The sequence below is a fragment of the Pinus tabuliformis genome, chromosome 5_1 (genome assembly GCF_031772625.1).
Source record: "Pinus tabuliformis cultivar Carrire ecotype Pingquan chromosome 5_1, CPIR1, whole genome shotgun sequence".
In the NCBI taxonomy this organism is placed as follows: Eukaryota; Viridiplantae; Streptophyta; class Pinopsida; order Pinales; family Pinaceae; genus Pinus; species Pinus tabuliformis.
The window spans coordinates 152,056,203-152,200,381 of record NC_142305.1 but is presented as its reverse complement, the minus strand read 5'-3'; the positions used below and the strand labels follow the sequence as shown (position 1 = coordinate 152,200,381).

Sequence of the window (144,179 nt, the reverse complement as noted above, 5' to 3'; positions counted from 1 at the left end):
AAAACAAATGCATCACAACAAACTTGGAAAGCCATGCATTATTGGAGCGAGGGCGACCTCACTTGTTGAGTTGTTCAAACTCAAATGGTTCATCTTCATTTGTAGTGATATTCAAGTCAATTTCCAATCTTGCATTTTTCTTTCTTTTTTTTCTTCTCTTTTTGGGGATCAAGAAACTCTTCTTCCTCTTCAAATATGTCTCAATAGCACCCAACATACACGTGAATTCATAATCCATAATATGAATATTGTTGGCATCATCCAACATATTTTAAAACAAAGCAAGATGACTTTTTCGAACCAGGTCTATGTATTCAAATAACTCCTCTTTGGCCAACTCAAGTCCTTTAACGTTTACATCAACATTGTGACTATCCATGGCAAATGTGTTTTCATCTTCACCGAGATCCAATATTGCCTCTATATTTATCTCAGGAGGGTCATTGTATGAATCAATTGTGCTTTGATGAGTTAGTAATTGTTTTGAAGCCATTGAATGGGAAGGCAACCAACCCACCTTTATGGCATGCTTGCAAATGTTGCCATGAATAGACCATGGGAAATCACGAGTTAACACATTTGTGCAATGACAAGTGATAATTGACTCCTTACCCAAAAAGCATGAGACATTTTCTCATGAGGGCTGCAATCACTATTTGGGATTCTTTTTGCTTTTTCCATTGATGATTCAAACTGTTTCTCTTTCCTATAATTATTCAAAAATCCTTCCTTTTTTAGAATTTTGTTAAACCAATAACATGGTTCAAAAGTTGTTAGAAGAACATATATCAACCAATCCATCTTACGAGAACATTTCTTTCTTCTATCAGATACAAAGTTTATCTTTAGATAACAACGATATGAATCCACAACATTGTTTGTTTCCTGATTTGCATGGGGAAAATCTCGACAACCTTTTACCCAAATCCCTAATTTCATAAAAGTTGTGTTAATGAAGATATTTCATTCGTATGAAAGCCAAAAAGAGAAATGTAAGAAAGAGTTTGCCAACTTACAAATCTTGTCACCAGCAACCCAATTCTTGTGGAAATAGTCTAGGAACTTCTCCTCATTAGAAAATTTGTTGAAGAAAGCATTAATTGAATTGATCACTTCAACACTGGAACAATAATTCATAATTAAGCCAAATCACTAACATCTATTTTTTATTTATGGACTACCGGCCGATCGATTCATATTTTTTTCCCATTCTCGACATACGTGCCAAACACACAATATAACATTGCACCTTGTGATTCTCCTGCCACATTCAATTGATTTCAAGCATGTTATTTTTGTAATAAATACAAGTTGTACTATAAAATAAGAAGATTGAAGTTACCTTAAAGCATTGATTTTAGCCAATGCATCATCAACCATGAAGGCATTAACTTTCCAACTATGATCAACTTGGTGACACCTATGCATGAGGTGCTCCAACCATAGTGAAATATCCTATGATGCCACCACCCAAGCAACTGGCACCCGTCTTTGTTTCTCATCAAACACCACGAGTGTGTACAGAATATCACATTCAAAAAACATTTGAAGTCAACTTCGGCTCATTAATCATTATCAATAATTATTAATCAAATTATTGTATTAGATGAATCATTCTTAATACACTCACCCCATATTTATTCATGCTGAATACTGAATCCATGGCTATTAGGCTATTATTCGATAGCTTCACCATAGTCTCCAACATCCACTTTGTCTGAACTCCAACTATAAAATGGATCTCTTCACCATGGGGCCTTTGATAAAAGAAAAAACCATCTATGTGTTTTCTATACCAAAGGTTCACACTCATTTCATCATTCTTATGCAACTAATACTTTCCTTTCATTAGAAGATTATAGATGTTAACAACATATTTCCTACACAAAAATAAATCCCTATCTCGGGTTGTAGCGTCCATGTCAACATATTTTTTAACATTCATTTTGCAAACTGAGTCAAATCGCACTTCCAAGAAGAAACAACTCTTTACATAGGAAACCATGTCCCTTGATAACTTTGGTTGATGCAGGGACCTACCATGACCCGAAGTGCCCTGTTGGCCATGACAAGGCCATCCTTGTATATCTACATGCTCATACATGTTATATGATTATTATCACTATCTCAGGGATTTTAACCATAAATTTTACAATGAAATGGAATTGGAAACTCTTCTTTTTCACAAATGAGGATCTCCGGTTCATTTCATCTTTTCCTCTTCTGCCCTCGAGGCCATATGAACAAGCACAGTTGCATAAAAATGCTTGAAAAGTCAATATATATGAATCCATGAAAAATGATCGAGCACTATTAATACCAACATCTAAACAATGCATCTCTAAAAAACTTACACTTCATATAGAAAAGAAGTGGTAGGCCTTGAGCCTGGGCATTTATTTTGTACCTAGGTGAAAGAACATGGAGCATCTAGGTTCGTTTCCTCTCCTCTAATAAAGTCTTCAATTCTAGTTGAAGGGATTTTTGCAATCCAATCAATCTCCATGTGTTTTCCATATACTTCAGACCAATCTAAATATGTTCTAGAAAATATGATCTTTTCTTTAGGGTCTTGCACTAGAAGGGAAATGATTGTTTCTCATTTGACTTGCTTTACCATTTTTTGACCCAATGAGTCGTTGCAACGGTAACCCAAAATGTGTTGCAACAATGACCAAGCAACTTGCCATAGTGGTAAACCAGTGATCTGCCTCAACGATCAACCAATGAGTTTCCGCAACAGTGAGATAACGAGTTGCCGCAACAGTGAAACAACGAGTTGTCGTAATGGTTAACCAACGTTAACAAGCGAGTTGCCGCAATGGTTGACCAATGAGTTGCCGCAATGGTTGAACAAACAATTTTGGGTCAAAACCATCTGTGTGCAACCTAGAACAACATTTCCTTTATATAATAGTCTGAATAAATTTTGGTGCTCTCCTAATATTGAAGGACAAGCAACAACCAGTTATGTGCAACCCAAAACAACATTTCCTTTATATAATAGTCTGAATAAATTGGGTTTTAGTAATGTGGAGGATTCTGGGTTTTAGTAATTGGGTTTTGACCAACACCATAAAAAACAACAAAAAAACAAACATTATGCTTATTAACCAGACCTGGAATCTGCGTAGGTTTTGACATTTCCTATTTTGAACTTACAATATGAGCAACGTCCGGGTATAAACGTTTGTCGCGTTGTTTGCATGTTATTTATGGAATTTAAGCTCCATTCACATTGAACATTAGACCGATATTTGCAATCCAATCAACATAGGCAATTTAAATTTCCTTCGACTGAAAGTGCATGCTTATTAACTAGACCTAGAATCTGCAATCTCGCGACATTTCCTATTGTTGCTCGCTTTGAACATTGGATCGATATTTGCAAATGGTTTTAAGCAGCTCTGTGTAAGGGTGCAGGGGATTTCAAAATGATCCTGGATCGAATGGAATTCAGAGAGACGAAGGCATGAATTCAGGGTGTGTGGCGGCTGCATGAGTTAGGTGACCCTTCGTGTCGTCTGACGAGCTCGCTTGTAAACAGGAGCTTCATAAACAGAGTATCCGGACGGGAGCGAGGAAACGAAGTTGTTAACATTAATGTTTGGGACAATGCTGATCATTGTTAACGTTGGGGAGAGATAGGACCCGGTCGCTAGAAGGACCTCACCGACTATGAGGGCGCACGAAACCCGAAAGGTGTTTCGTCGACCCCTTAGCTTACTCCAAAATTATATAGTAAAAATAAATATTAAAATAGATTTGATAGGTGTACTCTTTATTAAATTTTATGACACTTGGTTTGATACTTTATATAATGACAATTCATTTTCATAAATATATAGATTTGATAGGTGTACTATTTATTAAATGTTATGAGACTTGGTTACATACAATTTTATTTTTTATTTTTTACTTTTTAAATTTTTTTTTTTAAATAAATCACTAAAAAAAAGAAATTCAATTTTAAATGAAGCAATAAAAAAATCAAAATTCAAATTTAAAATTTTTTTTTTTATTTCCAAAATATTTAATTTAATATTTTACCCCATCTATTTAGAAATTTCAAGCCTAATTGAAAATCAAATATTTTTGACCAAAACAATAACCTGTTTTCACCATTAAACGAAACTGGAGATGGTAAACTTTTTATGGGAAAGAGGCCGCTACACAACAAATGTAAACTTTACCATGGGCATTTTTGTTGTTGACTTCAGCTTTGACACAATTACACAAAGCGACCTCACTATTACTTTCGCTTGAGATACAGCGGACAACTGTGTCACAATGTGTACTTGAATTTTGCTTCAGGTTTTCTCTCTTTTGTACGACACAACAAACACCGTCCTGAGAACATAGCAGCTATCCTGGCCTTATTCAATTCTATTTGCTTTGGACCTGTAAACTTTAGATATTGCTCATTTAATTTATATGGTCGAGTTAATTTGAGATACTTAAGTTAAATTTCAAATTTTATAATTAATATTTATTTATATTTTAATTAACATTTAAATTTTAATTTAAATTTCATTTTCATGATGAGTAACTAAAGTGAAAATAAAGTTATAAGAGCTAACTTAATTGATTTAGCTCTCTTGCTGAAGTATCTTGGTCAAGATTTTCCTCAAAAGAATAATTAAACTCAAAATCGATCGTAAACTATTTTACAAAACTTCAAATTCAAATCAAATTTTATGTTATAATGATTCATATAATTAAGTAAACATTAATAATTAAATAAATTTTCTATTTAATTTTGAACTTAATCTCAATTTACTATTTTTTTGGGAAGAGAAAACCTCTCATATTTATAATAATGAAAAATCTAATGGATAAACAAACATATTACTGTCAAAATCATTATAGAACATAATCTTAAAAAAAACATGATTCTCTTCTCGTGATTAAAATTATAATTAAAAAATCTGTCACAGACATGGGAATGAAACCCTCAGTCTACGCGCGAGGACCCAGATAGCGAGATCCTGGAGCAGCCTCCGAGGTTGGTAGGAGGAAGCCCGGGGAGTGCGTGAGGAGCCACAGTCAACCACAAGATTGCGCGTAGCTCCAGAGCCATGGCCCCAGGAGGGGGCCACGAAATGGATCCACCCTTTCCACCTGAGCTAGCTGCATTCCGGGATCTGGTTGCGACATGCAATAAACGGCCAGCAACTGAAAACTAGCAGAAGTTTGTAAAAAAAATGGAATCCATCCCCACAGTTTCTTTGCTGACTAAAGAACCCTGCAAAGCGGCATTAAACCTAGCAGAACGAGGGCTTATTGGACAATTCACAGGCTTATGGCCCTCACTTAAAGATGTAGATGCCTGGGTGCAAAGCAACTGGCAATCCCTGGTCAAGGAAGGAATAAAAATCCATTTCGTCGGCAAATGCTTCTTTATATTCGTATTTGAAGCAACAAAAGATAGGAACCTCATATTCAGAAACGGCCTGTATTTCATGGGGCCTCAGGGTTTGTATCTGAATCAATGGACACCAGACTTCGATCTGACTCAGGATGTGCCCTCGGTTGTTCCAGTCTGGGTGTGATTGCCCCATCTACCTCTGCACTGCTGGAACCCTAAATCCTTAGAAGCCATAGGCAACAAACTTGGTAAATACATCGATCGAGCAGAAAGAAGAGATCAGTACTCCTGTGCGAGAATTTGCGTAGAAGTAGACCTGGAGGAAGGTCTCCCTGAAGCTATTAAACTCACGGTGGCTGACTGGACACACATACAAGTGCTAGACTATGAGCAACTCCCATTTAAATGTCAGCACTGCCATGGCTATGGGCATTTTGCCAAGCACTATAAAAAGAAATCAGAGGATGGAGTTGAGAAGGAGAAAGGAGATCAATGGACTCAGGTTTAGAAATCAGGAACAACTAAGCAGAGCAACATGAATAAAGGGAAAGCCTTGTCCACTAGGAGGGGTGCTCCTCCCGAAGCCCAAGCAAAAGGAAGCTCAGTCCCACCAAGAGCAGACATACCCACAAATCCCTTTGAAATACTCAGCACACCAGAAAAACTCCAAGATCCAGCAGATAAAGAGGTTGAACAACAAGCTAACAACATGGAAGAAAACAAAAGGCAAGAGGAAATAGTCTCTCTCCAAATCGAAACCCCAAAAGGGGCCTCTAGCTCCCCAACCTATGCAGATATGACAAGGAAGAAGACCCCAGAGATATCGGGATCCTCGGAAGATGAAACAACTGAGAGGCCCTCGAAAAGAGTGGGGAGGAAATCTCACAGAGAGGCCAGAGAAGAAGAAGTAGAGAGACAAAAAATGCAAGGCATCTAGGCCACTATAGAGATGTCTATCGACAGAAATACTAGAACCAGGCCTCCCAAGGGAGGTGCTTCCCCAACCCTTACCAGTAAATAATGCGATTAGTCTCTTGGAATTGCAGAGGACTGGGGAATCCATCAAAAGCTGAAGCATTCAAGAGCCTATTGAAATCAGAACTCCCCGAGATCCTCATGCTCCAAGAGACTAAAATAGAAGGCGAAGCCCTTCTGGAACTCAACAAAGTAAAATGGAAAACAAAAGCTGTAAAAGCGGTAAGTGCCAGAGGTACTTACGGCGGGATAGTCACTCTTTGGGAGGCTAACAAGTTTTAGCTTGAGATCTCCTTTTAAACGCAACATTGGATTTACACCGAACTCTGACACCTCTCAAGTATGATAAACTTTGCTCTCTTTAATCTCTATGTACTTGTCCTCTATGCAGAAAAGGGAAAATGCTAGCAAACTCTGACTAATTTTCTGGAAGCATACTCCCTCAAGAATATAATTATTTTGGGAGACTTCAATCTAATCCTTGACTCAAAGGAAAAAAGAGGAGGAACCAATAGCAGGTACCGCTTTCTTCCCTTAGTGGAAAACCTAATTCAACAATGGGATTTACTGGACTTCGAGCCAAAAAAAGGGCTTTACACATGGACAAATAATAGAATAGGGGAGGAGCACATATCAGCCAGGTTGGATAGATTCCTTCTTCAGAGTTCCTTCCTCTCCGAGAAGATGATCATTTCCACAAAAATTCTGCCAAAGTGGAATTCAGACCATAAACCCATCCTCCTTCTGATGGAAGAAGAAGAAAACCTGGGGCCAATCCCCTTCCGGTTCAGCCCACTATGGGCAAACAGAGAAGGGTTTATGGATATAGTGAATAAGGCATGGTCCATCCATGTTCTTGGATCGCCCAGCTATGTTTGGGAGCAAAAGATAAAAGCCACCAAAACAACCCTGAAACAATGGATAAAAAATCCCACAGATTCTCCCACTACCCAATGAAAACAGAGCACAAAGCAGTTGTTGGATCTGCAAATGGGCCTAGAGATGCAAGACATTACCAGCGCAGAAATTCATAGCGAGCAAGAACACCAAATCAGCACCCTCTGGACATTCAGAGAGGAGGAAGAATACTTGAGGCTCAAGTCACGCAATCTCTGGCTTGCGTCTGGAGACAAAAATACAACCTTCTTCCACAAGCAAATTTGAACCCGTCTTTCTAGAAACCACATTGCTGAAATCACCTTGCCAGATGGGGTTGTTCTCAAAGGCACAACTCTAGAAAAAGAGGCGGAAACCTCTCATTTTTAGTAGCTGTTCAAAGAAGAAGGCGCGAAGGATGAAGAGGAAGCTCATGAATTCCTCAAGCACATTCCAAGGATGGTTAACGAGGAGGACAACGCAACTCTCCTGAAGCCATTCACTGAAGACGAAATTAGCAATGTCATATGGAAGATGGAACCAGACAAAGCCCCAGGACCTGATGGATTCTCCATACACTTCTATAGAATTTGTTGGGACATCATCAAGGCTGATTTGTACCGAATGATCAAAGGCTTCCTCGAAAAGCCAAAGTGGTAAGAAGCACAAACTCCACTTTCCTAGCTCTAATTCCCAAAGAAACCAACCCGAAGGCATTCGACAGATTCAGGCCAATGTCGCTATGTAATGTGTCCTACAAAATTCACACCAAGTTACTTGCAAATAGAATAAAGCCTTTGCTAGAAAAACTCATCTCACTCAACCAAGGAGGGTTTGTCCAAGGCAGGCATATCCTGGAGAATGTGATACTGGTGCATGAAATCATCCATTCCAACCATCAACGCAAAGAGAAAGGTATGCTCATCAAACTGGACATGGTGAATGCCTTCGATCGAGTAAGGCACTCTTTCCTCCTCCAAGTTCTTTCTGCATTTGGTTTCAGTTATGAATTTGTAAAATTGATTAAATCATGCATAGGAGAACCTTGGATAGCCCCTCTAGTAAATGGCAGGCTGGCAAAATACTGCAAAGCTTCGAGGGGAATCAGGCGAGGGGAATCAAGCAAGGCTGCCCTTTGTCCCCCTTCCTATATATTCTGATGGCAGACTCTCTAAGTCGAAAGCTCATAGCTGAGAAGCTCAATGGGACACTTCCTGGCATCAGGGCAATAACCAGAACAACCCCAATCAATCATGCCTTGTTCATCGATGACTCTATCCTTATGGGAGGAGCCTCCATTAAAATAGCAAGAGCCTTCAATGGAGTAATCCAAAGCTTCTGCAGAGTCTCCAGAGCTATGGTCAACAAGAGGAAAAGTGCAGTGTATGGCTGGGTGATAGACCAACGAAATATACTTAGGATTGCTCAATCTTTGGGCTTCACCAGCTATGTCTCTTGGGAAAAATTCAAGTATCTTGGCCTGCCTTTAACCTTGGGTACCAGTAAGGCCCCTCATTGGATGGAAATTATTAGCAAAATCAAGGCAAAAATGACTGCTTGGGGCAGACAATGGCTTACCACAGTCGGGAAGCTCACTCTGGTCAAGTCAGTACTCTCATCGCTTCCTATCTACCAGGCTTCGTTCCTTTTAGATCCAAAAATGATCACCGAATAGCTAGCAAAGCTGATTTGAAATTTTCTATGGCAAGGAGGAAAGGGGAACCAAAAAAAATTTCATATAGTAAGCTGGGACATAGTGAAAAGGCCAATATATGAAGGTGGACTACAGGTAAGAGGTCTTGGGTTGGCCAATTTGGAAATGGGGGGTAAGATCCTCTAGAAAATCTTCTCAAATCAAAGATACCCTGTATGTCAAGTTCTAATTAAAAAATATCTGTACAGACTCTCAATAAAGAATATGGAAGAAGGAGCTTCCCACAAAGGAACCACACTGTGGAAGCAGTGCAGCCAAGTTTGTAAGTTCTTTAAAGATCAGCTCTACATAATATAAGGAAACAAGAAAAGAATTAGGCTGTGGATAGACAAGATCATGGGCCTCCAACCCCTAAATCTTGCACTAGAAATAGCAGACTTGCATAACTAGCTCATCCAAAAAGGTATCCACAAACTTGCTGACATATGCACTTGGGATTCAGCAGGGAACTGGAGTAATTGGGCCCTCCACCACCCCCCTGACTGGATGCTCCCTCAACTCCATCAATTACTAGCTAAACTCTATGGTCTGGCTCCTGTGCATCTCCATTCGAGGGACAAGTGGGGCTGGGGGAAGACCAGAGCTTACTTAGCACGACTGGGCTTTGCAGTTCTACAAGAACAACATAATTAGATCCACACTACAAAGCTTTGGAAACATGTTTGGGACCCATTTGGACTCCCAAAAATCAACTTCTTCTGCTAGATTCTCATGCACAAAAGGATCCTCATTGGAAATAACTTAGAAAAAAGAGGAATCATTGGTCCCCACAGATGCCCCCTTTGCTGCAAGGCTCAAGAAATGATCGAACACTTGTTCATATACTACTCCTTTTCTCAAGAAGTCTGGTTGCAAGCAATGATGGGGCTTAATGCCCAAATCCCTTAGCAGACATCAATTGTTAGTCTCTTCGCAACATGGAAAGAACACTATCCTCACAATCTGAAAAGCAAATCAACATGGACTAAAATTTGGAATGCAATCCCAAAATATATCTGTTGGGGAATCTGGTTAGCAAGGAATGAAGCCATCTTAAACAACAAGCTTCAATCCACCAACTCAGTGACTGCCAAGGGCAAAGCTCTGCTGCTGGAAACTTTTGAAAATAGACCTCATAAGCCTAACAATTCCCTACTCCCTGAAGAGCTCAGCTGGCTAAGTGAATCCCTGAGATGGATCAACATCAAAAAGAATATCTCTCTACCTAGCCATAATCAAGAGTGGCGGCTTCGGATCTTTGACGCAGACTTTAAAAAGTGGTGGAAAAATCTGGGCAAAGTCACGATATTCTTTGACGGAGCCTCCAAATGAAACCCGGGGATATCAGGGTTATGAGGAACAATTTACTCCACAGATGGGCACAAAAGGGACAACTTCAGTTGGGGCCTAGGACAGAGCACTAACAACCAGGCCGAGATTCTCGGACTTCTCAAAGCATGTCAGCTGGCTTAGAGGAACAGAGGGAAAAACCTTCAAATCTTCAGGGACTCCGAAATCCTGATTAAAATCCTTAACATGGGCAACCAACTCAATAGCTCTGCTCTAAACAAGACTCTTGAAAGAATAAGAAAGATGACTCAAAATTTCACTTCCTGCTCATTCTACCATGTCCTGCGAACTCTGAACAAGGAAGCTAATATAATGGCTAACAAAGGATGTTTTCTAGCTCAAGGTATGCTGGTAAAGAACGATGAAGTTGAAAGGCACCCAATTCCTTAACAGAAAAGGAGAGCTGAACAAGGACAAGTTAGACAAGGTAGTGGGCCTGAATCCCTATGCATAAGTCTTGTCTCCATGAAATTGCAAATCTCAGAGATCATAGCATCCACCAAATCTGCAATTGAATGTAGAAGAAATACGTAGAACCAAGGCTCTGGCACAAGCTGACAACCACTGATGAGAAAGAGTGGGAAAGTGGCATGATGGTTTAACATCACACGGAGTTGACAGGTAAACGGTTTATCGCATGGGCCATCAGTGGTTTGGTGTTTTAACAGGGCACATAATTGAATTCAAATGGAGGACGGTTTTATATGACGCGGGGAGTGGTAAGTGGTTTTTATCACACCACTTTTGGCTGTTGGGCAGTATTTCTCAAACGAACATGATGTACCTGAGGGATTGACGCGTGGCAGGACAAAACCACCCATCTCACACGCTTCTAAGGTGTTAAGGGTCGAACAGCGAGGGACGCGATAAGCGTCGGATCTGGGCGAGGGAAGGTCTGACGATTATCGCGCGTTGAATATGGTGGGGTGTTAATGACGCGGGGAGTGGTAAGCGGTTTTTATCGCACCTCCTTAGGCTGCTGGGGAAAACGGATGTGATGTACCTGAGGTACTGATGCGTGGCAGGACAAAATCGCCCATCTCGCGCACTTCTGAGGTGTTAAGGGTCGGACAGTGAGGGATGCGAAAAGAGTCGAATATCGGTGGGGGAAGATATGACAGTTATTGCGCAATGAATATCGAGGGGTGTTAACATTGACGTGGGGTCAAGTACAGAAGAGTAGTTTGATATAATGGAGGTGGGGTCAGGACATATATTAATATAGTTTAATATATGCGGGTTTGTGTTAAATGGGTTTGGGATTAATATATATGCTGGAATTATTTTAAGTCAGGCAAGTTTCATATCATCAAAGAAAAGCGGAAATGTAAGACAAGATATTTAGAAACCAAGAGTAAAGAAAGCAACACTCATCCATTCCAAAAGAATCAAAAGCAACAACTAATTTCTGATACAAAAGCCAGAATATGAGGATTCTAAAAAGCCAGAAATCTCTCAATTTACTGTAATAGGGGTTGTTTGGCCATACCTAACCTCTTCTTATAAATAAAACTCAACCGTTTCTGTTTAAAAAAAATAAATTATATATATATATATATATATATATATATATATATATATATATATATATATATATATATATATATATATATAACTTAGTCAAAATTATTCTCAACAAATTTGAAGTAAAAATGTTGAAATATGCCAATAAGAATATTCCAATTTAGTTTGTCCTTGAATTAAATTGTGAATTAAAATTGAATTTAGTCTTAACAGCTACTTGGAAATAATTAATTAATTAAGTTTAAATTAATTAGTTGGAAAAATTCAAGTTAGAAGTATTTCTGAAGTCATGCAAGAGTTATCCCTTAAATTAAGGAAATAAGATTGAGTTATATTTGAGTTGTAATTAGTTAACTTAGTTTACCAAGTTAAGTCTAGTTAAATTAGTTCCAAACTGTTTGAGGAACTAATAGTGAGTTAGCAGTCAGTTGATGCATTAATGCACTCAACTAGTGCTACTTTAATTAACTAAAGATTCCCTCATCAGAAACTCATGCATGTCTATTCTGAGAAAGACCCAGTTGAGATTAATGTTCAAGGACAGTGTACTATTAGTTGCATGTGTTTTCCCATGGAGAAAACTCATGCATGCAGTCAAGGATTCTTCCTTGAGGATTGTGTAGTTTTGAAGGCTTGGTTTCCCACTTGGTAATAGACTAATCATCCACAAGGAACAACGCAAGGAAATAGGAGCTTGGAGGGCAGAGAGGAAGGTTGGAGAGAAGCCAATATTGCCTGTGAGCATCTGTGAGGATTGTACTGAGAGCTAAGGCTTTGTATAATTCCTATGTATTTCCACCATGTATGATAATACAATAGTGTGGGGTTTTATCTGAGACTTTCGCCAAAGAATTTTCATGTGTATTGTGCCATTGATTCTTCTTCTTCTGGTTATATTGTTCAGCTCGATCTTTAAGCTTCCGCAAATTGATAGTGGAAGTAGGTTATACTATTCTGCTTTGATTTATATTGCATTATCAGGTTAACCTATCATAGATTTTCTACATGGTATCGGAGCTGTGAACAGTGTACTGAGAAGCGAATTCGAAGTTTGAAGTTTGGGGTTGCAGGTGCAAATCGAATTCATATCATACTTCAAGGTTGGCCAATGGCGTTCTATGGCTTGAGACTCGAGTATGCCTTGGAAGGTAGCTCGAATTACATAGCATGGAAAGATAGAATGGAGGCTGTATTAGAAGACAATGGCTTGAAGGAATTCATTGATCAAGAAATCCCAAAGACAGCTTCAACTAATGCACAAGAGTTGGCTGAGTGGAAGAAGTGTGTGGTGAAGGCGAAATGGATCATCCATGAGGGAGTTTGAGACCATATTGTCTCGAGTCTCCATGGGAAGGATACTCCATTTTCAATGTGGAAGACATTGAAGAACCTCTACCAGAACAATAGCGACCAGAGGAAATTGGCGCTTAAGGATAAGCTTCGAAGAATCAAGATGGAGAAGTGCAATACTATTTCCACATATCTGAACAAGCTTACCACCTGCAGAGATGAGCTTGGAAGTGTGGGAATAACTACTGCCGATGATGATATGGTGAGCCTCGCTCTCCTTGGCCTTCCAAAGAGTTGGAATAGCTACTAGGACTCTATGAATGGAAGGGAGAAACTGCTGGATTGGGAACGACTGTGGTCGAATATTATGCAGGAGGAGATCAGGAGGAGCACACGAGATGGTTCTTCATCCAAGAATGATGATGAAGAAAATTTGGCCTTAGCAAGTAAGGCAAGGAAAGGGAAGGGGAAGGCTTCCCATTTCAAATCGAATTCTTCTCATGGAGGGAAGAAGAGTGACATTTCTAAAGTAAGATGCTTTAATTGTCACAAGATGGGATATTATGCGACTAATTGCCCATTGAAGAAGTCCAAGAAGGGATCCTTGGAAGGATCAGAAGGTGAGGCATTAGCCTCTCAGGTCAAAATGGACTTTACCCTCATCGCATGCATGGTGTCATCAATGATGGGTTGTGTTTGGTATCTTGACAGTGGAGCCCCATTTCACATGACCGGTGATAAAAATTTATTCAGTGCCTTGGAGGATAAAGACCTCAAGATGTGCATAGAGATGGGTGACGATGGAAGGTATAATGTTTCAGGAGTGGGCATAGTTGCTTTTCAGAGGGAGCATGGAGCTCCTCTCACCTTGACAGATGTGATGTATGTGCCTGGACTGAAGAGGAACTTGGTATTGGTTGCAATGTTGGAGGACAAAGGCTACGATGTTGTCTTCAGTGAAGGAAAGGTGTTCCTAAGACACATAGCCATGGGTCAGACCAAGAGGATAGGGATTCGGGTGAAGAATCTCTATAAACTAGAGGTAGATGATTGTGCATCATTGAGTATGAAAGAAGAATTGGTGCAAAGCCAAGACAATGGCAAGTTGTGGCACAGGTGGTTGGGCCATTTGCATCATGGGGCTTTGAAGATAATGCAACAGATATCTACAGGACTTCCCAAAGGTAAACTTGAGCAAGTTGACACATGCAAAGGTTGTACCTTAGGAAAGTACACTAAGTCTTCCTTTCATGATCGAGACAATCAAGCAGAGGCTATCGTAGAGCAAGTTCATACTGATTTGTGTGGGCCATTCTCGACAAAAGCCACAACAAAGCAAAGGTATTATGTGATTTTCATTGATGACTATTCGTGTAAATGCTGGATTTATTTCTTGCAGAAGAAGGACCAAACCTTCACAAAGTTTTGTGAGTTCAAAGCTTTGGTCGAGAAAGAGTCAGGGAAGAAGATCAAGGCCTTGAGAAGTGACAATGGTGGAGAATATGTCTCTCAAGAATTTAAGGATTTCTGTGCAGCGGAAGGAATTAAACAAGAGTTTACGGCACCTCATAACCCACAACAGAATTGGGTTGCCGAGAGGAAGAACATAACTATTGTAGGGGCAGCACGGGAAATGCTGCATGACCAAGGCCTACCACTTCACTTGTGCGCTGAGGCATGCAACACAGCGGTCTATTTTCAGAATAGAAGCCCACATTGCATACTTGGGATGAAGACACCAGAGGAAGCTTTCTCCCGTAAGAGACTAGATGCAGGTTACTTCAGGATCTTTGGCTCATCGGTATATTTCCATCTGACAAAGGATGCATGAGATAAGCTTGAGCTGAAAACAGAGTTGGGGATATTTGTGCGTACACTGATACACCTCACAACTATTTGGTTTACTTGCCTACCAATTGGAGGACAGTGGTTCGCAGAGATCTCAAGTTTGGTGAGCAGAAGGCCATGCGAGTTTCCCTTGAGAGGGAGCTCCAACTACAGGCTGTAGAGTAACTGTTGGTTTCTAAGGAGGAGGAGCCTTAGACTGATGCGGAGCAGTCGCATGTAGAGGTTCCAAGAGTGGAGACATCCACTTAAGCAGAGTCCTCCAGAGATGGACGAAAGCGCATAATAGAAGCTGACAGATTGTTGGAGGATGCGAGAGAGAATGTGGGAGCACCATCTTCTCAGCGCAGACAGAGGAGGTCACCTGAGAGGTACACTGGATACATGGCCCTTGCTGGGGAATGTGTTGAGACCGAGCCATCTTCCTTTGAGGAAGCAGTGCGGTAGCCGATTTGGGTTGATGTTATGGTGGAGGAGTATGACTCCATAATTCGTAACAGTGTTTTGGATGTGGTTCCGAGACCGGAGAACAAGCCAGTTGTGAGTTCTCATTGGCTTTACAAGGTAAAGCAAGCTGCTGATGGTAGTGTGGAGAAGCATAAGGCAAGGTTTGTTGCTTGTGGCTTTTCATAGGTCGAGGGGATTGACGATGATGAGACTTTTTCTCCTGTCGCAAGGTACTCATCTATCAGACCTATGTTGGCATTATCAGCACAAATGGGTTGGAAGATCCATCAGATGGATGTGAAGACTACATTCCTCAATGGCCAGATTGAGGAAGAGGTGTACATAGAGCAGTCAGAAGGTTTTGAGAGCTTTGATCGTGAGTCGGATGTGTGCCGACTCAAGAGAGGGTTGTATGGGCTGAAGCAAGCACCTCGTGCTTATTACACCAGGATAGACAACTACTTCACCGCGTTAGGCTTCACAAAGAGTGAAGCGGATGCGAAGTACCACATTGTGGTGAAAGGTAAGCTGTTGATCATCGTACTTTATGTTGATGATCTCATATTGACTGGTGATGATCAGTTGATCATGTCTTGTAAGGAGGACCTTGCAAAGAGAATTCGAGATGAAAGACATGGCTCTCATACATTACTTCCTTGGCATGGAAGTGTTGCAAAAGGATGGGGAGTTGTTTGTGTCTCAAGGAAAGTATGCCAACAAGATACTCAAGAGATTCCATATGGAGAAGTGCAAGCCCATGTAGACTCCTCTAGCAGGTAACTGGAGGAAGGAGGTTGCTACTTCAAGAGAAGTGGTAGAGGCTACTGTGTACAGGTAGCTTGTGGGTTCACTGATGTACTTAATGAAAACACGACCAGATTTGTGTTATGCGGTGAACCAGTTGAGTCAAGCGACGGTTCAACCTACCAAGATGTTTTGGAAGGCGGCAAAGCATGTATTGAGATACCTCAGAGGCACATCTCGGTATGGATTATGGTACAGACAGACAGAGGGAGTGAAGCTGCAAGGCTTCACTGATGTAGATTGGGCAGGGAGTCCATCAGATCGGAAGAGCACATCAGGAGGGATTTTCAACCTTGGGTCAACGACAATTTCTTGGTACAACAGGAAATAAAGGTCGATTGCACTCAGCTCGGCAAAGGCAGAATACATGGCTACAAGTCAGGCAGCATGTGAGGCCATTTGGATGCGAGAAATCCTAGCTGGTTTGTTTGATCAGAGGATGGATCCAACTGTGATCTATTGTGATAATTAGAGTTGTATCAAACTCTTTGAGAATCCAGTATTTCATGATAGGTCCAAGCACATCAACATCCGGTATCATCATCTCAGACACTGTGTAGCGAGGAGGATCATGTTGCTACAGTATATTTTGACAGAGAAGCAAGATGCTGACATTTTGACAAAGGCATTATCAAAGTGTAAATTCGAGTTCCATAGAGACAGGATCGGGGTGGCAAATAATCCCTTTCTTGTTGAGAGGGAGTGTTGAAGTATGGCAACAAGAATATTCCAATTTAATTTGTCCTTGAATTAAAATGTGAATCAAAATCGAGTTTAGTCTTAATAGCTACTTGGAAATAATTAATTAATTAATTTTAAATTAATTAGTTGAAGAAATTCAAGTTAGAAGTCTTTCTGAAGTCATGCAAGAGTTATCCCTTAAATTAAGGAGATAATATTGAGTTATATTTGAGTTGTAATTAGTTACCTCAGTTTACTGAGTTAAATCTAGTTAAATTAGTTCCAAACTGTTTGAGGAAATAATAGTGAGTTAACAGTCATTTGATGCATTAATGCACTCAACTAGTGCTACTCCAATTAACTGAAGGTTCCCTCATCAGAAACTTATGCATGTCTATTATGAAAAAACCCAGTTGAGATTAATGTTCAAGGACAATGTACTATCAATTGCATGTGTTTTCTCATGGAGAAAACTCATGCATGCAGTCAAGGATTCTTCCTTTAGGATTGCATAGTTTTGAAGGCTTGGTTTCCCACTTGGTAATAGGCTAATCATCCACAAGGAACATCGCAAGAAAATAGGAGCTTGGAGGGTAGAGAGGAAGGCTGGAGAGAAGACAAGATTTCCTGTGAGCATCTGTGAGGATTGTACTAAGATCTGGCTAGTTGTGAGAGCTAAGGCTTTGTATAATTCCTATGTATTTCCACCATGTATTATAATACAATAGTGTGGGGTTTTATCTGAGACTTTCCCTAAAATATTTTCATGTGTATTGTGCCATTGATTCTTCTTCTTCTGGTTATATTATTCAGCTCGATCTTTAAGCTTCCGCAAATTGATAGTAAAAATAGGTTATAGTATTCTGCTTTGATTATATTGCATTATCGAGTTAACCTATCACAGGTTTTCTAAAAAAAAATTCAATTTATTTATTTTATAATTAATAATATATTAAAAATATTTCTCTTATTTATAATTATAATTATAATATTTTTAATTAAAACTATTTAAATATATATTTATTTTTTAATATAACAACATGTATCCAAATTAAACACTTAAAAAATGATCCAAATTAAACACCTGAAAAATTATACTTCGAGTGCATATGATTTCTTTCAACCAGATGAAACATTACATTTTCTTTGATAAGTGATCAATTATTTCTCTTATTAGTCCCTGCTGCCGGGACTATAGCGATCGCTCCAGCGTTGACTAGAGATTAATTCATGGTTTGACCACAAGAATTTGCTCAATTGTGCTTTTTAACCAAACTTTAGGATTCACAATTTTCTTCAATCAAATTTTTAACCAATGTTTTGAGTTTGCCCTCTTATTGCAAACCTCACGTGCCCCAATGTCATTTTAACCCAGTCAGGTATTTTATCCAAAGTTTTATTTTAAAAGAAAGTTGGCAAATTCATTTTATCCAAAGTGTGGTCTTGAACAAAGGTTGGCAAATTCATTTTATCCAAACTTTGGTTGCCGACTTAAACTAGAAAGTTTTATGGAAAGTTTTATGCAAAGTTTGGTTGCTGACTTAAATATTATGCAAAGGTTAGCAAATTCATTTTATCCAAAGTTGTGGTTGTTTAGTTTCCTACTTAAACTAATTTTTATGCAAAGTGTTTCATCTCTATTTTATCCAAAGTAGATGGATTAGATATATAATGTGTTTTAATGTATTTTAGTTGACCACCCACAGCTTCGTGGCAAGCTGCCAAGCTGCATGCAATTGCGTTGGACTTGATTCAACCATATGCCCATTACCTGAGAGCCCATCTGCCCATTACCTTAGTCATGGAGTTTCTCAAGAGTCTCAAGAAGCATATATGATTTATGCCAATCGACCACTGTAATTGATTTTCGCAGACATTGCAGGACTGCAACTGATTTTTGCCAACATTGCAGGACTTATGGTATAACGTGTGGAGCGCGTCACCCACAAAAGGAAGAAAAAGGAAGAAAATGATAGTGACCTGCCAAAAAAGAAAACCAAACCAAATGGTAAATTGCAATTTTCACCATAAGTTTCAGTTTAGTTCCTATGCAAGTTGTTTCACCATAAATTTCAAACCAAATAGTAAATTGCAATTTTCACCTTAAGTTTGAGTTTCAATTCACCATAAATTTCAGACCAAATAGTAAATTGCAATTTTCACATTAAGTTTTAGTTTCAATTTAGTTTCAGTTCCTATGCAAGTTGTTTCACCTGCAATTTCAGTTCCTATACAAGTTTTAGTTTCTATGCATTTTCTCTCTCACTAGTTTAGTTTGTAAATATATATATATATATATAAAATGCACTCTGTAATAAAAAAAATATGGCAGAAATTTTACAACATTCAAATTCTTATTCTACAGTGTAACTTCAACTCTCAATTCTTAAATTCTTATTTTCTATAGTGTAACTTCTTATAATTTGTGATATGCTTATTCAAGCAGTGGCCATATAATTTAGCTGCGATATGATGAATCAAATCTCGGCTATATGATGAATCAAATCTCGGCATAAATGAATGAATCAAATCTTGGCATAAATGAATGATTGAATATTTTTTTTTTTTTTAAATATTATGCCAAGTACCGACAGATTATCAATAATCCCAGAATGAATAAAATCTTGGCATACAAACAAATTCAAAACTCATTTCAAACTTAATTCAAACTTACATTTAATTAGATGAGCTTACCAGAACATTGAGCACAGAGTTTGATTTACTGCAACAAAGTCATGAAATCCCACCCACAAAATAATAAACAAAAACAAATATAGACTTGATCTATGTAAACCTCCATATGCATAAAGGCTGACAACCTCACCGTGAAGCAGCTTCAGAAAAGCGTTTCCCAGGTTGTCGCTGCTGAAAGGTATGTAGATCCCCTCCACTGCAAAACTCCATGACCAGGCAGGAAAACTTTGAACTTATTTGTCTCGAAATGAGAATACAATGTAGGTAAGAATGGATGATCTAAACAAGAAAGAATCTCTGAGAGACTTATTCTGAGAGACTTATTCTTGTTTTCCAGTGACCCTTTATCCATTACTTTCATTACGATTGGTTCCCTTCAACTTTTCTAAGTAAACACTCCCAATATCCCCACTTCCCAAGAGCTTCAGAAGCCTAAAATGACTCAAACCCAAAAAGCCAGCCCAAAAATCCATCTCTGACTTTTACAGCCTGAATGGCATCCCATCTTCGATCATTCCCTTTGTGTGGTTTGTTTAGAGCACTGCTCAAACTACTGCGGTTACTTTCATTGTTGTCACTAACACTGCTTCTGTAGTTGGTCACGCTCAGGCTACTCTTCCCACTTTCAGCACACTCAAGCCTTTCATTCTTGACATTGTCAACGATTTTTCATTCAGAAATATTTGCCTCTGCACCCATGCCATCTCTTACCTTCCCACTAAAACTGCTCTTGACACTACTAGAACCGGTGATGGTGCTTCTCAGACTGCTCTTGAAATCTTGAAACTTTCATCAATGCGTGATGGTGCTGCTCAGACTTCTCTTGAAACTTTCATCAATGCTATCGCATGTACTGAGAGTCCCACACATTGGAACACATGAATCAATGCTCTTCTCTCTAGTTGACTCTATCCACACCATGCTCTCATTGCAATCTTTGATTTAAAAAATCAATTATTTACCATGCTACTACTGTTGCTACATTAGTTGGGCTAAACACAACAGAAATGGATGACTCTGAGAGAAGCTCTAGCCTCAGGCCATGAAGATAGAATCTAAGAATGGGTACCCAGGTTTAGCATGGGATTCTAGAAGGGCAGGTGGGCTACATGCTAGCTTCACGTGTCCATCTATGATATTTGTTTGTATTTCATTTTATTTTTTATATATATTTTTATTTTTTATTAACTTTTTACTTTTTTTATTCCAATGCGACATGTAACAGATGTAAGAGCCGATGTGCATGGATGACCCGTGCATAATTAGTGAGCTAATCAAAATCATAATCATTTTGTTGCTTGTGTATTATGATGTTGAAGAAAGCAGAGCTAGCAAATGATGGAATTGTTTCAATTTTTTACAACTTTGACCTTCTAAGTTACAAAGTCTTCAATCCCTACCTCATTTTTTTTTAATAATCACCATGTTAAAATAAGCATGTTTAGATCAGTACTTCTTTCTTCAATATTCTCGTAAATACTACTTTTCTCACGTCTTTATAATTTCCAGCTGAGAGCCAGAATCTGTAATTTTTTTATATCTTAAATGTAAAGTGGTACTTTGTTTGTTTGCCTCTAGATCTGTCGTGAAGGTCCAACACCCATAGTGCAATCAAGTACTTTGGGATGTACTAGCGTTTACACAGATATTTTAATTAGTGGGTCTCTATTTTTATGTTTGAAATAATTGCTTTCAATCAAAATTTTGCAGAATTTCTTATATACTAAATACTAAATCTGCCTGTTCATGTTCAAATCAGGTCTCTCGATTGCTGTAAGATGCATCAAACGATTGTGGATATGGATATGGAGAAGCGGGGTCTCTGTTTATATTCTAAATCTGCATTGTTGATATATAATAGTGTCCCAAACTCTGAAACTACTAATGAAACTACTAATATAGAGTATTTCAAATAATGCAATAACTATCAGAACTTGGCATCTCAAGCACTGTAATATGCTTAATATTAGTATATTTCAAGAGCCCTTGATATACATCGCATGAGGATATTTCAAGCACTGTAATAGCTACCAGAATCTGGATATTTAAAGCACTGTAATAGCTACCAGAATCTGGCATCCCAAGTACAGTAATGGATCTCAGAACTCTGTGCAGGTTATAGGTGTAAAGTGTGCACGTGGGTCTTTTTATACCATGTAAATATGCCTTGTAATTGTCAAAGAATTCCCCATGAATGAGAATCACATGCAAGCAACTTGTAGTTTCTTGGGTCCTGGAAGAGGGTGTGTGTCGTTGGGCATAAAGAAAGACTAGAATTGGGACGAGTTGCCGATAAAATTGGGCTCTCGCTGGCTTCTCTCAAAGCTAAGTTTGCTTCTCCCATGGCCCCTCCTCAGACTTCAGAGGAACAGGCTGTCGACAATAGGTTGGTGATTAAAGTGGATGATGGATTGAATTTGCCCATGAAAAGCAATCTGAAAAAGCCATGCTTGCCAGAAAATCTTAGGAGTCCAAAAGGAGAACACATCGGGGAAGAGCATGGGAATACCAATTCTAACGAAAGGCGAAAAGTGCAGTGGACTGATGCACATGGGAAACATCTTATTCAAATCAAGTAATTCAGCGGCAGACTTACAATGACCAAGGTGGGCAATGATGGGCTATCGGTTTGCAAACAGAAAATAAGGCGCATTGCCTCTTGATATCAATACCAAGAAGGTACATTGCCTCTTGGTATCAACTGCATTTGGAGATAGATAGTAGAAAAGGAAAAGTAGAGGAGGAATCAAGGAAAAGGGCAGATAAGGAACACAAATCTGATGCAAATCTGATGTTGTTGCCTTCTATGTCGGTTCTGTTGCCTTCTATGCCAGTTGCTCCATGACTAATTTCATTGAAAGAAACAAATAAACATTACTTTTAAATAAACATTACCCGTAGATAAACATTACAAATAAACATTACCTGCAGGGACTACCCGCTGCATGCAGCCCTTGTTTAATACCATTTTCAAATTGTCCTAAATAACGAAGTTGTAAATGAAAATAAAAGTTGAAGTGTGGTTACAAGTAATAGTAATTTAGTGAGATTGTTTTTAAGTGTACGTATTTTAGTATTTTTTTTTAATTGGTTTATAGGGAAGGAAATTGAAAAAAAGTTATAATTTTAAGCGGTTAAGTCTATACAATTTTTTTAGAAAATTAAATTTATTTTAACATTTAAAAAAGTAATTTAAACAATATACATATTTTTATAAAAAATTAATTAAAAAGAAAACTTAAATCATATTTTTTCTTGCAGGAAAAAATTATTAATTTTTATTATTACAAACAAAAATTACATTCTATAAACACACTATACACTATAGTGTGCATGCATATTTTTTTTAAGAGAGTTCCCATCTCATCCAAAACATGTTCATATCAATCATCTATATAAAAATAAACAAAAAAAAATTAACATAACTGTATGTAATCAATGTATTGGTCTATGAGCTCAAAATAAAAAATATAAAAACATATTATAAAATATATATAAATATTCCACTGATAAAATAATTATGACTCCCTAGCAAACCAGAGAGGATGATCCGGAATGCGATTGTATGATGTAGTCAATGAAAAACCATTGATCACATCCGTGACCCACAAAAAATATATTTTTCCAAATTGAGAACCACCTTAGAAAGATCATCAACACACTGATTCAATTCCCTATATATGTGTGTTTACATGTAAACTGTGAGAGCATATTTTTTAAATTCATAGAATCAAACAAAATAGGTTGCAAAATAAAATTCCTACACTTTTGAGAACCATTCATCCAATTTATCACTAGTTTTGAGTCACCAAAAATATGAAGATGAGCCACTCCTTGGTCAATGGCATAGGTGAGAAGGAACCAACATCCAAGAATTTATGTAAAGTTGTTAGAGCCCGACCCCAATCCAATGGAAATGTGAAAAGTGTACTGTGGATAGATGGAGGATGAAACTGACACCGTTTTACACACCCAAATCCGAGGAAGCACCGTCGAAAAAGGCCCACGGAAAATATTTATTCGATCAACTTCTGCAAGCATACGGAATGACGAGGATCAAATTCCTAAGGGAAGTGACATATGATCGCCATCACCTCAGATGCAAGAAGGCAAGGAATGGATATGTGCTCCTAGAAGATTGCCTGTTTGTGTGCGATCTAGAAGCCCCAAAATATAATAAGTGGGAGGGCCTAGAACTTGTGAGAGGATGAGAGAGAAAATCACTGTTTCCAGGCAGATTCCACAGTTGGGCCTCACCAAAAACCGGCCTTAGAGTTAATAACTCGACATTGATCCCATAAAGATTGACTAAAAATGCAATGAAAAAACAAGTGATCAAACGATTCCCTTCATTCTGGCAGAGAACACACCGACCAGGGCATATTGCAAACCTTTTACTGTAAAATATCTCAGGCCAGGACCTTACCACTCAATATGCACCACATAAGGATTTTTTCCTTCGGTGGAAATTTTACTTTCCACATCATATATGACCACCATTTATATTATGGTGGGCGATGGGAAACATATATATAATTGTACCCTACCTTTGGAGAATAAAACCGGCACTTAGCCCTCGACTAAATGAGTTCATCCTTTCTCCCATATTATGATTTTCCCCAAGTGTAGACAATTTATATAGGATTTCCAATGTCTAAAAAATTTAAAAATATTATGGGAATGTCCATGTCACTATAAATTTCCAGCCCTAAAACCAAATAGAAGTAGTAGTGGGATCCACAATATGGGCTAGTTTATAGATCCCTCGATTCATTAGGGAGTCTAATAATTAAGAAGGAATAAGATGATCCTGATGACACCTCGACCATGGATCAATACCGAAACAAATACAAGTACTCAACCCACCCTCCGTATCAATCAACTTTGAATGGTTTCGAAAGTATTCATAACAACCTGCGAGGTGATGGAAGTGTTTTGGCGAGGTTTTTTCGCCAACCTGATCCATTCTTCCACTAAGAGAGGTGAGATATATTTGGAAATGGCAACCTTGGTCCACAAATTTTGAGTTGAAAGAAGGCGCCAACCCCCCTTTGTCGCTAGAGCATGAGAAAAATGAAAAATATTCTTCAATCCATAGCCACCCAACTGTTTTGGTTTTGCAATTTTCTTCCAACCAACCCATGGAAGAGAGGAATATGAACCAGACCCATACCATAAAAATTTGAAGAAAATCCTCTAAGCATGTTCCAGAACACCTTTTGAGATCCATGCCAAGGATGCCTAATAGACCGAAATTTCCTCAAGAATGGATTTTATAAGCACAAGATGACCTGCTTGAGACATCCATAGGTGACTCTATAAATTGATACACTTTTCAACCCTAGTCAATAACCAGTGTCAATCCTCTCTTAAATAAGAATTTGGTTTAAGCATAAAACCCAAGTATTTAAGCCCATCATCTAGCTGTGAGCATTCCATTGGAAGTATATCAATTATATGTTGTACAGTGGCAGCATCGAAATTTGCGACGAGAAGTAAGCATTTTTTTATAATTGATTAATGTCCCGAAAACCTTCCCAAAGAGATTGATGATATTTTTCAGAACCCCCATCTCGCCTGGATCACCATTACAGAGGATGAGTACGTCATCCACAAATAATAGATGAGAGATGTCCGGTGTACAAGAAACCAAACATCCATGGAAGGAGGCATTTCATTTTGCCTCTTCTAGAAAATGGCTAAGACCTTCCACAACCAGAATAAATGAAAGTGGCGATAACGGGCACCCCTACCAAAGGCCCCTTTAAGCATGAAAGAAAGGAGAGGCGACCCCATTAATAAGCACTACAAAAGAGGAAGTTTGAATACAACTCATAACCCAGTCAATGAACACTAGACAAAAACCCACATGACTTAATAATAGATGAAGATAAATCCAAATAACCCTAACATAGGCCTTTGATGAATCAAGCTTGATAATGGCTCCCTTTAAATGCATCATATTAAGACTGCGTAGGCTTTCTTGAGCCACCCCATTGGCGTTGTGGATTTGACTACCCTCTCGGAACCCAAATTGTTCCTTTGAAATGGAATTCGAGAGAACAGGCTTGATGCGAAGAGAAATTGTTAGATAAACTTGACCCTAAGGTGGAGTTGAGGTTATGTCAACAGTTATGGTTAACAGTTGTGGTTTTGGGCACCTAGTATTGGTGACTCATGGTATTGAGCCCATGGTATTACATGTAGTTGAAGCCCTTAAAAGGCTTGTGTACTGTCCATTGTAGTGAGCCATGGTTGAGCGGTGAAAGCTCGTTGTTGGCCGGCTTGGCTATGGTTTAGCCAAGGACAATAATAGATCTATTGTTGGTTGGTTTTTCCCCAATTGGGGTTTTCCAGATAGTCATGGTGTACATGGTTTGAATGTGTATTTCTTGATTGTTATCTTTATTTCTCTTGAACCCTAACAAGTGGTATCAGAGCTATGGTTGGCAAGGGCCTTGGCTAGCTGTTCGAAATGTTCCCATCGACGAAGTAGTGATGTTGGTTGAAGCAATAGCTCGTTGCACAAACCAGCAGTGTTCGTTGAGTGATGGTTCGATGAGGAGCAAGAAGAAAATGGAGTCTGAAGACTTTGCCAAGCCCTGGTTCGATGAGAAGCAAGAAGAAAATGAAGAATGAAACACAGAGGTAGTGCCCATGGAGGAGGCAGCTGAAGCGCCAGCAAAGCGTCGTGGGCTGAAAAGAAACCACGGGGAAGAAGAGGAATGCTGGATATGGGAATGCGCCTGCTGCAGCCCCCCACACGCCGGCTGTGCAGGGGTGAATTCTGCCGGCTATGGCCCAAAGGGACTAATGGGCGCTGGCAGCGGTGGGCAGAGTCCGAGCGGAGTGCCTGGTTATGGAAATGGACCTGCGGCGGCGTATCCTTATGGCGATGGGGGTTACAATTCTGGTGCCCCTGGTGGATACGGTGCAGGTTATGGCCATGGCGGACAAGAAGCGACGGCGCTCAGAAATGGGCGAAGAAAATGACGAGGTGTCGGCTCGTAACGAACGGCGTGATCCTGGCCTCCATCGAAGAGTTCTCTGAGGCGGCCCAGGGTCAGAAGCCGGAGCACGCCTGTCGCGAGGTCATCGACTTGGACGGAGGCGAGCCATGCCCGGAGAAACGCGAGCAGCACGACGTCGGCGGATGGAGATCCGACGGTTCAAACTCATTGCCAACGCATCGACCGGGGTTATCAATGTTAAGAGACTTAAGGTGGGCAACGGCGTCGATGTTGCAGACCGTGGACATGAAGAAGCAACAGAGTGCCATGAGAGTGTTGCTGTCGGTTCGTTGCCGTCGCTGGTTTTCGCTGTTGGAGGAGACGGAGGCGAGCCATGCCCGGAGCACGGCGTGGTGTCGATCTGTGGCAGGCGACGGGAAATGGAAGACGCCGTGGCGGTGATGCCTTCTTTCGTGGCTGGCAACGATGGGGTTTATTGCAAGGATCGGCTTCACGTAGCCGTGGCGGAGGAAATCCGACTGACGGAGCCTGTGACGGAAGCGCACTGGGAGGCAGTGATGACTGATTGCTTTCTGAAAATTGACGTGGAGGTTGCCGCGCTGTCTGGCAGGTGGAGGATTCGGAGTTTGGACATCAGCGGTCGCGGGATCGAGTCTAGGTAGGAAGAAGATGAGGAGGCCAACAGGACGATGGAGGAGGCGGGGGAATCGTCGCCCCACATATGATAATCCACAGAAAACCGCCTGGCCCCTGGACGGAGGTGGAGACCAACCACCTGATCGACGCCTACCAGGAGAAATGGTATGCCTTGAAGCGCGGCCAGCTGAAGGCTAGGCACTGGGAAGAGGTAGCCAACCTCGTATTCCTGCGCTGCGGGGGACTCGAACCCTCGAAGTCCTCCGTCCAGTGCCGCCACAAGATCGAGAAGCTCCGCAAGAGATACCGGACTGAGAAGCAGCAGCAGGGGATCACCCGGGGTTCCAGGTGGGTTTTCTTCGAGCGGATGGATCAGCTTGAGAACGGCCCTAGGGCGGATTCCGTTATCGTTCCCAACGGACGGCAACTGACGGAGCATGATTCCGACACGGGAGAGGTTCGTTAAGGCGGAAGGCGTGGAGTTCGATGAGGATGAGAAGGAGGAGAAAATCGAACATAACGCGTCCGAATCAGAACCAGAAGAGGATCCAAAGGTCGATGCGCCAATGGCATGGCCGAGGTTTGGCTGGTCGTGGTGGAGCAAGAATCCACAGCGGAAGCGTGTGTGGACCGAGAACGAGAGGGTTGGTATGAGCTCCAGCGGGGCCACGAAGACGAGGAGTACCCTTTGCTGCGTGAAGGTGCCGTGTATTCTATGAAGGAAGGCCAAACCCCATCTCTGCGTGAAGTGCGTGAAGTGCTGCATGAGAAGAGCATAAAGAGTTTGCTAAATCTCTGTTGAAGGTGAAAATTTCCATGTAAATGGGTATACGACTGTAAGACCTGGTAAGGCATGCGTACCCCAGTAAATCACTGGTAAAGTCTTAATGTCCGCTTGGGTGATATGGGGATGCATGTGGTGGTATGATGAAGCATACTGAACTAGGACAGTGTGTGAGATTATCAAATACCTTAACATTGACTGGGTAGGGCCTGGAGGTGAGTGGTTGCTGGCTCACTTGGCAGATTTGGCTAGATTTGGTCAAGGAAAACCCAAAGTCAAGTTTAAAGGGGGGATTGTTAGATAAACTTGACCCTAAGGTGGAGTTGAGGTTATGTCAACAGTTATGGTTAACAGTTGTGGTTTTGGGCACCTAGTATTGGTGACTCATGGTATTGAGCCCATGGTATTACATGTAGTTGAAGCCCTTAAAAGGCTTGTGTACTGTCCATTGTAGTGAGCCATGGTTGAGCGGTGAAAGCTCAGGTTGTTGGCCGGCTTGGCTATGGTTTAGCCAAGGACAATAATAGATCTATTGTTGGTTGGTTTTTCCCCAATTGGGGTTTTCCAGATAGTCATGGTGTACATGGTTTGAATGTGTATTTCTTGATTGTTATCTTTATTTCTCTTGAACCCTAACAGAAATCACTTTGGAAATCATTTTGTAAACCTCATTGCAAAGCGAGATTGGCCTAAAATCGTCATAGGAGGTGGAAGCGTCCACCTTAAGGATCAGGGCTCTAAATGTAGAATTTAAAGGCAGAAGAATATATTGCGACCTTCTCGATTCCTCCACCATTGCCAACAAATATTTCCCCAAAATTTCATAAAGCCCCAGAAAAAATTCAACACCCCATCCATTCGGCCCAGGGCTTTTGTCCTTTTGAAAGCTTTGACAGACAACTTTGCACTCTTCCTCAGAAACTTCTGCCTTTAGATCAATATTTTCTTCCTCGTTTAGGAAATGGGAAATGAGAGTGCAATTTGAATCATCTCAACAATAGTTTCCCCATCATGGGCACAAAATAAATTTTTGAAATGGTTGACACCCTAGTTACCAGAAACGGGACGAGGCCCGTCGTTTCTTGGAGAAACCCCCAGAGAAACCCAACGACACTAGAAACTCCGTCTTAAATGGTCGTTTTCATTTTCAGTGGCTAGAAACAGTTTCTAGCGAAATGAGATAGTTTCTTCTCTAGTTTCTAGAGAAATGAAACCGTTTCTTCTTCGTTTCTGGATAGACTTCTTGTTGAATTTATTTTTTTGGATAGACTCTGGTTCACTCTAGTTGAATTTATTTTTTTCAAACGTGGGTTAAGTCCAGTTTAATTCGCAGTTGACTTTTAGTTTTCTAGAAGTTACACATACAGAGTGAGAGTACTACAAGGTATTGTGAGAGAGCAACCGAAGAAAAGCATTGGTTGTATTTGTGGGAGAATGCAGGGTATTGTGAATGAGCAGCCGAAGAAAAGCACTAGTTGTATTTGTGAGAGAATGCAAGGCATTGTGAGAGAGCAGCCGAAGAAAAGCACCAGTTGTATTTGTGAGAGAATACATGCAGGCTCCAATAGTTGCGTTATGCCATTAAACTCTAGCTCCAGACTCTAGTTGAGTAGCATTGTTATTGTGTATCAGAGATTTTTATTTATTCAGATAATAGTTTTTATTTTTTAAACTGGGCAACGATCCATGCAAACCAGTGGCTTTTTTTAGTTGTGTAGTTGCTCATGGTTTTTCAAGGATTTAAGTCGAAGAGGAGAGAAAACTCATCACTCATCAGATGCAAACAAGGCATAGATCAGATCCGAGTAGCTTCACGTACCCATCGAGTTATCTTCAGCGGCATCGTCAATTTTATTATCAAAAGGTACTGCATACAAACTTCAATCTCTCGTTTTTCTTACGAATTCTGATTGACAAGCATAGAGGAAAGTTCTGGCTTGTAACCTACTTTGAATTATAGAATTTAAGGTTCCTTTAATTCTCTTATCAAAAGACTTCCATGCTTTGTTGTTCATGCTTGTAGCCTATAGGAATATATCTGCAAAAGGCCCAGAATAATTTAAGTCCACAATCGTCGATTATGTGTAACTTGAAGCATTATGTGTGTGTCACAATTAATTTAGAATGTGTAGCCTAATTACTCAGGATTATGCAGAGCACTAAGTAGACCCTCATGGATAAAATAGAACAACAAGTTCAAAAGAATGTTAAAAAAACAGAAGTACATTGCAAAACTACCTCCCAGGGATGAAGATAGATTGTTGGGCTTCAATAGCCATTTCTTGTAATTCTCTCTGCAATTCAAATACTACTTTGCCTTCATTGTAACTACTACGGTAGTGAATGCAATACAAGATATGATGTCTACTGTTAATGCTTTAAACTCAATATGAACATTAATTTCTTTGGCGTGAGAGTCCTTCCGAGCCACAATTTCTTTGTAATTCTCCAACATGGATGAAATGCAAGAAGCCATCGTCTTAACCATAGCTACTAAATTCTCCCCAGTCATGGGAAAAAATTCGGGAATTCGTCAATATGATTCTAATGGCGATCTGTTCGATGAAATTTGATTCCTCCATGGTGTTGGTTATTTGAGCACGTCCAGTGTTGTTTTATGAAGAGTTCTGAGTGCTCGACTTTCTGGAGGACATGAAACGGTTTGCTAAATTTTCAAGGGACATGAAATTGTTAGGTATGCTTTGGCTTTGTGAAGAGATGACTCTGGCGAGAATGGGCGGGCAAAGAATGTTAAGCGAACTGTGTTTTTAAAATTTTAAAAAAGAAATAGAAATAGATTTTAACTTGGAACTTCTTTTTTTTTTCTTTCACTTTTACTTTTTTATTTTATTTTAGAATGTTCAGGTCTGAACATATATAGATAACTTAAAAAAATAGAAATAATTGTCAATTTGGAAATTTCCTTTTTCATTTTCATTTTTACTTTTATTTTGACAAATTCTAAATTAACAAGTTTAGTACAATGATTTTTGTAAAAATAAGTTTTAAATAAAAAATCTACTTTAAATTTAAGTTTTTGGAAAGAAGAGAAAATGTGGATTTTTTTTGGTTGAACTGTAACTCTAAAATTGTTATATTATCTAGGATTATTAGAAATGATTTGAAATTTAAAATAAATTATAAAGAAAATCATTAAAATACCTCATAGTTAGAGGACATAAAACATATATATCGAAGTATTTAAAATATATACTATCGAATTTATCCCGAATTGAAAATTTTTCATTCGAATAATGTTGGTGAATTTGATAAATCCTTTTCGTTTAAAAGGCTTAGCTTCACAGTGGCAAATGTGGCCAAAAAACATGATATTAAATTCTAGTAAAAAACATAATATTAAATTCTAACAGAAAAAACATGATATTAAATTAACTAATAAATTAAATTAAAATATAAATATTTCAGAAGTCCAAAAACCATGATATTAAATTCTAATAAAAAATATGATATTAAATTCTAACACCAAAACATGATATTAAATTCTAACACAAAAACATGATATTAAATTAACTAATAAATTAAATTAAAATATAAATATTTAAGAAATTATTTATATATCTCGTTTTAAAAATATTTTTTAATTTAACAAGAAGTTTTTTATTAATTTTATTTTATTATGTTTAATAGTTATTGGTAATAAACTAAGCTTATCATATATAAAGTTTTATGTTGATCCTTTTAACAAGAAGTTTCTTATTATCTTTATTTTATTACGTTTAATTGTTATTAGTAATAAATTAAACTTACCATATATAAAGTTTTATGGTAAAGAATCACTGTCTAGTTCTAAATGATATAAATAACAATTATATATTATCTATTCATAGAAGTCTTTATCATGGATTTTGATGAAGTTTTAGGTAAATACAAGAATTATTTGCAACTGATTTGTACTATTATATTGTGAAGTTGTATGAAAATCTTGAAAACTTACTTATTTTGTGCAAAGTCTTGAGAGCTTATAGAAGAATAGATGAAAATGATATGCATTATTTTAGGAATTTAAGTGAAACAAATTTACTATGCTAAAATTCCATTTAGTATTTAGGCAATTATTTACTTTAATTGAATGAAACTAAAGAAGGCAGTGGCTCCACAGATTGGCTATGTACATGACTTTTTTTTTTCATTTTTATTTAGCAAAACAAAGGGCTGAAATATAACTCCATGCATAATAGGTACCTATGTTCTCATTGTGGCTTGGGAGGTGCACACAATACACCTAATTTTTTGATCAAGGACTATCCTCTTACAATTTCACTCGAAGCAGTGCATCACCATGGCCCATCCCAAACATAAAAGGCACCAACAATCATAGAGATAATCCAAAAGTGTAGTTATGAAGACTCAAAAGTCCAATACAATGCAACAGGACTGAAGAACGACACATTGGCATATGCAGAGTAGTGTGCTCTCAGTGATTTGGTCCTATGACCTTGCGATGAGAACAAACTAACAAATCCAATTGGAGAGACAAAGTTTATTCTTGAAATTCATGGTGGTTGTATAGAACTTAATGTCTTATTACACACATCATTATCTTTCAAGAATCATAGGTGTTTGCTTTGGAAGGCTACTGAGCTGTTAAACCAAAAAATTGTAGATTTTGTTGCTCTTCATCATGGATGCAAGCTAGTTTTCTCAATTCCTTAAAAGCATGCATTGTTTCTTCATCAAATCCTCCTGCAAACTGCAATTTAGATAGAAATATAACAAGAGAAGAATCATTAATAAATCTAGTATAAAAATATTTCAAATCATAAAGTCCTTGTCTAGGTTGTACTTGTACGCCTTTGCAAATATGCTAGCCTTTTCTTGAAGTGCTTTAGCTACTCCTCTTCGTTGTTCATGAATGAGGAGTAAGGTCACCATCCTTGGTCTTCCGTGCCTTAGTAGCTCGGGCAACAACCCTCTCTCTATCATGATCTCTTTGATTTCCGCGAGTCATGGTGAAAAACTGAGCTTGAAATACAACTTTTGAATGCCTTTTTCCTAGCCCAAAAGGGCTTCAAAAATATTTTTGTATAAAATAGTATGATAACTACTCCGCACTTGTCAAATGTAGATAATTTTATTTGAACCAATCATATATATATATATATATATAAAACAAGAAAAAGAAATAGAAATCTTAGGGGAATTGATATCAATCTCCCCATTGCTTTCAGAATTCAATACTCGGATTTTGAAAACAAGATACATAGAAATGAAATACTACATATTTGGTATTATATGCACATTGTAGATGATTTTTCCATTGCTCAAGCATCATAAAAAATTGTCAGCAACCATCCATCATATAGTACATCAAATTATACATGTGAATAAATTTATCTCTTCAAATTTTCAATTAATTATATTGTTCTAATTAGGTGTCAATTTTTTTTATTTTATTTTTTGTAGGTAATTTTCAAATATAAATTGTGCAGATTAAAATTGGTTGCGGAGGAGAATCATATTTTTTTATTCCACTTATTTCCCATTGCAATGGAAGAAAGTTCATCAATGTCACAAAGTAGACCACCCCTTTCCCAATAGAAATCTTCCATAGAGGCATCCAAAAAAATTCAAAGCAAAGAATATCAAGAAGCAAAAAAAGCCTTTGAGGTAAGGTTATGGGCAGCTGTGAAATGCACTCAATCTTATATCGGAGGATCAAGTGGATCATCTGGTTCAAAGGTTTGGTTGTGCCCTTATTGTAAAAAACAAAAATCGGGGAATGTAGGAAGAGTTCGATGGAATTTACTTGGAATGGGGAAAAAAGAACAATCAACTTTATGTCAGAGTGTACCTAAAATAAAGAAAGCTTCTCTAATTAAGCAATTTAATGAACTTGAAAAGCTGAGACATATTGCTGAAGGTTTAGTTCAAACTAATAACAATCCTAGTGGATTGACAATTGGTGGTCCACACTCTTGTTCTCAACATCAAGTTTCTGTTTCCCACCTTGAAAACTTATGGGATGTAAAAGGGAGGGGAAATCTTGATGCATCCATTGGACAATTTTTTTATTTATTTATTTATTTATTTATTTATTTTTATTTTTTCTTCGCAAATGGCTTATCTTTCAATGTTTGTAGGTCTCTTTATTGGAAGGAAATGGTAAGGGATCTAGTTAATAAAGGTTACAAGCCTCCTAGTTATGAAAAGATAAGGACAACAATGTTATCTAAAGAGAGGGCTCAAGTTGAATCTAAACTTCAAGTCATTAAAGATAGTTGGAAGGAATCTGGGGTCTCCATTGTCTCAGATGGTTGGATAGATGTTAACCAATGTCCCCTTATCAATATTTTGGTTTCTAGCCCAAAAGAAGTTATGTTCTTAAAATCCTATGATATTACAAGAAAGAAAAAATATGGTCCATATCTAACATGTCTCCTCAAAGAGGCAATAGAGGAGGTTGGAAGAGAAAACGTGGTCCAAATTGTTACAGATAGTGCCTTAAAGAATGTCCTTGCTTGTGGGTTGATTGAAGATGAATATCCAATAATTTTTTGGACTCCTTGTTATGTGCACTGCTTGAATTTGTTCCTGAAATATATTAATAACATTGCATGGGTTGATAAAACTATAACTGAATCAAAGATGCTACAACATTTTATTGTTAGTCATGCAACATCCATAGCAATTTATAGGAAATATACAAAACTTCAGCTTCTTCGATGTGTCGAGACTAGATTTGCATATACATTCATTATGCTTCAATTCCTTATTAAAATGCATCAATCTTTGAAAGAGATGGTGGTATCAATGGATTGGAAAAGGTGGAAGGGTTCTCATACCGGGGATAGCCTAAAAGTTGAAGACATTATTATTGGTCTTTCTTTAGAGAATTTTTGGAGAAGAGTGGAGGATATTGTCACCCTTATTACACCTTTTGTTTCCACGCTTCGCATATTTGATAGTGATCAACCATGCTTAGGGGATGTGTTTGAGAGCATGGATCAAATGAGAGAGAAGCTTCATGACATAATGGAAGATGAAAATTCTAGGATCAAAAAAGACACTATAAATGAAGTGTGCGAACTTAGTATGACAAGGTGGAAAATGCTTCATAGCTCTCTTCATTCAATTGCATTCTTACTCAATCCTAAATGGTTTCATAAGAAACCATCCTTAGATGTAGAGGTGATGCAAAACTGGAACACTTTTATAAGTAGGTGTTATGATCGTCAGGATCACACTGCTTTACGATTTGAGTTAGGAAAGTATTTGAGATCAGAATACCACTTTGCAAATGAAGATTATGCATACAACAGACAACAAATTGGGCCCATCAAATTCTAGATACAATATGGTACAAGGACCCCCTTGCTTCATCGGTTGGCTATTCGTTTTCTTTCACAAGTATTCTCAATAACAAATACCTTTAATGTATTGATTTATGGTTTAAACAATTAATTCTAATGCTCATTTTGGATTATTTCTCTTTTAAGATTTCAATTGACTATGGCTAACATAATTTTAATTTTATTTTACAAGTGACTAGTTCCTCTACATGTGAAAGAAATTGGAGTGAATATGCTTTCATCCATTCAACGAAGAGGAATCGCATAGGCACAAAAATGACACAAGATTTGGTGTTTGTACACTTAAATCTACGTTTGTTATCTCGACAACAACTAGAATACAAAACTGGACCCACGAGAATGTGCGATTATGGTGGTTCACAAGATGACGAAAATGATGAGCTTCCACTTGAGGTGTTACAAGACAATGCTAAAGACATGCTTGATGATACCATGAAGTCTATTGACCAAAATAATTCTTTTGGAATTGGCTCAAGCTCAACAAGTATTCCAGAAAATGAGCTTGAAAATCTAGATTATTAGGTTTACTTGCATTTTGATATGAATTGTTGGAAGTGACTTTATATATATATATATATATATATATATATATATATATATATATTCAAAAGTATACATTTAATTATTTATATTTCAAATCTCTTATTCTTATCAATGTTTGCTATTTTCTTGGAATTAATGATGGCTAAATTTTTGGATCTACAAAATTATCACTTCTTTCTTAAAACTAAATCAGTATTTATGAATGTTTCTTTACAATTTCATAAGCAGAAACATTGCATGTTTATGATTAATTCTTTGTTTATATTTTTCACCTTTAATATTGTGTTTTTCTCTCTCCTCGTTTCTTATATGCGAAACCTCCAAACTTCATTTCTTGTACCGTTCTCGTTTCCTGTTTCTCGTTTCTGGTAACATAGGTTGACACCCATTGATGCAAAAATCGTGAAAGAGGAGGCATCTCTCCCATAAAAATCTTTCAGAGATTAGATAGTATTCACCATCTTGCGGCCTCTAGCAAAAGAATGGAAAAATTTGGTATTGCTATCTCCACGTTTTAGGCAGACTGCCCTGCTCTTTAAATTCTACTCAAGCTCTCTAAGATCGAAGATGTGCTTCTTCTTTTTTCCAAGTGGAAAAGTTGGTCTCTCAGATGCAGCAGTGGCAAAACCCTCATTCTTAGTCGAGACAAATGACCATATTTGATCTTCAATGATCTTGAGGTCCACTGCTTCAAATTCCTTCTTTGCAAAAGCCCATTATTTTGTTTTTTTTCTTGATGTGCTTAAGGTTCTTCATGAGCTACTACCCAATAAAACAACCAACTAGAGGAAAAAAGTGATCCCACTGCTCATTTACCATATCAATGAAATAGGCATCCTTCAAACAAGAGGAGTTCAATTTGAAAGGGGATGCAAGTTTGTGTGAATCAAATTTTAATTCTAAAAATATAGGAGAGTCATAAGAAAAACCACCATAACTAATCCATTGTTTGATATTTTGAATGAGCCACATAAATCCCTCTGTGATAAGAAATCGGTCTAAACGTTTGGCTATACACATTGACCTCATCCTCTTGTTTTGCCAAGTAGGTCAAAGTTTTAAAGGGACTATGTCAATCAAGGCACAAGAGATCAGGGAATCATGGAAAAAGTCTGCCAAGGGGTCAAAATTAGACCGTCCCCCCCATGATTCAACGGTGCCCAATGAGACATTGAAGTCTCTACTTATTATAAGATGGGGAAAATTGACCAGGGAGTTTTTCAAAAAGGACTCCCAAAAAGAACGCCAATTAAGCGAGGTACCATATACATTGAGTAGAGAGACAAAATGAGACAGTTCTTCAGAGAACAATTCCACCCCAAGCCCCAATGCAGTCCTAGAAGAGTTTATAAGCCTAAAAGGGCGGCTGAGCCAACCAACCACCAAGCCCCCTCAAACAAGCAATGAAATTTGTAAACTGAAATTGCCAACCCTGCAACGGTTTGCCCAAAATCCAAACAATAGTGATGCCCAGACCAAGCATCTCTTGTAGAAATATGCTCAGAGATTTAGAATCAATAATTTGTTTCAACACGAGTCTTTTAGGGTGACTCGTTATACCTCTATAATTGAAATAAAGAATCTTTATAAGGAATAGTAGAAGGAGTTATAATTTCTTTCCATATCCACCTTAGCTTTCTCCTTTGTGGGATTTTCTCCCCCCTTCTCCGTGACTCTGGACATGTAGATTGAATTTGCCTTAACCTGAGTCAAGAGGCTGATGAAAATGAGCATTTGATCCAGGCCGAAGATTATAGGAAGAAAATTCCTCTCCCAATATATAGGAAAGGGATTGGGCCAAGGAGATTGTAGGAGATGATAGGTCACAAGGAAGGATTGACAAATTATAGAGGGTCTAAGTCAGAAGAGAGGAAGACTGGAGCAATATCAGGATATTAGAAATAGTGCCAACATTAAGATTTATAATTGAGTCAAGATTGATGACATTAGAAATAACACAGGAAGGAGAAGAAGAGATACCAGGAATGTGGGGCTCCTATGTGGCTGCTGCAACCTCATCCACTGTGATGGGGTCCAGAATAGGAGCTGCAACCATTGAAACCAGCACTTTAGAGTGATGAAGTGGAACAATTGAAGTGACAATTGCAGAAAGGGGGACACTGGGGAGACCCACATCCTCCAAGAATAGGTTGTCCTCGTCCACCAAAATAGATTGTGTCATAGGGCAATTCTTAACCAAATGCCCATAGCCAACAATGACAATGAAAAGTGACCCCTTCATAATCCAATTGCTATATATTTGATTCACCTCCCCACATTTCCTCTAGGAGACCGTCTCTTAGATTCACCAACACCAAAGCACGAGAAATCGACAAAATATCGAAGATGAGATAAAAGAAATCATTAGTCAAGTATGAACCAAAATAATTGCCCAAATCTTGGAAGACCTCATCCACCTAGTAGTCTAGAAGGAGACTCAGAAACCTAACCCAAATCGTCACAACATCTGAACGGTCCTTTTAATAAGGGAGACCAGAATTAAAAATAAACCGGTGAGGAGTTCATATGCCAAAATTGTCCCGCCATGAAAATTTCAAATGAATCCGCCCATTATGAAGAATTTCCACCTTGGTAGGGGATTAAACAAATGGAGCTACATCAGGGAAGACCCATGCATGAAGGTTTGAATAGCAAACTGCTGACCCTGAACCCGATCCACTAGCGAAGTTGATTCCAAAACCCCAACCCTCACCATTCGAATGCGTCCACCCAAAACCAGAGTTGTGCGAGGGAAAATTTTCCGGTGAATGCACCGAATCTTTTTATGTCAGGCTTGACAAAATTTGAGCTTTTGCTAGGTGGCATAGCAGAACAAGGTTTCATGGGATACCTGCGAAAATGAGCAGACATAATAGTATTAACTTGGGGCTGTGAGGACAACGGTTGAAAGTGACTTGGCGCAGAAGGGTAAGTAGTCTGTATGTAATCGATTATTGTCTGGCAACAAGATACTGGCCTGACTCGAAAAAATGAGGGTCCCCGATGAAACCCATGTCAAAATCCTCACCACCTGAAACCCTGGAGGTTGGACCAACAAACTGCTGACTGTTTTGAAGAAGGTTCGCAATGGAGACAGGCCTGGAAGGACTTGAACCCTAGTGTGGACCAATCGAATCGAGATTCCAACCCTGAGAGCCTAGAAGAAAAAAACAACCAGGTGCAATGAAACCCTAGGTTCCGCCATTTTCAACCCTCCAAAGCTCGTTTGACGTCAAAATAAACAATCTCTTTATTAAGGTTAAATAACACTCTTTTATTAAATAAAAAATAGGGAAACATTTCATTAAATTTAACTTTTTATTAAAAAAAAATACATTTCATTAAATTGCATTTTTTTACTCAGCGTCAATTGGTTAGGAAAATAATAGAAATAATAGAAATTTAGTTTTGGAAATTTAGGTTATAGCTATTAAATTTCAAGATTTTGAATACTTCCAATTTTTGATGGTACTAAATCTATTTTCACAATAAAAATAGAATTGAACTACTCTTACTATCAGATTTTTTGGAAAAAATTTAACTAAATTTGCACGATTTTAAAGATGCCTATGGAAACGATAACAAAAGAAATACCTGGGAGAGCGCGAGCCTCTGAAGAGCGACGACAGGATTGAAACCCTGCAAAACCCTGAGCTCGGCTCGGCAAGCCAGCCTGCAGAATCGACCAATACAAGACAGATCTGCAACGGAGCTCTCACCTGATTCGCTCCATGCACAACTCCGGGGGGGGTTCGACCCCCCCTTCTTTTACGCCTTTCATTTTCGGCAGCATCCCTATGGAAACCCCCAACTTCCCTACCAGCTCCAGATCTGAGGGAACCAGCCACGAATCGGAGCCAAAAGGAACTGAATCAGCGGGGCACAATCCCAATCGACACAGCGAGCAAGAATCGTCCCCATGCAAGCCCATCTCAAAGGAAATACCAAGACTAATCATTGAAGATCCATGGATAGACGAATATAGAGACCACATGAGCAAACACGCCCTGATCTGCAGATTCATGGGGGTTCGACTGAATGAAAAGGCTCTATGCTGGTGGATAAACCAGAAATGGAAACCCCAAGGGGATTTCGAGCTCCAGCTAGGATCGAGGAGCTTTTTTACCATCATCTTCGCCCACAAGGAAGACCGAGATCGTATCTTCGAAGGAGGACCATATTTCTACAACTCTGTCGGACTATACATCACGTACTAGAGGCCAAACTTCGCTCCAGAACAGGAGGATTTCAAAAAAGTTCCAGTATGGATTTGACTTCACTCACTGCCTGTGGATTACTGGAACAAGCGAATCTTGGAGGCCATAGGAAACAAGTTGGGAGTCTTCATCAAAGCCTCATATCTAACATCACAAGGTAAGTACACGGCTTATGCTAGAATCTGTGTTTACTTGGATATTTCAGGACCCCTCCCAGGCCATATGGAGCTGATCCAGAGAGGAGTGCACTGGAAGCAAACCATTGATTATGAAAATATCCCATTCAGATGCCGAACCTGCCGCCAGCATGGACATCTCAGCCATGGATGCCCTGTTAATCAATCACAGCCCAAAGCACAACAGGAACAAGGGGAAACTCCAGCTCCTGGCTTCACCCCCGTTTCAAGAAAGAATAAAGGGAAGAGAAGCAAAAAGGCTCCAAAACAACCCACCAACACTACCCCCACCAATAAGACCCCCACCCAGCAAAATAGCTTTGAAATTCTGGGCAATCTTGACTCATCGGAGCACCCAACAGCTCCTCAGGCCCCCACTGATCATAATCTAACAGATTCAAGCCAACCCATGCCTACCACCAAAGCCCTAAGCTCAATCTCTGACCCAACCCATGCCCAGGCACCGCAACACCATCAGGACTCCTCTTCCCTCCAGAATACCACCAGCCAAACCTCAAAGCAAACCCAACAACGCATAGAAATGCATTTAGATCAGCCCTCCACAACCCCCTCAAGCAATCCTCTGGAGGAGATCCTTGGTGATATAGATCTTCAAAAGGTCAACGAGCAATGGTCCAAATTGGGAGTCGATTCCATTCCTCAAGACCATTTGGAGAAGATAGAAATGGCCTACTTGCAGCTGGAATACATCAACCAGAATGCAGCCAAAAGGCAATGGGGAAATAGCAGCCAAACAGGAATACAAGCCAACATGGATCTGGATCAATATAAACCACAGGGACCAGGCAGGAAAAGAGGGCGCAAATCCACAAGACAACAGATACAAGAGCTGGGCAGACACCTAATCAATGAGGGGAAAATCAGGGCATTGGTCCTTTCTGCTCCAAAGACTGCTCAATGAAAATCACAACCTGGAACATCAGGGGGCTCAATGGTACCTCCAAAAGAAGGATCCTGAAAAACCGCCTATTCTCGCAGCACCCAGACATTGTCCTACTGCAAGAATCCAAATGCTCTTCCAAGAGCATGGAAACTCTCAAAAAACTTGTTTCCAACAGTCATCAATGCATCAGCATAGATGCAATCGGGCAAGCAGGAGGGTTGATCACATTCTGGAACAAAAGCAAATTCATAATACAAAATTCTCTGTCCACCAAGCACTCTCTATCGGTGATTTTTAACATGCCAGATTCAGGGCAATTGATCTGCGTTACCAATGTATATGGACCCCAACGACTTCAGGAAAAGCTGGAGATGCTGCTAGACCTGGATGAAGTCAGACAACACCATGGGGTAGATCACTGGATTTTAGGAGGAGACTATAATATGATTACCAATCTAGCAGAGAAAAAGGGAGGACTACGAAGACTGGATAAGGACTCGGAAGCATTCAACACTTTTATTGCTGCTTCCAAACTCATTGACATCCCCACCGTCAATGGTCTACATACCTGGAACAATAAGCAAGGAGGAAACCGACAGATAGCTTCAAGGCTTGACAGATTCCTCATGTCGGAATCCATTCAGCTGCAAAACATAGACATGGAGGCCAGCATTCTGCCCATAGGAGGATCTGATCACTGGCCAGTGCAGATCCACTTCACCAATTTGGATAAACCCCAAAACAGACCTTTCAGATTTGAGGCCTTTTGGACAGAGCACCCATCATTCATGCAGAATATACAAAACTGGTGGACTCAAACCACCATAAGGAGTGACAACATCATGTACATAATCCAGCAGAAGCTCAAAACCATAAAGACCAACCTCAAAAAATGGAACAAAGATACCTTTGGCGACATAATGCAAGCCAAAAAAGAACTCGAGGTAAAAATGGCGAACCTCCAACAAACTTTGATCACAGAAGGGCCCAATGAGGAGCGGAACACTCAAGAATCGATTCTGCAAAGGCAATGGGAAGAAAGACTAAAACAGGAAGAGCTACTGTGGAGACAGAAATCGAGAGTGCAATGGTTAAAACAAGGCAAGCGCAACACCAACTTCTTTCACAAGTCTACCATCCAGAATAGAGTGTTTAATCGCATCCTATCCCTCAAAACTGCAGATGGCGATCAAGTCTTCTCAAGGGATCACATCGGATCTGAGCTCAACTCCTACTTCACCTCTCTTCTCAGTGAACCCCTTCAAGATCGATCCCAAGCCATAAAGGAAATTTTGGGGGCCATACCCAGCTTAGTTACAGAGGATCAAAACGCCCTGCTTCTAAGAGAGTTTACTGAACAGGAAATTGAAGAAACTGTCTTCTCCATGGCCACGAACAAGGCCCCCAGACCTGACGGATTTACAATTGAATTCTTCAAGGCATGCTGGCCCATCATTAAAGCTGACCTTCTTATTCTTGTAAGAAACTTTCACAGAACCAAGAAAGTCCTTCCTGCCATCAATGCCACTTTCCTTACCTTAATTCCCAAATCGAACCAGGCTGACTCCCTTGATAAGTTCCGCCCCATAGCCCTTTGCAATGTCCTCTATAAAATCCTTTCCAAATTGATGGCTGACAGACTTAAATCCATCCTCCCCTCAATCATTTCTCAAGAGAAAACTGGCTACGTCGAAGGAAGACAGATCACTGACAGCATAATCCTCACCCAGGAAGTATTGCACTCTCTCAAAACAAACAGATCTTTAGGCATGTTAATCTAGCTTGATCTATCCAAAGCTTTTGATATAATCAGCTGGCAATACATGAAAGAAATCCTCCAACCTTTTGGATTCAGTCAGCTATGGACAAACTGGATAATGGAACTGGTTTCAGGTGCCTTCTTCTCTATACTGCTAAATGGAGGACCCCTACAACCCTTCAGTCCATCCAGAGGTATCAGACAAGGAGACCCCCTGTCTCTTTTTCTCTTCATCATAATGGCAGAAGGGCTAGGAAGATCCTTAACCAAGGCAAAGCAGCAGAACCATCTCAAAGGCATCAAACCGGTACACCAAGGACCCACTATAACGCATCAGCAATTCGTGGACGATACCATGCTCATGGGTGCCCCCACAGTACAGGAAGCTCGCACCATCAACAAGGTGTTAAAAACCTTCTCGGAAGCCTCAGGTATGGAAATCAACCTAACCAAATCCAAACTTTTTTTCTTCAACACATCCATTCCTGTGCAGAGAAATCTCAGCAGAATTCTGAATATTCAAAAAAACTCCCTTCCAACCAAATACCTTGGTATACCGCTTTCGTAACATGCCTACAAATCGAGCAACTGGGAAGCCCTCCTCAACAAGATGAGATCCAGGCTAAGCAGCTAGACCCACCGGGCACTAAACATGGCCAACAGACTGATACTGATAAAGTCCATCCTTCAAACCATGCCAGCCTACATGTTCTCAGCACTTGCAGCCCCCAAGGTGGCGTACAAAACCATTCGAAACATTCAACACTCCTTTCTCTGGAATGGACCCTCTAAGAAATCCAAATGGGCCCTCCTCAAATGGACAGACATCTGCAAACCAAAAATGGAGGGAGGTTTGGGCCTCCGAGACCCTGAGATATTAAGCAAGGCCGTAGCAGCAAAAATCTGGTGGAGATGGGTTGAAAATCCTGACTCCCTCTAGGGCGCCCTGTGGAAAGTGAAGTATACAACCCAAATCAGGGACAAAGACCTCATCCGGCTTACAGGCACCACTCAAGGATCCCCAATCTGGAACAAAGCCTGGGAAAATAGACATATTGTTCAGCAGCATAGCTTCTGGGAAGTACACCAAGGCAACACAGCCCTATTCTGGGAAGATGCCTGGCAGCAGCTTCCAACCTTGGAACACCCAGATTGGAACACTCTTAAAAGAGCCATGCAGGAGGAAGGCAAGATTACGGTAGCAGACTACTGGCAACCGGCAAGCGAAGCAACCATATGGCAGAACTGGATTTCCAGAGAACAATGGCATACCCTAGCAGGACCAAGGAATGTAGACCTTTTTCTACAAGACTTGGACAAAAGAAGAATCCTCAGATCCAACAAAGAGGACATCCTAAGATGGGGAAGTAACCCCAAAGGCACATTCAATCTCAAAGAAGCTTATAAGCTCTTGGCAGCCTCCCCGGATCAGCAATCAGACCACAAATGGCAAACCCTGTGGAGCAGAGGAACTTGGCCAAAAATTACACTTTTCTCTTGGCTAGTCCTGCATAACAGGGCTCTCACATGGGACAACCTTCAGAAACGAGGTTTTGTAGGCCCTTCTCGATGTATGCTCTGCGAGAATGGTTCGGAAACGCTCAATCACCTGCTCAACACCTGTCCCACGGCTTGCTCTCTGTGGGATGACATGGCCATGGTCTTCAGACAATCAGATAGAGACAGAAATTCCATCCAAATTTCACTAAGCCAGTGGAGATCTTCCATATCCTCCAATCCCCTGGTCAACAGTGCCTGGAATTTAGTTCCGGGCGCATTAGTTTGGATCCTATGGAAAGAGCGAAACACAAGAATATTCAAAAACATAGCCACAGGAGTTCATATGCTGATAAGGAAAGTTCGACTGCTAATCACAGAAACAGTCAACGCCATGGGCATACAGAAGATAGAGGGCAACGCATCTCCAAACGAGGCAAGAATAATACAGATACTGCATCTTCAAACAAGGACCAACTCTGCTGGAAGGAACCAGACCTCAACAGGCACGACACAGGAAAAATGGACCCTGCCCCCCTTTAACACATTCAAACTCAACTTCGACGGGGCTTCAAGACAAAACCCGGGCATGGCAGGCTATGGGGGAGCAGTACGGGATCACACAGGAGCAATTCACCTCATCTATCACGACAATCTCAGAGTGAACACCAATAATGCAGCAGAACTAATCGCTCTCCTCCAAGGCCTCACTCTAGTTGGTCGATACAAACTCCTACCTCTGATAGTGGAGGGCGATTCAGAGATAATAATAAGGTTGATCAGGAAACTCCAGATGGGCGCACAGGTGCACAAAGTAACCCCAAGCTGAGGCTGTCAGCGATACTAAAAGATCTCCAAGGCCAACTCTACAACATGAAAGGGATCACCTTCCAAGCCGTTCGAAGGAAAGCAAACAAGCTAGCTGATGCATTGGCAAATGAAGGGATCGACTCCAATTTGGCAGAGTACCACAGCCTTTGGCAGAATCAGGAGGCGGGAGAACTCAGAGCCAACTGCCACAATATCCATCAATCGGATCTGCAAGCACAAGCCTAGGTCACTAGGGGTCCTCGTTACAGGAAATCATGGCAAACTCAAACAAGGCCCGATCGATTATGAGCAAGTCACGCCCAACGAAGATCAAAGCCAATAGGACCGGGCAAAATCAAGCAACATCCCGTCACACCGGTCTCTGGAAACAAAATCCGCTGTGTAGAATGCTCGAGCACAATCTTCAGACAACGCAGCTCTGTGATGACCGGACTTTCTGGAAGCGCAAGAGCGTGTTCTACTGGCCAAGCGACCTCAATCTTCAGCGAATATATCCATTGGAAGCAATATCACCGGGAGGTCACATTGACTCCCAGGAATCTATGTAATTTTATCCAACAAAATTAATATGATCTGCTTAACTTTACAAAAAAAAAAAAAAAGAAGAAGAAAAGAAAAGAAAAAAGAAAAAAGATGCATATGGAAACAAGTCGTTTATTTAATCTGTAAATGAAGTTTACTTACTTTTAGATGCACCATTTTTATTAAATCTGTACGTGAAGTTAACGAACTATTATAACTTAATTTAGATGTGACCGTGTACAACGCTTACAGGACATTAAAATTCCTTGTCACTCAATTCTTACTGTTCATTGTGTCTGGAATACTTTATCCTTTTAAACGTAGTTATTGGAAATTTCGAAACATAAAAGGTGATAGGTGAAAAAAATTTTAAACTGTAAATTTAGACAAAGTATTTGATAGTTATGGATAAAAAGTGACAAGCGATAGGTGAAAAAGCTTTTAAACTTAATATTTGACACAATATTTAAGTCGATGAATTCTTACTGTTCACCATGTCTGGAATTTGACATTCTACGGAATGTTTTTATCTTTTTAAACGTAGTTATGGGAAATTTGAAAACATAAAATGTGACAGGTGAAAAAAAATGATTTTAACTGTAAATTTAAACTTAAACGTATTTGATAGCTATGGTAAAAAGCGACAAATGACCGGCGAAAAAGAATTTAAACTTGACATTTAATATTTAAGTTGCCTATCACAAATTTTATTGATTAGTTTACATATGGGATCAAATGAGACAATCTACTTAATTGCAACTCCGATTTCTTGTCGCCATGATTAATAGAGGTCAAATGAGACAATCAACTAATTGCAACACCGAATTCTTGTCACCATTCCTGGATAGCTATGGGTAAAAAGTGAATAGCTATGGATAATATGGGTAAAAAGTGATGAATGACACGTGAATTTTTTTTTTACCTGTAAATTTGACTTTTTAATATTTAAATGGTTTATCACAAATTTTATTGATTAGTTTACATAGAAGCTCCGATTTCTGGTCACCAGTCCTTGGTTCTTGGTCGATTGGATAAAAATAAGCTTCTTATGGACACGCACAGGAATATAGAGAGATTGTAGTGACATATTTTTGTTGGTTATTGTTGGTATATATTTTATAAATATTTGTTTTGGTATTATAGGATTACATTATAAAGGATTATGTTTTTTTTAAAGATAATATTAATAGAAGGTGGGTTTTTATTTATTTATTTTTTATTAGGCAGGTATTGGCATCATTTTTATAGTATTTGTTGTTGATTTATTCTTCATTAGAGTTTATTTTTTTGATCTTTCGTATTTTTTATGTATTTATCATCTTATTCGTTCTGAACTCCCTTTAATACTTTTGTTATTTGTTTAATGGCCCCGAGCCCCATATTTTATTGTTGACCTTGTTTTATTTGTTGATTATTTTTCTTTGGATATATATATATATATATATATATCTATGCTTGTATATATTTATTTTGACTTGTGTATATTTTTGTTTTATTTTATTTATTTTTTCATTAATTATTTTTAATTTATTTTATTTTATTTTATTTCCATTAGTTATTTTATTTATCAAATGATGTTGTCTCAATTAAGTTCTTCACTAGTTTTTATAATTTTTGACTCCCCTCCTTTAAAGTTTGACTCTGCTTATTTATTTTAAAAACTAGCTGTTTAATATAGTGGTTACTTATTAATATTTGTTTTTAATAAATTAATAAACTAATATCACAGTTTAAATATTTTTTTAAAAAACTAGTAGTATTTGGTTTTAATAAATTAATTTAAATATTATTTTTCAAAAACTAGCCATTTAATATAGCTGTTACATATTAATATTTTAATAAATTAATAAACTAATATCATTATTTAAATATTATTTATTATTTTTCAGAAACTAGTCGTTTAATATAGCCGTTACCTATTAATATTTTTAATAAATTAATGAAATAATTAAGGAATTTAGACTTCTGTGATCCATAGCATTGTTTAGATAATCTTCGGCAAAATCACATAACCAATCTTTTGTCGACGCGTTTCGAACCAACCAGTGTGGTTCATCGTCAGGACAAGTTGAAGATTGGTAACCAATCTTTTGTCGACGCGTTTCGAACCAACCAGTGTGGTTCATCGTCAGGACAAGTTGAAGAACCAATCTGGCTTAGCTTGATTAAATAGAGGTGCAGAGACTCCAACGTTAACGTTAACACTGGTTGGTTCGAAACGCGTCGACAAAAGATTGGTTATGTGATTTTGCCGAAGATTATCTAAATAATGAAATAATATCATTATTTAAATATTCGGCTACATATTAATATTTAAAAATAAAAATAAAAAAAATGAATAAACTAATATCATTATTTAAATATTATTTCTCAAGAACTAGTAATATTTGGTTTTAATAAATTAATTTAAATATTATTTTTCAAAAACTAGCCGTTTAATATAGCACTTACCTATTAATATTTTTAATAAATTAATGAAATAATATCATTATTTAAATATTTTTTCAAAAACTAGCCATTTAATATAACTGTTAATAATATTTGTTTTTAGTTAATAAATTAATATTATAATTTAAATATTATTGTTCAAATATCGCTGTTACTTGAAATTATGTTTCTACATTGCTCTCTATTTAAGCCTTTGCCATGATCTGCCTCTTCATCTGGTCCTGATCATGAACCACACTTGTTGGTTCAGAAGTCATTGACCAAAAAATTCTCTCATGTGATTTCTACCGAAAGACTTTGTTTAAGACAAAAACAAATTGATATTCATCTATTCATAAAATATAAAATAACCAAGAACGGATGTAACATGAGTCTAGAGGGATCAAATTTCTTCGATACAAACTTCTTTAGAGTGCAAAATACAATGTGTTATTTTTTATCGCTAAATTATATTTTTGAATGCTAAATAGAATATATATAGGATCAAATAAACATTTTAACCATTAAAACTTATTTTTTTTAAATGATATATACATTAAAATATTTTATTGATAACCCATATTAAATATTTTTTTATATACAACATTAAGATGTTTTATTTTGACAATTTTTTCTATATATAGATATATACGAAGTTGATATCAACATAAACTAGTTAATATAGATTTTCAAACAGTGTATTTAAATCTCTCTTCTATTCATTTTCTATTATTATTATAGTAGACATTATTTTTCTATTTAGAATATAATTTTTAATTTTAATTTTATTTTAAACAAGACAGAGTAACATACTTACACACTTCCTCCTTATATTTGGCAATCTAATGAGCTTTTTGGCTCAATGATATATAATATATATGTAATTGAAAATAAAATATTTTACATAACATATACATCTAGACATTTTATGAGGTAAATTAAAATGATTTTTTATTATTCTGCCGTAGGTTGGTATTACGCATTTAAGTTTGCTTTGACCAAAACAATTTGTTGTTTATCCATAGTTTAACATTAAGAATTCAATTTTTGTTATTTTTTTATTACTATTTAAATTTATTTATTTGTAAAGTGATTGGTTGAGGTCTTATTATGGGCTATTTAGTAACTTCCATTTCTGTTAATTACTAATTTATTTATTTATTTTTTCATGAATTCTAGTTTTTTCTCCATATTTTCAATTTAATATAATAATAATAATAAAACACATAAATATATATAAAAAAATAAACATATATTAAAGTTTATATATGTTAATATATACAATATTATTAGTTTTAAATCTAAGACTTTTGTGATCCATAATATAGATATAAGTGTTTCAGATTAATCACATCATTAGGATTTGGTCGAAGTTTCGAAACAACTAATGTGGTTGATCCTAAGGAAAAAGCGAGAAGTTAGGATTTGGTCCAAGTTTCGAACCAACTAATGTGGTTCATCCTCAGGGCAAGGTGAGAAATCAATAGATATGAGTGAATATATAGCAAGGATGCATCACTGCCCAGATGCATCCTTGCTATATATTCCCTGAGATCTATTGATTTCTCACCTTGTCCTGAGGATGAACCACATTAGTTGGTTCCAAACTTCGGCCAAATCCTAACGATGTGATTAATCCGAAAGACTTATATCTAAAATATTATTAGTTGTTTTATTTTTGTGATAATTTTATTGTCTTTATTATTTTGTAGTTTAATTAGCTATATTTAAGTTACGCTATACTAGCTATTATAACAGGAACGTGATATTTCTTTTTAGAACATAATTTTTAACTTTTATTTTTATTTTAAAAGGGATCATTTTTTCTATAATAATGGAACATTATTTTTCTATTTAGAACATAATTTTTAACTTTTATTTTTATTTTAAAAGGGAAGGGATACATCCCCTCATACTGTGTTGTAGAACCGGTATAGATCCATCTTAAATATGAATCTACCATGAACCGAGAATATCCAAATTCTTCATAGACAATTTTTTTTGTGAACAAACATTATTTAAATGTTTTATATAGTTATTTTTGTTTTTTTGTTTTTGAGACATAATTTATATGTTTTGTATAATTTCTTTTATTGTTTTTAAATTATTTTCATAAACATGAGTTTTGCACATCATACCCAAATGTAGAATAAATTAATAAACCTCTGATAGAAATCAAATTTTCACTTGACTAACCAGATAAATTTGAAATTCCTAAATTCCTTCTTCTCACCCATTACGATAACGTGATAGTGCACAACTTTAAGATCCGTCACCAATATTTTTGTTGCACCCTTTATTGTTCTGAAGATAATACAATGGACAAAATAGTTATTTTTAAGAAGGGTCATAATTACATAACATGATTTTTCCGGAGTGCATTGAAAGAATTGTGCAGATATTAGTTAAGCCTGTGGCCTCTCCTTGGATGAGTACGGGCACTATTTAAAGGTGGTACATGGCGTAAACAGACGTAAAAGTTTGAGGTGTGGCCACTCTTTAAATTGGTAGATGGAGGCAAAGGACAAAGAAGGTCTGTCATCAATATTCTGTTGCACATTTTAATGGCGCAGGATATGATAACTTTGGCATGACAGTGTTTGCTATCAAACTTTTTTTTTTCATGTATTTTTTAATTTATAAATAAGATGGAATTTGATGGTCAAAATGCTCCTCAAAAAGTGATTTGCTTATCAACATTTTGAATGAGTAAAATGGGTATTAGAGTTGCATTTTGAATGAGTAAAATGGGTATTAGAGTTGCAGAAACCATCAAATTGGATGTGATTTAAATTTGAAATTCCTATCTTACTATCAAGTATTTTTGGAGTAAAGAGTACACTATTGAAAGTTCATAAACTTTTTTTGTCTCAATTCAATTTAATGTGGATTGTGTATTAACAAAATCTAGGTTCATGTAAATGATTTGCATGGATGCAGACTTTGTTGAAATGAGATGTAGTGTATGGATGGAAATTTAACTTTGTAACTATATGTTGTATCACAGGAATGTAAACTGTGTTATGTGTTGTATCTCATAGATGGAAATTTTGTTGTAATGTGATGTATTGCATAGATGCAAACTTTGTAGCTATGCATTGCATCACATGTTAAACTATAATTCAACATGTTTGATGATGGTTTAATCAATGTTGAGGCTCACATTGGAAAATGAAATTTGTCTCCGAATGCAAGGTTTCGTTTCAAAGACATTTGAATGCTTTGCAGAAGCTATTGTGCCCGATCCTCAAAATGCTTGTGCTCTCACACACTGTGGAGTTTTGTACAATGATGAAGGGCACTTGTTAGATGTAGCAGAGGTTTGTTTCTCACATCTAACATTGTTTGGAGTTTTTTCCTTCTTTATTTTATGTACTCATTTTTTGAGATACTTGTTTGTTCAAGATTTTGTATATAGTACTAGCTGTTTTATAATGAATTATAAAACCAAATGCATTTGAATATTACTAGGATGACCAAAATATATCTATAACAATAATGACATTAATATAGAAATATGAAAATTACATGATCTCTATTTGAATTTAAATAAAAATACGTTAGAACGCTGAAGTTTCAACTAAAGTCAATTTGTTAAAAATTTATTGTTAACATACCAAACCTTTTTAAGGAATCCTTGTCTGTTATCATGCCAGTCAATGATGATGACATGGATTGACTGACATGGCATGTGCATCTACTAACTCGTGGGGTCACACTTCTACACACATCTACTACAAAGAAACTTGAAACATAACTGATATGAGTTTGAACTTGCTGGCCTTCCATCATATAGGCACTCTTGATTCTTTGGCATGGCATCATGACAACGTTCATAGGCCAGTTATTTCAGAAAAAAATTATTTCTTGTAAAGTATTGATATTCTTTAGAATTTCCCAAATGAGTGACTTTGTTTCAGGGGTAAAGATATACCATCTTTAACCAACATATCACATTGGATCCAAAAGTGGCATTCACATTACCATAAATTTTGTGGAATCCATGTTAGTATCCACTTTCCAAAAGGATACATTGCAAAAAAAAAAAAAACAAGTAGATTTGGTTCTTCCTATTCAGATGTCCTAGCGACTAGAACATGCATCAATACAAAAGCAATTTCAGCAAGTGGATTTGCAACAAAAAAATGATAAATCACCACGGAAACTTCTTGTTTAATGGAATTTGTGTCATGGCAATAATAATCAAGGAAGTAAGCAATAAGAACATGGTTTTGAATTTTGAACATATAAAGCTCAGAATGCTTTCTTTTTGTCAAATCAATTTGTTCAATATTTTCCCCGTCCAAAATACTTGGGTAAACTTTTTCTACTTACGGTGATTTGGATTTTTTTGTCCACTTAGATATCTAAATCATAAAATCTATCATTTTCATCCATATTTAAAACCTCTATGACATCTTTCTAGATTCCAACCCTAACAATTCAGATGTAATACAATAATCTATTCATAGGAGCATTATTGGCTATTTATTATATGTTGTTTTTTAATCTCTTTAGATAAAGACCGAAAGTGGGCTTTGAGGTTCAATTTCATTGGAGCCTCTAAGAACAATTTGTCAGGGGCGAAATGTGAAGGGCCTAAAAGAAACCCATATTGCATGGGGGTTCACTTGCCCCTCTCGCTCTTGTGTTAGATATAGGGTTGAAGAGTGTGTGCTTTACTTGGGCAACTACACTTCCAAGTGTTCCCAAGAATGTTCCTAGCACTCATGGGAACACTCCTCATATGGTTGAAACATGAGTAATTATTTCCTTTTTTTTTTAAATATTGCAAACTATGTGAAGGCCTTAGTAGGTCCCATACATTACAGAGGAGGGTTTAGAGGCTATAAAAATTCCAATCCATCTTATTTGCTTACTCTAATTATCATCAACTCATTTCATTCATCGTAGATTAGGATTTTGAGAATTGCTCACGACAAGAAAAAACAACAATAGATAATAGAATTGTTTATGTTTTTTTCATTTCTTTACTTGCCATAGACTTCAACTCTATTTAGTTTTCTAGTTTCTAGTATCTCTTTTATAAATTAGGCACATGGCCTATCTTGTAAAGATTATTCTATACATGCTATAACTCTTTAGGGATGGTGCCTATTAAATTTCATATTCTACTCCCTCAAATATGGTTCATAAATTTATAATTGCTAGATGGTTGATGTTATTTGGTTCAACTTCATTTCCTATTCTACTTCATGCTATTTCTTTTGACTTTGTAACTTCTAAATAGTTTACCATTGGTTACAAAGTCTTGAGACTTGTACCAAATTGTTGATGTTCTAATCTACTATGAATCACATTTATAAGCTCTTAATAATATCATATTGCCTATTAATAACATTAAATTCTACATTCTCCACAACTAATTTGGCATTCTATCCATTTTTTTGGAAGGTGTTAGCACTAAGGCTAGGAAATCTATCCATCATAATACTCGTTCCATTTGCACATCCATGGTGGCTTACAAGGGGCTAACATGTTCTTTTTATCTTTATTTTTTTGGTAATTAGGGCATGTGGGGTGGGGGGAATATCACCACCCTTGCTTTACCAATGAGCTAGTTCATGTTGTACAAGCCATTTTTATTTGAAAATATATGCATTATAATATATAAATAGCTGTGTATAGAATGTCCCTAGGAATGCTTCACTCCCAGGCCTTTTTTATAAAATATTTTTGTCAGGCTGGGTATATGGTAACTCCACGAATTTATTTTTCTAGTAAGAGGAACATTAATATATACACATAGGAGAGAGACTGTTGAGTTCCAAAACTGCCTTTCCCTTAGCTACTTTTCTCATCCTTCCTTCTCTGTTTTTCCATGAAAAATGCATCCTTATCATCAAAAACCATTATACATTGCCTCAAGGAGTATATTTCAGTGATTTACAGGTTATACTTTTATGTTTGCTATTTGAATAAGTTTTTGACTTTTAGCTACGGAATGCAGCCACATTCTGCAGCTAATCAGCTGTTCCGCAGCTACTTTCACGCTTTTGCAGGTTCCAGGTGTCAAGAGGGGAAAAGGACTACATGGGTAGCTTGGAAAACATCAGGGCATGGATTGTATCCTATTCATTTGGCCTAGATCGACGAGGAAGACTCCGGTCAAAGGGAAGTCAAACATAGAAACCTATGGCAAATAGAACTCTATTTTGCACACGTTTCTTAGCAATGGGATCCGAAGCAGTTTCCTGAGGCCACAGACTTCATTTGCCACCTGCACAAATAGAATCCAACAACCATTACCATAAGATTTATGTTTCCAAGCAACCAAGAACAAGAATTTTGCATATTTGCCTATCTACGTGTTTTGCTGTAGCTTAATTATCTCTTTAAAACAGTTGTATAATTTCCTTATATATACCTGTGTGAAGAACATATCTAACAAGTTAAGTTTTTGCTTATGTATTAAGTTCATATTTCCACTTTGTAGTTTGAAGAACTCATTCTTTGTTTTAATACAAAGACTCTATTTCATGGATACCTGAAGCGTTGTTGGAGTGTTGATTAAGTGCTTATAATCCGAGACCTTTGTAGAGGGCCCCTGTGTTGGTCAAGGTTACATTTTATTTCTGTTTTGTTTTTCATAGTTAATTGTAAATTCATTGTGTTTTTCCATGATGTTTATAACCATTTTCTAACTCTGTTCATAATGCAGCTTGTGTTCACAGAATAGCTCTTTTGTTTCATTACTTTCTAGTTTCTTATCAGTAGCTTGAAGTTGATGTCAGTAGCATAGAGTAATTTAGATTTGCTGATCATTAGTCTAGTTTCTTTCATCTGCTGTTCATTAGTCTTTAGATTTTTGAATGCCATTTTGATGTTAGTTTAATAACTCATGTTGTAAGTGAATATTTAGAAAGCCCTTTCAGTTGATGGTTCATCTTAAAACTAAGTGGTGAAGTATTTCATTTATGAATGAGTCTTTCTTTGCATTTTTATGTTTACTTTTTCTTAGAACAATGAAGTATGGAGTCCCTCAAAATGCTATCACAAGGAGGTAGTTCTCCCAAAATTGTATAGTAGAGTGATAAAGCACTTCATTTAGCTGTTATAGTAGATTAATTGCAATTTCACTTTCAGTCTTAGTCTTTCATTTAATTTTATTGTAATTTCATTCTCAGTTTTAGAACAATGAAGTATTGAATCCCTCAAAATGCTATAACAAGGAGGTAGTTCTCCCAAAATTGTGTAGCAGAGTGACAAGACACTTCATTTAGTTTTTATGACAGATTAGTTGCAATTTCATTTTCAATCATAGTTTTTCATTTAGTTGCAATTCCATTTTTCAGTTGTTCATTAAGTTTTGATTCTGCAAATAAATTAGACAATAGTTGTAATCTTATTTTCAGTATTTCATTTTTGGTTCATCATAGATAGCTGCAATCTCATTTCAGTTTTAATATAAGCTCTCATTTCATTTCTTTAGATTCTTAGCAAAAATAGATTTAAGATTTTGTTAAATACATTGTAGAACACTAGGAATTAAAAGATCAAACCCCCAAAACAACAGAAAACTCAAAAACAGTGAGGTAAGAAGGGTCATCTAGCACATATAGTGCACTACACTTCATCAATTTACGATACCCGGATTGATAATTTCTATAGAGCAATTTAGGACACTAAATTGACCAAACAGAGACCATTGGGATTCACCTTCCAAGGTCTCTTGATTTTCTTATTTTTTATTTACATATTTACACCATATTTTCCCAATTCCAGAGGATTAGGTGTCAACATTCCCACCCTTAATCTGAAGGGGTATTTGTATGTCAAAGTATCATTCTAAATCTTTGAAACTTTTATCTTCCAAGCGCTTTGGTGAAGATGTCTGCAATTTGGTCATTTGTGGAACAATGGCATAGGTGAATAGCCTTGGCCTCAACATGACATTGAATCAAATAATACTTTGTATTGATATGCTCGGGTTGTTCTATCGACTAATATGGGGTTGAATCAATATTTAGCCCTCCAATCCTCTCAATAACACCAATCAAATTCTCTTATTGATCTAAAAAGTGGTTATAACTTCATTAGGGGGAGAGAGAGCTTTAGAAGGAGATTCCACAGATTGATCCAGGATAGGGACCCACCCGTCAAGATGTGGAATCTCATTATCAAATTCTTGAAATTTTTTTGCATGTGTGAATTTGTCCAAGTGATTAAGCTACAGCTCAACAACGTTGATAGTCTTGGAAGATTCAAGAAAACTCACATATCTAGAAAACATAAACTTCTTATTTACTTCATTGTAGAGAAAATATGCTTTGGAGGTATCTAAGCACCCCAAGAAGATACACTTTCAACTCCTTGCACCAAGTTTGTGTCTTTGTTCCTTAGGAATAAAGGCAGAGCAAGTGGAACCAAAAACCCTAAGATGCCTTACCGAAGGAATGTGTCCATACCACATTCAATAAGGAGTATTATTTTTGAGAGCATGAGATGGACATATGTTTTTAATATACACACCACATAGAACTACATCATCCTAGAACATCAAATTAACATTTTTGAAAAACATCATTGAACAAACCATATTTAAGATTGTCTTGTTAATTCTTTCAGCTACACCATTATGTTGTGGATTATAAGGTGCTATTGTTTGATGTTGAATCCCATACTGACAAAGATAATTTTCAAATTCATTTGAAGTATATTCTTTTCCATTACCAGTGCAAATAGAGCCAATATGATATTGTGTATCATTTTTAATCCATACATGAACGTTTTTTAAAGTTTCAAAAGCTTCAGGTTTATTCTTCAACATATATACCCAACACATTTTGTATAGTCATCAATAAAATTCATCATTTATTTATTTCCATTTGCAGAAGGAACAAGCATAGGGCCACACAAGTCAGAATGAATTAGTTCAATCTTTCTATGTGCTCTAGAAATAGAATCATGGAATGGTTGTTTGCTATGTTTTCCTAAGATACAAGTATCACATTGCTTTAGTTTCCTAGGAATGGTTGGCAAACTAGTAACACCATTTCTCTTTAATAAATGAAGGTTGTCATAGTTCAAATGTCCAAATATTGCATGCCATAAAATACTAGATGGAAATGTACCTTCATTATATTGAGAACTATATGCATAGTTCTGTGCATGAGTAGATGTTCCTTGCAGCTTCAAGAGTCTTTCTTATTCTATTCCCGTCATGACAAGTGAGTTGTCTAATGCTTTTATCACTTCAAATTTGCCATCAAACATGTGAATGGAGTGTCCTTGTTGGCAGATGTGAACCAAAGACAACAAGTTCCTTTGCAGCTTTGGGAGGTAGAGAACATCATGTAGAATAAAGTCAGGGAGTTCAGGCAGTTTGAGCCTAATGGTGCCAATTACAGATAGCTTGAGTTTTAACTTGCTTGCAAAGTATATTGTGCCATTTGTTGGCATTACGATGCATGTGTTGTACTTGATGGCAACCCACATGTAGCAGAACAAATCTCTTGTATATGGTAACTAGATGAATCTACAGATATCAGATGTGATGCAGGGCAGTTCAAAGGAATCAGTTCAGAAGTAATGTACAATGGCAACTCACTAAGATGACAGTTCAAAGTATAGCAAGTAAACATTGCCATCAAGTCCAAAGGGGGAGATTGTTGGCATTATGATACAGGTGTTGTCCTTGATGGCAACTCACTCAAATGAAAGATCTATGTACTAACAACAAAGAATTACAGTTCAGGCCACATAGAATGAAGAAAGAAAGGTATACGCAAGTTCACCTTGACCAACCCGCATATACACACAGGTTCATTGAACAAAAGGAGCATATACGTACACACACACTTTCACAAAAGGAAAAGCGCGTATATCTTGGGAAAACAAGTTTTTGGGTCCACAGTATTTCTTTGGTCCAAGGTATCTGACCCAAGGTATTTGGTCCATGGTATTTGGTCCGTGGTATTGGTCCAAGGTATTGGTCCTAAATGGTTTTGGTCCATGGTATTGAGAAAGATCCAAAACTATATAAGGAGGAGAAGATCATTAGGCCAAGTTAAGCAAGTATTGAATATTTGATGAAGTTTGAGATCAAGTATGCAGGTTATAGGTTTATGATGCTTTTCTTGATCTGAACTAAGGATGCACCTATGTGGAAGATGATGGATGATGGATCGGGATCTTAAGGCTTGGAATGAATAATGTTTATATGGTTTGGTCATGTTTATTCTATATCTGTATACTAATGCATGTGTTGATCTGTAAATATTATGATTTGGTTATAGCTGAAGTCTGGAATAGCTGCAAAATTATGAATGAATATTTACAGATGTGTACGCTGGTTGAAAATGGTAAAAGCGTGTATACACGCAGGTTTGACACATTGAAGTAGCGTATACCTTGTGATCTATGATTTTTGAAGTTGCAATTAGTTCTGGTTGTTGATACAAATTTTTGGGTTTTACATTGTGTTCTGGTGACTGTTTTATGGTGATAGTATTCTGCATATTCAGATTGGTTGATTGTGATTAGCTTCAGTGTTGATGGATGAAATCTAATGATGGATCAGGATCATAATGACTTATCATTATGTGATCTGATAATGGATGGGCTATATCTGATCACTAACATATGTTTTATCCTCTATGTGTGACTATGTCTGAAATCTGGAAGTACAAAAAAGTGTTTGCAGATCTACATGCAGGTTTGCTTCAGGGAAGCTGCGTATACACGCAGGTTGGATTTTTACAAATAGCTTATACCGTTTGAAGCATGGTTTTAAGACTACAACTGATTCTATGTACTGGTTAGATCTAAGTACTGGTTACAATGATCTATCTGTTGCAATTGATTGGTTAAAGTATGAATGAATGATTGATCCAGTTGTGTCAGAGGTTGTCCAGTGATTGATTGAGTTTGGTTGATTTAGATTGAGTTTCATTGATTGGGTAATATAGATATAGTTGATGGATGTATTGCAGTGGTGATTGATTAGAGCTTCAATGTTGTTGATGAGTCCAGTATGAAAATTGGATGAAACGTGGCCTTCAGATTATGATGTTGTGTTCCAGGAGTATCTAGTATGAAAATTTATGAAACGAGGTCCCTGGAGGAAGAGAGAAGGTTGTAGCCTTATATAGTTCAGCGCCTACGTACTAGTAAACATATCAATTAGTACAAGAGCTAGGGTTGTAGCTCCCTTCCAGTAGAAGCTGGAGAACGAGAGAAGGTTGTAGCCTTCTGCAGGTAGAAGCCTGCGTACTGGTATGATTCTACGCCAGTACAATGTTGTAAACAGTTTTTCTTAATATTAAAAGAAGACAGAGACAACAACAACAGGTGGTTTTCACCCACATTGGGTTTCCACCTTAAATCATGGTGTTCATGTGTGTTTCTTATGTGTGATGATCTGTTTTGTTTTTACTGCACCTGGTTACTGTTTATATGGTTAATGAAGTTCTGATGCACTGATTAAAGATCAACATATGATGAATTAACTGAATCATAAGTTTGCTAGATATACGCTAGTTGCATTAAACACAGTTGCGTGTACACGCGAGTTCCCTTAACTAAAGTAGCATATATGAATCTGATTATGGAAATGAAAAATTTATTGATTTGATAATACTGATTCACCCCCCCTCTCAGTATTATTTCCAACAATTGGTATCAGAGCACGTCCTTTGGTAGAAGCTTGATCGCTTGAAGGAGATCTGTAGAACAATGGGAAAGAAGCTAAAGAAGAAAGCACCCCAGAAGAAGAAGACATCTCAGAGGAACTATAATAGTGGGAGAATCGATTGGGAAATATGTGGAAGCAACTCTTCAGATTCAGAATCACCTTAGAATGAAGATAAACAAGCAAAATAACTATTAGGTATGAATTTTTTATCCTTTGGTGATACATTTCTCCATCCATGTGAAGATGATGAAAGTGATAGCGAAACAACTAAATTTTATCTTATGGGTGAAGAAGAAAGATATCAAATAGAAGCATAATTTAAAAGGCTTACGGATAAAATTAGAGATCAACAAGATTGATTGGACAAAAGGAAATGTGCCTTCAAAGAAGAAGCTACCAAAATAAAAGCTCAACTAGAGGAAGGAAACAAAGTAAGGAAGCAATTCAAAGAAAAGGAAGATCAATGTCAAAAGCTACAGGATGAAGTGACATCATTAAGAAATGAAGTAAATGAAAGGAGCACAACAATCAAGAAACTCAAAGATAGATCCAGTTACTATGAAAGTCTTGAAGCTAAGATCCTCTCACTAAAAGAAGATCTTGAAGAATCAAATAAGCAGATTAAAGAACTAATCCAAGCTCTTGAAAAATAAGAAAACGAAGTTCTTGAATTAAGGCATCAGATGGAAGAAGGAAGAAAAGCCAAAGGAATCATGAAGAAGCAGTATCTTGAAAAGGAAGAGCAACATCAGGTTGAGGTAAATATTCTAAAAGTTAAATTAGAAGAAAAGGATAAGCTCTTACGATTTCAGATAGTACTAAGATCTTGGATGATATTCTTAGTAGTCAAAGGTCTCTTGCCATCAAAACTGGTCTTGGTTTTCATTAATCTGTTGAAGGTAAATCTAGCTCACAAAGTAAGACAAGGAACTCTAATGCAAGATCTGAAATGCTCAACAAGGAAATGAGAGGTCAATCCCATCAACAACCAAGGAAAGAAATTCTTCAAAGAAAATCATTCACTCCTAACTATGCAAGTGATAGTAGGTTGAATAATGTTGAATGTTTTATATGTCATAATCTTGGACATGTAGCAGTAAGATGCGAAAGTAGAATGGTTCAATACCATCACACAGAAAGATCATCAACTTCCAGGTACTTTAAGGGATATTGCTTTTCTTGCAATGTGTTTGGTCACAAAGCCATTAACTGCTATAGAAGAAATATGAAACATGTAAGATGTTATGCATGTAACAAGGTTGGTCATATAGCAAAGGAATGTAGGAGAAAATATCGGGCACCATACCAAAAGGAGAAAATATCATCACACTCGAAGATATGGAAGAGGAAGGAAGTATAGTTAGAAAAATGTGGCATGGCACAGTGTATAGACATGACAGACTCAGGAGAAGCCGAAAGTATGAAACTTCAATGTTCTAAATCTCATACGCAAGTTTCATGAAGCAAGTCGTATATATACTCGAGTTCAAAGCTGCACAGTCGCGTATATGTAGTTTGAGAAAAATGCTGTAAAAATGATGTAATATGATTCAGATAACTATCAGTTATCTTTTCTGTCGTAGATAACTACAATCTGTGGATATTATTTAGAAGCGTTTTGATCCTAACAAGTTGTTGATAACTTGATGTATATCTGATTGATGATGTCATTGATACTTCTTATTGACATATGCAATGATCAGATCTGACAGGGAACATGTGTAACAGGTTCAGGGGGAGAACATACTATGCTTCTAACAAAGCATTGTTGGCATTATGTTTAGAGGTCTTTTCAATGATGATGATGTTTATGTGGCTAAAGTGTTTAAATTGATACATCTTGCTATGTGACGGTTATAAGTTTCCCATGATGAAATCTTAGATGATACTTGTATTGATTGGGGTTACATAGTTGTTATTCAGATCAGATTTATGGATGATTGTGGATAAATTTTTTGATGATGTATACAATACAGATATGGTGATCTTCATGAGGACAAGGAGAAGTACAAAGCTTGAGTACACAACTTCATTAATTGATGATGAGCCACTCATTTCTTCTATGTTGTTGTCATCATGCCTTCAAAGATGCATAAAGTTCATATGGTGTAGTTATGATACAGGATTCCTATAGATCTTGGCTCTCACACGGTTGAGGATTGTTGTTGTTGATGATATCAAGAAATCTTGACAAATGACCATGAGCTCATGGTTTGCTAGATACATATTGATATCTCTTTGATGGATACATGGATGATTACTTAAGTTGCATATTGTTGGTTGGCCAAGAGAATGGTGTTATTGCAGGTCGCATGAAGACATAGCTATTTGAAGACATGGATTACTTAACCACATAATGATGATGAGTTCTTATCTTATATAATTTGATACTCACATATGTTGATTATCATGGTTGATGCTTATCAGATATGGGATGTTCCCTAGTAATGATACATGGTTGACATATTGAAGGTCCTTGTGGAAAGATCATGCAATTCTTGATGATGATGTGAAAGATCATGTGATAACTATGGAGTTTTCACATATGATATGGTGTGAATGATTTTGTTACTACTTGGAGATATGACATATGTTGAGTTGATTCATGGAAGGAAACAAAGCAAGTTGATCTTGATGAGATCAAGAGAATGAGTTGATATCTATATGCAGACATACTTTGTCACAGGTTGATGATATTTACACTGACATATACAGGTTACTGGATGTTGTTGATAGATGCTTATAGAGCAGATCATACATGGTGTATGATAGTTGCTGATGACTATCATGGTCTTGTTTAGATATTTGGTCTTTGTTATAAATGTCATATATATATCATTCAATGTAAAGGTCATATCAAGACTCATGATGTAATAATTTGTCTCTGTCTGTTGTAGTCTTTTTTATGAGTCCCTTTTTATGATGTAATTTGTACCCCCACTATGCATGGGATGGATGATGTAATGTTTCTTGTTTTTGACATGTATAAACAATTAGTATATCCCCACTTGGTTGGATGGATGAATCAAATTTGGTATATCCCCACTTGGTTGGGAGATGGATGCATGTATGAGTCATTGGTGATAGGAAGGTCATTTGTGATGAATGTACAGATGTTATTCTTTTAGAACATCTTTGTGTAGACATTGCTTATGCTCAGGGGGAGCATGGATGATACAGTACATCTCAACATGAACAAATGGGAAATTCAATCAGAGAAGTCAGCATGCACTTAGGGGGAGCATGGACTCGATAATGGGGGTTCAATCAGCATATCTTAGCATGCACTTAGGGGGAGCATGACCCTTTGCCCTTGATGTCAAAGAGGGAGAGTGACTTGGTGTTGTTGTTTCCATCAAGTCCAAAGGGGGAGATTGTTGGCATTACGATGCATGTGTTGTACTTGATGGCAACCCACTTGTAGCAGAACAACTCTCTTGTATATGGTAACTAGATGAATCTACAGATATCAGATGTGATGTAGGGCAGTTCAAAGGAATCAGTTCAGAAGTAATGTACAATGACAACTCACTAAGATGACAGTTCACAGTACAACAAGTAAACATTTCCATCAAGTTTAAAGGGGGAGATTGTTGGCATTATGATACAGGTGTTGTCCTTGATGGCAAATCACTCAGATGAAATATCTATGTACTAACAACAAAGAATTACAGTTCAGGCCACATAGAATGAAGAAAGAAAGCTATACGCAGGTTCACCTTGACCAACCTACGTATACGCACAGGTTCATTGAACGAAAGGAGCGTATACGTACACACGCACTTTCACAAAAGGAAAAGTGCGTATATGTTGGGAAAACAAGTTTTTGGGTCCAAGGTATTTCTTTGGTCCAAGGTATCTGACCCAAGGTATTTGGTCTGTGGTATTGGTCCTAAATGGTTTTGGTCCATGGTATTGAGAAAGATCTAAAACCATATAAGGAGGAGAAGATCATTAGGCCAAGTTAAGCAAGTATTGAATATCTGATGAAGTTTGAGATCAAGTATGCAGGTTATGGGTTTATGATGCTTTTATTGATCTAAACTAAGGATGCACCTATGTGGAAGATGATGGATGATGGATCGGGATCTTAAGGCTTGGAAGGAATAATATTTATATGGTTTGATCATGTTGATTCTATATCTGTATACTAATGCATGTGTTGATCTGTAAATATTATGATTTGGTTATAACTGAAGTCTGGAATAGCTGCAAAATTATGAATGAATATTTACAGATGTATACGTTGGTTGACAATGGTAAAAGCGGGTATACACGCAGGTTTGACACATCGAAGTAGCGAATACCTTGTGATCTATGATTTTTGAGGTTGCAATTGGTTCTGGTTGTTGATGCATATTTTTGGGTTTTACATTGTGTTCTGGAGACTGTTTTCTAGTGACAATATTCTGCATATTCAAATTGGTTGATTGTGATTAGCTTCAGTGTTGATGGATGAAATCTAATGATGGATTAGGATCATAATGACTTATCATTATGTGATATGATAATGGATGGGCTAGATCTGATCACTAACACATGTTTTATCCTCTATGTGTGATTATGTCTGAAATCTGGAAGTACAACAAAGTGTTTTCATATCTACACACATGTTTGCTTTAGGGAAGCTGCATATACACGCAAGTTGGATTTTTCCAAATAGCATATGCCCTCCGAAGCATGGTTTTCAGACTACAACTACTTTTGAATGATAATGGAACTCAGATCTGTGTACTGGTTACAATGATCTATCTGTTTTAGTTGATTGGTTAAGTATGAATGAATGATTGATTCAGTTGTGTCAGAGGTTGTTGAGTGATTGATTGAGTTTGGTTGATTCAGATTGAGTTTCATTGATTGGGTAATATAGATATAGTTGATGGAAGTATTGTGGTGGTGAGTGATTAGAGCTTCAATGTTTTTGATGGGTTTAGTATGATAATTGAATGAAATGTGGCCTTCAGATTATGATGTTGTGTTCCAAGAGTATCCAGTATGAAAATTTATGAAACAAGGTCCTTGGAGGAAGAGAGAAGGTTGTAGCCTTCTGTAGGTCGGCGCCTACGTTCTAGTAAACATATCAGCTAGTACATGAGCTAGGGGGTTGTAGCTCCCTTCCAGTAGAAGCTGGAGAACGAGATAAGGTTGTAGCCTTCTGGAGGTAGAAGCCTACGTAATGGTATGATTTTGCGCCAGTACAATGTTGTAAATAGTCTTTCTTAATATTAAAAGAAGATAGAGACGACAACAGTAGGTGGTTTTCACCGACATTGGGTTTCCACCTTAAATCATGGTGTTCATGTGTGTTTCTTATGTGTGATGATCTGTTTTGTTTTTACTGCACTTGGTTACTGTTTATATGGTTAATGAAGTTCTGATGCACTGATTAAAGATCAACCTATGATGAATTAAATGAATCATAAGTTTGTTGGATATACGCTAGTTGCATTAAACACAGTTGCATGTACACACGAGTTCCCTTAACTAAAGTAGCATATATGAATCTGATTATGGAAATGAAAAAGTTATTGATTTGATAATACTAATTCACAACACCCCCCCCTTCTCAGTATTATTTCCAACACCATTTACATTGTCATTGAAATATTCAAAGAAATATGTTTTAAAGGTCATGTGGTAGGTTGCACATATATGAATCAACCTTGCATCTTTCCAAGAATCAAATTAACTATTAAGAAAGTCTTAATTTTACTCCAATATTGTAATGTGCCATAATATAATGAGAAACTTCAACACAAGTTTAGGTGCTTTACCTTTCCTTGGATCTGGGGTTTTACCTTTCTCTTCATTTCTTTCTGGCTTGATTCTATCCCAAGAGAGATTGCCTGTGGATGCATCATGTCCATTTTTGTTGCAGTGTATATAATGAATATCAGGTCTTCCTCCTTGGTAATGTCCCCCCCTATCTATGTTACTCTTCTTTCCACATCCTCTTCTACAACTCTTCCTGTAGAATAATCCTGTGCCTGATTCTTCTCTTTCTGTGGAAGGCACACAACTTCTTCAGAACACTAAGTCGATGTCTTCCTTTTCCCAAAATATTTCCCTCTTTTTGCAAACTTTTCCACAAGAGTGTCAAAATTAATCTCTTTGAGTTGGCCACTAGCTTGTAATGATTCATGGTGGCGAGAATATGTGGGATATAGTTACTTAATAAAAGTTGTGAGAGAAACATATATTTTAACTCCAATGACTTCTACAACATGCATAATAGCTTTGATTTCAAATGCTAGGGCAAGGGGATCATCACCTTTCAATTCAAGATTGAAGAGTTTGATTATTAGCTTAACTACCTCAAGTTCTAAGTGTGAGTCATACAAGTCTTCAAAAATTAATCAAAATAACCCAAAAATATTGTTGTTGGAATTAGGCTTCAAGCTTTCTATCTTGAATAACTACTTTGATAAAAAATCATCACTCACAAAATAATGTAGAGAGTATAAATTAACTTTTATATACAACACAAAGACACATTACATAACCAACATATAACTCACTTCTCTTTAGTATATCATACAATGCATATATATGAATGGCGCCTTCAAAGAAAAAACAAATATTATACACCAATACAATGCAATAAAACTATTCAATGCAAATGCAACATATATGAATGGTGATACTTGTACAATATACTATTGAAAGGAAATATATTATTGAAAGGAAATATATAAGGATGATGCTAACGCTGTAGCATATTAGCCATCTGTATTAGATTAACCTGGCCAGTGGATGCACATTCTCTTTGAAAAGAGAGATCCCCTTTGCTCACTCTTCAATGCTAACTTACTTCAGGTTAGAATATACTATGGTATGGGAAGATGCTAATGATCTCTCTGAAAGGCTCAACTCTCTGTTTTCTAAATGAAACCCAAGCATGGTGAAAGATCAACCAATTCTAGTTGTACTGCTCTGATATACCCATATTTGTCTTAAACAATGTGGCATGATTTACACAGATACGTTCTTAAACCACTAGTATTGTGCTTGCACAAAATGAGCGTTCAAGAATGAAGGATGATTAGGGAAACCAATGTTGCATTGTTGAGATGGAAATGAATAGAAAATGGATATAGTAGTAGTGTAGACATTTTTCAGATGGGAGATATAGAGTGTGGGTTAGATGAGTAGAGAATTGCTCATTGAAAACCAATAATGGGAATGGCAGTGATAGGTTAGACTATGGAAAAGTAGCTATAGAGGCAATAAGATGCCAAATTTAGGACCTGTGGACTTGTGCTCTAATACCATATCAGGCATGGTATATGGTAACTCCACGAATTGATTTTTCTATTAAGAGAAACATTAATATATACACATAGAAGAGAGACCCTTGGGATTCACCTTCCAAGGTTTCTTCATTTTCTTATTTTGTATTTTCATATTTACACCAATATTTTCCCAATCCTCAAGGATTAGGTGTCAACAATTTCTTTAAGAATATTGCAAATTTTGATAGCCTCTTGTCTTTGCATGATTTATAGATTTGAAAGTAAAGGATGCTAAAGTTAGTATAGAGTCCATAATCAAGCAATTGATTTTCTTTTTGAATTCCTTGAGATTGATTACTATTGGTGGTTGTTGTGCATGTGTTTCGATAGCCTTGTGATAATTTTCAAAAATCTGGAGTTAGTATTGTGCAATTTCTATTTAGCAAGTTTAGAGATTGTGTTGCACAATCCTTGTTTGGTTTGGCTAATGTGTTCTATTTGTTGTAGTGTCATGGTAGATATTTATTTTACTAAGAGTTTGAATGCGTTTTTGCATTAATTGTTCTATTTTCAATTTCAAACATCATTGGATTTCCTCCTCCCATCACATTGTTGATTTTTTGACTTGAAATGTTGCAAATGGTAATATATTTCTCTTTGCAAATTTCATGGCATTCATGATAGTGGTTTTCATATTGTCTATTAGTAGTTGAACCTTTATGAATGAATTTTTTTATGTCTACCTTATGTGCTTCTATTTCTCATGCATGACCTTGATGTATTCAATGTTGCATAATAGGTCAAGTGATGTTATGGTATGTTTCCCCCATTGGAGAAGTGAAACCATGTCACTTGTGGCCATGTGGTTCCATTCACATAGATTTTACCTTGATTTTGAATATATGGGCCCAAGGTAGAATAATTTAGATACATCGACCTTGTTCTACATTATGGTATTCCTTCATTTTGGATGCATACATTTAAATCATGATAGTGAGTAACACTATTTTGTTGCTACCTCATGCTACTTAGTTTGAATTTTATTGTTTTTGATCCAATGAACTATTCCCACAATTGTTGATTCTCGATTTCTTTGAGTGCTTTAAGTGTGAGAGTCTTGGAAGAACCTTTCATAATACACTCTTGTAACGAACCTATTTGGGAGCACTCTTTGGGGTATTAAGGAGTGCTCCATGCTTCCATGGGAAGCACTCTTGGAAGTGCACTTATCTATTGCTTTTAGAGTGAACACGAGGAACTTAGAGCAGTCCCTAAGTGAGCCTATAGGTTTCCTTAGGTTATCAAGAGTGATCTCGCCATTAAAAAATGTTTATGAAGCATTCTTGTGCTTAGTGAAATTTATTTTACAAAAATTTCACATTTGAAGGGTTTTTTTCATGAGAGGCCTAAGGGGATGGTTTTAATAGTCCCACAACTCATGGCTAGGGTTTATGGAGAGCTCGAAGGGGAGTTTAAAGGATACCATAGTCATTATTATTGAAGATATGAGAATCAAGGTCTATGTCTGCTCTTGCTTGTCTTTTTTTTCCCTTTTATGTTGAATGCTCTATTTTCATACTCTTCTCATTCTTTTTCCTTAATTCTGTTGCAATTTTTATCAAGAAGTATGTTGGGTATATGGTGTATTCTTCCATCTTTTAGTGATGCTGTCAATTGGCAATACCAATGATGGGAATGAATTTGAGAATCTTTGTGGTGAGGATGGCCCATTCCCTGGAGAGGGATGTTTAGCTTTGTGATATATTTAATTCCATTATAGAGGCATTTCATATAGAATCTGGTGGCTATTTTGCCAAATTAAGATAACTTTTTGTGTTTCTTTTCACAATCAATATAAAAAATTAAAATGCATATTTTGTCGTTAGCTCGATGAGGGTTTGGTATTTAATCAATTGGAGAAGATTTCCATTCTTCAAAGGCCTTTGTTATTTATTTCTTATTTATTTTATTTTATTTTTACAGTAAACACTTGTGTAGTGTGGTGTCTTAAGTTGTACAATATTCTAGTTTTTTCATTTTGATTTTCTTTCTTTTTTTACATTAAACACTTGTGTAGTGTGGCAGTTTAAGTTGGGAAGTATGCTGGTTTGTTCATTTTGATTCACTTTCTAATAGTTTTGAAAATTTGAGACATAATAAAATGTAATGTGAGGATCAAGCTATGCCCCATGTGTATCTCCAACAAGATTCAAATGAAATTACTTCACAAGAAATTAAGGTTTAAACAAACTTACTTCACATGTCTATCTAGCTAATAAATTTTGTATTTTTCTAATGAGGATCACAAGCATCATTTATTCTATGCTTTACTGCAAATATTTTTGTTTCCCTAGTAGAAGGTTCATTTCACCAATTTTGTTTAGTCACTGATTTTTGCACTCATTCCATTTAACTCATTCTCGTTTTTCCATTATTATATCACAACTTCAATGAACAAGGAAACATATGGACATATTCCAAATTACACTGTCTTCACTCCAAGTTGATTTTTCATATTTACAATGCTACATTGCATGTATCACTACAAACTTTTGACTTTTGAGGTGCCACTTGAGAACATTACTACTATGCAAAATTTTTATTTGTAAATTTATGTAATTCTCTGAAATTGTTTCCTCATTCATTCAGGAAGATGTGGAGACTGATGAGGTCTATGCACATATGAATCTTCAACTTGTTAATACAGTAAGTCATGATGTTTACATGACTCCTGCTAAGAAATTGGGATTTGCTGGGAGGTTTATTATCATTTTTCATTTTCAATGTTTACTCATGACAGATGGCCTTTGTGTAGTTTACTCTCTATTGTTCACATGGATAAAATCATTGGAAATTACAACTTTGTAGTAGTACCCACACATTTTTATCTTGCTTCTCCACATTGCTTGCACATGTGAGCTTTCATAGCATGGACAACTGCAATTTTTATTTTGTTTTAGGTGGGCACTGAGTCAATGAATGTTATTAATCATCTATTAAATTTCATCTTAAAATTTTTTATTGCATATACACATAAATGGTGACATTCTATAATACATAGATGGTTAGAGTGCATACATGGTAGTCACTAATGTCGGGAGTGGAACTATCTTCGGGGTGGAACTATCTTCGCATGAGTACATTGGTCATGGATGATTCGTAACATAACCACTTTGTAGTATTCATGGATAATTTCATCATTGTAGCACCTTCTTGTTATTTGAATTGTTGATCACATGTTTTGTGTCTAATGTAATATGGAATTTTTAGTAGGCTCGATTTTGTTTTGTGAATATTTTTTTTCATGTTAACTTGTTCCTTTGGACATCCATTAAAAGCAACACAAGATTTTCTTAGCCACTTTTTTTAACAGTTATTAACCACATAAAGGAATAACTAACACAAGTTGTAAATTCTCATTTATCACGCCTTTAAATGCCTTACAAGTTGCTTTTTGCCAATGGAAAAATAAAATATTGGACAAGTAAATGCCAATTTTCTATACATCATGTAGCTTTCTTGGAAGATGATATTCATATATTCTTGTTTTCCTTGAGAAGATTCAGGACATGCTAGTTGGTGTAACTAGAAAAAATAAAATTAACACCCACATTTGATTAAATGTAGTCAAGGATGTTGCTAGGTATGTACATGTTCAAGAAATCAAAGAGAGAAGTACATAAGGCATTTTTCTCTATGTCTGAAGCAATATTAACAAAATATAATTTTATTTGTGGGTTGATAATGGGAACTGATTATTTTTAAGTTTATACCATGTGGTATAGAATACTCTATGTCACTTGCTATTCAGTTTAATTATTTTCCTTTGGATAACCATATCTATAGATAATTTGAATGTGTTGTGTTTCTTAGTTTTGTATGCCTATATTTATGATAATGAGTTTTAACATTCAAGGAAAAATTATGTGTTAGTTAGTTGATGACTAATATGTTAATTTTTTTGTAACATGATAAGGAGGCATTGTTGGCCTCTGATCTTGGTTTTAAGGAAAGTAAGCAACCTACATAGTTCTCCTGCAAGACTTTGACAACAAGCGATACAAGCACCCATGGTGGCTTCTTTGTACCTTTCCATGCCACAAAGAAAATATTTCCACCGCTAGTATGTTTCTCCTGAATTTTTGTCCCTTGAAAGTTTGAAGTTTTAGGCTTTCATCATTACATTTAGAAAAAACTTGTAAACTGCTTCAAGAAGCTATTTTTGTAGCTTAGTAAAAGATGGCCTTGCAATATTATACAATGAACCCACCAACTCAAGAACTTGTGGCCACAGATTTGCATGACCATGCATGTAAATTCAAACATATCTATTATGGTATGCACATTTTAGGTGTATCTCTAACTTTGCCTTTGTAAGCTAGTGAAAAAGTAAATTTAAACTTGTGAAGATGAGTAAATGGATTCATTTAGGTAAAGATAGTGACAATGCGTGTGACAATGAAAATTAATGTATTGAAGAATGTCTTCAGTCTGTTTGTAGTCAATCTTCCTAATGAATCCAGTGGACATGATATTTAAGTATCTAGGTTGTGAAGGCGCTTGAATTATACTTTTTCCCAAAAGGACTAAGAAATTTGTTTCACTTTGGAATTAGCATCCCGTGTGACATTTCACTACAAATTCTCATCAATGGATTATCTATTCCTTCACAATTCTTCATAAAAAAATGTTGATTTGTCCTCATGGACAAAGAACTCGTGACAGAAATTCATGGTTCAACTATTGCTTGAGAAACAAGGCTACCTTGCCAAAAAGACTTAAAAATTACCATCTAAGAGATGTTGAGTAGTGATGCATGTAGGTTTTGAGATGGAAAATATGGTTTGATTTCAACATTGACTTTGACATGTGCCATTTAGAAAAATGCAGGGAATGGAACATAAACTTTCTCACAGATCCTATGTTTTGAGGATGTTATGGAATTGGGCTTCAGGTCATCGTGTTGGAGGGATTCCTAGAGAAAGTGTCTCAAGTTTTTGTAGTGTATTCAAGGTCTATTGAAACTGGTTGGCTTCCAAAATTTCATCTAAAAATTATAATCATAAACCTATTGTTAGACATCTTATTTGTTCAATACTTGTGCATGTATATGGAGAATCTAGTTAATGTTCCATTCCTATGGGTATGCCTAATGTTATGAATATATTATCATTATTTAAGGTAAAAAATACACTTTCCATTGATATTATTATTGTTAATCAACAATCCTTAATTACACTTTACTGCTAAAGACATATTTTGTAAATGTAGGCCTAGTGGCATAAATGTAGAAAAATGTGAACTTAATGAAACCTAGTAAAGGCTAATTGGTGGTAGCTAAGAATGGAGAAAGATTAAGATAATATGAAGCTTATGCCTTAATAAATGGATCAAAACTATTCATCGATAACCAAAATTTATATCTTGTTATTCCAATGTGAGTCCAAAGTGATTGGTTGCTGGTTGTAATTTTAACAAAGGGAAAATGGAGAAATTTCAAGAGAAATAAATGACTTCCCAACCAAGGCAAAATAAATCACTAAGTTGTTTAAAGAATAATTTAGGAGCATATCCCTTGAAACCATGTGTACCAAGTTTAAATTCAAATTCAAAAATGTTATGATTTGTTCGTCTTCATATTATAAAAATTTAATCTCTTGCCATAATGACAATTATTGGCTAGACTTCGATTTGTATTAAACTCGCATTGTGGTAACATAAACAAATTGTGGATGAGAACAAATATTGAACAATTAAAGCATTGATATTTCATAAGTTCGGAAGGTCATTTATCATAATAAAGGAGCATGAGAAGAATGTAGGTTTTAACCGTACATAAATTACCTACATAAGAATTCTAAAAACAGAAAATAAACAATGGCAAGAGCATAAAAAATAAAACAAATATACATAGAGATTTCCCCCTGGATCCCAAAACTGGGACTACGAGATTGATTTTTCATTATATTCCTTTCAATGTTACAATACATATATATACATGCCGAAGCATCCATAAACCCCAATACATTAACCCTGGATTAGAACATAACCGTAGTTCCCTTTACGAGATCTACAAAATACCATGGGCAGAAAACCATCATGCCTAAAACCATGTGCAAAAACCACATACAAAACCATAGGTAGGTCCATTGTTTAAATTGGCAACTAGGGCCAAACTCCATGTGTGTCACCTTATTTATGGCAGTTGATATTTTTCTTGGATTCCTCTCTCCGATAGGTGTAGGATTGATCTAAAGATCATCTGATTCCGAAATGTATTTATGAAGATATGAATTTATTCATATTATTAGCAATTTGTCAAGGCCGGCTAGTAAGCTAAACAAGAACTTTTAACCCTAGCTCAACCTCAATGTTGCATTTAAATAGATGAGACCTCAATTCATTTGAGGAGCACATCATCTCATGATCTGTCTCTCCATTTGTTTGGGTATGTATTCTCACAAGGAGGATGTGGTGGAAAGATAGATCTAAGGAGCCCTAGCCGCTGTCAAGTGGAGATCTAGCCACAATCAAGAAAGGAGATCTAGCTGCAATCTAGAGGATCCATAGCCAAGATCTAGAGGAGCCCTAGCCACAGAAAAGGAGCCTTAGCCATAGCTAAATGAGGGACCCTACTCCATAGCCGAAGGAAGATCTAACCCGCAGCGAAAGGAAGTCGTAGCCGCAACAAGGAGAGGACTAGACAACGAGGGCATTTAAGGGCTGTTTCAGGGGTTCGTTTAGAGGACATAGCTGCTAGTTGGAGGGCCGAGGCCCTATTCTTGGAGTCCGATGCAAGGAGGTATGCTTTAGGGCTTGTTGGTGGGTGAAAAATCCTCCTAAGAGGCTACTGCAAGCCTAGTTAAGGTCTTGTAGGGTGCCACATCTGTTTTAGGGAGACAAGTCTATGCGTTGGGCTTGAAATTGTCCTAAAGGAGCATCGTGGAGGGCAACATCCCATTGGAGGACAACCACAACCTATAGGAGAAATTCTAGGCCAGTTTGATGAGCTATTAGGGACTATGGTTAGTGCCCTAACCAATCCCAGAATTGCAGCAAGTTCAAAACATTAGTGTTCGAGTTCTTGTAGGATAAAATGTTGTTGTGTTGATGATGTTTGGACACTGTTTTGAGGATGTTTGCTATAGGGGTTGCTATGTGCTAGGCCGTAGGCCATAACACCATAGCAAGGGCTGCATAGGGTAGTCTAGGATGTGCCACAACATCATAGCAAAGGAAGGAGTGAATCAAATCAGAACTATGAGAATTTTTTGGAGGCCGAAGTTGACTGGGCTTGACCAAGTCACCTAGAGGAGGTTTTCCATCCTGTTTAATCAGCATTGATATTTCTAATCTATACTTTTCTAGTATTGTCATAAAATATCAGATTTTTATATTTGTACTATCTCTCTCTCTCTTTGTTGAACTATTGAAGAATATAAGAAGAATTGATCAAGGATTTCCCCACATTGGGGTTTGTCCCTGGTTGGTTCCACATCTTGTGTCCTCTTACCTTGGCTTGTCTTCTACTGTTTATGTTTATGTTCTATGTTCATTTTAATATCATGTTGATGTGATTGCTAAACTGGATATTGATATTGGGCTTATAAGAAAATTGAAGTAAATTTCTCTTAAGCATAGAACATACCAAAAATTAACATGGTATCAGAGATGAGGTGAAGACAAAGCCCAAGAAATGGTGAAAGAGAAATCATCGAAGACAGTTGGACAAGGACAAAGCCTCAATGGATTCCTCATCCTACTTCCTGGTTGAAGACAAGCTACACGAAAAGTTTGACTATCACGGATGGAAGATGTCTCTTGATCTGACAATGGAAGAACAAGAAGTGTCGGATTATGTGAAGGGTAAAGTCCCCGAGCCTCCATCAAATGCACCGACTGCTACAAAGAAAAAGTACAAGAAGGTTGAATTCAAAGCGAAGAATATTATCAGAGATTCCATTGACAAGAGTCTGGTGGCTTACATCTCTGATTTGAACACCTCCAAGGAGATCTACGACATATTAGTAAGAATGTTCAAGGTTAGTGATGCAAATCAAATTTTATTTCTCAAAAATAAGTTGAAGGATATTAAGAAGGGAAAAGACAAGAATATTCAATCCTATTTCTTAAGAGTCACCGAAATCAAGAATGATCTTCTTGCGATTGGAGAAATCATATATGACAGGGAACTTACTATCACTACCCTTGGAGGGCTCCCACCTGAGTGGTATATATTTAGAACCACTATTCTCAATAATGATCGAATTCTAGGGTTTGAAGAATTGATGTCGAGATGCATTCAAGAAGAAACAAGAATGGTGGAGCAAGAAATACATTTTACTAAAGGCAACCCTATTTCATTCTCCGCTCGTACCAAAAGGAGAAACAATGCAAGGACTAAAGGTCATTTCCATGGAAATCTTGGATTTAAGGGAGGAAGGAAAGGCAGGTGCTTTTCTTGCAATAAGTTTGGCCACTATGCAAGGGAGTGTCTAAATAGAAGGTACACATCACATGATGGTGATCACAATCATTCCAGGGGAAACTTCAACAACAATGATCGAAGGAATGACAAGTACAATGGCAAAGGAAAAAGAAATGCGGGACATCAAGGAAATGGTCGATCCTCCAAGAAAGCAAGGAACTCCAGGTATGAAGAATCAAATGTTGTTAACAATAAGCAAAAGGAGTATTGTCTTCTATCAGCCCTCTCTACTACCTCACCTCTAGACACTTTCGGAAATTGGCTTATTGATAGTGGTGCTTCAACGAACTTCACCAGATACAAGGAATCTCTCTCTAATTTGATAGAGAAGGAAACAAACTTGGAGATTATCTTTGAGACAATGCCACCTATCTCGTAAAGGGTGTAGGGAATGTTAGTCTTCAATTGAATCAGGGTAACACGATTCATCTACAAGAAGTTTTATATGTACCTGATATGAAGAAGAACCTGGTTTCCATTTCGACAATGGAAGACAAAGGTTACAAGGTGGCATTCATCGATGGAAAGGTACTTGTTTGGAAAAGGAATTTTAAAGATTCTTTTACTCTTGGGTTTAGGTTTGGTGCTTTGTATCAAGTTGGAGGAAGTCCATTTGGGGCCATGTCTTGCGACACATCTCTACAATTTGAACTATGGCATCGAAGGTTTGCCCATGTTCATTATAAGGCCCTACCTTATGTGAGACAAATGGTGACAGGGATGCCCGAGTTCAAAGTAGAGCATGAAGGTATATGTCTAGGATGTACCGAGGAAAATCTTACAAGGGGACCATTCCCCTCAAGTAATAGAAAGACCACCGATATAGTACAATTGATCCACTTTGATATATCTGGTATGATGCCCGTAAGCTCTTGGAAGCATGAAGTATACACCTGGTTCTGTCACTTCAAAGACTATGTGGAACAACCTGAGGTTTTTGAGGTTCACAACTGAGGATCTCTTGTATGCAGGTTGAAGAAATATCTCTATGGTTTAAAGCAAGCACCCCGGGCTTGGTATGAGAGGATTGATAGCTATCTGATGAAGTTCACTAGGAGTGAAGCTGATCCAAACCTTTAATTTAAGGTTGAGGATGATAAACCTCTCATACTGGTACTTTATCTGGATGAACTCTTTCTAACAAGTGCATACCCTCTCATTCACAAACGTAAGAGGGAGTTGGATTTCGAATTTGAGATGAAGGACCTAGGACTGATGCATTACTTCCTAGGGTTGGAGGATTGGCAAAATCTAGGAGAAATTTTCCTATCTCAAGGAAAAGATTTTATGAAGATATTGGAAAGATTTGGGATGGTGGATTGCAAGCCTGTGACTACCTTGATGGAGCTTAATTTTAAGAAGTTATGCGGTACTGCTGTCGAACTTGAATTGGGAAATGCTTCTGAGTATCGTCAACTCATAGGAGCAATGATGTTCTTGGTGAACTCCCATCTAGATATATGTTTTGCAGTTAAAACGTTGAACCAATATATGGTTGAGCCTCATCACTCACATTAGATTGGTGCCAAGAATCTTTTGAGATATCTTCAGGGCACAATCACTCATGGACTGAGATACACTGTTGGGAGTGGGATCCCCCCAAGGGCAGTTTTGGGGCTAAAAGCCCATGTTTAAGTCAATTTTTTGTAATATTATTGTAAAGACTCCGCATTTTGTGGTCGCAGAGAGTGAAGGTGTTATGTGCCACAAAGGGTAGTCTGACCTTAGTTTTGTAAATTAAAGTCAACTGTAAGAGATCTACCCATGGTCCGTAGACCATGGGATTGTATAAAAAGAGCTAAGCTCTAAGTAGTTAGAGGCATCAATCAAGAAAGAGAGTCATAGTTTAGAGAAAGAAGTCTAAGTCTTGGGTTGTAGTGTAGGTAAAGGCTCTGCAGTTGAGTGCGCAGAGGCCTAGGGTAGAAGTCCGCAGCTAAGTGCATGGATCCCTGCAGCGGTGTGTGCAGGGTGAACAGAGTCTGTAACACTTGGAAGATATTAATAAAAGGAGTTATTCTGCATTTTTTGTGTATTTTTTCTGTTGATGGGTTTGGATATTTTGTGTATGAATTTTCTTTATTATGCTTCTATGATGCGCGAATGAATATAGTTACATTGAATAATTAAATGCAATTACGAATATCTGATTATGCGGTGATAACTTTAAGTATTCAAATCACTTAGGGTAATAGAGGAATTTGCATGGCGTGCTTCCGTAACAACGCGAAAGTACTTGAGCCCTAGGTCAGGGCTACACGAAGATCGATCGTATACTTTTGTGAAGGTATTGAAAGCCAGAATAGAGAGTTTGTCTTACAAGCCCTAGAGAAAGATCACCTGCATTAAGGCAGGGATAGAAGAGATCAAACAACATCACAACCATCTGAGGGTGAAGAAACTTGGTTCTAGCATCCCCCCATACTACTTCGGGTGAGACTTTGATCCGCACTCCGCGGGCTGATGCCGAAAGGGCAAATAGTGTAGGGATTTGTTTGGCTAATTAATGCTAAACCTGGGTCAGGCCTCCTCAAGCCAACAAATGGTTCCGTTGCCAGGACCAGAATCTGCATAATAGACGTGTGATGTCATATCACTAGAATCCAACTAAGAAGGAGATTGGAGACTGGTTGGATAGAAAGATCCATGAATTCGTGGAACAGGGGAATAGAAACCCGTGACTAGCAAAGGAACAATGGTTGGACTGATACCTGTATACAGAGATCCACGAGATCTTTTTCTGCTCTTTCCCTATTGAGCTATACGAGTGGATCGTGAAGCTAGCAGATAGCTAAGGAAGGTGGAAACTTGACGGACCTATTGTGTGGACCCCAGAACTAGTGCGAAGGTTGGAAGCATCGAAGGATAAGTTCACTCACACTGTTGATCATTGGGTTGATCACGAAATAGGAGTATTTGTGACTAAATTCGCGGTCGACACCTCAGTTAGCTATAGCGAGGTGGAGCGACGCTTTTTCAAAGGACCGCGAGGTAAGTACGTAAAATCTTTGAATACCTGGATTAAAATGGTGTTGTACGAAAAACGGGTTATGCAGCTACCTTGATGTTCGGGACTATCCGAAGCAGAAAAACTTATAGGAATGAAGGAAAAAAGGGTCTGGAGTATAGCCCCTTGATTTCACCTCTGTGAAGTGACAAAGAAGGGATAACGAAGGTTTCTCCGCGAAGTGCTATTCAGTTAATAAGACAAGGATTCCCACAAATACCACCTCCACCCACACCACCTCTGACTTCACCACCATCGCCTCCAGCTTCACTCGTACCACCTCCACCTCCACCGTGGTTCAGTATGGAAAATATAGTGAAGTTGCCTTTGTTCAAAGGCTTAGGAAATGAGGATCCAAACCAATTCTGGTTTGTTGTGAGGGATGTATGGTAAGCTCAAGGTGTTATAGATGATCATATAAAGAAGGCGACACTGGTTAATGATCTGTAAGATCGCACGCTAACCTGGTATATTAAGTACTCTAACGATAACCCGAATGTTGGAGTAGCAGACATCCAGGCAACACTAAATAGGGAATTTAGTAGGCCTAAATCTGAGGCGCAGTTGATTGTGGGATTCAAAGAGATCGCGATGCAACCAGGCGAGACGCCTTGGGAACTAGATCAGAGGCTGAAATGTACAATCCATGAAGCCAACATGAATTTGACAGATGGACAACATTGCGAGTGGTTTGTGGCTTTGCTACTACCACACTTAAGGAGTGTGTTGTCGCAACATAAGATAACAACTCAGGTAGAGGCCTTGGAGATTTCCATGAGACTACATGAGACTTCGATGCAACATCCTAATCTAGGAGTTCGATAGATCCATGTACAATTGAAGAATTTGTGCCTTGAGATGCAAAGTCTGAAGCAGGACAGGATGGTTCGACCAGAGGTATGCGAGGAGGTATGGTTCCTGAAATGCAAGAGTCAGGGTCATGACAAATACCATTGCCCGGTCTTTGAAAATTACATTACAGGAAGAGGACCGATGCCTTTAAGGCCAGAAGCTCAAGCAGGACCTAGCGTAGGGCCTGTATTATGGTGCGCTATCTGTCAGGTAGCCGGAAAACATGCCACAGATAACTGTCACTTACTACAGAAGTATGTACAAGCACCGCAACAGTTGTTCTACAACTTTTGTAGGTCGGTAGGACATGATGAGCATATTTGCAAGAGATATGAATTGATGATGGATAGAACTCCCGCCTATAGGGTTCAGGCCGAAATGTAGCCCCTTGGCTAGAATGCAGGGATGGTGCGGACGAGGCTGAGGTGGAGGAGGACCTGGTAGTGGTCGAGGACAGTTGATTTGCTACAATTGTGGAGGACCAGGACACTATGCCCACGATTGCACTAATCCAACGTGTCCATCGTGCAAGTATTGCACACTGTTTGATCATGAAATAGAAGACTATCCTATGTTGATAGCTAGGATACGTGAGAAAGGGGCGCTACCACCTCCACCGACTCAAAACTTGCAGATGATGAGGTCTGAGCCACGTGAGGAAGATCCAAACATAAATATAGTGCTCAAGAGTGGAATCGCGACAGGAGATGACAAGGGGAAACAGAATAAGATAGTACATGGGTTCGCAAAGCCCTAACAAAAGAGGCTGAGTTCGATTTGGAGCGTGCTTGTGAAGCCTTCATGGAAGCTAAGAAGAGCTTTGCTGAGGCCTCCACCTCAGGAAGCAAGGATAAGCCTGAGCCAGAGATGGACCCCTCTATGCTCACAACTTTCCTGGAAACCTATATGAAGTTACTGCGTGATAGTAAGGCTATGAAAAGGTTACAAGAACTCATTAATAGATGCGCTGGAACTGCACCAGGTGAGCTTCCCGTAGTACGAAAGATTAACAAGCATAAAACAAGGATGGGATGAGAGATGAGACTGACCGCACAGTGAAGAGAGTATGAAATGGATTAGGTCATTTTGGACCTGGGGTTAGATGTGAATATCCTACCAAAGTAGAATTGGGAGTGAATGGGGAGACCTACGCTAAAATGGTCTCTGATTCAGCTAAGGATGGTGAAACAACAGAAAATAATCCCCATGGGGCCGCTGCAGGGAGTGACTGTGGATATTGAGGGAGCGAGCGCGCTGGACGATTTTGAAGTAATAGAGACAGTGGATGACAAAAATCCCTACCCTGCACTCCTGGGAATTGACTGGGCTACTGATATGAACGGGGTGATCAATCTGAAGAAGCGAAAGATGATCTTTGAGAATAAACCGCTGTGCATAATAGTACCCCTTGATCTTGCTGAAGGATCGCGCTATAATGAACTTGTCCATGATTATGAGAGTGATGACGACCTGGAATGTATCTATAAGATAAAAGCACGAGACCAAGATTGGGTGAATCCCACCGCGGATGGATGGATTACATGGGATTGCAAGAGTTCATGCACTTCAGACTCCGACGAAGAAATAGAACGCTGGCAGAATCGGTTACATGAAGTAACTACACTAAATTGCAACATGATGACACGGTCGTTGTGATGTGTGTTATCAGAGGTAAGAAATATGCCTATTTATGATGGTCTAAATGAGGTAGATATATTTTTGGATGCATTTGAAAGGGAGGTACTAGAAAAGCAGCGCTTCCAGGCCTTGGACTGGGCACTGCGTGCTACACTTGCAAGATGGTGGGGTACGCAAAAGGGAAGCTTTGATGATTGGCACGAATGTAGGAGGATGATGAGAACACAATTTGGGAAGCCTAAGATGTGACTGATAGACAAGTATGATGGGCAGAATGATCCGCGCATGCATCTGGCCAAATGGATGCAGGCTTATGGAGAAAATCCCCAACCTGAGTGGGTGCACCTGTTCTGTCATACCCTGGACGTTATCCCAATGAATTGGTATATAGAAACCGAGCTTTTCCATGGGACATGTGAATGGGATATCCTGCGTGAAGTATTCATGATGACATTCAATTTTGGGGACGGGTTGGACAGTATTAATGAAGCACTACAAGAGGTGAAAGCAGCTATCTTTAGGATACTGCAAGATCCTTTAGACCTGATTCATCCTGAATGGGCTACTCAGATGAGTCACGCAATCGAATGTTATAATGTAATTGCTGAAGCAAAGGATGAGGATCCATGGAATATTAAAATTACAGGAACAGAAGGCCACCGTAAGGTTCAAGGACCGTAGATTGAGAACCCTAATATAACCATGCCAGTGAAAACGAAACAAGTGAACATTGGTATGGAGGCAGAACCCAAATTCGCAAAGATTGGAGACTACTGTGACGACGTGACGGTGGATAAGGTCGTTTAATTTCTCTGTGAATACTAGGACTTATTCCCTACCAAGTTTACGGATCTGAAAGGAATAATCGGGGACCTAGGAATGATGAAGATCATGTTAAAGCTCGACGCGAAGCCAGTTAAGAAAAGGCCTTACCGTCTCAATCTGAAATACAAGGAGAAGGTTTGCTTAGAGCTTGAAAAGATGCTAGCGGCAGGCATCATTGAGCCTATGGAAGAATCTGATTGGGTAAGCCCAATGGTGGTGCAAGAGAAGAAGTAGAAGGATGAGATAAGGATATGCGTGGATCTCAAAAAACTGAGTGACGCTTGTGTGCATGATCCTTTCCCGACTCCGTTCACGGTTGAAGTGTTGGAAATTGTAGGCGGCTATGAAACATATTCCTTCACTAATGGGTTCTCTGGGTACCACCAAATCAAATCGCGGCGGAGGATAGGAGCAAGAAAACTTTTGCTACTGAGTGGGGTTGTTTTCAATACACTGTAATTCCATTTGGATTGAAGAATGCGCTTGCAATCTTTTCAAGCATGGTTGTTACGGAATTCAAGGAATTTATTCATAAGTTCCTTGAGGTATATTTTATGACTAGACTGTATTTGGGCTGGTTAAGCGCCATGTAGCCAGCTTATGCCTGATGCTAGATACCTATCGAAGATACCAGATCACGCTCAATCTCAAGAAGTGTCTATTTTGCATTCCTTTTGGGAACCTATTGGGGCATGTGGTTTATAGATAAGGACTGATGGTAGACCTTGCGAATATCGAGGTGATACTGAACTTGGAAGCGTCAAGGAGTGTGAAACAGCTGCACGCTACTCTGGGACATACAAGATATTACAAAAAGTTTATCAAAATCTATGCCCAGATCACCTTGCCTATGGAAATTTTTTTGAAGAAGGATGTCATGCTCTGCTGGAATGATGACTGTAAGAAAAGCTTGGATATATTGAAAGAAAATATGGTTACCATGCTGATTCTTGTCTTCCCGAACTGGAAGAAAGAGTTTCATGTACATGTCGATGCGTCATGTATAGCGCTGGGGGTAGTACTAACACAGGTTGGCAGAGAAGGCTTGGACCATCCTCTCACATTCACAAGCCACAGATTATCCAAAGAAAAGAAGAACTATTCTACCATTGAATGCGAGGGGATAACTATGGTGTATGCACTCCAGAAGTATCGACACTACTTTCTAGGACGTCATTTTAAGATGTATACAGATCACTTGGTGCTGAAGTACCTGGTCAATAAGCTTGTGTTGGGGGGGCGAATCTGCAGATGGTTATTATTGTTCCAAGAGTATGATTTTGAAGTTGTTGTGAAGCCTAGACAATTGAATGCGGGACTAGACCATTTGTCGCGCATTGAAATAGGGGAGGAACCTACTAACTTGGAAGAAGGATTGCCTGATGCACAACTATTTTCAGTGCATGTCGTGGATGGTCATTTTGAGGATATAATACACTTCCAAAAAATAGGATCTGCACTGGAAGGATACTCTGTCCAACAAAATAAGGAATTAGTGGTGCGCGCAACAGATTTCTCTGTTATTGCTGGGCATCTATACAAGATGGGAACTAATGAGATATTGCGACAGTATGTACTTGAGTTCGAACAAAGCAACATCCTTGCGGACGCTCATCGGAGCGTCGCAGGAGGACATTATTCAAAGAGAGCAATCGCGCAGGGTTATGGTGGCCAAACCTTCATCAGGATTCAAAAGCATATCACAAGGCATGTGATTTATGTCAAAGAACGGGTAGGCCATCGTGGAGGGATGAAATGACTTTGAATCCACAAATGATGTTGCAACCCTTCAAGAAGTGGGCAATAGATTTTGTAGGACCCATTCAGCCACAAGGGAAGACAGGAGCAAGGTACATTATCTCTGCGACGGAGTATTTGGCTCGTTGGGCGAAAGCACAATCGATGAAGGATTGCATGGGCACGATGGCTGCAAAGTTCATATTTAAGCATGTACTGACGCGATTTGGATGTACAAGGATTTTGATGAGTGATCGTGGTACGCACTTCTTGAATGAGACGATCAGCGCACTGACGGAGGAATTTCAAGTATATCACCAGAAGAGCACACCTTATCACCCATAGGCTAATGGGACAGTAGAGGCATTCAACAAAGTGCTTGAAAATGCACTGACCAAGGTTTGTAATGCTCAGCAAAGTGATTGGGACCTACGCATACCTGCAGTATTGTGGGCTTATCAAACGACATGCAAGAAGTTGATGGGACAAACCCCTTTTAGGTTTGTCTATGGTGTGGAAGCCGTAATTCCTATGGAATACATTGTGCCTAGTCTATGCATAGCAGTGCTCACAGGTATGACGGATCGCGGAGCCCTGGAAGAGAGGCTCGTGCAGCTGGATGAGCTCGAAGAAGAAAGATTTTTGGCTGGATTTCACCAACAGGTCCAAAAGCAGCGTGAAAAGGCATGGCATGATCGACACATCAAGCTGCGCACATTTAAGGTAAATGATATGGTTTTTTTGTATGATAGTAAGTTTGATAAATTTCCAGGAAAATTCAGGATGCACTGGTTAGGGCCTTATGTTATTAAGGAGATTACTGACGGAGGAGCGGTACAACTGATCATGTTAAATGGAGAACCCTTCCCAAGAAAGGTGAATGACAGCCACTTGAAGCCATACACCGGTAGTCCAACCCTGTGACTAAATGAAAATAGCACAGTCTTAGCACTCCAGGCAGCTGAAAGGAGGCATGGGACTATAAAATACACTACCCTAGTTTTGGACCTGTGCAATTGGAAGATGGTGCGAAGCAAGAATGTGTCACTGGGTCCGTGACAGTGCGGAGGGAGCTGCACTACCCAGGTAGAAATCGCACAGGTCGGATGGTAAGTGACCATTAAATTCAATGTTCATGAAAAGATGGCAGAAGTGAGGCCAAATGGAGTGGGCGATCGACATTTAAGATGAAATTTATGGCTTAGATCCTTGAAAATCTGCTGCCAATCCAGCATTAATGAACCAATTTCGGGGGGAACGGTCGGATTTGAATTCAAATTTCCCTATAAATTACAAGTGGATGCGCAGTGAAAAACACTTGGCATTTTGAGAATTGATTTGTTGCGCTCTCAGGTGCACATGAACTGTGAATTCTTTCAAGACTTGATAGCGAGTCCAACGTTTGAACAATTATCAAAAGAGACACAAGCACTAGTGAAAAGTGTCATGTCAACCCGTGCAGAAGCTATGAACACCGAAGGAGTGGCCGCCGAGGAAAATGTGCAGGAAATTGATATGGGGACTGAAGTAGCTACCTTGGAAGTGGCCAAAGTATTGGCGGAGGCCCCTAAATCCCCGAGAACACTGAGACCGAAGCCAACCCCAACCAAGGAGACCATGAAATACAAGAAGGGAAAGCAGCTTACCATCCTGGTGCACGCGTTACTGAGACGAAACCCACCAAAGCCCACTACCAAGGAGAAAGGCAAGGCTATAAACCTAGAGGCAGAAGAGGAGGATATCGAAGACATCCCCATGGATGATGAGGATGTGGGAGTGGAAATAGAGGATGTTGAAGCTGAGGGTGCAAACCCTATTACACGGTTGCTGGAGTATGTCCCTTTGCATAAGCCTAAGTCCAAGGTCCCTGATCTGAAAATCACTTATGTATGATCTCAGTTAATTAATTCAGGTATTACAGACTCATGCGCTGGTGTGTGTGTCTATTATCTTAGGCAACGAATCAATAAGATTGCAAAATAAATAGACACTGGAAAATAGTAAGAGAAATACAGCAAGCAAAATGCAAAATGCAACAATTTAATAAGGAGTTCACCCTATCCTCCAGGGCTACATCTCCAGTCCAACTTTCAGTGGTGGCCTTCTTTTATTGTGTCTTTAAGCAGAGTTTTACAATGAGGAGCTCAATTTGAGTCTCCTAGAATAGATGATGCTTAGTAGGGTGGTTCTTGGATTCCCCAAGCCACTAGAGTGCATAGACTCCCCCTTACCAAGTCTCGACCTCAAATGGTCTTAATGGGATGAGTCTAATTTGGTACTCAGTTCCCCGAAAAATATCCTCACAGGGATTGCTTGAACCTCTCAAGCCTGGTTTTGTCTACTGGATGATGCCTTAGCTCTGCAGGTCAACTCGGCTCTCTGTTCTCTGCTTCGCTTTCTGTTTTCTCTATCTCACTATTTCCTTCTTCCTTTTTTTCTCTCTCCTTTGTTCTCTGTCTGTTCATGGCTTAGAGCCAGTCCATCCCTTGACTGTTCGCTTCCTCTTCCGCCTCTTCGGATCGCCTACAGTTTTCCACTTGGAATTCCCTACCTCAACGTCATCTCCACTGTGTAATGTCTCACAAGGTGGTGGCCACTTGTCCCTTCATGAATTGAGTGCCAACTCTTCCTCAAACAATTCGGTATTTCGGTTACCTTGTGAAATGATTCATCCGCTAGGTCAGCGGTCGAATCGGACTTCAAACCTTATGCGCTGTAGCTTATTTTCTCCTTTTGAATCCAGTTTCCCATCGGGCGCAATCTCTGCCATTAGATATGGGGCCTCCAGATCCTACGGTTATTGCTCTTATCGCACAATTGACTTGTTCGAACGTTAGCCCGTGATGAGAGCGGTTTTCTCTCTCATCCGCCGGACACGCGTCATCCAATGTATGGAATCACTCGTTCTCCTGACAAACCCGCTTACTGCCCGAAACGCCTCCAATATTCCGCCGGTTTTGGAGCGTGGGACCCGCCTTCGGTTTTAATGCTTTTCCCATGGTTCTTCGACTTCCCTTGTGACCATGTGCTCGGGGATTTTCCTTCTCGAGGGGTTTTTCCCAGCGATCAGAAACAACCTCTGTTTTCTGATATGGATTTCCCAATTGCTAGTTTGCGCCACTACGTAGTCTCCATGGGCCTTGGTCAGCACGCTTTGACCAAGGTCCTCATTGTTCCGTGTTGGCTACAAACTGCCACTGTCCAAAGGTCTTCCTGATAGCTCATTGTTCACAAGTTTTTGAAGCTTGTCATGATTTGATATAGTCATAGAACTCTGATAATTTTCATGGATCCAATTCGAATCACGACCTTCCCACTGAAAAAGATTTTGGACCACCAAAAGTTGGTTTTCAAGCATCGACTGAGTGAGGGTACAATTGTCTCACTTGTCCAATCTCTATCCATTTTGCACTGCTCGACTTTGAACCCTTGAGCCCAACTCTGAGGTACTCAACATCTCCCCTGCGCATCGTCTTCACCTTCCTGTCAATAACAGTGTCTTCCTGCAATTCATTAAGATATTCAGGTAGCAGGTCATCAATAGAAGGCAATTGAATCTGCTCTTCGGGATCCTCAATTAGTGAAGGTTCAAATAATCTCAAGCTATCTGCATTTACGATTGAGTAGATGTGCATGTAAGCTGGTAGATCAAGGCGAAAAGCATTCTCACCAATTTTCTCAAGTATCTTGAAAGGTCCATACCTGATAGGCTTTAGCTTTTTACCTTCACCTTGCATTCTGTCCTTGCTGATATACAACCAGACTTGATCACCAACTTGGAAACTATGCTCCATCCGATGATTGTCATGCCTTCCCTTGTATTTGGCTTGGATTTTTCCAGCTGTTCTTGTACTGCCTGGTGGATCTCTTGGATTTGTTCAATGAACCTAGTTGCCCTGTCCACATCGTTGTGTCCCTCAACTGTTATGTCCTTACCAAAGACAAAATCCAAGGGTGACCTGGGTGTAAAACCAAAACAGGTCTCAAAAGGAGATCTTTGTGTAGAAGAATGTTTGGCTTTGTTGTAAGCATGCTACACATAACACAAATGTTCATCCCAAAGCTTAGGATGCTTGCCGCAATATCCTCTGAGTAATTAGATTACTGTCCTGTTGACTACTTCTGTCTAGCCATTGGTTTGTGGATGGAAAGTTGTGCTTTTCCTCAGTTTGGTGTCCATAAGTTCCCACAGACTCGACCAAAACTTTCCCACAAATCAGGTGTCTCGATTAGATATAATGGAAGTGGGTACTCCAAAATGAACCCATACATGTTGAAAGAACAGTTTTGTAGATTGTTCAGCTGCAATCTGTTTATTACAAAGTATCAAAATACACATTTTTCTAAACCTATCCAAAACAACAAATAGATAATCATGACCTTTCCTAGATTTGGGCAATCCTCCAACAAAATCCATGGAAACACTTTCCCAAGGATGAGAAGGAACTGGTAATGGAGTGTACAAGCCTAATTTTCTATTGCTGGGCTTGCTTTTAGCACACATAGTACACCCTCTTACATATCTAGAAACTATCTTGTTCATTTTTGGCCAATAACAAAACCTTTACGGCTGTGAAACTATTTTACTTACCCCAAAGTGACTTGATATTAGAGAAGTGTGTGCTTCTCGAATTATCTTTACTCTTTCAGTTTGTGGAATGCATAGCTTCCCACAATGATATAGGAGTCGGTCCTTAATATGATAGTCCAATTCTTCTACTCATTTTCCTTGACTTAAAGTTGCATATACATCTTTAAAGTCTATATCTTGAGCATATTGTTCAATGTAGCTCTCATGTAACACAGAATTATGCTTAAGTATAGTAGATGCATTTATAATGGGTCTAGATAACATATCTACAACTTTATTGTGTATGCCCTTTTTATATATGATGACTAAATGAAACTGTTGTAGAAAACCCATCCATCTATAGTGTCTTGATTTGTGTAACTTAGTTTGGGAGTGTATATATTGAAGTGGTTGATGATCAGTATGTATCACTGTCTCTTTGCCCATTAAGTAATGTTTCCACTTTTTCACACTCTGTAGTAATGCATACAATTCTTTATCATATGTAGGATAGTTAACTACTGCAGAATTAAATGTCTCAGAATGATAACATATGGGTTTACCATGTTGTATCAACACTGATCCCACGGCATAGTCATTGGCATCCGTTTGGATCTCAAATGGTCTTTGAAGATTAGGCAGTGCTAGTACTGGTGCTGTACTAATCTTTTCTTTCAAGGTGTCGAAGGCTTTCTGCTGTTTGCCTCCCCACTGAAACACCTTGTTCAATCATGTTAAAGCATGTAAGGGAGCTGCAATTAAGGAAAAGTTAGAAATGAACTTTCTCCAATATTGTGCTGCGCCTAAGAAGCTCCTAACTTCTGTAGCAGATTTGGGTTTAGGCCAATTTACAATGACTGCTGCCTTAGAGGGATCTATCTTCAATTCACCACCCATTACTATATGTCCCAAATAATTCAAAGACGTTTTGCCAAATTCGCATTTTGAGAGTTTAACAGAAAGTTTTTATCTTTTCAAAACATCTAGTGTCTCCTTAACATGCTTTAAATGTTCTTCCCATGTTTTGCTAAATATCAGAATTTCATCTAGATATACGATAAAAAAATCATCAAGAAAAGGCCTGAGAACATCATTCATTATTCTCATGAAAGTAGCAGGAGCATTAGTTAAGCCAAAAGGCATAACCAGCCACTCATACAATCCCTGCTTTGTTTTGAAAGCAGTCTTCCATGCATCTTGTTCTACAACTCTGACCTGATGATATCCACTATGCAAGTCTAACTTGGAAAAATAAATAGCTTCTTTCAATTGATCTAATAGATCATATATGCGAGGAAGGGGATAAGGATTTTTTATTGTTATCTTATTTAGTGCTTGGTAATCAATGCACATTCTCCACAAGCCATCTCTCTTTCTCACCAAAATGATTGGAGATCCAGATGGTGATGTGCTAGGTTTGATGAACCCCTTCTCGAGCAACTCCTGCACCTGCTTCTTGATTTCTATGTTCTCTAAAGAAGACAACCTGTGCATTCCAATGGTAGGCAATGGAGCATCTTGCTACAAATTAATTTCATGCACTATTTCCTTTTTGGGTGGCAGACCTTTAGGTTCTTGAAACAAGATATCATACTCTAAAATAACTCTTTCTAAATCAGCTTGCTGTTTAGCATCACATCCCTCAAATACATTGGTTTTATCAGGTTTCTTTTCCTTTACAACCATCAGTAAAAATTGTTTGCATGAGTTTATCATTCGTTTCATCTGCCTTGAGTTTATGAGAGTATAATTATTCTTGAGCGTATGAGCTCTTACAAAGTATCCGATTCCATCTTTAACGAGTAGATACTTGTTCTCAGCTCTATAGAAAATAGATTTTCTGTCATGCAAGTAGGGACTTCCTAAAACAATTCCACATATATCCAAAGGAATTATCTCTAACTCAACCTCATCTACAAATGCTGACCCAAAAGAAAACTTGAGTTTGCATTGTCTAGTCACTTGTAGTTATGCTTTATCACTTAACCATCCTAATGGGCATGGTTTCTTTTGAGGTGTAGTCAGTAATCCCAACTTATTTACAATTGCTTCAGAAATTAAATTTACTTGTGAGCCACTATCAAACAAAGTATCAATCTTTTGTTTTTTGGAAATAACTCGAATATGGAAAAGCTCATGTTTTTTTCTCTCATTTTCTTAATCAATAGTAGATTGTGCAGAATTACTAGTAGATGCTTCAGAGTTCTTACCTTTTATGCCTGTGGCTGCAATGGTTGTTTCATCTCCTGAGTCTGATCCCAACTCTTTCTAAATAGCTGCAGCAGTCTTCTTCTTCTTGCCCTCAAATTTTTGAGGTTTCAGCTCCGGATGTAGAATCCAATAGTGCTCATCATCATGCCCATCCGTCTTACAGTGAGTGCATGAAGACTTGCTTTTCTATGCAGTATTGGCCTTCCTTTCTTTCCATTTCTCTTTTCTTTTCTCCTTATTCTTGCTTGCAGTGGATTGGGATGATCCCCCAACTTCTGGGTTTCCATTCTTTCCTCTAGCTTCTAGATGCGTAGCTTGAACAGATACCTCATCTATACTAGTGGAATTAAACATGAGGATAGTGTGCCTCATGTAGCTGTGTGACCACCGATGTACTTCAACAGAGTCTCAGGTGAGTCTAATGAGATTCCTAGAATCAATGCTCTCTTCCTATATTCTTGGGTGTAACCTTGTACACTTTTCCCTTTCAATTGTCGAAGAGTTTTCCAGGTCATCATGGCTTGTTGCATGCAGGCCAATGGATAGAACTGCTTTTTGATTGCAGAAACAACTTCACTCCAGATAGAAAAAGTCTTACCATGTCTCTTCATGTCAGCTTGGGTCCTGCCTTCCCACCAAACCAAGGCAGTGCCTCCAAGGTGTAGGCTGGCTAGCTGAATCTTGCTCTTGTCTGAATCAATACTTTGCACTATGCAATAAACTTCAATTTGTTTGATCCAATTGTCCAACTTTTCTGCATTCAACTCTCCATCATATATTGGTAAATCAAATTTAACATCTAGTTTAATCAAAGATGTCTTCTTTTTATGTTCAGGGCTATTAGGAGGTGTGAGAAAGCTTTCTTCTTTCTCCTTGCTGTTTGAGTGGTCATGGAGGAAAGATTCTTCTTCTCTTTTATCATGTTTAGAGCCTGATGAGTCTTCATCCTTATGTTTTCTAAAATCCTTATACATTTCCTCTACCATGGACCTTATGGCCTGTAAACTATCTATAGATTGAGGGTCTGGCCCCACAGAACCTTCCTCTGACATTGTCTTCTGAGGATAGACTCTTCAAATCTCAGGATTAGTTTCGACCAACTCTCCTTCTCCTAATTTGAGCTTTGATCTAGTTAGAATTCAATAGCTAAATCCAGCACAAGCTTATCTAACCTTAACAACTCTAAGCTTTGATACCACTTGATCTAAAAATCACTTATGTATGACATCAGTTAATTAACGCAGGTATTACAGACTCATGTACTGGTGTGTTGTGTCTATTATCTTAGCCCACGAATCAATAAGTTTGAAAAATAAATAGACACTAGAAAACAGTAAGAGAAACACAACAAGCAAAATGCAAAACACAACAATTTAATAAGGAGTTCACCCTATCCTCTAGGGCTACGTCTCCGGTCCAGCTTTCAGTGGTGGCCTTCTTTTATTGTGTCTTTAAGCAGATTTTTACAATGAGGAGCTCAATTTGAGTCTCCTGGAACAGATGATGCTTAGTAGGGTGGTTCTTGGATTCCCCAAGCCACTAGAGTGCAAAGACTCCCCCTTACCAAGTCTCGACCTCAACTGGTCTTAATGGGATGAGTCCAATTTGGTACTCAGTTCCCTGACAGATATCCTCATAGGGATTGCTTGAACCTCTCAAGCCTGGTTCTGTCTGCTCGATGTTGCCTTAGCTCTGCAGGTCAGCTTGGCTCTCTGTTCTCTGCTTCGCTTTCTGTTTTCTCTATCTCACTGTTTCCTTCTTCCTTTTTTTCTCTGTCCTCTGTTCTCTATCTATTCATGGCTTAAAGCCAGTCCATCCCTTGACTGTTCGCTTCCTCTTCCACCTCTTCGGATCACCTGCTGTTGTCCGCTTGGAATTCCCTGCCTCTACGTCATCGCCACTGTGTAACGTCTCACAGGGAGGTGGCCACTTGTCCCTTCACAAACTGAGCACCAGCTCTTCCTTAAATGGTTTGGTATTTCGGTAACCTTGTGAAATGATTCATCCACCAGGTCAACGGTCGAATTGGACTTCAAACCTCATGCGTTATAGCTTATTTTCTCCTTTCAAATCCAGTTTCCCATCGGGCACAATCTCTGCCGTTAGATTTAGGGCCTCCAGATCCTATGGTTACCACTGTTATTGCACGGTTGAATTGTTCGTACGTTAGCCCGTGATGAGAGCGGTTTTCTCTCTCATCCGCCGGACACGCGTCGTCTAATGTATGGAATTTCTCGTTCTACTAACAAAACCGCTTACTGCCCGAAACGCCTCCGATATTCCGTTGGTTCTGGAGCGTGGGACCCGCCTTTAGTTTTAACACTTTTCCCACGGTTCTTCGGCTTCCCTTGTGATCGTGCGCTCGGGGCTTTTCCTTCTCGAGGGGTTTTGCGCAGCTAATTGTGCATCAGAAACGGCCTCTATTTTTTGATCTGGATTTCCTAATTGCCAGTTTGCACCACTGCGCGGTCTCCATGGGCCTTGGTCAGTGCGCTTTGACCGAGGTCCTCATCGTTCCGTGCTGGCTACAAACTACCACTATCCAGAGGTCTTTCCTGATAGCTCATTGTTCACAAGTTTTTGAAGTCTGTCATGATTTGATACAGTCATAGAACTGATAATTTTCATGGATCCAATTTGGATCAGTCCCAAAGTACATTGATGAAAGTAAGACTCCCCTGCAAACCCCATTGCTACCAGGTGAGATCACTTTTGACGGTTTGCGTTTGGCATGGGTTCTGATTTTGAAACTCGAAGACTGGGACTTGGTGGACCATGAGAAGTTCCCGCACCTGGCAGCCGAATAGTTGATGCACCGCATCATAGACACAAATACGAGGATGACTGCATTGGAGCTGCGGAAGTTGCTTAGAGGAGTAGAGAAGGCAGGATTACTCAACCTGCTATGGGTGTCACATTATAACCACACCCCTAACTCCCTCATTTCATCATTTGCTTCCTTGAGCAAGAAAATAGCCAGCTTAAGACTAGACAACTAATCATGGAAAAAGAACAAGCCAAGTTATTGAAACAGGTTGGAAAAGGCAAGGAGATCATAGAATCAAGAAATCCTAAAGGATCAAAAGGTACAAGAAAGAGGAAAAGGCCAAGAACAATGGGCCTAAAGAAGGCATTGCAAGAATAGCAATAACACATTTTGTTGAATAAAGACCTTCACCTAGAAGAAAGGATTGCACTAGAGGTTCATCAAGATAAAGAATATTGGTTTAATAGGGTGAATGAACACTTGGAGAAGCTCCTTGAGAAGGCAAATAGAGACAATCAATTGCTCAGACACATGGCGCATCACCATCAAGCTCAAAACATGATCGCCAATGTTAAGGTAAAACAACTTGAAAACAAGCCCAAGGAGGCCAAAAAAGAACCGAAGGATGAGGGAAACTTGGAGATTCTTGCTGAAGCATCCATGAAGCTACAAAAAACTCAGTTTTTACATCTTCCCACCAATTTTGAGCTAATTTTGAGCATTTTGAGTTTTTTGGAAAATTTTGGTCCAAATTCAGAAATTTGGCCTTTCTAGAAGCGCAGCGCCTTGGCACTGCGCTTTTTCCTCAGGCCTCCATTTGAGTAAAGGTATACATTTTTGGAAATTTCTTGGCATCCTCTAAAAAATTATTTGCCCCGATTTTGCAGAGGTGGCTTAGTTTTGGAGAAAATTGCAAAAAAGTGGCAAAAAACTAGCATCCTGGACCATTTTTTGACAGGCACTGTGCTTCTGGAGCGACCATGGAAGAATGAATTTTTGAAGGTCTTACCATGCTCTAAATTCAGAAATTCAAAATGTTTTGTAAACTAGACTTGAAGGTATAGTTGACCGTTCTCTCAGATTTTCATTTTGACCCCTAGAAGGTACCTAAAAATTAGCTCAAAGTCAGCATTGCGCTTTTGCACTTTTTGTGTTTTTATGTGTAAAATTTCTAGTTTCTAGTCTGACTTGGTCAAAGTCAAGATTCTCTATGTAATTGAAAACGTTACGAGGCTAGGTGATGTAGGCATGAATAAATGTATATCATAGGTTTTTTATGATGTTTATTAGGCCTCATAAAAGAAGAAAACTCCTAAACAAACTCTTGATGAGGTGTTTGAGTTGCGCCTTCTCACTCTCACCTGTCGGTTGAGAGAATCTTGGAGTCAATTCCTCCACCAAAGAATTCGACTCCTGAAGGTGGGAAGGTGGTCTAGGAGAGTCTATAAGTATCATTTCACTTCAGGAGAAGAGGGTTGAACTTTTTGTAAAGGAGGCTTGCATTGTAATCATCTTTCAGCTAATACAGATATAGGTTGCAGCTATTTTCAAGGAACTCTAGCCCAGTGAGTTCATGGTGCTTGTACTTAATTATTTTTGTTTTCTCATGTTCTAAACATATTTATCTACATTATATCTCTTCTTTCTATGAATGCCTTGTGATAAAATACTCAAAATTCTTGTTTTTCAAGCTCTGTTATCTGGTTTTCATGGTTATGTGTTTTGTCTTCCTAAGCTAATGAAATCATGTTTATTTATTCTCATTAGTTTCTTCCACACTATATCATCTATACTACACTGAAAAATACTCAAATTACACCATGGATTATGACATCTAGCTCCTTCTTATGTTTTCTCCTTTATTCCCACAGCCTAGAGCTACTTGTGGCTCCAAATCCTAAGTTCAACAAATCCTTAAAAAACCAATTTTTCACAAACAAATACACATATCTAGCCTAAAATTCATTTGCTTTAAAGTCATATCACTGATAAGAGACTTAGAGAGATCCCTCTCATGCTCAGTAGGGCTAGCTACTGAGCTAAAGTGGTTTGAGGTTACCCTTGTTGATTTCCTTTTTAGCCTAGGAGATTGTAAGGACTAACATTTTTGGCACCGTTGTCAGTGAACTAAAGATCATATCTTCCATGGGAAAGAACGACAAGGATTAGATCTGATTGTTGATGGTGAACATCGATCAGAAACAAGAAAGGTAATGCATCTTTCACCTGGCGACTCTAGTGTTGAAGAATACAAACGTTTATAATTTTCATGGCGACTTCACTGTTCAAAAACCGGTAGTTTGAAGAACTTCTTGGTGTCTTAATTGTTTTCAAGATGGATTCAACTGCTCGAAGGTATGCTCCTATGAATCGAGCTCATATTCCTGGTTTTTCGAATCGAATTCCTTGCATAGATTGGCAAAATAATTTGCCCAAATTCATAGATGGAAATGAGGATGAGGCTATTCTGCATCTAATTAAATTTCATTGGCATATACATAAGCTCGGGATTAAGTTTCATGAGGATTTTTTGATGAAAATGTTTATGGCTACCCTAGAAGGAAAAGCAAGATCATGGTATGAAGGATTGAAGCCATGTAGCTTATTATCTCTTAAAGAATTCCACACAACATTCTTTGAGTTTTATGGAAAGTATCATCATTCATTCTTGTTGTTAGAAGATTGTTGTGAATCCTGTGAAAACTTCATTTAATACCTTGAAGAAACTTTTGGTGATGAAGAATGTCTAGATTATGAGATCATAGAGGCCCTTTATGAATAGTATTCCCAACAAGAAATAACAAAGATTAGCTGCTTTGATACAAAGGATCATTCACAACACATGTCAACTCCTTCTTTGCTTGAAGATGAAACAAATCTGCATCCTAACAGTTAAGAAGAAATTGGTCCAAGTGAGAATTCTGAAAATGCATGTACAAAAAACTTAAGCAGTGAACCATCTAATGACAATGATCATCTACTTTTGCAAGGAAATAGTGAACAAGAAGTTGTTTCCCTTGATTCTTGTGGCAGTCAAATTGATATTCTTCCTGTTGAAGCACATGAGGAATCAAACATACTTGAAGTGGTCGCTGCATTTAAAGTTTTCCATGAGCATCCAAAACCCTGTCTTTTGGATGAGAGGTATGAAGATAGCCATTCACTTGTTCTTTCAGATTGTTCTTTCTCTGAGGTTTTATTTCAAGATCAGGTTTGTGAAGACCAAGATGAGGTTTCTGATGAAATGTATGAACAAGGATCTCTAGACACTCACCACTCATATGTCTCTCCAGCTCATCCATTTTCTGAAGCACTATTTCAAGGGCAGATTCATGCAAATCATAATTTTAAATTGGCATGTGTGAAGGTTTCAGACAATGTAATTATGGAAGAGAATAATCATCAAACATTACAAGCAGATTATGAAGAGGAGAGCAACGATAAAGAATAGGTTGTTTTAGAGCCACTTGCACATGATGGTCTTCCTCCATATTTAGAAAATGAAGAGTGCAATTGTACTTCCTCTGGCTTTCAAGATATGCTAATGTTCCAAATTATTATAGACCCTATTGCCAATTTATTGCAGCCATCTGGAAAGATGAATTTTCTTGTATTTATGGATCATGAGTACATGTTCAGTGGACACTTGGAGTTTCCTAGCTTTTGTTTGTTCTACCTGCTTAAGGAAGGTACAAGCAAAATTCAAGTAAGTAGCCACTTGCTGGATTGGTTACACTGGAGGGATCATTACACATGATTGTATATACATCTTCAGCAAGTGGGCGGTTATCATCAGGATTTGAAGCCTGAGGTGAAGGCCCTAAGATCCCGATGGTCTGCTGCCATAAGTAAGCTCAGTTAGTCTATTTTTTATAGTCAAGTCAGTTAGTTTTCAGTTTGAGTTTAGTATTTGAATTCCGACTCCACTTCCCAATGGATAAGGCTACTTGCTCTATAGTGTTCTTGACACCTCCAAGGAGATGTCATCCCCAGTTGGAGCCAATGTTAGTGTCAGTTTTGTTAGCCTATCACCTGGATCAAATATGCTCTTACAAGGTGTTGTTAGGGTGTCAAGTCAAATTTTTGTCATTTTAGTGAATCTTCAAATAAAAATTTGATCATTGGTTGTTGTGTCTAGGTCATTGCTGCTCCCTTCATTTACTCATGGTATTCATGACTCATCATGTTCATTGGCTTATTCGAGGTATCATATCTTCATTTAAGTGTCTTGGGTCATGAAATGGTTAAATTCCTCATTTTAGGTCATGGTCTAGGCTTTCACTCCATGTGTCATCACGATACCATATGTTTCCAAAAATATGTCCATCATGTGATTAAGTGGGTAAAGGGAGTTAGCATCTTAGGGAAGGCAAAATAAAGGTAAAGGTAATGTTTTATTTCAATTAAGACAATGTTGCAGTACACTACCTTGCCTAATCATTTCTCATAGGGACATGTTTTCTTCAAAATATGTTTCCAACCCAATGGAGAAGCATTTTACAAAAGTGAACGAGGTTTATGTCCATTATAGTCCTACGAACAAAAAACTCCTTCATTTTATGCACAGGTGTTATTATTTGAAATAAATTCCCAAAATACACTTGTTACAGGAGAGTTGCTGCACTTCTGGACATCTTGACTTCAAGATAGTTTTTCAAGGTTTTGGAACAGGTGGTGGTAGTTCTTAAGGACTCTATTATGTAGAAGACATCATAAGATTTCCAATGGTACCTTCAGATTGTTATTTGGATTAGTGGAAGGCATACAAAAGTTCTCTGCAAGTTGGCGTTGCACTCTTGTCAGAGAAACCCTGAGTTTTTGGAGTGACCTTGGGAAAATCAATTTTTATCCCTCATGGAGTGTCAAAATTACATGTGTGAGGTGTCCATATTATAGAAGACTTCAAGATATTTCCAAAGAGCTATCAAAATATCAATTTGGAGTCATTTAAGGCCCCCAAAAGTGGTTTGGAAGATGGCGCTGCGCTTCTGTGAACTACACTGCGCTTGTGCCAGAGCAGCCCAAAACTCATCTAAACTCACCCAAATTTTGATTTTGAAGCTTGAAAACCTATTTATTTCTATTCTAAGCTTGCTCACAAGTAATTATAAGTCTTTTTCTCACCTTTTTCCTTTGGCAAGATGAATGCAAATGCAAGTTCTCTTCATCTAGGGTTTAGGTGAAATTTTCATGCTGCAAGCACTAGTGTAACTGATAGTTTGGTTAGTTTTGATATTGGAAACATGTAAATATTCCACCTCACACCTCTGTACATGTTTAAAATGCCTTTTGATTCACTAAATAACTTATCAATCATCAGATTGCCTCACCCTTACCTAAACCCTAGCTCATACCTAGCATTTTGAGTAGATTTCCTAGCAGCTTTGTTTTTCAATTTCTCCTAATCATTTATTTCCCTCATTTCACTCCATTTAAGCTTCCTAAGTTTTCTACCACCTGTATCCATCTCCCAAAATTCCCCTATCATCATCTCCCTTCCCTAACTCCCTCATTTCATCATTTGCTTCCTTGAGCAAGAAAATAGTCAGCTTAAGACTAAACAACTAATCATGGAAAATGAACAAACCAAGTTATTGAAACAGGTTGGAAAAGGTAAGGAGATAATAGAATCAAGCGAGCCTGAAGGATCAAAATGTACAAGAAAGAGGAAAAGGTGAAGAACAATGGGCCTAAAGAAGGCATTTCAAGAAGAGCAAGAGCACATTCTGTTGAATAAAGACCTTGACCTAGAAGAAAGGATTGCACTAGAGGTTCATCAAGATAAAGAATATTGTCTTAATAGGGTGAATGAACACTTGGAGAATCTCCTTGAGAAGACAAACAGAGACAATCAATTTCTCAGACACATGGCGCATCACTATCAAGCTCAAAACATGATCGCCACTGTTAAGGTAAAACAACTTGAAAACAAGCCCAAGGAGGCCAAAAAAGACCAAAAGGAGGGAAACTTGGAGATCCTTGCTGAAGCATCCATGAAGCTATAAAAAAACTATTTTTCACACCTTCCCTCCAATTTTGAGCTAATTCTGGGCATTTTGAGTTTTTTGGCAAATTTTGGTCTAAATTCAGAAATTTGGCCTTTGCACTGCGCTTTTTCCTTAGGCCTCCATTTGAGTAAAGGTCTACATTTTTGGAAAGGTCTTGGAATCCTCTAATAACCCATTTGCCCAGATTTTGTAGAGGTGGCTTAGTTTTGGAGAAAAATGCAAAAAAGTGGCAAAAATAGCATTCTGGACCATTTTTTGAGGGGCGCTGCACTTCTGGAGTGACCTTGGGAGAATGGATTTTTGAAGGTCTTCGCATGCTCCAAATTCAAAAATGCAAATTGTTCTGGAAACTAGAATTGAAGGGATAGTTGAATATTCTCATAGATTTTAATTTTGACCCCTGGAAGGCACCTAAAAAGTAGATCAAAGTGGGCGTTGCGCTTCTGCACTTTCTATGTTTTTATTTGTAAAATTTCATTGTGTAAAATTTCTAGTTTCTAGTTTGACTTGGTCAAAGTCAAGATTCTCTATATAATGACACAAGTTACAAGGCTAGGTGATGTAGGCATGAATAGATGTATATCATAGGTTGTTTTTGATATTTATTAGGCCTCATAAAAGAAGAAAACTCCTAAACAAACTCTTCATGAGGTGTTTGAGTTACACCTTCTCACTCTCACCTGTTGGTTGAGAGAATCTTGGAGTCAATTCCTCCACAAAGGAATTCGACTCCTGAAGGTGTGAAAGTGGTCTAGGAGAGTCTATAAGTATTATTTCACTTCAGGGAAGAGGGTTGAAATTTTTGTAAAGGAGGCTTGCATTGTAATAATCTTTAAGCTAATATAGATACAGGTTGCAACTATTTTCAAGGAACTCTAGCCCGGTGAGTTCATGGTGCTTTTACTTCATTCTTTTTGTTTTCTCATGGTATAAACATCTTTATCTACATATTATCTCTTCTTTGTATGAATGCCTTGTGATAAAATACTTAACATTCTTGTTTTTCAAGCTCTATTATGTGGTTTTCATGGTTATGTGTTTTGTCTTCTTAAGCTAATAAAATCATGTTTATTTATGCTCATTAGTTTCTTCCACACTATATCCTCTATAATACATTGAAAAATACTCAATTACACCATGGCTTCTGACATCTAGCTCCTTCTTATGTTTTCTCCTGTATTCCCACAGCCTAAACCTACTTGTGGCTCCAAACCCTAAGTTCAGCAAATCCTTAAAAAACCAAATTTCACAAACAAATACACATATCTAGCCTAAAATTCCTTTTCTTTAAACTAATATCACTGATAAGAGACTTAGAGAGATCCCTCTCATGCTCAGTAGGGCTAACTATTGAGCTGAAGTGGTTTGAGGTTACCCTTGTCGATTTCCTCTTCAGCCTAGGAGATTGTAAGGACTAATAGATGGAAATGCAGATCCTTGCAGGGAAGGTGATGCGGAAGTGCCACATCGACAAGGTGTCGGTGCCTGTCGTCACGCTCGCAAAACAGTGCGTGGAAGGAGTCCAATTTAACTGGTCGGACTACCTTCGCAGAAAGTTCTTGGAAAAATGCCGTGAAGCGCAAGAGAAAAGCAAGATGTTCCACTACGCATGGCTCTTTCTATCGATTGTGCTCATAGTGTGGGAGCTACCAGAAGAGAGTCAATTCCCCTCGATTGCTCTAGACCTTCCTGAAGTAGTGAAGTACGCTTCGCTGTGGGTGACCAAGGAAGTGGAGTGCATTCGTGACAGCAATATCTTCTGGATCTTGATGGAAATGAATATCAGGATGGCTATCAATCGAAAGCCGCGATTGTTGCCCACGGTATATGCTAACCTGCAGAGCTATGCCAAATTCAAAGCTGATTTCCATCAGATATCAATCAGGGCACGGAAGGACCCTGTGCAGAAGTGGTAAGATTTGCCGTACCTAGCCACAGATGATTCCATCGATGCAGTGTTGGATAAAAGTCCGGCGGAGTGGCGCACCACCACAAACTTGGTGGTGGGTGGAAGCAAGTCAGCCACACAAAATAAGAAGGATGAGGCCAAGCTGAAGATGGTGCAACTGGTTGAAAAGAGGAAGAAGGAAGCTACTGAGAAGGCCAAGGTAGAACAGATAGGAAAGGAGGTAGGAAAACAGATAGGTGGTACAGAGCGGGGCTCTGATAAAGTCGCGTGGTCACCTTCACCTGAAACCGAAGAAGAGGACACAAAGCAGCACGATGTGGACCCTTAGGAGATGTCCAACTACATTAAGCACACGAGAGAACTAGAAAAGGGAGGGTCCAGAATGAAATCCAAGGCGACCAAGACCTTGCTGGACCCTATCACACTAAGGGAGGGAGATTTATATGATATTGGTGACACAGTCAAAGATGTCACCGTGGAGGCCCTGAAGCAATTCGAAAAGTAGTAGTAGATCATGCTAGGGCCATCCAGACTGGGCTATAGGAGTTACATACCTGCGCGTCGCAAGTTGGTATAGTGTCTACCAGCTTGGCTATTAGCACATAATGTTGGCATTTTGGCACAAGTGTGGCACTAGGATACAGGTGTTGTCCTTGATGGCAACTCTCTTTGATGTCAGATCTCCGTTCAGACTACAGAATGAAGAGAAATCTCATATACGCAGGTTAATTAAGTCAAAGTTGCGTATACACGCTGGTGATATGCATACTAAGTCGCGTATACGCAGGAGAGCTATATACGAAGGCGCGTATACACGCAGATGTATGAACAGAAAATGGCGTATATGTCGGGAAGTTTCCTTTTGGTCCATGGTAGTTAGTCCTTGGTACTTGTGCCCATGTCTTTGGACCAAAGTACCTCGACAGACGTGTAGATCTCTAGTTTTGAAGTTGATGGTTTTGGATTTCTATGGTTTTGGCTCTTGGTATTGAGCAAGGCCTAAGGCTATATAAGGAGAAGAAGATCATTAGGCAAGAGTATCTTTTGACAAGGCTTGAATATCTGAAAAAGAAAGAGATCTGATATGCAGGTTCTGGGTTGCTTGATCTAAGCTAAGGAGAGATCACATCGGTTGATGGAAGACTAGATCTAAGGATAGATCGGGATCTAATGGTTTGAAATGCACTATTATGATATGGTTGATTATGCGTATTTCTAGATCTGCATACTGTCACAATATTATGTTCTGGGTCTAACTGATGTCTGGTACAGCTGCAAGTTGAGAGAATTTATTTTTAGATCTGTACGCAGGTTGGCTTTGGTAAAAGCGCGTGTATACGCGGGTATCGCTCATTGAAGTAGCGTATATCTTTTGAAGCTTGATTTTTGGGTTTGCAGTTGGGTTTGACTGTTATTGCAGAGTTCTGTAGACTGCTCTATGTTCTGGTAACTGGTGATTGACATGGTTCAGTGGTTCAGTGATTCAAAGTTTGATGATGCTAGTATTGGTTGTTTTATGCTTCAATGATCTGTTGTGAAAGTTGAATGAATTGTGGTCTACAGATTGTAATGTTGTGCTTCAGGAATATCCAGTCTGAAAATGTATGAAAGGTGGTACCTGAAAGAAAGAAGATTGTAGGGCAGCACCTACGTACTAGTATCTTAGCTAGTACAAGAGCAAAGGGGGTTGGAGCTCCCTTCCAAGGAAGTTTGGAGAACGAGAGAAGGTTGTAGCCTTCTGCAGGTTGTAGCCTGCGTACTGGTATAAGGCTGCACCAGTACAAAAAGATTGTAAACTGAAGTTTCATATTAAAGAAAGATAGAGACGACTTGCAGCAGGTGGTTTTCACCCACATTGGGTTTCCACCTTATATCTTGGTGTTCATGTGTGTGGTTTCTGTGTGATCTGTTCTACTGCATCTGCTTACTCTTAATATGGTGAATAATGTCCTCATGCACTTAACTGAAGATAAACTGATTGAATTATAAGATTTCTAGTTATACGCTGTTTTCTTTATACACAGTTGCGTGTACACGCTGGTTCACTTAACGAAAGTAGCGTATATGTTTCTGAGCATTGAAAAAGTTTTATAGTTCTGATAATACTGATTCACCCCCCCTCTCAGTATTATTTCCAACAATTGGTATCAGAGTAGGTCCTTCAGAGAAGCTTGATCGCTTGAAGGTAGATCGTTCATCATGAGCAACTACGAGAGAGAAGCATCAATCAGGCCACCCGTTTTCGATGGGACAAACTTCAATTATTGGAAGGTAAGAGTTACTGCATATCTTCAATCTCTTGGTACAGAAGTTTGGGACATTGTAGAAACAGGCTATGCTTTTCCTTCAGCTACTCCTACAGATCCAGCTGAGAAAAAGAAGTATGAAACAAATGCAAAAGCAGTCAGTACTCTATTAGGAAGTATATCCCAAACGGAATTCATGAAGGTAATGCACTTTAAATCCGCAAAAGAGATATGGGACAAAATGGTCACAAGCTATGAAGGAGATGAACAGGTAAAGCGTGCTAAACTTCAAACTCTCAGGATTCAGTATGAGACTCTCAAGATGTATAATGATGAAAGTGTGGCTAATTATTTTCTTCGGGTAGATGAGATTGTTAATTGTATGAAAAATTTGGGTGAAGAAATAAAAGAGGCTATAGTTTTTGAAAAGGTTCTAAGATCATTGTCTCCCAAGTTTGAATCTAAAGTATCTGCAATAGAAGAAAAGGAAAATCTCTGAATTCTCACTATGTCTCAGCTTCATGGAATTCTAACTGCTTATGAAATGAGAAAGGGAGGTCCATCAGACAGAAGAGAAGCTGCCTTCAAAGCTTCAGGCAAAGAAGATTATTATGAAGCAAATCATGTGCCAGAAGATGAAGAAGAAGAATCAAATTTTGTCAGAAATCTTCAAAGGGGTTCTGGAAGGTTCAGAGGTAAGTTACCTTTTAAATGTTTTGCTTGTGGAAGAGTAGGTCATTATGCTGCCAAATGTCCTCACAAAGATAAGAATGACAAGGGAAAGGAACCTGTTAGATGGAACAAGAAACAGAATGAAAAGAAGAAAATCTATTACACTCATGAGGATAGTGATGGTCTTTCAAATAGTGATGAAGATGAACAAGGTAATAGATATAAACTTTTAATGGCTTTTGAAGATGATGACTACATGGATGCTATAGATGTAGAAGGCTTTTATGAAGAAATGAAAGATCTCAAAGTTTGTTTAGAAGAGAAGAGTGCTATTATTGATTCTCTACAATGTCAACTAGCTGAAAAGGAAAAACATCTTGAAAAATTGGAATGTGAGATTGTTTGTCTTAGAAAGGAGATTGAGAAAACCAAAGCAATTAATCTTAAGTTTGTTAAAGGATCTGAAACCTTGGATGAGATTATCAATGTGCAGCGATCTCCTCTGATCAAGACAGGTCTTGGATATAATGGAGAAACATCTCAAGCCTCTACCTCTAAAAGTTATCTTGATGCAGCAAGGAGAAGCGAGCAAAGGCCAAATAAAAGTCATCAGGTGAATCAGGGACAGTTTATCTCAAGAACAAATAAAGACCATCAAGAAATTCAGGGACAAACAGCCTTAAGGACAAACAGAAGCTACAATCAGCCACAGGTAAAATCTTCCCAATTTGCTCCAAGAATGAATAGAAGCTACAATCGGTTGGATGATAGATCTGATTATCGCAGAAGTTTCTTTAATGGCCAATGCTTTTCTTGCCATAACTTCGGTCACAAAGCAGCTCAATGTGTTGCCTACAAAACAATCATGACTAGAGAAGCTCAAAAGCAAGGGAGAATGACTGGAACCATGAAAAGGACTTATAACAATTTTTCGGTTCTTGAAAATGAAGTTGAATGCTCTATTTGTAATAACTTTGGTCATGAAGACTCTGAATGCAGGAGCAGATTCCGGAAGACAACTCAGAAGGAACAAACCTCAAATGTTAGAACATGGAGAGTAAAAGAATCACAACCAGAAAGATGTGGGATAGCCTTTTATGCAGAAGGTCAAGAAAGTCTATGGTACATTGACAGCGGATGTTCGAAGCATATGACAGGGGACAAAGAAAAGCTTGAGTCATATACCGCATTAGAAAAAGGGAAGAAAGTTTCTTTTGGGAACGATATCTCTGCAGCCATAAAAGGAAAAGGTGTTGCTCCGTTGAAAGAGAAGGTCAAAGCAGGAAATGTGTTATATGTTGATGGATTGAAGCATAATCTTCTAAGTGTCAGTCAGATGTGCGATCAAGGAACCGAGGTAATATTTAGATCAAATGGATGTTGTGTTCGCGATCTTGATACAGGTAAAACAGTGATCAAAGGAAGAAGGACTCCAAATAATCTATATATCTTTGAGGAAGGACAACAATGCTACTTAAGCAAGGATGATGAACATTGGCTATGGCATCGGAGGTTGGGGCATCTAAGCTTTTCACAAATAAGGAAAGCATGCAAATATCAGGCAGTTCGTGGTCTTCCAGATATCAAAATTCCAGACAATACCATATGCAAATCTTGTCAGTTTGGAAAGCAAACCAGAACTAACTTTCCAGAGAAGGAAGGATCAGCTAGCATGCCTCTCGAGCTAGTCCATACAGATGTATGTGGTCCATTTAGGAAGAGGACACCTCGAGGAGAAGAATATCTGATATTATTCATTGATGATTTCTCCAGATTTGTTTGGTTAGGGCTCATGAAGCACAAAGATGAAGCATTCGAAAAATTCAAATCCTTCAAAGCCTTGGTTGAAAATGAATCAGGACACAAAATTAAGTGCCTCAGATCTGACAGAGGTGGGGAGTTCACCTCAAATGAATTTTTCGATTTCTGTGACGAACATGGGATAAGAAGAGAATTCTCTACAGCTAGAACTCCTCAGCAAAATGGGGTTGTGGAAAGAATGAACAGAACTATCCAACAAATGGCTCGTGCTATGCTCGATGAATCAGGTACTCCCGCAACCTTCTGGGGTGAAGTTGCACATGCTGCTGTTATTATTCTTAACAAAACAAATGTCCGAGTAAACAGCACTCAAACACCTCATGAGCTCTGGAGTGGTAAGACTCCTTCGGTGAAGCACTTCAAAATCTTTGGGAGCAAATGTTATATCAAGAATACTGATGAGCAACTTGGCAAACTTGAACCAAGAGCAGATGAGGGCATTCTTCTTGGTTATTCTCCACATAGCAAAGCATACAAGTGCTACAATAAAAGACTTGGCAGAATTGTTGACAGCATTGATGTAGTGGTTGATGAGAAGGGATATATTCCTAGGCAAGTTCATCATGAAGACATTGAAGAAGATGAAGGCTACCCCCAAAGGCGGAATGATGAAGAAGAAGAACCTCAAGAAGAACCAGAGGAGCAGACAAGAATAGAAGAGAAGACTCCATCCAGATATGTTCAAAAGAATCATCCAGAATCTCAGATTGTGGGGCAGAAAGAAGCAGGAGTACAAACAAGAAGGACACTTGCAGAAGCTTCAAGCTATTTGGCATTACTCTCCTCCACTGAACCACAAAATGTGAAAGAGGCATGCAAAGATGAATGTTGGGTCAAAGCAATGGATGAAGAACTTGAGCAGATCGAAAAGAACAACACTTGGGAATTAGTTCCTAGACCAAAAGATAAAAATGTAATAGGAACAAAATGGGTCTTCAAGAATAAATTAAATGAAAATGGAGAAGTAATTAGAAACAAGGCCAGACTTGTTTGTAAAGGGTATGCGCAGCAAGAAGGAATAGATTTTGAAGAGACCTTTGCTCCTGTGGCAAGACTTGAGGCCATCCGAATGTTCCTTGCTCTCTCAAGCTTTCAAAACTTCAAGGTATTTCAAATGGACGTGAAATCAGCCTTTCTGAATGGAGACTTAGAAGAAGAAGTATATATTGAACAGCCAGATGGTTTCATTCTTGGGAATGATCCAAACCTTGTATGCAGATTGAAAAAGGCTCTCTATGGACTCAAACAAGCTCCAAGGGCTTGGTACTATCGGTTGGACAAATATCTTCACCAACAAGGCTTTTCAAAAGGATCAGCAGATAGCAATCTCTATATAAAAGTTGAAAATAACAAATTACTAATTCTTGTTGTTTATGTAGATGATATTATCTTTGGCAGCAATGAAGAGACTATGAGTCAAAACTTTGCCTTGGTTATGCAGAAAGAATTCGAAATGTCACTACTTGGAGAATTGACATATTTTCTTGGATTGCAAATCCAAAAAATGAAGGAGGTATCTTCTTGTCTCAAACCAAATACCTCAAGCAGATCTTGAAGAAGTATGGCATGGAAGAGTCAAAGCCAGTATGTACACCCATGGTTACAGGATGCAGCCTCAGTGCAAATGATGAATCAGCAGCAGTTCATCAACCCACTTATAGATCCATGATTGGGAGCTTGCTTTATTTGACAGGTACCCGACCAGATATTACACATGCAGTAGGAATTGTTGGAAGATTTCAAGCCAACCCAAAGGAAACTCATCTTCAGGCAGTCAAAAGAATCTTCAAGTATCTTCAAGGGACACAAAACTATGGCTTATGGTATCCTAGAAATACAGATCTCACTCTTCATGCTTACACAGATGCAGATTGGGCTGGAAGTGTGGATGATAGGAAAAGCACAAGTGGTGGTGCTTTCTTCATGGGTTCCAGACTAGTATCTTGGTTCAGCAAGAAACAGAGTTCGATTGCCTTATCTACAGCTGAAGCAGAATATGTGGCTGCGGCATCTTGTTGTACACAACTTCTTTGGATGATGCAGACCTTGCAGGACTTTCAAATCACTTGCACTCCACCAGTCTCTATCTTATGTGATAATACAAGTGCAATCAGCATTTCAAAGAATCCAGTCATGCACTCAAAGACCAAGCACATACCAATCAAGTACCATTTTCTTCGGGAGCAAGTGCTTGAGCAGAAGGTCAAGTTGGAGTATGTTCCTTCTAAGGAACAAGTTGCTGATATTCTCACAAAACCACTGCCCAGGGAAACTTTTGAATATCTCAGACAAAAGCTGGGAGTAGTTGATGCTTCATCCTGCTGTTAAAGCTTGTCTGTTCTACAGAAAATTTGGTATACGCAAGTTACGTAAGGGATATCTGCGTATATACGCTGATTTATACGGGGTAAGTCGCGTGTATGTTGTACGCCTGTTGCAGAGAGTATATCCGCGTACATACGCTGGTCTATGCAGGAGAAATCGCGTATATGGAGTTCTGAACAGCAAGGGCAAACTCTGGTTTAAAAAGGTCTGAGATGGGTATGTCAGAATTCATCAGACACAGTTTCAGGGGGTGCAGCAGGCACAGGTTCAGGGGGAGCAGCTTAAAAGTCTCATAAAGCATTGTTGGCATTTAGATGTTTTGGTTGTTGGTTTCTTAGAAAGAAATCCTGGTTGCTGATCTAAAAGATGTTTATCAGATGCTGCTGGTGACTTTCATAAGTCTTGGTCTAGATCTGTTGTCTCTATGTCATGTCTCTCTTTTGTGATATTTCTTTTATGGTGTCAAGGTCATGTAACGGCCTATGTTGGTTTCCCCACTATGCCTGGGATGAATGATGTAATATAATTGGTTGTTTCTGATGTGTCCCCTCTTGGTAGGGAGTATGGATGTATGTATTGAGTCTTTTGGTGATAGGAAGGTCCCTTATGGTGTATAAGTCTTGGTTCTTGTTGAAGAACATCTTTTGCAGATCTGGCCTACTGTCAGGGGGAGCATGATTCAGCACAACCAAGCAGAGGTATCAGCATGTACTCAGGGGGAGCACAGCCCTTTGCCCTTGATGACAAAGGGGGAGAATGATTCTAAGGATCTTGAGGTTGCCATCAAGTCCAAAGGGGGAGATTGTTGGCATTTTGGCACAGGTGTGGCACTATGATACAGGTGTTGTCCTTGATGGCAACTCTCTTTGATGTCAGATCTCCGTTCAGACTACAGAATGAAGAGAAATCTCATATACGCAGGTTAATTAAGTCAAAGTTGCGTATACACGCTGGTGATATGCATACTAAGTCGCGTATACGCAGGAGAGCTATATACGAAGGCGCGTATACACGCAGATGTATGAAAAGAAAAGGGCGTATATGTCGGGAAGTTTCCTTTTGGTCCATGGTAGTTAGTCCTCGGTACTTGTGCCCATGTCTTTGGACCAAAGTACCTCGACAGACGTGTAGATCTCTAGTTTTGAAGTTGATGGTTTTGGATTTCTATGGTTTTGGCTCTTGGTATTGAGCAAGGCCTAAGGCTATATAAGGAGAAGAAGATCATTAGGCAAGAGTATCTTTTGACAAGGCTTGAATATCTGAAAAAGAAAGAGATCTGATATGCAGGTTCTGGGTTGCTTGATCTAAGCTAAGGAGAGATCACATCGGTTGATGGAAGACTAGATCTAAGGATAGATCGGGATCTAATGGTTTGAAATGCACTATTATGATATGGTTGATTATGCGTATTTCTAGATCTGCATACTGTCGCAATATTATGTTCTGGGTCTAACTGATGTCTGGTACAGCTGCAAGTTGAGAGAATTTATTTTTAGATCTGTACGCAGGTTGGCTTCGGTAAAAGCGCGTGTATACGCGGGTTTCGCTCATTGAAGTAGCGTATATCTTTTGAAGCTTGATTTTTGGGTTTGCAGTTGGGTCTGACTGTTATTGCAGAGTTCTGTAGACTGCTCTGTGTTCTGGTAACTGGTGATTGACAGGGTTCAGTGGTTCAGTGATTCAAAGTTTGATGATGCTAGTATTGGTTGTTTTATGCTTCAATGATCTGTTGTGAAAGTTGAATGAATTGTGGTCTACAGATTGTAATGTTGTGCTTCAGGAATATCCAGTCTGAAAATGTATGAAAGGTGGTACCTGAAAGAAAGAAGATTGTAGGGCAGCACCTACGTACTAGTATCTTAGCTAGTACAAGAGCAAAGGGGGTTGGAGCTCCCTTCCAAGGAAGTTTGGAGAACGAGAGAAGGTTGTAGCCTTCTGCAGGTTGTAGCCTGCGTACTGGTATAAGGCTGCACCAGTACAAAAAGATTGTAAACTGAAGTTTCATATTAAAGAAAGATAGAGACGACTTGCAGCAGGTGGTTTTCACCCACATTGGGTTTCCACCTTATATCTTGGTGTTCATGTGTGTGGTTTCTGTGTGATCTGTTCTACTGCATCTGTTTACTCTTAATATGGTGAATAATGTCCTCATGCACTTAACTGAAGATAAACTGACTGAATTATAATATTTCTAGTTATACGCTGTTTTCTTTATACACAGTTGCGTGTACACGCTGGTTCACTTAACGAAAGTAGCGTATATGTTTCTGAGCATTGAAAAAGTTTTATAGTTCTGATAATACTGATTCACCCCCCCTCTCAGTATTATTTCCAACAATTGGTATCAGAGCAGGTCCTTCAGAGAAGCTTGATCGCTTGAAGGTAGATCGTTCATCATGAGCAACTACGAGAGAGAAGCATCAATCAGGCCACCCGTTTTCGATGGGACAAACTTCAATTATTGGAAGGTAAGAGTTACTGCATATCTTCAATCTCTTGGTACAGAAGTTTGGGACATTTTAGAAACATGCTATGCTTTTCCTTCAGCTACTCCTACAGATCCAGCTGAGAAAAAGAAGTATGAAACAAATGCAAAAGCAGTCAGTACTCTATTAGGAAGTATATCCCAAACGGAATTCATGAAGGTAATGCACTTTAAATCCGCAAAAGAGATATGGGACAAAATGGTCACAAGCTATGAAGGAGATGAACAGGTAAAGCGTGCTAAACTTCAAACTCTCAGGATTCAGTATGAGACTCTCAAGATGTATAATGATGAAAGTGTGGCTAATTATTTTCTTCGGGTAGATGAGATTGTTAATTGTATGAAAAATTTGGGTGAAGAAATAAAAGAGGCTATAGTTGTTGAAAAGGTTCTAAGATCATTGTCTCCCAAGTTTGAATCTAAAGTATCTGCAATAGAAGAAAAGGAAAATCTCCGAATTCTCACTATGTCTCAGCTTCATGGAATTCTAACTGCTTATGAAATGAGAAAGGGAGGTCCATCAGACAGAAGAGAAGCTGCCTTCAAAGCTTCAGGCAAAGAAGATTATTATGAAGCAAATCATGTGCCAGAAGATGAAGAAGAAGAATCAAATTTTGTCAGAAATCTTCAAAGGGGTTCTGGAAGGTTCAGAGGTAAGTTACCTTTTAAATGTTTTGCTTGTGGAAGAGTAGGTCATTATGCTGCCAAATGTCCTCACAAAGATAAGAATGACAAGGGAAAGGAACCTGTTAGATGGAACAAGAAACAGAATGAAAAGAAGAAAAGCTATTACACTCATGAGGATAGTGATGGTCTTTCAAATAGTGATGAAGATGAACAAGGTAATAGATATAAACTTTTAATGGCTTTTGAAGATGATGACTACATGGATGCTATAGATGTAGAAGGCTTTTATGAAGAAATGAAAGATCTCAAAGTTTGTTTAGAGGAGAAGAGTGCTATTATTGATTCTCTACAATGTCAACTAGCTGAAAAGGAAAAACATCTTGAAAAATTGGAATGTGAGATTGTTTGTCTTAGAAAGGAGATTGAGAAAACCAAAGCAATTAATCTTAAGTTTGTTAAAGGATCTGAAACCTTGGATGAGATTATCAATGTGCAGCGATCTCCTCTGATCAAGACAGGTCTTGGATATAATGGAGAAACATCTCAAGCCTCTACCTCTAAAAGTTATCTTGATGCAGCAAGGAGAAGCGAGCAAAGGCCAAATAAAAGTCATCAGGTGAATCAGGGACAGTTTATCTCAAGAACAAATAAAGACCATCAAGAAATTCAGGGACAAACAGCCTTAAGGACAAACAGAAGCTACAATCAGCCACAGGTAAAATCTTCCCAATTTGCTCCAAGAATGAATAGAAGCTACAATCGGTTGGATGATAGATCTGATTATCGCAGAAGTTTCTTTAATGGCCAATGCTTTTCTTGCCATAACTTCGGTCACAAAGCAGCTCAATGTGTTGCCTACAAAACAATCATGACTAGAGAAGCTCAAAAGCAAGGGAGAATGACTGGAACCATGAAAAGGACTTATAACAATTTTTTGGTTCTTGAAAATGAAGTTGAATGCTCTATTTGTAATAACTTTGGTCATGAAGACTCTGAATGCAGGAGCAGATTCCGGAAGACAACTCAGAAGGAACAAACCTCAAATGTTAGAACATGGAGAATAAAAGAATCACAACCAGAAAGATGTGGGATAGCCTTTTATGCAGAAGGTCAAGAAAGTCTATGGTACATTGACAGCGGATGTTCAAAGCATATGACAGGGGACAAAGAAAAGCTTGAGTCATATACCGCATTAGAAAAAGGGAAGAAAGTTTCTTTTGGGAACGATATCTCTGCAGCCATAAAAGGAAAAGGTGTTGCTCCGTTGAAAGAGAAGGTCAAAGCAGGAAATGTGTTATATGTTGATGGATTGAAGCATAATCTTCTAAGTGTCAGTCAGATGTGCGATCAAGGAACCGAGGTAATATTTAGATCAAATGGATGTTGTGTTCGCGATCTTGATACAGGTAAAACAGTGATCAAAGGAAGAAGGACTCCAAATAATCTATATATCTTTGAGGAAGGACAACAATGCTACTTAAGCAAGGATGATGAGCATTGGCTATGGCATCGGAGGTTGGGGCATCTAAGCTTTTCACAAATAAGGAAAGCATGCAAATATCAGGCAGTTCGTGGTCTTCCAGATATCAAAATTCCAGACAATACCATATGCAAATCTTGTCAGTTTGGAAAGCAAACCAGAACTAACTTTCCAGAGAAGGAAGGATCAGCTAGCATGCCTCTCGAGCTAGTCCATACAGATGTATGTGGTCCATTTAGGAAGAGGACACCTCGAGGAGAAGAATATCTGATATTATTCATTGATGATTTCTCCAGATTTGTTTGGTTAGGGCTCATGAAGCACAAAGATGAAGCATTCGAAAAATTCAAATCCTTCAAAGCCTTGGTTGAAAATGAATCAGGACACAAAATTAAGTGCCTCAGATCTGACAGAGGTGGGGAGTTCACCTCAAATGAATTTTTCGATTTCTGTGACGAACATGGGATAAGAAGAGAATTCTCTACAGCTAGAACTCCTCAGCAAAATGGGGTTGTGGAAAGAATGAACAGAACTATCCAACAAATGGCTCGTGCTATGCTCGATGAATCAGGTACTCCCGCAACCTTCTGGGGTGAAGCTGCACATGCTGCTGTTATTATTCTTAACAAAACAAATGTCCGAGTAAACAGCACTCAAACACCTCATGAGCTCTGGAGTGGTAAGACTCCTTCGGTGAAGCACTTCAAAATCTTTGGGAGCAAATGTTATATCAAGAATACTGATGAGCAACTTGGCAAACTTGAACCAAGAGCAGATGAGGGCATTCTTCTTGGTTATTCTCCACATAGCAAAGCATACAAGTGCTACAATAAAAGACTTGGCAGAATTGTTGACAGCATTGATGTAGTGGTTGATGAGAAGGGATATATTCCTAGGCAAGTTCATCATGAAGACATTGAAGAAGATGAAGGCTACCCCAAAGGCGGAATGATGAAGAAGAAGAACCTCAAGAAGAACCAGAGGAGCAGACAAGAATAGAAGAGAAGACTCCATCCAGATATGTTCAAAAGAATCATCCAGAATCTCAGATTGTGGGGCAGAAAGAAGCAGGAGTACAAACAAGAAGGACACTTGCAGAAGCTTCAAGCTATTTGGCATTACTCTCCTCCACTGAACCACAAAATGTGAAAGAGGCATGCAAAGATGAATGTTGGGTCAAAGCAATGGATGAAGAACTTGAGCAGATCGAAAAGAACAACACTTGGGAATTAGTTCCTAGACCAAAAGATAAAAATGTAATAGGAACAAAATGGGTCTTCAAGAATAAATTAAATGAAAATGGAGAAGTAATTAGAAACAAGGCCAGACTTGTTTGTAAAGGGTATGCGTAGCAAGAAGGAATAGATTTTGAAGAGACCTTTGCTCCTGTGGCAAGACTTGAGGCCATCCGAATGTTCCTTGCTCTCTCAAGCTTTCAAAACTTCAAGGTATTTCAAATGGACGTGAAATCAGCCTTTCTGAATGGAGACTTAGAAGAAGAAGTATATATTGAACAGCCAGATGGTTTCATTCTTGGGAATGATCCAAACCTTGTATGCAGATTGAAAAAGGCTCTCTATGGACTCAAACAAGCTCCAAGGGCTTGGTACTATCGGTTGGACAAATATCTTCACCAACAAGGCTTTTCAAAAGGATCAGCAGATAGCAATCTCTATATAAAAGTTGAAAATAACAAATTACTAATTCTTGTTGTTTATGTAGATGATATTATCTTTGGCAGCAATGAAGAGACTATGAGTCAAAACTTTGCCTTGGTTATGCAGAAAGAATTCGAAATGTCACTACTTGGAGAATTGACATATTTTCTTGGATTGCAAATCCAACAAAATGAAGGAGGTATCTTCTTGTCTCAAACCAAATACCTCAAGCAGATCTTGAAGAAGTATGGCATGGAAGAGTCAAAGCCAGTATGTACACCCATGGTTACAGGATGCAGCCTCAGTGCAAATGATGAATCAGCAGCAGTTCATCAACCCACTTATAGATCCATGATTGGGAGCTTGCTTTATTTGACAGGTACCCGACCAGATATTACACATGCAGTAGGAATTGTTGGAAGATTTCAAGCCAACCCAAAGGAAACTCATCTTCAGGCAGTCAAAAGAATCTTCAAGTATCTTCAAGGGACACAAAACTATGGCTTATGGTATCCTAGAAATACAGATCTCACTCTTCATGCTTACACAGATGCAGATTGGGCTGGAAGTGTGGATGATAGGAAAAGCACAAGTGGTGGTGCTTTCTTCATGGGTTCCAGATTAGTATCTTGGTTCAGCAAGAAACAGAGTTCGATTGCCTTATCTACAGCTGAAGCAGAATATGTGGCTGCGGCATCTTGTTGCACACAACTTCTTTGGATGATGCAGACCTTGCAGGACTTTCAAATCACTTGCACTCCACCAGTCTCTATCTTATGTGATAATACAAGTGCAATCAGCATTTCAAAGAATCCAGTCATGCACTCAAAGACCAAGCACATACCAATCAAGTACCATTTTCTTCGGGAGCAAGTGCTTGAGCAGAAGGTCAAGTTGGAGTATGTTCCTTCTAAGGAACAAGTTGCTGATATTCTCACAAAACCACTGCCCAGGGAAACTTTTGAATATCTCAGACAAAAGCTGGGAGTAGTTGATGCTTCATCCTGCTGTTAAAGCTTGTCTGTTCTACAGAAAATTTGGTATACGCAAGTTACGTAAGGGATATCTGCGTATATACGCTGATTTATACGGGGTAAGTCGCGTGTATGTTGTACGCCTGTTGCAGAGAGTATATCCGCGTACATACGCTGGTCTATGCAGGAGAAATCGCGTATATGGAGTTCTGAACAGCAAGGGCAAACTCTGGTTTAAAAAGGTCTGAGATGGGTATGTCAGAATTCATCAGACACAGTTTCAGGGGGTGCAGCAGGCACAGGTTCAGGGGGAGCAGCTTAAAAGTCTCATAAAGCATTGTTGGCATTTAGATGTTTTGGTTGTTGGTTTCTCAGAAAGAAATCCTGGTTGCTGATCTAAAAGATGTTTATCAGATGCTGCTGGTGACTTTCATAAGTCTTGGTCTAGATCTGTTGTCTCTATGTCATGTCTCTCTTTTGTGATATTTCTTTTATGGTGTCTAGGTCATGTAACGGCCTATGTTGGTTTCCCCACTATACCTGGGATGAATGATGTAATATAATTGGTTGTTTCTGATGTGTCCCCTCTTGGTAGGGAGTATGGATGTATGTATTGAGTCTTTTGGTGATAGGAAGGTCCCTTATGGTGTATAAGTCTTGGTTCTTGTTGAAGAACATCTTTTGCAGATCTGGCCTACTGTCAGGGGGAGCATGATTCAGCACAACCAAGCAGAGGTATCAGCATGTACTCAGGGGGAGCACAGCCCTTTGCCCTTGATGACAAAGGGGGAGAATGATTCTAAGGATCTTGAGGTTGCCATCAAGTCCAAAGGGGGAGATTGTTGGCATTTTGGCACAGGTGTGGCACTATGATACAGGTGTTGTCCTTGATGGCAACTCTCTTTGATGTCAGATCTCCGTTCAGACTACAGAATGAAGAGAAATCTCATATACGCAGGTTAATTAAGTCAAAGTTGCGTATACACGCTGGTGATATGCATACTAAGTCGCGTATACGCAGGAGAGCTATATACGAAGGCGCGTATACACGCAGATGTATGAACAGAAAAGGGCGTATATGTCGGGAAGTTTCCTTTTGGTCCATGGTAGTTAGTCCTCGGTACTTGTGCCCATGTCTTTGGACCAAAGTACCTCGACAGACGTGTAGATCTCTAGTTTTGAAGTTGATGGTTTTGGATTTCTATGGTTTTGGCTCTTGGTATTGAGCAAGGCCTAAGGCTATATAAGGAGAAGAAGATCATTAGGCAAGAGTATCTTTTTACAAGGCTTGAATATCTGAAAAAGAAAGAGATCTGATATGCAGGTTCTGGGTTGCTTGATCTAAGCTAAGGAGAGATCACATCGGTTGATGGAAGACTAGATCTAAGGATAGATCGGGATCTAATGGTTTGAAATGCACTATTATGATATGGTTGATTATGCGTATTTCTAGATCTGCATACTGTCGCAATATTATGTTCTGGGTCTAACTGATGTCTGGTACAGCTGCAAGTTGAGAGAATTTATTTTTAGATCTGTACGCAGGTTGGCTTCGGTAAAAGCGCGTGTATACGCGGGTTTCGCTCATTGAAGTAGCGTATATCTTTTGAAGCTTGATTTTTGGGTTTGCAGTTGGGTCTGACTATTATTGCAGAGTTCTGTAGACTGCTCTGTGTTCTGGTAACTGGTGATTGACAGGGTTCAGTGGTTCAGTGATTCAAAGTTTGATGATGCTAGTATTGGTTGTTTTATGCTTCAATGATCTGTTGTGAAAGTTGAATGAATTGTGGTCTACAGATTGTAATGTTGTGCTTCAGGAATATCCAGTCTGAAAATGTATGAAAGGTGGTACCTGAAAGAAAGAAGATTGTAGGGCAGCACCTACGTACTAGTATCTTAGCTAGTACAAGAGCAAAGGGGGTTGGAGCTGCCTTCCAAGGAAGTTTGGAGAATGAGAGAAGGTTGTAGCCTTCTGCAGGTTGTAGCCTGCGTACTGGTATAAGGCTGCACCAGTACAAAAAGATTGTAAACTGAAGTTTCATATTAAAGAAAGATAGAGACGACTTGCAGCAGGTGGTTTTCACCCACATTGGGTTTCCACCTTATATCTTGGTGTTCATGTGTGTGGTTTCTGTGTGATCTGTTCTACTGCATCTGCTTACTCTTAATATGGTGAATAATGTCCTCATGCACTTAACTGAAGATAAACTGACTGAATTATAAGATTTCTAGTTATACGTTGTTTTCTTTATACACAGTTGCGTGTACACGCTGGTTCACTTAACGAAAGTAGCGTATATGTTTCTGAGCATTGAAAAAGTTTTATAGTTCTGATAATACTGATTCACCCCCCCTCTCAGTATTATTTCCAACAATTGGTATCAGAGCAGGTCCTTTAGAGAAGCTTGATCGCTTGAAGGTAGATCGTTCATCATGAGCAACTACGAGAGAGAAGCATCAATCAGGCCACCCATTTTCGATGGGACAAACTTCAATTATTGGAAGGTAAGAGTTACTGCATATCTTCAATCTCTTGGTACAAAAGTTTGGGACATTTTAGAAACATGCTATGCTTTTCCTTTAGCTACTCCTACAGATCCAGCTGAGAAAAAGAAGTATGAAACAAATGCAAAAGCAGTCAGTACTCTATTAGGAAGTATATCCCAAACGGAATTCATGAAGGTAATGCACTTTAAATCCGCAAAAGAGATATGGGACAAAATGGTCACAAGCTATGAAGGAGATGAACAGGTAAAGCGTGCTAAACTTCAAACTCTCAGGATTCAGTATGAGACTCTCAAGATGTATAATGATGAAAGTGTGGCTAATTATTTTCTTCGGGTAGATGAGATTGTTAATTGTATGAAAAATTTGGGTGAAGAAATAAAAGAGGCTATAGTTGTTGAAAAGGTTCTAAGATCATTGTCACCCAAGTTTGAATCTAAAGTATCTGCAATAGAAGAAAAGGAAAATCTCCGAATTCTCACTATGTCTCAGCTTCATGGAATTCTAACTGCTTATGAAATGAGAAAGGGAGGTCCATCAGACAGAAGAGAAGCTACCTTCAAAGCTTCAGGCAAAGAAGATTATTATGAAGCAAATCATGTGCCAGAAGATGAAGAAGAAGAATCAAATTTTGTCAGAAATCTTCAAAGGGGTTCTGGAAGGTTCAGAGGTAAGTTACCTTTTAAATGTTTTGCTTGTGGAAGAGTAGGTCATTATGCTGCCAAATGTCCTCACAAAGATAAGAATGACAGGGGAAAGGAACCTGTTAGATGGAACAAGAAACAGAATGAAAAGAAGAAAAGCTATTACACTCATGAGGATAGTGATGGTCTTTCAAATAGTGATGAAGATGAACAAGGTAATAGATATAAACTTTTAATGGCTTTTGAAGATGATGACTACATGGATGCTATAGATGTAGAAGGCTTTTATGAAGAAATGAAAGATCTCAAAGTTTGTTTAGAGGAGAAGAGTGCTATTATTGATTCTCTACAATGTCAACTAGCTGAAAAGGAAAAACATCTTGAAAAATTGGAATGTGAGATTGTTTGTCTTAGAAAGGAGATTGAGAAAACCAAAGCAATTAATCTTAAGTTTGTTAAAGGATCTGAAACCTTGGATGAGATTATCAATGTGCAGCGATCTCCTCTGATCAAGACAGGTCTTGGATATAATGGAGAAACATCTCAAGCCTCTACCTCTAAAAGTTATCTTGATGCAGCAAGGAGAAGCGAGCAAAGGCCAAATAAAAGTCATCAGGTGAATCAGGGACAGTTTATCTCAAGAACAAATAAAGACCATCAAGAAATTCAGGGACAAGCAGCCTTAAGGACAAACAGAAGCTACAATCAGCCACATGTAAAATCTTCCCAATTTGCTCCAAGAATGAATAGAAGCTACAATCGGTTGGATGATAGATCTGATTATCGCAGAAGTTTCTTTAATGGCCAATGCTTTTCTTGCCATAACTTCGGTCACAAAGCAGCTCAATGTGTTGCCTACAAAACAATCATGACTAGAGAAGCTCAAAAGCAAGGGAGAATGACTGGAACCATGAAAAGGACTTATAACAATTTTTCGGTTCTTGAAAATGAAGTTGAATGCTCTATTTGTAATAACTTTGGTCATGAAGACTTTGAATGCAGGAGCAGATTCCGGAAGACAACTCAGAAGGAACAAACCTCAAATGTTAGAACATGGAGAATAAAAGAATCACAACCAGAAAGATGTGGGATAGCCTTTTATGCAGAAGGTCAAGAAAGTCTATGGTACATTGACAGCGGATGTTCGAAGCATATGACAGGGGACAAAGAAAAGCTTGAGTCATATACCGCATTAGAAAAAGGGAAGAAAGTTTCTTTTGGGAACGATATCTCTGCAGCCATAAAAGGAAAAGGTGTTGCTCCGTTGAAAGAGAAGGTCAAAGCAGGAAATGTGTTATATGTTGATGGATTGAAGCATAATCTTCTAAGTGTCAGTCAGATGTGCGATCAAGGAACCGAGGTAATATTTAGATCAAATGGATGTTGTGTTCGCGATCTTGATACAGGTAAAACAGTGATCAAAGGAAGAAGGACTCCAAATAATCTATATATCTTTGAGGAAGGACAACAATGCTACTTAAGAAAGGATGATGAACATTGGCTATGGCATCGGAGGTTGGGGCATCTAAGCTTTTCACAAATAAGGAAAGCATGCAAATATCAGGCAGTTCGTGGTCTTCCAGATATCAAAATTCCAGTCAATACCATATGCAAGTCTTGTCAGTTTGGAAAGCAAACCAGAACTAACTTTCCAGAGAAGGAAGGATCAGCTAGCATGCCTCTCGAGCTAGTCCATACAGATGTATGTGGTCCATTTAGGAAGAGGACACCTCGAGGAGAAGAATATCTGATATTATTCATTGATGATTTCTCCAGATTTGTTTGGTTAGGGCTCATGAAGCACAAAGATGAAGCATTCGAAAAATTCAAATCCTTCAAAGCCTTGGTTGAAAATGAATCAGGACACAAAATTAAGTGCCTCAGATCTGACAGAGGTGGGGAGTTCACCTCAAATGAATTTTTCGATTTCTGTGACGAACATGGGATAAGAAGAGAATTCTCTACAGCTAGAACTCCTCAGCAAAATGGGGTTGTGGAAAGAATGAACAGAACTATCCAACAAATGGCTCGTGCTATGCTCGATGAATCAGGTACTCCCGCAACCTTCTGGGGTGAAGCTGCACATGCTGCTGTTATTATTCTTAACAAAACAAATGTCCGAGTAAACAACACTCAAACACCTCATGAGCTCTGGAGTTGTAAGACTCCTTCGGTGAAGCACTTCAAAATCTTTGGGAGCAAATGTTATATCAAGAATACTGATGAGCAACTTGGCAAACTTGAACCAAGAGCAGATGAGGGCATTCTTCTTGGTTATTCTCCACATAGCAAAGCATACAAGTGCTACAATAAAAGACTTGGCAGAATTGTTGACAGCATTGATGTAGTGGTTGATGAGAAGGGATATATTCCTAGGCAAGTTCATCATGAAGACATTGAAGAAGATGAAGGCTACCCCCAAAGGCGGAATGATGAAGAAGAAGAACCTCAAGAAGAACCAGAGGAGCAGACAAGAATAGAAGAGAAGACTCCATCCAGATATGTTCAAAAGAATCATCCAGAATCTCAGATTGTGGGGCAGAAAGAAGCAGGAGTACAAACAAGAAGGACACTTGCAGAAGCTTCAAGCTATTTGGCATTACTCTCCTCCACTGAACCACAAAATGTGAAAGAGGCATGCAAAGATGAATGTTGGGTCAAAGCAATGGATGAAGAACTTGAGCAGATCGAAAAGAACAACACTTGGGAATTAGTTCCTAGACCAAAAGATAAAAATGTAATAGGAACAAAATGGGTCTTCAAGAATAAATTAAATGAAAATGGAGAAGTAATTAGAAACAAGGCCAGACTTGTTTGTAAAGGGTATGCGCAGCAAGAAGGAATAGATTTTGAAGAGACCTTTGCTCCTGTGGCAAGACTTGAGGCCATCCGAATGTTCCTTGCTCTCTCAAGCTTTCAAAACTTCAAGGTATTTCAAATGGACGTGAAATCAGCCTTTCTGAATGGAGACTTAGAAGAAGAAGTATATATTGAACAGCCAGATGGTTTCATTCTTGGGAATGATCCAAACCTTGTATGCAGATTGAAAAAGGCTCTCTATGGACTCAAACAAGCTCCAAGGGCTTGGTACTATCGGTTGGACAAATATCTTCACCAACAAGGCTTTTCAAAAGGATCAGCAGATAGCAATCTCTATATAAAAGTTGAAAATAAAAAATTACTAATTCTTGTTGTTTATGTAGATGATATTATCTTTGGCAGCAATGAAGAGACTATGAGTCAAAACTTTGCCTTGGTTATGCAGAAAGAATTCGAAATGTCACTACTTGGAGAATTGACATATTTTCTTGGATTGCAAATCCAACAAAATGAAGGAGGTATCTTCTTGTCTCAAACCAAATACCTCAAGCAGATCTTGAAGAAGTATGGCATGGAAGAGTCAAAGCCAGTATGTACACCCATGGTTACAGGATGCAGCCTCAGTGCAAATGATGAATCAGCAGCAGTTCATCAACCCACTTATAGATCCATGATTGGGAGCTTGCTTTATTTGACAGGTACCCGACCAGATATTACACATGCAGTAGGAATTGTTGGAAGATTTCAAGCCAACCCAAAGGAAACTCATCTTCAGGCAGTCAAAAGAATCTTCAAGTATCTTCAAGGGACACAAAACTATGGCTTATGGTATCCTAGAAATACAGATCTCACTCTTCATGCTTACACAGATGCAGATTGGGCTGGAAGTGTGGATGATAGGAAAAGCACAAGTGGTGGTGCTTTCTTCATGGGTTCCAGACTAGTATCTTGGTTCAGCAAGAAACAGAGTTCGATTGCCTTATCTACAACTGAAGCAGAATATGTGGCTGCGGCATCTTGTTGTACACAACTTCTTTGGATGATGCAGACCTTGCAGGACTTTCAAATCACTTGCACTCCACCAGTCTCTATCTTATGTGATAATACAAGTGCAATCAGCATTTCAAAGAATCCAGTCATGCACTCAAAGACCAAGCACATACCAATCAAGTACCATTTTCTTCGGGAGCAAGTGCTTGAGCAGAAGGTCAAGTTGGAGTATGTTCCTTCTAAGGAACAAGTTGCTGATATTCTCACAAAACCACTGCCCAGGGAAACTTTTGAATATCTCAGACAAAAGCTGGGAGTAGTTGATGCTTCATCCTGCTGTTAAAGCTTGTCTGTTCTACAGAAAAGTTGGTATACGCAAGTTACGTAAGGGATATCAGAGTATATACGCTGATTTATACGGGGTAAGTCGCGTGTATGTTGTACGCCTGTTGCAGAGAGTATATCCGTGTACATACGCTGGTCTATGCAGGAGAAATCGCGTATATGGAGTTCTGAACAGCAAGGGCAAACTCTGGTTTAAAAAGGTCTGAGATGGGTATGTGAGAATTCATCAGACATAGTTTCAGGGGGTGCAGCAGGCACAGGTTCAGGGGGAGCAGCTTAAAAGTCTCATAAAGCATTGTTGGCATTTAGATGTTTTGGTTGTTGGTTTCTCAGAAAGAAATCCTGGTTGCTGATCTAAAAGATGTTTATCAGATGCTGCTGGTGACTTTCATAAGTCTTGGTCTAGATCTGTTGTCTCTATGTCATGTCTCTCTTTTGTGATATTTCTTTTATGGTGTCTAGGTCATGTAACGGCCTATGTTGGTTTCCCCACTATACCTGGGATGAATGATGTAATATAATTGGTTGTTTCTGATGTGTCCCCTCTTGGTAGGGAGTATGGATGTATGTATTGAGTCTTTTGGTGATAGGAAGGTCCCTTATGGTGTATAAGTCTTGGTTCTTGTTGAAGAACATCTTTTGCAGATCTGGCCTACTGTCAGGGGGAGCATGATTCAGCACAGCCAAGAAGAGGTATCAGCATGTACTCAGGGGGAGCACAGCCCTTTTCCCTTGATGACAAAGGGGGAGAATGATTCTAAGGATCTTGAGGTTGCCATCAAGTCCAAAGGGGGAGATTGTTGGCATTTTGGCACAGGTGTGGCACTATGATACAGGTGTTGTCCTTGATGGAAACTCTCTTTGATGTCAGATCTCCGTTCAGACTACAGAATGAAGAGAAATCTCATATACGCAGGTTAATTAAGTCAAAGTTGCGTATACACGCTGGTGATATGCATACTAAGTCGCGTATACGCAGGAGAGCTATATACGAAGGCGCGTATACACGCAGATGTATGAACAGAAAAGGGCGTATATGTCGGGAAGTTTCCTTTTGGTCCATGGTAGTTAGTCCTCAGTACTTGTGCCCATGTCTTTGGACCAAAGTACCTCGACAGACGTGTAGATCTCTAGTTTTGAAGTTGATGGTTTTGGATTTCTATGGTTTTGGCTCTTGGTATTGAGCAAGGCCTAAGGCTATATAAGGAGAAGAAGATCATTAGGCAAGAGTATCTTTTGACAAGGCTTGAATATCTGAAAAAGAAAGAGATCTGATATGCAGGTTCTGGGTTGCTTGATCTAAGCTAAGGAGAGATCACATCGGTTGATGGAAGACTAGATCTAAGGATAGATCGGGATCTAATGGTTTGAAATGCACTATTATGATATGGTTGATTATGCGTATTTCTAGATCTGCATACTATCGCAATATTATGTTTTGGGTCTAACTGATGTCTGGTACAGCTGCAAGTTGAGAGAATTTATTTTTAGATCTGTACGCAGGTTGGCTTCGGTAAAAGCGCGTGTATACGCGGGTTTCGCTCATTGAAGTAGCGTATATCTTTTGAAGCTTGATTTTTTGGTTTGCAGTTGGGTCTGACTGTTATTGCAGAGTTCTGTAGACTGCTCTGTGTTCTGGTAACTGGTGATTGACAGGGTTCAGTGGTTCAGTGATTCAAAGTTTGATGATGCTAGTATTGGTTGTTTTATGCTTCAATGATCTGTTGTGAAAGTTGAATGAATTGTGGTCTACAGATTGTAATGTTGTGCTTCAAGAATATCCAGTCTGAAAATGTATGAAAGGTGGTACCTGAAAGAAAGAAGATTGTAGGGCAGCACCTACGTACTAGTATCTTAGCTAGTACAAGAGCAAAGGGGGTTGGAGCTCCCTTCCAAGGAAGTTTGGAGAACGAGAGAAGGTTGTAGCCTTCTGCAGGTTGTAGCCTGCGTACTGGTATAAGGCTGCACCAGTACAAAAAGATTGTAAACTGAAGTTTCATATTAAAGAAAGATAGAGACGACTTGTAGCAGGTGGTTTTCACCCACATTGGGTTTCCACCTTATATCTTGGTGTTCATGTGTGTGGTTTCTGTGTGATCTGTTCTACTGCATCTGCTTACTCTTAATATGGTGAATAATGTCCTCATGCACTTAACTGAAGATAAACTGACTGAATTATAAGATTTCTAGTTATACGCTGTTTTCTTTATACACAGTTGCGTGTACACGCTGGTTCACTTAACGAAAGTAGCGTATATGTTTCTGAGCATTGAAAAAGTTTTATAGTTCTGATAATACTGATTCACCCCCCCTCTCAGTATTATTTCCAACGCATAAGAGGCTGCTGATATGTTGTGCACGAAGGCTTACAGTGCGCTAGTGCTGCTAGATGGAGCACTGACAATAGAAAATGAGGTTGACAGGTCCACTGTCAATGCCTTGAAGGGAGTGGGATTGAACCTAGTAGCTCTCCCGTGTGAAGCACTCCACCTCTTGCAAGATGGAGTAATTACGGAGCTGAGGGCCCGTGAGCACCACGCCCTCTAAGTGATCAGTGAACAGAAAATAAACAATGAGTAGATTGCCTTAGAGAGGAATGCTGCCATCGCCGTCGAGGCCGAGGAAACCAACCAGAGCAAGAATATCATACAGGTCGTGGAGGAGGCCTACAGAATGGTCCCAGAATTAGCCATTTCGGAGGAGGAGCCAGTCGAGGTTTGCATCTGTAAATTGGCCACAGGCGTGCGTGACACTCGGATGAAGATGGCAAGAGTTCAGTGGGAGCTAAACCTGTAGATTACAGAGCTCCATTTGAGGGCTCAGCCTTCAGCACCACCAGAGGTAAAGGAACAGTGGGCTGCCGCTGTCACAGAAGTAGTCACGATAGTGGAGAGTGTAGTAGTAGATTGCACACAGTTGTTCAAACAATCATTTGAGGTCCTGACTGGTTTGCAGGAGGACCCAAACATCCAGAGGCTAGAGATGGAAGCAGAACTGCAACAGCGCTATGACGAAGTTAAGGGAATGACACGAACCGTCGCACTGACACAAAGGTTAGCCAAGTTGCCTGAAGGAACAGGTGGACACAGCACTACATAAGGAAGCAGTGTTGAAGGCGTGACTAAAGCCTTGGCTGGAGGAAGCTTATGCAGTCACAGGAAACGTTGAATTAAAGCTTACGACTCTAGAAGCGACGCAACAACAACTTCAGGCTAACAGCGTAGGGGCAGTAACCGAGAAGACAATTGAAGATCTGAAGTAGGCAGCAGCTCAATGCACAACCGAAGTTGTGGTCATCGAGGTTGAGCTAGATGAGCTTCACGTAAAGATCTCTGCAGTTACCGAGTGACTTGAGGGCGAGTCACGATGTTTGTGATGGGGGCCTGTTGGGAGCGAGATCTACCTAGGGGAAGTTTTGGGGCTAAAAGCCCATGTTTAAGTCAAATTTTTGTAATATTATTATAAAGACTCCACATTTTGTGGTTGTGGAGTGTGAAGGTGTTATGTGTCAAAACGGGTAGTCCACCCTTAGTTTTATAAAGTAAAGTTGGCTGTAAGAGATCTACCCATGGTCTACGGACCATGGGATTGTATAAAAAGAGCTAAGCTCTAAGTAGTTAGAGGCATCGATCAAGAAAGAGAATCATAACTTAGAGCAAGAAATCTAAGTCTTGGGTTGTAGCATAGGTAGAGGCTTTGCAGCTGAGTGCGGAGAGGCCTAGGGTAGAAGTCTGCAGCTGAGTGCGCGGACCCCTACAGTTGTGTGCACAAGGTGAACAAAGTCTGTAACACTTGGAAGATATTAATAAAAGGAGTTATTCTACATTTTCTATGTATTTGTTTTGTTTATGGGTTTGGATATTTTGTGTATGAATTTCCCTTATTATGCTTCTATGATGCGCGAATGAATACAGTTACATTGAATAATTAAACCCAATTACGAATATCTGATTACGCGGTGATAACTTTAAGTATTAAAATCACTTAGGGTAATTAAGGAATCTTCACGGCGCACTGCCATAACAGTGCGAAAGTACCTGAGCCCCAGGTTAGGGCTGCACGGAGATCGATCGTATAATTTCGCGAAGGTATTAAAAGCTGAAATAGAGGGTTTGTCTTACAAGCCCTAGAGCGAGATCACCTGCGTGAAGGCAGGGATAGAAGAGATCAAATGACATCACAACCATCTCAGGGTGCAGAAACTTGGTTCCAGCATCTCCCAATACTACTTGGGGTGAGACTTCGGTCCGCACTCCGCAGGTTGATGCCGAAAGGGCCAGTAGTGTAGGGATTTTTTTGGCTAATTAAAGTTGAACCTTGGTCAGGCCCCCTCAAGCCAACATACACTGTCGGGGATGTGAGGCTACATGGTTATTCTAATGCTGATTGGGTAGGGAGTGTGGTGGATTGCAAGAGAACTTCTGGGTGTTGTTTCTCTTTGGTTTCTACTTCGATATCCTAGATGAGCAAGAAGCAGAAGTCAGTTGCTTTGAGCATCATTGAGGCCAAATACATAGCTACGAGTATGGCCTCTTTTGAAGCTGTCTGGTTGAGGAAGATATTTAGTGAGGTATTTGGACATGTGCTAGATACCAGTGTGATTCTTTGCGACAACCAGGGTGGGATCCGATTATTAGAGAATCCCGTATCTCATGATCGCTGCAAGCACATAGACATCAAGTACCACTTTATTTGGGATATGGTACAACAAAGAGAAATAAGGGTCCAACACATTGGGATTGATAAGCAGGTCGTTGATATTATGATGAAGCCCTTCGGAAAGGTCAAATTATTGACTATTCGAGAACGACTAGGAGTCATGGAGAGACCCTCTTACGAGGGTCATGTATGATATGGATATTGAGCTCTGGGAGCTATGGGGGGGCTTGGGGTAATTCTTGGAGCGATGAGAAACCATAGGGTGAGTGGTTCATCCTTCCCCTAGTGGTTTTCTATGTAGGAAAGATGAGTGGTTCATCCTTCTCCCATTGACACAAAATCATAGGGTGAGTGGTGCAACCTTCCCCTAGTTATTTGTTGTGTACAGGGTGAGTGGTTCAACCTTCCCCTAGGATACCCCATGGCGACATGTAGGCAGGATGAGTGGTTCGTCCTTCTCTTGCTGAGACATCTTACCCATGCAGTCTGGGAATCATGGGAAGTACCTCTCATTTGGAAAATGAGTAGGGAAATGAGGATAGGGGCCATAATACTATTGATGAACGCATAATGTACTACCGTACTTCCTATGCTAGGATGATATTGACCTGGGATCAGTTGGAACTGAATTCGGATTAGTAAGAGTGGTATGAGACACCCTCTTTTATATGGGACTGACTTCGGGTTAGTAAGAGTGGTATGAGACACTCTCTTTACTTGGGATTGACTTTGGGATAATAGAAAATGGTATGATACATTATCAATCACTTATTCTTCTTCATAGTTCAACATATCAGAGTAGTGCATTGATGGTAGAGATAGTACTGACTCACAAATGGATTAGCAGTTGGAGTTCTCCCTAGTTGAGAGGGAGTGTTAAATTTGGCAACTAGGTCCAAACTCCATGTGTGTCACCTTATTTATGGCAGCTAATATTTTTCTTAGATTCCTCTCTCCAAGAGGTGTAGGATTTATCTAAATAAGCTAAATAAGCACATTTACTCCTAGCTCAACGTCAATGTTGCATTTAAATAGAGGATACCTCAAGTCATTTGAGAAGCACATCATCTCATGATCTCTCTCTCCATTTGTTTGGGTATGTATTCTCACAAGGGGGATGTGGTGGAATGAGAGATCTAAGGAGCCCTAGCCGCTGTCAAGTGGAGATCTAGCCACAATCAAGAAAGGAGATCTATCTGCAATCTAGAGGATCCCTAACTGAGATATAGAGGAGCCCTAGCCACAGAAAAGGAGCCTTAGCCAAAGATAAAGGAGGGACCCTAATCCGTAGCCAAAGGAATCTCTAATCTGTAGCCAAAGGAAGCCCTAGTCGTAGCAAGGGGAGGAATATACAGCGAGGGCATTTAAGGGTTGTTTCAAGGGTCCGTTTAGAGGACAAAGATGCTATTTGGAGGGTATGCTTGAGGGCTTGCTGGTGGGTGGATAGTCCTCCTAAGAGGCTGTGACAGGCCTAGTTACGGTCCTGTAGGGTGCCACGACTGTTTTAGGGAGACAAGTCTATGCATTGGGCTTGAAATTGTCCTAAAGGAGCATCGTGGAGGTAAACATCCCATTGGAGGAAAACCGCAACCTATAGAAGAAATTCCAGTACAATTTGATGGGCTGTTAGGGACTGTGGTTAGTGCCCTAACTAGTCCCAGAATTGTAGCATTGCAACAAGTTCAAAACAATAATGCTGTCATTCTTGTAGGATAAAATGTTGTTGCATTGATGATGTTTGGACACTGTTTTGAGGATGTTTGCTATAGGGGTTGCTATGTGCTAGGCCGCAGGCCATAGAACAATATTAAGGGCTGCATAGAGTAGTCTAGGATGTTCCACAACATCAGAGAAAAGGAAGGAGTGAATCAAATCAGAACTATGAGCATTGTTAGGACACTGAAGTTGACTGGGCTTAACCAAGTCACCTAGAGGAAGTTTTCCATCATGTTTGATCAGCATTGATATTTTTGATCTAGGCTTTTTTTATTGTTGTCATAAAAGATCAGATTTGTATATTTGTACTATCTCTCTCTCTCCTTGCTTAACTATTGAATAACATAAGAAGAATTGATCAAGTGTTTCCCCACATTGGGGTTTGTCCTTGGCTGGTGCCACATCTTGTGTCCTTTTATCTTGTCTTGTCTTCTACTGTTTATGTTTATGTTCTATCTGCATTTTACTATCATGCTGATGTGATTGCTAATCTGGATATTGATATTGGGCTTATAATAAAATTGAAGTAAATTTCTCTTAAGCATTGAACATACAAAAAATTAACATCCGCCCACCTAATATAGGGTCTAAAAAAATTTCCCTGGGGCGCTGCCCTGGACCTCATAGAAGGGGGCTATCGCCCCCCTCAAACCCCCCAATAGGGGGGGCTACCACCCCCCTTTGACCCCCTCATTATGCCTGATGCAACAAAGGGGGATCTGGCCGTGCTCCCTCTAACCCCCCCACTTTACTACTAGGTCTAGTCGTGGAAAGAATATAACACACATCCAACATTCTCCCACTTTCTGTTTTCTTTCCACGGGAGAGATTAGTCATTGGTCCAGCCCTGCAACGACCATTGTTTCTCTACACAAAGAGAACTTCTCAATGCTCATGACTTTTTCAATGCATCTACAATATTCTTCAAAGTGTCCACCTTTACCAGCAAACATTTTTTTCCTCATCCATATCCCTTACATAGTGATATTGAACATCAATGTGCTTTGTCTTTAAATGATAAGCAGGGTTCCTTGCCAAGAAAATTTTAGTTTGGCTATTACAGTCTATCCTTATAACTTGCTGTACTAACCCCATACTTGAATGCAATCTCTGCAACCAACCTGCTTACTTGCTTGAATGAGTGGTTGCATGTATTGTGCCTCTGTAGTTGAAAGTTCAACTACAGATTGTCTCTTACTCATCCAACTGACTACACCTCCAAATAGGTTAAAAACACACACACTTGTAGATATTATTTTATCTAGATCTCCACCCCAGTTTGCATCAAAAAATCCATGGATGTCCAAATCTCTGTCCAATACTGGTCTTCCTTGGTAGCATAGACCATAATCACTAGTGCCATGCAAATACTTGAAAATCCGCTTCACTATTGTCCAATGCTCCTTCCCTGGTTTTGACATAAACCTACTCAATACTCCCACTGCATGTGCAATGTCTAGTCTAGTACAAACCATTGCATGCATCAGGCTACCCACTGCACTTGCATATGGAACACGGGACATGTCTTCTTCCTTTTATTGTGTCTTGGGACACTATTCAACATATAACTTTACACCTACATGAATAGGAACCTTCACTGGTTTACTATCTTGCATATTAAACCTCTGCAATATTGTCTCGAAATAATTCCTCTGGTTTAACCAGAGCTTCCTCTTTGCTTGATCTCGTTTAATTTCCATGCCCAAAATATAGTTTTCAACACCAAGATATTTCATGTTGAATTTGGAGGACAATTGGGTCTTCAATTCCTATATAATTTGTTTGTTATTTCCAATCAGCAACATATCATCCACATACAAGACCAAATAAATAACACGGTCACCAATTACTTTAAAATACACACAATGATCTTCTTTGCTTCTGGTGAAGCCAAGTCCTTGTATATATGTATCAAATTTCTGATACCACATCCTTAGTGACTATTTTAACCCATATAGAGACTTTTTTAACCTGCATACCAGTTCTTTCTTACCCTTCACCGCAAAGCCTTCAGGTTGTTTCATGTAGATCTCTTCTTATAGATCCCCATGAAGAAATGCTTTCTTCACATCCATCGATTCTATCTCAAAATCAAAAGCAGCAACAACAACTAAAACTAATCTAATAGAAGCTACCTTGGCAATAGGAGATAAATTATCACCAAAATCAATTCCCGACACCTGGGAATAACTTTTTGCTACCAACAGAGCTTTGTATTTCTCCACTTTGCCTTCTGCATTCATATTCTTCTTAAACACCCATTTTCTTCCATTGAGTTTCTTTCTAGCTAACAAATCCACTAGATCCCAAGCCTCATGTTTGTGTAAAGATTCCATTTCATCAACAATGGCCTCTTTCCATAGTTTTCCATCTTCTGAATCTACTGCTTCTTCGACAGTTCTGGGATCATCATTAGTAATAGATAAAGAAAAATTTGAATAGAAAGCAGCTGGACTATACCTTTCTGGCTACCTTCTTTCTCGAATTGATCTTCTCACAGCTGAAGTTTATGTTTCTTCATCTTCTGATTCCTCTTCCGCTGTAGAGTCTGATTCCTCCTCCTTTAGCTCAAACTCTATCTTCTCAGCTTCCTTTGGTAGGACTTCATGTTTATTAACATATTTCACCTCTCTAAACACCACGTCATGACTATACACAACCTTCCTTGTTTATGGGTTCCAAAGCTTATAACCTTTTTGAACCTATTAGAACCTAGATTTACCTCAGGCTGAAAAGGTATGATTCTAGGTCCACATCAAACCACGCTCAGCCTCGTAGCTAGCCCTACGAGGACAGGAGAGGGCTCTCTCTGGGTCAATCTCAGCAAAATATAATCAGATGGAGCTTGAGATGACTGATTTAACAACTAATCTTAGGCTAGGTATGAAGTGCAAGGATTTAATTTGAGTTTTTTGGGGGTTTTGTTGGAAAAAGGGAAAGGCAAATTTGGGTTCGGGGATGAAGCCAAATTTTTGCAGAGTTCCGATTGGGGCAAGGTGGGAAGTAGTTTTGATGCTTTAGATTAAATGAATGGATAGAAAAGACCACTGAGGAGCTGAAGAGGGCAAGAGGCTGCAAGAATCCTCTCCAAACAGATGAAAACATGTAAAACTAAACAAAGTTTAAGGTAGAGCACAACAAAACTCATGAATTCTACCTTTGTCACTCAATTTGTTTAATTTCATAAGCAAAGAGAAGGGAAATGGCATACATAAAACATCAATGAACTTACAATTACATGAAGAAAAACACTATCAAAACACAGAGCCACAAGGATCCCAACAAGTGTTGCAAAACCCTAGTCTTTCCTTTGCCAAAAATGCAGAAATCAGATGTACAATGGAGTGCCAAGCAATTCCAAGTGTCAAACCCTGAAAATGATTGAGAAATTACATGAGATAGACAAGCCTAACTCCTTCCCATGCCTCTAGGGGTTGAGCTCATCATTCTAGGAGCTGTTTCAACCATATCTAAAAAAGGAACTAAAAAATAGGCAATGAAACAACTTGCCTCTATATGTTAGGAAATTGATTCATTCAATTGTTTTTCACTTTTTAGTGAATGAATCTACTAAAACAAGTAAATATGTGCCAAAATTACATCATTTTCATGAAATTGCATCAAGGTAGATCAAGAGTTACATGAAAAAGTGAAACTAGTGAAAACTGGGTGAAATTCTGAGCTGTTGAGTGAAAAATAGGCCAAAATTCTCTATGCGTCGCGCCCAAAATCTGTATTCGTAGCACAACTTTGGAGCCGATTTTGAGGCACTTCTCGAAGTCCAAATTGAGATCATGATAACGCGTTGGAAAGCCTTTCCTGTTTTCTTTCTAACCCAAGTGGAATTTCTAGATTTGGATGTCATTTGCCCCTCCAAAACTTCAATCTCCCAAGACTGCTTCCTGTGGGTGCAAAAGGTGGCAGAGAGGTCATTTTTAGGGTGTTTTTGACCCTTTAGGCATCCCAGAACTTGATGAAATCCTTAGGTAATTCATGAGCATGCATAAATTTTCATAAAAAATCTAGAAATTCAAAGTTTTGCTCTAGAGGATCTCCCAATTATAAGCGCGCGCCAAGTGGTGCTACGTGTTGGGTAGGAAAATCTATTTTGAAGCCAAAAAAAATTCAAAATTGACAAAATTTTCTCCAAATTTGCTGAAATTTGGACTGAAGGTCCATCATCAAGTATCATGCTCAGCCAAGGAAGCTTTGGCCAAGATTCAAGCCTATCATGCCTTTTGCATCATTTTAGTGCTTTCCTTAGTCTTGCCTTCAGGATTTTGATCCTCGCTTTGCAAACATGATTTCGTGCCCAATAATGGTTTTTCATGTGCCTGAGCATGTCCTTGTCCTTGCTTGCTTTCACCAATAGCCTCTCAAGATGAATGTTGATCCTCTTGAGCCAAATCTCTCGATCAGCCTCTATCTCCTGCTGAATGGGTGTCATCTCATTTAGGCTTCTTTGGGCAGCCTGCCGGTCTTCACGGATGTTTTGCCACCTCTATGAGGCCTCCTGGGTGCATGTACCCCTGTTGGTGAGTCACTGTGGGTCTCCTCCTCATACTCATATGAAGAATCAGATGCCATCATTGCTAGTGAATGAACTATTTTGGTGCTGTTGTTATAGACATTTTTGTGCCTTACAGCACTGAGCATGAAATGTCCATAATCTAAGGGATCCAAAGTCCCTAAACATGTTGTTCCTACCCCTAGAGGAACAAGGCTAACAAACCACAGCAATTCACAAAAGTTCTCCACCTGAAACTGCTCAAAAACAAGTCAATTCAGGATCATGTCAACTGCTCCACTGACCATCTGCGCTGAATGTCAATGGCTCCACTAGCTACCTGCGCTGAATGTCAACTCCAACACTGGCTACCTGCGCTGAGCGAGATTGGACAAGTGGCAGTCTCATTCCTCAAGGTGTCAGAACCCAGGAAGCTTCCAAAATGACACTTGCCTCAGGGAATTCGACTGGTGATGAGTAAGAGGTTCCAAATCTCCAAGTGGAAGCAAGAACCTCCAAGTGGACTCAAGAACTAACAGAGGGAGAGGACACTAGTCAGATCTCAAGCTGACTCATCCTCTCTCCAAACATCTATATATGGATCTCTCCTCCATGAGATCTAGAGGCTGGAATTTTGTTATTGCAAAGAATTGCTGTTGGTTTGAGACTGGAATCATTGGGTGCTTAATGCTTTGAAGGGGCTGAAGATAGGAATTCCATTTGCTGGGAAGGAGATGCTGGATTGGAGCCCTCTGGGTTGTATCTCTTCCTGAACCTTGTTATTCATCAATAAAGCTATCTTGGTTTCTCCTATATTCTGATGTATTCTTGATGTATGAATGTATTAGTGTATTTGGTTTATTTCTAATCCTAAACTAGTTATGAATGTGAACATCTGTCTTTGTGTAGTGTTCTTCTCTTGTCTCAAGTAGCTGCTCTCTTGTCGCAAGTAGCTGTTCTCTTGTGATCTTGCAGGAAGTTGTAGCTGGATAAGCAAGAAGGTGAGTAGCTGTGAACACCCAAAGAGAAGGGAGATTGGATCGAGGGACAAACGGAAGACACCGGTAAGTCTATTGATCTCTCTTCTTTCACATTTCATAAAGGAAGAAACCAGTATAGCTGTATTCGTTTGTTGCTAAGGCACTGTCACACCTTAGGTGGATAGGATCATCCTGCATAGGCATTTTTCCCCACAACAAATTGGCGAATCCACTGGGGATAATTTGTTTAGTCATTTTGTTTGTGTTTCTATCATTTGTTTGCATCATAGACTTGACAGCAATAGTCGAACTGCATCTTTCCCGGATGCAAAGTAGAAAGTTGCTGCTTTGATCCAGTTGCTGGACTTGTCTATGATCTGAACAATGGATTCACAAATGATTTGATGATCCTTTCGATAGATCTTAGTAGCTTTCAAAGCATCCCTTTGATTATACCTTGCTTGTGTTTCTGATTTGGCCTGAAACTGTTGATTTTTGAGCAATTTGTGACCCAGAACCCAGGAGAAACGAGAGTTTCTCCTTCAGCGCAACTGCTGTGAAGGCAGTCTGCATTTCAACGCAGGTCCCGTGAAGGCTACCTGCGCTGAATGTCAAATCCTCAGTGTTGAGGTTGCGCTGAACCAGTTTGACCTTGTGCAGCTGGGGTTCTCTGCTCTCTGTTGCCCTGTTTTGATCTCTGTTTTTGCAGCCTTTAACCAGCATAGGTACCAGTCAGATAACTCCTTTTCTTTGCTTAGATTCCACCTCCTTTTGTACAAAAATACTGTGAGTGTTTTTATGTGTTTGTGGCGTCATTTACAATTTTCCTTTGCATGAGTAAAGTAGTCATCCTGCAGCCTTTGATTCAGATCTGATTGATTGTGATCTTAGAGGAGAGTTCATTGGCTGTTTGCAGATTGATTATATATTTACTTTTGCTTATTGGTTTGAATTTGTCTCTTTTGAAGTGTCAAAACAAGTCTTTATTTCGAAAATCGTTAAGTGTTGTAATCTCTTCTATCTTCTCTGATTTCGAAAAAGTGAACTTGTTTGTATTGATCATTTAAAAGCAAATTCAAAGTTGTACAAAAAGCTTTCTTTGTAGGCATCAATACTAAGAAAGCGGAAAACAAACACCTGCATTGTGCATTTTGCATTTGATAGTTTGCATGTTGGATTTAGGAAAAGTGCATTAGAGTGTGCTGATTTCTCTTTGAGAAAAGATGGTGTCTTTCTTTTCCCTTAGTAGCTAGGATTTTCAAAGTTGAAAAGATATAAAACTTGCTTATCATCTTTAGACTGCATTTAGGAATTTGTATCATACATCTCGTGGTGAACCTTGAAAGGCAAACTTTAAAAAGATCAACCTAAAATAAACTGAATGAACCTAACAACGCTTTGTAACATAACGCACAACATAGAGGTCTAGGCTAGAGACGTGTTCCGGCGTCGTTAAGCCTAGTGACTGTCGATCTCATGGAAGGTGGGTGATTCCTCCTGAGGGACGATAGCGCTAGTACGGATTGTGCTCCCACGTATCGTCGCGTATATATTGGGAGACCCCTGTAGGCATATATCCTTTATCCTTAGGAAGCCGTGTCGGCCACCCTACTGATCGCAATGCAGTGAACACAGCATTCACGAAGATCGACCGCCCGTACCTTAAAAAGTATTCTGCGGTTTTGCGAAAAGTTTGGCACACCCTCTACCTAGAACTCCAAAGCAGTTTCTTTTGGCTTTTTTCAGACTCTATAACAAAAAAAGTCCATCCGAGCATTTGTCACTTCGGGCTCGTTAAAACATCAAAGGAGACTAGAGTCATCTTTAGCTTTTTCTCGACTCTTTAAAAGTGAAAAAGCAAGTTGTGTCTAAAGCGTCGTTAAAATTTATTTTAAACGGAACAATCACCCTTTAATTCCTGCGTTGATCTTTAGGTTGAAAGATGGAGCACCCCAACCAAGGAATTCCCCTTGGTGGAAATCCTAGTCCCTTCTCCTCTTGGGGAGATATTGGTGCGCCCCACATGGCCACATTGTCGCTTCTAGGATTGACAATTGGCCTGCCAGTCTGGCTCTTTTCAACCAATGTCGTTCAGAACGTCACCATTCCTGAACAGTCGAGTCAACAGTTAGACCAGACCAGAGTCGCCCACCAACCTTCTACTTCATCTTCCTCTCCTCCTTCCTCTTCACTTGACGGAACTGGTAAAACCAAAAACCAGGCTCCTAAGGAGAAGAAGGAGAAGAAGAAGAAAGAAAAGAAGAAGAAGGAGCCAAAGGCGACTGGGGGCAAACGAGAGTCGTTTGACAAAAATCCACACACAGCACTGACCAGGCCTAAATCGCCATGCGTCATATGCAAGGGAGACCACTTCCATAGAGATTGTCCCTGTATCCCTCGAATACTAAGGGACTGGTCTCCCCGTTTGCACAATTCGGTAGCATCAACCTCTGATAGCCATGTTGATTGCTCACCGTCAACTAGTGGGAGTGAAGCCCCAGGACAGAGAGGGAAAGCTAAATTTCCCTGCAGACTGTGTGAAGGCGATCATGCCATCCACCGTTGTCCCTTCTTAGACGAGGTAAAAAGAGTTCTGGAAGATCGCCCGATTTTACGAGCGCAACTTCCTCCTGGATATCAGAGACTCCTGCCAAGTCCTTCGCTAGTTGAGAACCCGGCTGACCCACCTAGGTGGTCAGCCGAAGCACCTGTCATTGAAGATGAATTGTCTGAATCCATACCTGACGAAAGTCTAAAGGTTGAAACGGCAGTTGACTTGGTTTTGCCTTCAGAGGCTCTATCTTCGAATGATACCATCACAGAGGAGAATAAAGACGACACCGTCCAAATTCTCTTCATCAACATTGACTCTGATGAACAAGGGGGCAATGCCACCATTCCTTTATCGTAGGAAGGAAGTTCATCAGAGCGATATCCGACCGTTTACTCGGTCCCACCACCAAGCAACCTAGTTGTCTCGTTCGACTGGAACCAACTAGGCAGACCCCGGTTGCCAGCCAGTATACCATTCAGAATTATTGTCCAAATATACAGAATGGTAATGGCTGGCACTATCATTGATGAAGGGGCATCTGTGAGTATCCTTTCCTCTATTGCTTGGAAAGCGCTTGGTTCGCCTGCGCTTTTGCCTGAAATGAGAAATCTATCAGGCTTTGATAAAGGAACCAGTCGACCTTTAGGGATCCTCCCCAATGTGCCCATAACATTGAAAGGGAAGACCGTTCAAATGAACGTGATGGTCGTTCAAGGACCCTTGGATTATAACCTACTCCTTGGACGAGACTATATATATTGCATGGGAGCTATCATCTCCTCACTCTTTAGAGTAATGTGTTTTCCGCATGAAGGAAGAGTGGTCAAGCTCGTGGACCAACTTTCGTTTCCCGGATCACGCATCGCAAATAGTCATGTACCATCCCTAAATGGTCTATTCATGCAAGAAGTGTCTCAACCCACGGTCCATCCTCCTGATGAGCGCGAGTAATCCGGGAGAATATGACTGGAACCCAGGGGGCATGCGTCCTAGTCTGCTTCGGCAGGGAAACTTTGGGTATAGAGTAGGTTTCCGCGGGAGAATATGACTAGTCCGTACCCCGTCCGTCTAGGAAGAGGGTTGTTCTAGAATAAGATTCTTTTGTCAAAGTTATGTGAGTTGGCGGGCTACGTCGCTCACCTTTGTCTATTTCGGTAGACATTGCCGAGGAAGTGTTTTGTTTGAAAGATTAACGAGACAATCTTTGGGTAACCTGAAAGAGGGAAGCCTCTCTCGTTAAAACAAATGTTTTGGCGGAAGAGATGTAGAGGTAACCTTGAAACTCTGCTTTATACCTGGGGGCATGAAAACCTTTTGGAGTGCAAGCAAGGGGAAACTATTTATTTTTTAAATTTTTAGGACCTCTAACCCTTTAAACTCGTAGGATTAGTCGTTTCCAAACTTGCATAAAGAAAGGATCCGGAGCAAAGCTTAGTGAGATGAAGCTCCATAAAAAATAGAATCTTGATGAGACACTCTTATCATATGACTGGGTAATCGAGCAGTTTTAGCATAAAGTTCATGCTCGTTAAAAAATAAACGCAAGATCCGAGCATTTTTAACGCGAACTTCATGCTCGTTAAAAAATAAACATAAGCAATGAGCAAGTGTTTCCACCAGTGTTTAAGCTCATTTTAAAATAAAAAATGAACCTATCCCGGTAAATAACCACTGTGAATGTAATAGAATCAGTCGTTAAAGCCTTGGTCGTGTTTGCACCGTCACCTCCACTTTTCATTTGGCCGATCGTTCACCTCCATATGATTGTTTACCCATTTTGAGGAACAACTGCGAAGAGTGATTTCACCTAGCCATCCTTGTGACACTGCCGTGATTGGAAAATTCCAACCTGTACCTGGAATCAGCTGCTATCCCTGTTTATCACTCGTTCCTCAAAAGATGAGTCTTCTTTAAGCTCTTTTCAACTGACTCGTAAAATATGAAAAGGTTACCGATTTTTGGCCTTCCAGCTCGTTAAAGCGACCAGAAGAGCTATCCCTCCTCTAGATTTTAATCTTTTTGGACCTGAGGGATTATTGCACAAAAAGATCGAGCGCTTGTTTTATTCGGCTCGTTAAAACTATCGAAAACTCATCCCTTCTGTATTGTTTTATACTTTTTCGGGCTTAAGGGATTAGATGACGAAAAAGGAATTTTGGAGTTAACTTTATGTACCTTTTCAGACTCTCTAAAAATGAAAAGGACCGAGTTATCCTTGTCGTTAGACTCGTTAAAATCATTAAATAGCGACAAACTTGTCTTTAGACGAGAACGAGTTTCACTATCGCTAGGCTCGTTAAAACATAGCGATGGGCTTGCCCGAAGGGCAGGTTATAGAACAAGCATATGTTATCCTCCTCAAGCTTGACAAAAATAAAGAGGTACTGGTCAGCAATGACTGGGGAAAAATTGGGAGAAACTAAAGAAAACTTTGATGGTAGCAAGTCGCTCTTGAACATGACACTTTTCCTCCGTACCACAATCGGGTTGGGTTGTTTCATTCACCGGTCACATCCATGGTCTCGCCATACCATCCATATTTGGGGTAATGCTACCGATCCATCGCATCAGTGTCACCATATGTTCAAGAAGTCGTTCAGAAAGAGTCAACTGTGTCCCATCCACTGCCGTACATTATCCTTCATCCATTCATGACCGCCACCCTGAATCATATGTCACAGATCGTTTTCACCTCCATTAAAATCATTAGCTCCGTTCCGTGTCACTGATGTGGGATTCATTAAGGCCCTCCTGTGATGGATCACTTCTTGTCGACATCAGTTCATTATCCAAGAAGTTGATCTAGGAACAACCCCTTCAGTACTTTGAAGCTTGCATGCCACAATGGCAAGTTTCTCACTTCCGGCGACAGGTATACATCAATGACCTTCGACCGAAAGATTTTGCGTGGTGTTCGATGCCAAGTCCTTTCTTCAAACCACGTGAATTGTACTGCAGTACCTTGAGGGTCATTATCATTATCGGTGATTCCTGTCGCGCTTGTTAACGGTTTACATCATTGACCGGTAATCAAGCGATTTCTTTCCATGTTCGACTTTAGAACATTTTTCACATGGATCGACTTGTACTTAGAGTGAAGATCGAACGAGTTTGAAGACCCCGGATCTAGTTTCATCCATCCGGGCTGCGATATATATTTAGGAAAGATAAAGACATTGACATGTACATCATTGCAGCAGATAATCATCCTACTCAAAGGATGATAATTTCATCAAAATTATCAATCTACCATCAGACGATTGTCTGTTCTATGTATAGAAAAATGTATTTATAAAGCTGAGCATGGGAATGCCCGCCTCAGCTAGATCATGAAAGAAGTATGAAAAATAATGTATTGTATTGTATTGTATTACAGGTCTCCTCCCAGCATTGGATGAACTTCGAATCCCCATGATAAAGCATTTCGCCCGATAAACAGCCTCATACTTTAGGGGGCAACTGTTATAGACATTTTTGTGCCTTACAACACTGAGCATGAAATGTCCATAATCTAAGGGATCTAAAGTCCCTAAACATGTTGTTCCTATCCCTAGAGGAACAAGGCTAACAAACCACAGCAATTCACAAAAGTTCTCCACCTGAAACTGCTCAAAAACAAGTCAATTCAGGATCATGTCAACTGCTCCACTGACCATCTGCGCTGAATGTCAATGGCTCCACTGGCTACCTGCGCTGAATGTCAACTCCAACACTGGCTACCTGTGCTGAGCGAGATTGGACAAGTGACAGACTCATTCCTCAAGGTGTCAGAACCCAGGAAGCTTCCAAAATGACACTTGCCTCAGGGAATTCGACTGGTGATGAGTAAGAGGTTCCAAATCTCCAAGTGGAAGCAAGAACCTCCAAGTGGACTCAAGAACTGACAGAGGGAGAGGACACTAGTTAGATCTCAAGCTGACTCATCCTCTCCCCAAACATCTATATATGGATCTCTCCTCCATGAGATCTAGAGGATGGAATTTTGTTATTGCAAAGAATTGTTGTTGGTTTGAGACTGGAATCATTGGGTGCTTAATGCTTTGAAGGGGTTAAAGATAGGAATTCCATTTGCTGGGAAGGAGATGCTGGATTGGAGCCCTCTGGGTTGTATCTCTTCCTGAACCTTGTTATTCATCAATAAAGCTATCTTGGTTTCTCCTATATTCTGATGTATTCTTGATGTATGAATGTATTAGTGTATTTGGTTTATTTCTAATCCTAAACTAGTTATGAATGTGAACATCTGTCTTTGTGTAGTGTTCTTCTCTTGTCTCAAGTAGCTGCTCTCTTGTCGCAAGTAGTTGTTCTCTTGTGATCTTGCAGGAAGTTGTAGCTGGATAAGCAAGAAGGCGAGTAGCTGTGAACACCCAAAGAGAAGGGAGATTGGATCGAGGGACAAACGGAAGACACCGGTAAGTCTATTGATCTCTCTTCTTTCACAATTCATAAAGGAAGAAACCAGTATAGCTGTATTCGTTTGTTGCTAAGGCACTGTCACACCTTAGGTGGATAGGATCGTCTTGCATAGGCATTTTTCCCCACAACAGCTGTAGATGCTGATGTGTTGAAGTGTCTTAAACTGTCTTTGATGATGTGTTTGACTTTGCCACCAAGGGAAATCAGTGATATAGGGGACTGTAGGATGGGGAAAGCAATGAGGGATTTGAGGGATTGTTTGGGATAGGGTCTAGTTAGGGATATAGGGAATTAGGAAATGATTTAGGTGTTTTTTTATATGGACTAGGGTTTGGGTTTGGGACTTTGTAAAATAGGAATTGGGGGTATGGGATTAATGAATTTAGGGGGTATGATTTTGGGGAATAGGGAAAACAAGGGGTGTATGGAATTAGGAAGTGATGAGGTGAGGGGATATTTGGAGGCAAACAATCAATATAAAACTCTAACAGCAATATCCTTTGCAAATTTTGAAGAGATAGGGTTTTCTTTCCTTTGAATACTCACCATGCAACAAACACCATCAAACCACCATCAAATTTGGATGAAGAGCAATGGCTAAGGATCAATCTACTTGTATCGATGATAATCCACACATTTTGGACATTTTAGAGCAAGCTTTGGCAGTTTTTGGGCTTGTTGGCTGTATGCGCCGTGCCAGTGTAAATTTACATTGGAGATCTCAGCCCAATGCGCCGCGACAGCTATTTGAGTTGTGCCACCTCCCAATGCGTCATGCATTTTTTAGGAGACTTTAGGAGGCCTTCCCACTGTCCAAATTGAGCGTGGAATAGCTCTTTGAAAAGGTATTTGAGTCTAATTTCCAACGCAACTAGAATTGTTAAATTTGGAATTCATTTGCCCTGTCAAAAATCAAATCTCCCAAGACTAGTCAAAATGTGCCAAATGAGGCTGCCTCAAGGTAGAGTGCTGTTGCAATCAACATTTGAAGGCGTTCCTCAACTCCAAATTGAGCTCATGATAGCTCATTGGAAAGATAGTTGTGTCGAGTTATCATTTGACTCATCAAGCAAGTCAAGTGGCCAACCCAGCTGGGAGAAAACCTGATTTTCCCAAGGTCACTTTAGAGGTGCATCAATTCTCCCGAGGCATCTGTATTTTTGACATTTCTCTAAAACCATGACACCGGTTTAAGAAGTTAAGGAGGTTTTTCTTCATTGAACTATTTTGGAAAAAAACCTCTCTCAATTTTCCCAAATTCATCTTTTATTTCTCAAAAACATCATTGGAGTAAAACCTATCCCGATGTGTGGAAGAGGGGATTTGTTGAAATGAAGCGAAATGAAGGGGATAAAGGGCTTCTAAGTTCTTGAGAAATTTTTTGGAAGTAGGGAGGGATATTAGGAAGTAGGGAAAAGTGGAATTTCAAATATTGAGTGAGGGGAAGGGGTCCAAAAGGGTAAAACACAGGCCCAACCTAGAAAATTGTCATGTTGTAGCAAGAAACTAGGGTTTGTGGAAAAATGAGGAATTTGGGGGATCTGAGTGATGGGAAGTGTTTAATAAGGTACATTAAGGATAGGGGAAGGTGTATGAACATCATGATACAAGTTTTGCTGATGATGTTACCATCCAAGAGAAATTACGTTCATAACCCTAGGAGAGGGAAATGAACATTACCTAGGCACAACTAAAGCATGAACAAGGTGTAAAATGACCCAGTGGAACTTGACATGATGATGAAAACCTTCTGAATGATGGTACACTCATCTGAATGGTGACATGGACTGACATCTGGACAATTTTGAAAGGAGTAAAAACAAACCCTAGACCTAATACCTAGTGACCAAATTTTGCTTGAAGACTCACTTAAATGACAAAATTTGACCTTGACACCTTAAAATCACTTTGTAAGAGCATGTTTGATCACTGGAGGAAGGCTGCAAAGACTGACACTAACATTGGCTCCAATGGGGATGGTAGCTCCTTGGAGGTGCCAAGAACGACAGATCTTTGGGAGAGCAGGCAGTGCCTTCGTCCATTGGGCAATGGAGTCAATAACTTCAAAACACCCCAAAACCAATTACTACGAAAATTTGACTCAAGACTCATAGTTGAACTGACTAATCCAAAACTGAAACAAGACTCTTAAAAGCTGAAACTGGACACTCAACTGAAACTATGTTATGCTCTTAACCTGCAAAGTAATACCCAAACATAGAATTTGCGAAGAAAAGATACCGAGAACACAAAAATATGCGAAGAAAATATACCCAGAGCACATAATAGCAATGATTTTATTATTCAGAGAGAAATGTTCACAGGCCTCCTCAAGGGGGCAACCTCCAATAGAGCAGAGCTTGATTACAAAACAAGACACGATGCTCCTCGCAGGGAGTCTCTATCCTTTATATATGACTCATACATGCAATACCACGTGCCAATATCGTGGGTTTTATTAATACCATCTATCTAATACTACCGCCCATTTACCATCTATCTAATACTTCCGCCCATTTGCAACTAACTGTGGTCCTGTCATTAATTGCGGGTTAACCACTTACAAATATTAATATGGGCTTTATTGACTCTTGACTATGACGTGATCCCAAGACATAAATAAGGGGGTTAGGGTGGGACCCTAACATGCCCTCCCCCTTAAGACTAGCCTTGTCCTCAAGGCTGAAGCCGCGGAAACTGCTGAAGAATAGTG

General features: G+C 39.0%; 3 protein-coding genes across 3 annotated transcripts; all 3 read left to right on the top strand.

The window, feature by feature from the left end:
• The first annotated feature begins 26,664 nt into the window (after nucleotides 1-26,664).
• Nucleotides 26,665-27,180, top strand: LOC149163873 (putative protein phosphatase 2C 78). Its single transcript, XM_089429287.1, has one exon. It carries the CDS (start codon nucleotides 26,665-26,667, stop codon nucleotides 27,178-27,180), a length of 516 nt encoding a protein of 171 aa, XP_089285413.1.
• Nucleotides 27,181-27,239: 59 nt separating this feature from the next.
• On the top strand, nucleotides 27,240-27,620 carry LOC149163872 (trihelix transcription factor ASIL2-like). The gene has a single exon (XM_089429286.1). It carries the CDS (start codon nucleotides 27,240-27,242, stop codon nucleotides 27,618-27,620), a length of 381 nt encoding a protein of 126 aa, XP_089285412.1.
• A 13,788-nt stretch (nucleotides 27,621-41,408) lies between these two features.
• On the top strand, nucleotides 41,409-96,576 carry LOC149163871 (uncharacterized). The gene is made up of 3 exons (XM_089429285.1): nucleotides 41,409-42,587; nucleotides 69,683-69,739; nucleotides 96,493-96,576. Exons 1-3 carry the CDS (start codon nucleotides 41,409-41,411, stop codon nucleotides 96,574-96,576), a joined length of 1,320 nt encoding a protein of 439 aa, XP_089285411.1.
• The last annotated feature ends 47,603 nt before the right edge of the window (nucleotides 96,577-144,179 follow it).

Coding starts and splice junctions, on each gene's coding strand:
- LOC149163873 (XM_089429287.1), top strand. CDS start 26,665: ATGCCCGGAGAAACGCGAGCAGCACGACGTCGGCGGATGGAGATCCGA.
- LOC149163872 (XM_089429286.1), top strand. CDS start 27,240: ATGATAATCCACAGAAAACCGCCTGGCCCCTGGACGGAGGTGGAGACC.
- LOC149163871 (XM_089429285.1), top strand. CDS start 41,409: ATGCCAGATTCAGGGCAATTGATCTGCGTTACCAATGTATATGGACCC. Junction 42,588..69,682: donor AAGCTGACCTTCTTATTCTT/GTAAGAAACTTT, acceptor TCATTCATTCAG/GAAGATGTGGAGACTGATGA. Junction 69,740..96,492: donor ATCTTCAACTTGTTAATACA/GTAAGTCATGAT, acceptor GCATGTGTGAAG/GTTTCAGACAATGTAATTAT.